Source organism: Coenobita brevimanus, chromosome 26, assembly GCF_032717465.1.
Source record: "Coenobita brevimanus isolate Jiangsu-jjx chromosome 26, ASM3271746v2, whole genome shotgun sequence".
Classification (NCBI taxonomy): Eukaryota; Metazoa; Arthropoda; class Malacostraca; order Decapoda; family Coenobitidae; genus Coenobita; species Coenobita brevimanus.
In genome coordinates, this window is record NC_136979.1 from 34266099 (window position 1) to 34404965 (window position 138867).

At 42.3% G+C, this 138867-nt stretch overlaps 2 protein-coding genes across 2 annotated transcripts; both read right to left on the reverse strand.

Annotated features, from left to right (window-relative positions):
• Window positions 1–46361: 46361 nt before the first annotated feature.
• Window positions 46362–82660, reverse strand: LOC145394080 (tetratricopeptide repeat protein 39C-like). The gene is made up of 13 exons (XM_080268048.1): window positions 82585–82660; window positions 81230–81640; window positions 75411–75593; window positions 74792–75014; window positions 72197–72404; window positions 69754–69954; window positions 67825–67993; window positions 66606–66804; window positions 66089–66207; window positions 65420–65537; window positions 64471–64679; window positions 59492–59920; window positions 46362–46373 (listed from the first exon to the last, which is right to left on the reverse strand). Exons 2-12 carry the CDS (start codon window positions 81614–81616, stop codon window positions 59807–59809), a joined length of 2130 nt encoding a protein of 709 aa, XP_080124174.1. The 5' UTR covers window positions 81617–81640; window positions 82585–82660; the 3' UTR covers window positions 46362–46373; window positions 59492–59806.
• Window positions 82661–96295: 13635 nt separating this feature from the next.
• On the reverse strand, window positions 96296–120578 carry LOC145394081 (uncharacterized). Its single transcript, XM_080268049.1, has 4 exons — window positions 120320–120578; window positions 103436–103573; window positions 101823–101941; window positions 96296–97005 (listed from the first exon to the last, which is right to left on the reverse strand). The coding sequence occupies exons 1-4, from the start codon at window positions 120376–120378 to the stop codon at window positions 96302–96304; spliced, it is 1020 nt and encodes a 339-aa protein (XP_080124175.1). The 5' UTR covers window positions 120379–120578; the 3' UTR covers window positions 96296–96301.
• Window positions 120579–138867: the final 18289 nt, after the last annotated feature.

Here is a 138867-nt window from a genome sequence, read left to right on the forward strand (position 1 = left end):
ATGATGAGGATGATGATGATGATGATGATCTCTTTATTGTAGCTCTACGTGCACATATTCATACACACATATCGTCTTGTCAATGGGACACACACAGACACACGTACACATGCGCTCATACACACACACATTCACTCATACTAATAGGTTGCATCATATAATTACACACACACACACAAACACACACACACACACACACACACACACACACACACACACACACACACACACACACACACACACACACACACACACACACACACACACACACACACACACACACACACACACACACACACACTCCCACATACAACACACACACACACACACACACACACACACACACACACACACACACACACACACACACACACACACACACCTACACTACTGCTCTCAGAAACTCCAGAGTGAGTCACTTTCTCTAATTGCTCCCTCTCTCTCTCACTCTCTCTCCCTCACCTCCATCCTTTCTTCCCTACCTCCCCCTCTCTTTTCCTCCCCTGCTCTCTCCCTCCCCTCCTACTGTCTCTCCCCGTTCTATCTCTTTTCCCTTTTCTCTCTCTTCCTTCTTCTCCTCTCTCTCTCTCTCTCTCTCTCTCTCTCTCTCTCTCTCTCTCTCTCTCTCTCTCTCCCCTACTCATTGCTTCCTTTCTTCTCTTGCTCTCTCCTCCTTCCTCACTCCATCATATCTCTCTCCCTCTCTCTTCCTCCATTCTTCTCCTCTCTTTCTCCCCTCTCTCTGCCCTCCTTCCACTCGTTCGGTCTTTTGTCTCCTTCCGCTCTTCCTTCCCTCTTTCTTCCTCTCTTCCTTCCCTCTTTCTTCCTCTCTCCTTCTCCCTCTCTTCTTCTTCCCCTCTTCTCTGTTTTCCGTCTCTCTTCCCATCTCCTCTCTCTCTCTTCTTCCCCATCTCTCTGTCTTCTCTCTCTTCCTTGCTCCCTTTCATTTTCTTCTCACCCCCTTCCTCTCTTCCCTCCCGTCTCTCCACCTCCCCCGCTCTCTCTATTCCTTCCTCCCTGTCCTCCATCCTCTCCTTATCTCACTCTCTTCCAGTCTCCTCTCCTTATCTCACTCTCTTCCAGTCTCCTCTCCTTATCTCACTGTCTTCCAGTCTTTCTCCTTCCGTTTGCATTCCATTTCCTTCATTCCCTCCCTTGCTTTAAGACTTACATGAATTATCAATATAGGTTGCTGATTACATTTATATGTGGGTATATTTATGTATCTAAAGAGGGAGAGAGAGATAGAGAGACAAAGACAGAGAAATAAGTGGAAAAACAGGGCGAAGAGAAAAGGGAAAAGAAAAGACGAGAGACGTGGGGAGAGATAAGAGAGTAATTAGCGAGAGAAATGAAGGCAGCAAGGAAAGAGAGAGAGAGAGAGAGAGAGAGAGAGAGAGAGAGAGAGAGAGAGAGAGAGAGTTGCGTAAAGATACATAGATCATACAGACCTGGTGTTCCAAACGAGGTGATCCGGCCTTAATAGTCAAAGAAATCCTATTCCCAAGTTATCTTTAGTGTGTGAAAAGTTTAGGGAAAATTAATATTATTCGAGTTACCTTTTCCCTCACACACAAAAAAAAAATAAAAAAAATAGAAAGAGAAAACTGGACACTGAACAGACATAAACATCACCCAGCATGACAGAAAATTGACTGAAGGGGAAATTTTGCAGGAAAGCCTGAACCAAAATCAAGTATGCATCCATTTACGGTACATTCTGTTATACTACCTCCATTCAGACCTGCTACCTGCTCTGTAATATTAATCCCCTACTATTCAAGACAGGTGAGAAAGGGGGGGAGGGATAGAGAAAGGGAATAAGGAAGGGAGAGAGAGAGAGAGAGAGAGAGAGAGAGAGAGAGAGAGAGAGAGAGAGAGATGGAGAGAAACCAATGGAGAAGATGAGAAAGGAAGAAAGAGGAGGGAATGATGAAGAGTTGACGGAAGAAAGATAAGGGAGGAAGGGAGGAAAATATGGAAGGAAATGAGAGAAAGAGGGAAGGGTGAGATGAAAGGAAGGGAGGAGGAGGGAGGGGTGAGGAGAAGGAGGACGAGGAAGGAAGGGACAGGTGGAGAGAGGAATGAGGTTAGCAGATAACAAGAGTTGAGGGAATGGAATGAAACGTGAGGAATGGAGGAGGAGAAGAAGGGAGAGGAGAGAGAGGTGAGGAAAAGGGAAAGCAGGAGAGACAGAGGTAAGGAATGAAGGGAGAGATGGATGAAAAGGCAAGGAAGGAAGGGAGAAAAAAGGAAATATCAGGGAGGAAAGGAAGGAAGGAAGGCCAGGAAAGAAAGAGTGAAAAGAAGGGAGCATTAAGAAAAAATGAGGAAGTAGGAAGATGGAAAAAAAGAAAAAGGAATTAAGGAAGGAATATGGGAGGAAGAAGGAGGGAGAGGTGAAGGAAGGGTGGGGGGAAGGAGGGGAGCGAGACTGACGAGAATAGGTGAGAAAAGAATGGAGGAGGAAGAGATAAAGGAAGAAGAGAGGAAAAAGGGAAGAAAAGAAGGAAAGGAAGGAGGGAGGGAGAGGTGAAAGGAAGGAAGAAAGAGGAACGAAGGAAAAGGAAAAGAATAATTAGGCAGAACGGCCAGAAAATGAGAGGTGAGGAAGGAAGAAAGAAGGACGAAGAGGAGGAGAGAGGAAGAAAGGAAGGACGGAAAAAAGAGAGGTAAGGGAGAGAAAGGAAGAAGAGGAGAGGAGGGAAAAGCGAGGAAGAAAGAGGATGGAGGGCAAGGTAAAAGGAGGAAGGCAAGAGAAGAAAAGGAAGGAAGGAACGGATGAGGGAAGGAAGGGAGGCAGAGGTAAGGGAAGAGGAAGGGAGGGAGGAAGGGAGGGAAGGAGAGGTGAGGGAGAGGAAGATATTAGCTAACCATCCCCAGCATCGATCCAACAAGGGAGAGTCTGCAAGCTGTTACGGCTGTTCTCCCTGCCGTTCCCTTTGCTCCCTGTGTGCTCCTATATTCTCCCTGTTACTCCCTTTGTCCCTGTGTGCTCCCTTGTACTCCCTATACCCTCCCTGCCACGCCCTGTGCTACCTTTTCCTCCCTGCTGCTCCCTTTGCCTTCCCTTTCCGTCTATATGCACCCTTTTCTTAGCTCAGTTTTTAATAATGGTCCCTATTTTTTCCCCATGTGCTCCAAGAAGCTCCCTATGTCCTCTCTGCCACACTCATACTCCCTTTGACCCTTCCCTCCCTTTTCCCCTATCACTTCCTTTGCCTTCCCTTTCCCTCAGTGTAAATTCTTTTTTATGACACTCCCTATTTTTCCCATACGCTCCCTCTTCTCCCTATATGTTCTCTGCTGCTCCCTATGCTCCCTTTAACCCTTTGACTGCGTGGGTGTTACCTGTTTCCCTTGTTTACTTTCTTGTTTTTGTTTTTGTTGTTTTTGTTTAGGAATCAGATCACAGCCACACCCATACTGACACACCTAGAATACCCATATCAGAATGTGTATTATTTCCACCCATCCCAACCACCCACTGCCGCCCTTCCCGCCCACCATAGTCCACCCTCCCCATTTTTTATAGTAGCTGCGCATTTTCCTTTTATATTTTCATGTCTCAAAATTTATTAACTCGAAATGGTTTGCAATCGCCCCCTCTGTGATGTATATTGCTACCTGTCAACATTAAAAAAAAAAAAAAAAAAAAAAAAAAGCAATATTTCGGTGCCATTGGTAGTCCTTTTCACTTTTTCCTGCCGACTTTGACAAGGAGGGAGGAGAGGGGAGACTTCGCTTTTAGTACGCCCTCCTTTTCTTGATCTCAGAGAACAGATACCATAGTACAAAGCTTCCCTTGCAACATAGCCCCCTGAAGACCAATAGTTCTCTTGTTGCATACCCGTATTTGCATTCCTTTGTACTCCTTTGCATTCCTTTGTATTCTTTTGCACTCTTTTGTACTCCTCTGAATTCCTTTGTACTCCTTTGCACTTCTTTCTGTTCCTTTGCATTCCTCTGTACTCATTTGCATTCCTTTGTACTCCTTTGCACTCTTTTGTACTCCTTTGCACTCCTTTGTATTTGTAGGGCAGAATTGAGCTTTATCAGAAAACGGGTAGAGAGGGAGAAGGAGGGGTGACTATTGTTTCCAAGGACTGACTTATATTCCCTCTTTCTCTCTCCATTCTCTTTCTCTTTTCCTCTCTTTCAGGGTCTATAAAAGAAGGAGAGTTACAATGATGAGAGAGAGAGAGAGAGAGAGAGAGAGAGAGAGAGAAAGAGAGGGGGAAAGGGTGGTGAAAGGTGAGGGGAGAGGGGAGTGATCTGTGAGGGATAGGGGAGGTGAAATGGGAGGGAAGAAAAGAGAAGAGAGAGGAAAAGCGAGGTGGAAGGAAAAGAAGTGTGACGAGGAAAGTAAGTGGAGAAGAGAGATAAAGTGAGGAGGTGAGGGGAGAGAGGGAGAAGAGAAGAGAAGTGGGAGAGAGGTGGAGATGGATAGAAGGGGGGGGGGTGGAGGCAGAAGAAAGAAGGACTGGGAGAGAGAGAGAGAGAGAGGGAGGGAGGGAGAGAGAGAGAGAGAGAGTCACAAAGGAACAGATCATCACCACAAAATTCACTCTCTCTCCCTCTCTCTCTCTCTCCATTTATATATATATACATTCATACATACATATATCTATCTATCTGCTTATCTGTCATCGATCTACCTATTTATCTATCTATCTATATACCCTCTTCGTCTTCTTCTTCTTCTTCTTCTTCTCCATTCCTCCCGTCCTTCACCTCCGCGTCTCTCCTCATGCGCATATCCATTTATCCATTCTATTAATCTTCTCTCACCCATTAAGTCTCTCTCTCTCTCTCTCTCTCTCTCTCTCTCTCTCTCTCTCTCCTTCTTCTTCTTTTTCCTTCTTTTCTTCCATCCTCTTCTTTTCCTTCACGTTCTTTGAGTCTCCTTGCTTCTCCTTTCTTCAATCTTTTTCCTCTCTTCTTTTTTCTGGTGTCCTTCCTTTACTTTTCTTCATTTTTCAGTCATCTTTCTTCCTCTCCCTCTCTCTTCTTTCTCTCCTTTCCTAACCTCCCTCACTTCCTTCCTCCTTCAATTTGCTTCTCTGTTTTCTTCTCCCTCCCTCCATCTTCGTTGCTCTCACTCTGTTCCTCCTGTCTCCTTCGTTCTCTCCCTTCCTCAGCTTTTCTCTTCCTTCATCTTCCAGTCCTATTCTCTCCTTTTCCTTGCTCTCCCTATTATTACCACAGTCTTTTATTTTCTCATTTTCTCCCTTACTTTCTCTCTCTTTCTCTCCCTTTCTTCCTACATCCTCCCTTCCCCTCTTCAGTAATTCTCTTTCTCTTCTCCACCTTCCCTTCCTCCCTTCATCTTTCCCTCAACTTTTCAATTTCTCTTTTCCTCTTTCCTTCCCTCTGTCTTCCTCTTTTCCTCCTCCCTTACTCTCTCTTTCTCTCTCTCTGCCTCTACCTCGAGCCCTCCCTCCGATCCTCCCTCCCCTCCCTGTCTCCTTCCCTCCTTCCCTTCATTCCTCCCTGCCTCCTTCCCTCCCTCTCTCCCTTTCTCCCTCCTTCGCTGATTACCTTTCAAGAAGCGAGTGACACGAGGAAAAATAATCAGAATTTATCCCATCTCTCTCTCTCTCTCTCTCTCTCTCTCTCTCTTCTCCTCTTGCTCTCACTCACTGTCATATTCTCCCACTCTCCCTTCCTCTCCTTTATTCACACACACACACACACACACACACACACACACACACACACACACACACACACACGCACCTGTTGGCTCATATGTTGTCAAACGCTCTCTCTCTCTCTCTCTCTCTCTCTCTCTCTCTCTCTCTCTCTCTGCTGACTGTCTTTCCCTCTTCTAACTCTCTTTACTCGTCGTTCTTGTTCACCACTTCCTTCTTTCGTCTCTCTTTTTCTTCTTCCTTCCTTTTTCTCTCTCTTCCTTCATTTCTCGTCATTACTTCGTCCTTCCTCTTCTCTCTCCTTCATTGCTTCCCAAACTTTCTATCCTTTCTGTATCATTCCTTCTCTCTTTTCTTCCCTCCTCTCCTCCTTCCTTCCTCTCTTTCCTCCTCCTTCCTTCCTTCCTCTCTTTCCTCTCTCTTCCCTCTTTCCTTCCCTCCCATATGCCTTTCTCTGCATAATTTTTCATTCAGCATCTTCTTTGTACTTCTTTTCTTCCTCTTTCTTTCCCTCTTTCCTTCCTCTCTTCTCCCTCTTCTACTTCCTCCCTTCCTTTCTTCTCCTCCTCTCCTTCATTTTTCCTTCTTCCTCCTCCCCCTCCTCCTCCTACCTCATTCTTTCCTCCTCCTCATCCAATTTCTCTCTTTCTCCCCTCCACTTCAGTCTCTCCTCTTTATTCCCTCTTCCTTTGTATGCCTTCTTTCATGTTCTTTTTCTTTCCTTCTTTCTTGAATTTCTTAAACCTTCCCCCTCTCTCTCTCTCTCTCTCTCTCTCTCTCTCTCTCTCTCTCTCTCTCTCTCTCTCTCTCTCTCTCTCTCTCGTCCTCCTCGTTCTATTGATCTTTGTCTCGCTCTCACTAGATTTATCACCTTTCTCTCCACTCCTCCCATTCTCCCTCCTCTCTCTCTCTCTCTCTCATACATCCATAAATTCACCTATGCTGCTTTCCATCTCTCTATCCATCCATTCAGTAATTTGTCTCCACCATTTACCTGCCTATCAATCAACAGGTAACAGACATTCACCTTCAGTATTCTGTATGTTATCTTGTCAATTACCTCTTTCATTCTTCTGTTTCTCTTCTATCCAGGTATCATCAAGCTAATTACCTGTTATCTACCTTTATGTTTGTGAATCTATCTATTTGTATTTCTATATGGATGGATAGATAGATTGATAGATAGGTAGGTAGATACGTACATACATTCATACATACATATATAACCGTATTGGTATTTGAGATGGTAAATGTGTGTGTGTGTGTGTGTGTGTGTGTGTGTGTGTGTGTGTGTGTGTGTGTGTGTGTGTGTGTGTGTGTGTGAGGTCATGCAATTTTGATCTTTCCCTCTGCCCTTTGACCTTATAAATGCAGAGTATATTGGTCTCGTCGAGGTCGTTGTATACTGCTTCGTCAAACTGGGTCTTTGTTTTACTAGATTTTTCGAAATGAGAAGAAAATGAAAATATGAATAATTCTCAGATGGACTCTAGACATTTATGATCTGATTTTTTTTCCAGTCATTACTGTTATTGTCATCATCATCATCATCGTCATCATCATCATCAACATCATCATTCTTGGCATCATCTCTACCCTTATTATCACTTTCTTCACCACCACAGCCATCACCAGTATCTTCATCACCATCATTATCATCATTTTCCTCTTCATCATTACCCTAATCATCACTATCATCACCACCATAGTCATCATCATTATTTTAGCAATATCATCATTGCTTTAAATATCATCACCATCACCACAAAACTACCATACTTTTCTCCAACATCACCATCACCTCTCTCCACCATCTCTCTCCACCACCTCTCTCCATCACCTCTCTCCATCACCTCTCTCCATCACTTCTCTCCACCACTTCTCTCCACCACTTCTCTCCACCACTCTCCTCCATACACCCTATAATGCGCCAGAGCCAAATACAATCTAAACAGTCTATGGAAATGGAGAAGAAGGGAGGGAAAGGGTCTCTCTCTCTCTCTCTCTCTCCTCAGCCATACCACTGTCTGTCTATCTTACATCATTCCATATATCTATTTTAGGTCCGCATGGATAGACAGATAGATAAAAAATAAAGAGGTAGATAGAAGCAGTCGAAGTAGATACGTAAATAGATAAAGAGTTGGGTTGATAGATACACAGGTAAATAGACAGATAGATATAGATAGGGAAGCATGTTGACAAAGAGGGAAAGGAAGGGGGTGATGACAGAAACGAGGGAGAGAGAGAGAGAGAGAGAGAGAGAGAGAGAGAGAGAGAGAGAGAGAGAGAGAGAGAGAGAACAACGGAGGTGACGAGGAGAGAGAAATATGAGAATGGAGGGATGAAGTGTACATGGAGTATGAGAGAGAAATTGTGTGTGTGTGTGTGTGTGTGTGTGTGTGTGTGTGTAAAGAGATCAAAAGGACTGTGCCCAAAATAAATCTCCCCTCCTAGCAACTCCGTGCATAAATTTAAAAAAAATAAAGTGGAGGTCGTAGGAAGAAGGATTTGAAGGGCTGAGCAAGACTTTCAAGGCTTTTCAAGTGTAAAAATAGGAATGAAGATGGTGGTTAACTCACGCATTAGCTTCCTTGTGTGAGAATATATGGTTAATTTGCAGAGAGAGAGAGAGAGAGAGAGAGAGAGAGAGAGAGGAGTCCTAGTGTAGCAACGACCAACAAATTATTATAAAGTCATCACACCGAAAGAGTCATCCTTTTACCATCTACCTTCCATTATCAAAGCCTGTACTGTTCTTTGTGCAGAGTATGGGCTCAGAATTAGAGTATTTAGTATAAACAAATAAGGCTTGGGTGACCAGCCGCCTTCCCTGAGTGGCATTACGTGAACAATAATCCCCTACCATGCCTAAGACCTCTACTTAATCAGCAAAAATTTAGTTTCTGGTTATATGGTTTCCACCCAGCTTAGTCAGCCATTTCCTGGAGTACAAGAAAAAAACGCCATCTAGTAATTAAGTGTAGCCTAGTCACCTGTAGGAAGCGTTCCATCAGATGAAAGGATAGTCGTCGCCTCAACCCAGCACCAAATTTTCATTTAGCACTTTTGGAAGGATCTCTTATGGTTTAGAGGGCCTCTGATGTGTGTGTGTATGTGTGTGTGTGTGTGTGTGTGTGTGTGTGTGTGTATACCAGCAGGAAAAGCAATAAACTAGTGAAGATGGTTGAGTAATGAAAGTCACCTACATGTCCAGGTGAGATTGGGTGTTATTGTGAGGGTATGGTCAGCTTTAACATTTCACTCTGTTTAAGTGCAGTGTTCCTTTGTCTGCCACGTGACGATAATTTACGTTCATCATTAAATAAGTCACTAACCGCGCTACTCACTGTGTATCTCTAGTGCTTTTTACACTACATTTTAATATCACTCATAAAAGAAAACAATATTCGTGTACTAAAAACCTCAATCCAGGTTCCCTTGCTATATGTTCATTCTTTCTCAGCGGTGTGAAGGTATATATTACAAGTTTCAGGATGATTTGTTAACCTGGATATTTAGAGCTTCAGTTTCCCCTAAAGATGCAGTTTAATTTAAGAGAACAGACGAATTAACTGATCCTTTTATTTATAAGGAGTGATGCTTGTGTCTGGAGTGTCTCCTTTGTTTCCTTTATTCAGCCTTTGATTTTAGAATGTCCTTGGCTTAATCCAGAGGCCAAAACTGTACCCCATACTCGAGGTGCGGCCCAACAAAATTAATGAGGAATTGGATGATCATAATTTCCCTACCTCTGTAGGTGAAAAGTCTGAACATCCTCACATCCAGTTACTGTTCTAGGCCGTCTCATCACAGTGCTGAAAAAGCTAAAGTTATAGGATACTGCCAGTCTTATGTTAGCAATATTCCTCATCTTTTATCACTGGAAGTCTAAAAGAACTGCTTAGTGTGGAACGGAGATTTTAGCAGCTTGAAAATGATGAGTGAATTGATATGCAACCTTTTTTGATCAGGCACTCTGCTGACAGTTCTCCATCTCTTGTAGTGCTTCTTTTCCTGTCCCTAGATCCTTCCTTTTCCGTATGTAACAGCGGGCATAGGATAGGGATGATGATGATGATGATGATGATATGTACAGCGAATGTGTGGTGTGTGGAGTATAAATTGATGAGTGTGATTATGGTTATGATTAGTGTATGTTTAGTATGACAAGTGTATATACTCATACTGTGTGCATCTGTGTATACTGGAACATTAATCACCGTGTGTGTGTGTGTGTGTGTGTGTGTGTGTGTGTGTGTGTGTGTGTGTGTGTGTGTGTGTGTGTGTGTGAACCCCATCTGAATGTACGAAGCCATGTATATATGTAAATGTATGTATGCATAGCGAGAGAGAGAGAGAGAGAGAGAGAGAGAGAGAGACGAGAGGGCAAGAAAAAAAGATAATGAACGAAGGAATTAACATAAGAAAGAAAGAGAGGAGTGAGATAAAGAAGGAAAGGAGGAAGGGAAGGAGGGAAGAAGAAGAAGGAGAAAGGGAGAGAGAAATAGCAGGAAGGTAAGGAGGAATGGAGGGAGAAAGATAAGAGAAGTACAGGGGCAGGGAGAGGAGTATGGATTAGGGTGGGAGTGGTGAAGGAGGAAGGGAGGGAGGGAGGGAGGGAGGGAGGGAGGGAGGGAGGGAGGGAGGGAGATAAAGAAGATAATGAAGTAGAAAAGAACACAAATATAGGAGGGAAGGAGGGAGGGAAGGAGCGTACCCAATGAACCCCTCCTTCCTTCCTTCCTTCTCTCCCTCTCTCCTTCCCTCCCTCACTCTAAGCTCCCTGTGTTGTACTGTTGTGATATTTTACCACACCCTGAAAACTCTCTCCCTCCCTCCCTATCTTCCTTCCTTCCATGTTTCCTTTCTTTCTTCCTTCCTTCCTTCATTCATTCATTTATTTATTCATGCAGTCTTTCACTCAGTCTTTTCTTCCTTCCTTTTCCATTTCTTCTTTCCCTGTTTCCCATCCTTAGTCCTTCTCTCAATCCCATTTCATCTCTCTCTCGCTCTCTCATGTTACTTCCCTCCCTCCCTCCCTCCCTCCCTAATTGATGTATCCTCTCTCTCTCTCTCTCTCTCTCTCTCTCTCTCTCTCTCTGCCTCCTTCTCTTCCTCTCTCCTGAATCATCCCTCCCTTTCTTCTCCCTTCATCTCCCCTCCATTCTCTTTCCTCTCAGTCCTTTCCTTTTTACCTCCTTCCTTTCTTTTGTATTCTGTCTGTCTGTCTGTCTGTCTGTCTGTCTGTCTCTCTCTCTCTCTCTCTCTCTCTCTCTCTCTCTCTCTCTCTCTCTCTCTACCTCCTTCTCTTCCTCTCTCCTGAATCTTCCCTCCCTTTCTTCCTCCCTTCCTCTCTCCTCCATTCTCTTTCCTCTCAGTCCTTTCCTTCTTACCTCCTTCCTTTCTTTTGTATTCTGTCTGTCTGTCTGTCTCTCTCTCTCGTTTGAATCTCCCTATGGTATACTTTCCTGATATTTTTCCCCTCCTTTCCCCTCCTTCTTGCTGTCTTTCCCTCTATCTTCTGCTCCTCTTCTCCTCTCTCCTTCCTTCCATTCCTTCATCTGCCTTCTCCCTTCCTCCCTCTCTCTTTCCGTTTCCTCCCTTTCTCCTGTTACTCTGCTCTCTCTCTCTCTCTCTCTCTCTCTCTCTCTCTCTCTCTCTTCACACTTTTCCTTCTTCCATCTCTTTCACATCCCTCCCCCTCTTCCTAATTTCTCCCAGTTTCTCCTTCCCTTCTCCATCCTCTCCGTATTCCTTCCTTCCCTCCCTCCCTCCCTTCCTCCTTCCCTCCCACTCTCTCCCCCTCCCTTTTTCCCTCCCTCCCTCCCTTCTTACCTTGCCTCCCTCCTGCTAAGTAGACACACAGACGCAATAAATAGGAGGTGCAGGATATAGTGTTACGAGAGAGAGAGAGAGAGAGAGAGAGAGAGAGAGAGAGAGACTGATGAAGGCCTGGACAAGCTGCGGGAACGAACACTGATTTATAGATAGACGGAAAGAGAAATAAACAGATAGATGAGACGTGGTAGATAGAATGGTAGATTGAGAGAAATATATAGACACAGACACATATGTAGATAGATACAGATAAATAGGTTGAAGGATAGATAGATAGAGAGAGAGAGAGAGAGAGAGAGAGAGAGGACAGGAGACAAAGAGGGCGAGATAACTGTACTGTACTCAACTGATGTGCACATGTACTGCGATAGTGTACATCAGGCTCACCTCTCTCTCTCTCTTTCTCTCTCTGTCTCTCTCTCTCTCTCTCTCACACACCAAACAATTCCGTCTTCCCTCCTCCCCCCTCTCCCTTATTTTTTTCCTCATATCCTTCCACTTTCCTCCCTTACAGATATTTTGTTTCTTTTTAAACAGTCCTCCCTTCCCATCCTATCCCTCCCAACCCCTTCTCTCCCTCTGCTTCCCGCCCTCCTCCTTCCCCTCCCTCCATCTCCCCTTACCTTCCCTCCCCTCCCCTACTCCGTTACTCCCTGTCTTTCTCTTCAGGTTTATGCCCCCTCCCCTCTCACAGATCTTCAGGTATGTAATGTAAGCCTATTTTTGTAATCGTTTGTATTTTATTTATTTATTTTTTTATATTTTTAGATTTTGATGGCTTAAGACTGGAAATTTACACAGTCCATGATCGTAAATAATTTCCCTCTATTTCTCTTCAGTAATTCTTGTCTTTAATTTACCTCTCTCTCTCTCTCTCTCTTTTATATATAGGAGGAAATGACCATTATGACCATTGTCTAAAACCTGTCACCCTATGTTTTTTTTTTTTTTTTTTTAATGTTTCTTGACTTATTAAACCACGCTGCATGTCTGTCACGCCCATCTATCTGTCATCATCATCATCATCATCAGTCATCATCATCATCATCATCATTATCATCATCATTATCATCATCATCATCAACATCATCATTTTCCACTTACCTTCAGGGTGGGTAGGATTCAGAGCTAGACGTATAAGAATCATCTCCATTTCTTCGTCATTCCGCCCTTCGACAATTCCCACTTCCACCCCACAGACAAGACCACTCACAGCAAGGAGGGTCAGGTTAATGGAGGAGTGCACACCTCCATACATTCCTCCTCCCTTCAGGGGCATGAGGGAGGGTGCTTTAAAATGACAGGATGGAGGAGGAGAGGGAGATCAAGAATGAGAGAGAAGGGGAACGATAAAGTCAGAGAGTACATGAGGGAGTGTGGCTTGGACTGGCAGTAGATGGGAGAATGAGGAGAGGGAGACTGGGAACGAGAGGAAATGGACGAGTGCATGAGGGAGGACGGCTTGGACTGGCAGGAGGGGGTGGAGATGAGTTATGGTGGGAGAACTCGAGGCGTTATTGTCGTGGGCTCCCTGAATAAACTCTGGGATTAGGCTTCTGGCAATAGATAAATGGTGACGTGAACATAACACGAAGGTCACAAAGAGCTAAGTTAAGGTCGGGAGATGGAGGTTGAGTATGATGTGTTGTTATCCTCACCTCTCTTTAACCTCCTATACAAGAGGTGGCGAGGGTATTTATTCAACCCTTGTCTGTCTCTCTCCACCTCCTGTCTGTCTCCTTTCACCCCTGTCTGTCTGTCTGTCTGTCTGTTTGGGTCATGGTTTCTTCGCTCTCTAACCTTCTTCACTCCCTGCCTATCTCTTTTCACCTTTTTTCGTCTGTCTTTCTCCACCTTCTGTCTCGTCTTACCTCTTCTCTGCCCCGTATCACCCTCTGTCTCTTTTCATGCCTGTCTATCAATATGTGTGTTTTTCTGTCTGTCTGTCTGTCTCTTTATTAACCTTTCCTTATTTTCAGGTGCCAAAGTTCAGGTGATTTTTTTTATTCACTCTTGTCTGTCTTTTTTTTTTTTTTTTTCCCTAGCTCGATTTTGTGTCCTTTCATCTCTCTCTCTCTCTCTCTCTCTCTCCCCCCAGCCATGTCCATCTGTCACTGTCTCAGCCTGTCTGTCTGTCTCTCTGTGTTTGCATGTCTGTCTATATGTCTCTGTGCCTACTTATTTGTCTGTATGTCTGCGTAGTTGCCTGCCTGCCTGTCTGTTTGTTTGTCTTCCCTTAGTAAATGGAATAATTCTGAAAAAAAAAAAAAGTTTCTCCAGTACCAACAATCTCTCCTACTCTGAAGAGAGGCAAGAATAAAGAAAGAAAGGAATATAGAAAGAAAGACAGAGAGACGGACAGACAGAGAGAAAGAAAGAGAGAAAGATAGAAAGAGAGAAAGAAAGACAGACGTCCTGGTGGTGTTTTGAATTTTGTGTTTGTGTTTTATGTTTTAGTCTCCCACCCACGGCATGAGTCACTGCCACATAATAAAGTTGTTCGGATCAAGGCTCTCTCTCTCTTCGTATTGCTCGGTATTTGTTGTTGTTATTATTTCCTCGTCCTCCTCGTCCTCCTCCTCCTCCTCCTTCTTCTTCTTCTTCTTCTTCATCACCATCATCATCATCATCATCTTCTTCTTCTTCTTCTTCATCACCATCATCATCATCATCTTCTTCTTTTTCTCCTCCTCCTCCTCCTCTTCTCCCCTAACCCTAACCCCTCTCCTAAGACGTATGGGTATCAGTGATGCTATCTTCCTGATGGGTAGGAGGAGGGAGGAAGGGAGGAGACGAAGGGAGAGAAAAGGGAGAAAAAATATGGAGGAAGGAAATGGAGGAAAGATATAAGTAGGAGGAAGAGGGTAGGGGAACGGAGGAAATGGAGGAAGGGTAGAATAAGGGAGAAAGGAAGAGGGGAAATCAGAAGATAGGAGGAAGACTGAAGAGAAGGAAGAATAATATAAGGGAGGAAGGATAAGTGAGGGAGGGAGGGGAAAAAAAGAAGTATAAGGGAAAATAGGAAGGAGGAGGGAAGGATAGGAGGAGGAGATGAAGGAGAGGGGAAGGGAGGAAAGATATGAAGGAGAGGGGAGGAGAGAAAATAAGAATACGCGAAGATAGGAAGAAGTGGAGAAATAATGAGGGAAGGAAGGGTATGACGGAGAGGAGGGATGGAGAAAATAAGTGAGAGTTAGAGGAGGGGAGGAAGGATAGGAGAAGGGATGATGTGAGGGAAGGAGAGGAGAAGTGAGGGAGGGAGGGAGGGAGAGAGGGAGAGGAAGGGGGGGAAAGCAGAGGAGGTAAGGAGGACAGGAGTACAAAGGGAGTACAAAGGAATGCAAACGGAGCAGACATCTTGATCCTCTCAAGTCTGTTTGATATAAGGAGGTAATAACTAACGTAACTATTCTAAGTTAAAGACAAGGATAGCCAAGCAGGAGAGGTGACAGAGGAGGAAAAGAAGGAAGAAGATGGAATAGGGAAGGGAGGAAGAAAGAAGAGAGAGAGACGATACGGAAGAAGGAAAGAAGAGGGGCGGGAGGACGGAGAGAAAGTTATAGAATTTGAAGGAGAGAAGGAGGAGGGGAAGAGGGCTAGGATGATGAAGGATGTAATGAAAGGTAGGAAAGACGGATGAGAAGGGAGGGAGAATTGGAAGGAGGAAAAGGATGAGGGGATGAGAGACAAGGGATGAAGGATGGGAGAGGGAAGGGAAAGCGAGGAGGAGGAAGAACAGAATAAGGAAGGAAGAAAGGACAGTCAAATGAGTAAAAGGAGAAGGAGAAGGATAGGAGGATGAAGGATATGAAGATTAAAAGGAGGATAAGAATGACGAGGATATGAGAAGGTAAAGGAAAGATAGGGGACGGGAAGAATGAATAAGAAGGAGAGGGAGAGAACAAGAAGGGATATGGTAGGGGAGAAAGAAGTGGGAAAGAGGATAGGAGGAGGGGTGGATGAGGGAAGGAAGGATAGATGGATGTGGAGGAAGGACAGGGGGAAGGAGGAAGGAAATGAGGACGAGAACAAGAGAAAGAGATGAAGGACTGAGGTAGGAAAGAAGGAAGGGGAAGAGACAGGGAGAGGGAGGTGTCGAGGAATAGAAAGAATACAAACTAAAGAATCTGAAGGATGGAAGAAAGGAAGAGGGAGGAAAGAGGAGGATGAAGGACATGAAGACTAGATGGGAGGGAGAGGGAGGGTTAGAGAAATAGGATGGAAAGGGGGATGGAGAAAACGTAAGGGATGGATGAGAGAACGAGGGAAGGGTTGAGGGATAGACTGATGGAAGAGGGAGGGTGTGAAAGGTCGGAGGGAGGAAGAGGGAGGGGGAGAAAGACAAGAGGAAAGGAGAGAGAGAGGGTGGGAGAGAGGGAGAGGGAGGATGTGAAGGAAGAAGGAGATTTTGAAGGTTGATGAGAGAAGGAGGGAAGATTGAAAGCACTGAAAAGACAGAGATGAGGACACAAAGGATAGATGGGAGGAGAACAAATGACCTAAAGGCTAGAAGAAGATGAAAGGCATGAAGGATAGATGAGAGAAGCAATGATGTGGATGATTCGGGTGGGGGGGGGAGACTGGAATTAAAGATGAGAAGAAGAGGAAGACTAAGAGGGAGGAAGAGAATGATCACAAAGGATAGGGAGGATAAAGATGGAGGAAGGAAGTTTGAAGGATAGAAAACAAGAAATGACGTGATGGAAGGAGGGAGTGTTTGAAGGATGGGAAGGATAGAAAATGAAGGAAACTAAGGATAGGTGGGAGGAGGAGGGACATGAAGGATAGATGAGAGGAGAATGTGTGTGAAGTGTTGGTGAGAGAGAGTAAGAGAGGAAGGGTGCTGAGGATAGGGAGGACAGAAGATAAAGAGTGTGGAGAGTAGATGGGAGGAGGAGGAGGAGGAGGAAGAACAAGGATAGGTAGAGGAAGAGGGAGAGTTGGAAGGATAGATGAGTGGGAGAGGGTGTGTGAAGGATAGGTGGGGGCGGGATGGGGTGAGAGGGATAGGTTGGGGTGGGGTGAGGAACGAGAAGGATAGGTGGGGTGGGGGGTGAGTGAGATAGATTAGGACGAGGTGGGGTAGGTGGGGAGGATAGTTTGGGGTGGGGGTGGGATCGGGGTGAGGAGGATAGGTGGGGAGTGGGGTGGGGGTGAGAAGGATGTCTGTGGGTGGGACGGGTAGTTAGGGGACGAACTTGAAGGCTAGTCACACCTATTCTTAGAAAACCGCTCACTGTTTTACGCCTGTCTGTCTCTCCGTCTGTCTGCCTGTCTCCCTATCTCTGTTTACTCATTTTGTCTGTCTCTCTGAAGCTGTCCTATTCCTGTCTGTATGTAATCATTATCTGTCTGTCCATCGGCTTGTGTCTGTCTATCTATCTGTCTATCCATATCTTGTCTATCTTTCTGTCTTTCTTCCTGTCTGTCTGTCTCTCTCTTGTCACTGTCTGCCATTCTGTTTATAAGTATTTTGTATGTTTGTCTGTCTCCCTGCCTGTCTGTCTGTCTAGCTGTTTTTCTGCCTATCCGTCAATGTCTGTCTTTCTGTATATTTTCTTGTCTGCCTGTCTGTTTATGGGAACGTCTGTCTGTCTCTCTGTCTACCCTGCCATCAATACCTATCTACCTCACTCCACCTCATCAATCTATCTATCTATCTGTCAACCTATCTATCAATCAGTCAACCATTCAGTTACAATACCAGATACGCTTTGAATACATATATCACCCTCCCATACTACACACACACACACACACACACACACACACACACACACACACACACACACACACACACACACCTATTCTCTCTCTCTCTCTCTCTCTCAAGCCATCGTCCTTAGAGCCCCACCCCTCTGCCTCCCCCACCTCTAACCTGTCACCCCATTCCCCCTTCCCCTCACCTCCCCCCTCACTTCACCTCCCCTCTCACCTCCACCTCCCCATCCACACCCTTAGCCCCTTCAGTACGAGAAGCCCCTCTTTATTCCAGCCTTCTCACCACCAGACGATTTGACTCAGAATGGAGGGATTTTTCGAACTAGAGAGGTTAGATATAGAATTCAGGAACTCCCCTTCACTAAAAGAGTCTCCGAAGCTGAAGAAAATCGTCTGGAGGTAGGAAGAGTGTACTAGGCGATTTAATTCTGCTTTGGGGAGATGTCTAGTAATGAAGAGATGTACTGGAGACGGTTTACACTCCCCTCAAAACCAGGTGTCCTCTCTTACGCTGCAGGAAATCGTCTGGAATTACAGAGGATGAAATACGCGAAGATATCATCGTACAAAAGAAGTTAAAAATGAAAGTTCTATTCCATCTATATTTCAGAAGGGAATATTAAAACGCGGAATATATATAAGTGATTTACAGCATCAAATAATTGTACATAAAAAAAAGAAGTATTTTGAATTTATATGGAACCAGATCTAGAGCAAGGAATTTATATAAAAGGAGAAATAGACCAAAGATGCTTAAGTTATGAGAAGAGAATTATAATACCAAATTTTTCAAAGCAGATCACGAACATAATATTTACAAAAACGAAAAATAAAATTGTCAGATAAAACAATAGAGACGTCGAATCAATTTCAAAGTAGAATAAAAATATCTGATTATATGAATATAGGGTTTGAACAGAGTATTATTTAGCTTGAGTCAGGTGCGGGTAAGGGGATGGGTATGTTATGATGTGGCAGGGGTAAACCAGCTCTGCTGTCGGGCCCTGCTGCGGATGTCACTGATTGCATTGCGCAGTTGACCCTTGTGCGGTGTGGTGCGGTGAGGATCTGTCCGTTCTACCCTTTGGGGCTAAGATGTGAATGAATGTGTTTAAATGGATGAGTAAATGGAGAGTGTGTCGTCCTGTCTCGGCTACCTCCCTTTCCTTGGGGGAAGCAGCCTAGGTATATAGATAGATAGATAGAATATATATGAAGACCAGATTTAAAACATTCTCTCTTTCTCAGCATCCATCTCCTACCAAGGTGGAATTAGAACATGGAATAATACCGAATGTCTCTTCCCACTTCCTCCAGTTCCTCCCCTTCTTCCCTGTCAGGCCTTCCCAAAACCCCACCTCTCCTTCTCCCTCTGTTTCTCCTCACTTCCCTCCCTTCTCCTTTCCTCCTTGTTCCTCTCTCCTATCCACGACTCCCACACTCCATATCTCACGTACACACACACACACACACACACACACACACACACACACACACACACACACACACACACACACACCACACATACACACACACACACACACTTTTAAGTAATGCGTTTTAAGTAAATTTCCTTAAAAGATGGTAATTGTCAATCTCATATACAGCCCCTTAGATCTGCCGTAGTCCAGAGCATTTAAGGGAAGGAGACCAGCGAACGTCTTTGGCAGAATTTTACATGATGGAAACAAAAAAAAATCATCGTCTCCTGAGGGGGAACTGTGGAGCAACAGGCGTCTTTTCTTATAAAAAAAGGGCAAGCAATTTAATGTATTTCAAGGTATCTTCTTCAATTTCTATAATAATAATAATAATAATAATAATAATAATAATAATAATAATAATAATAATAATAAAATAGTAGCGATAAAGCAAAATATCTCCAGGTGCTCCTTCTAACTACTTTCCAGCCGGGTGTGTGTTGGTAGTAAAGTGTGTGGTGTGGTGTGGTGAGGTGTGGTATGATGTGGTGTGGCGTGCCTTGGTGAGGTATAATTTGGTGTGGTGTGGTGTGGTGTGGTGTGGTGTAGTGTGGTGTGGCGTGTACCCCCTTTACACCCCTATCCTCATCAGTCTCCCCTGTCCTTAAGGCACCTCAAGGTCTGTGTACTCCTCTTAACCATCATAGTATTCCCTAACATACATACATACATACATACACACACACACACACACACACACACACACACACACACACACACACACACACACACACACACACACACACACACACACACACACACACACACATACATGGACACTTCTTTTAGCACGTAATAAGTATGATGAAAATTTGCTATGAATAATTTAGATTTTGCATATATCTCAAAAATAAGCTTGGGCTACATAAACATGCATACATTTATACATACATATATACAAACATACATCGTTGTTCTTCCTTCCCTCCTCGACATACACACTTGTGTATATGTACACATTTCTCTCTCTCTCTCTCTCTCTCTCTCTCTCTCATCTACCCCTTATCTACCCACACTTAAATTGCTATCTCTCAATACACACACACACACACACACACACACACACACACACACACACACACACACACACACACACACACACACACACATTCTTCTCTTCTCCGTCCTTCCCATCCCTTCCTACCCATCCCTTACCCTCACCCCACTCCCTTTTTCTTCTTCCACCTCCCCACTTCCCACCCCGTCCTCCCCTTCCCTCCACATCACCCTCTTTTTCTCCTGTTTCCCTTTCCTCCCTTCCTAACTCCCCCTTCCCCTTACACCAGTTCCCCTGTCTTCATCTCTTCCTTCTTTCCCTCCCTTCCTAGCTATCATTCCCACCACACACACCCTTCCTCTCATTCCCTCCCTTCTCTCCTGCCTTTCTTCCTTTCCTATCAACCCCTTCCCCCCCTTTCCAACACACACATTCCTTCCTTTTCTTATCCTCCCTCCCGTTGCTCCCTTCTTCCCAGCACACCCTGGATCCCTTTCTTCAAAAAATGTTAAGTCATGGGGGGCTAGGAGTGGGGGTAAGACAGCTTGAGGGCACATCCAGTAAAATAGAAGATAGGAAGAGTAGATAGCGTCTCTCTCTCTCCCTTCCCGTCTTTTCCCCTGTCTCATCTCTTCCGCTCCTTCAACACACAAGTAAATTACAGCAGTTTGCTATCCGAAAGCAGGTAAGATCGATCCAACGCTAGGCAAGGAAGAGTTTAGAGTATTCATTTTAGCACAACAAAACACTCGATCCTGACCTTCCACAAGACACACCAAAGTAGCATATAAACGCCCCCACTAACGCCATCACTCAAGTCCCGAATAAAACAGGCTTGGTGTGTATTAATTGTGAAAGGCGAGTATTGGCGTCCAAGTGGTGGTATATGAAGGTGTGAGTACGTTGAAGGACTGGCTGAGAGAGAGAGAGAGAGAGAGAGAGAGAGAGAGAGAGAGAGAGAGAGAGAGAGAGAGAGAGAAGAAGAAGCGTGCCGTAGATGAAGTATTAATGAAAACTAACGCGTCCATATGAATCACATCCAACTACCCGAGTTTTGGGATAAATCGTAGGCCAGTGGAAATGTTGTTGTCAGCCCAGTGGATATTAAGGCCATATTTCTTTGCCTATCTCCCCCTCCTTCTTTAGTTCACCCATTCAGGCCGTGGACCCATTTCTAGTATTATCCTAGCTAACTTCAATTTATTACACCAGTACATGAAAACCCATGAAAACAAATAAAAAAGGGGTACACTATCATATGAATGTTTTTATCTACTCCCGTACACCCTCCCTCATCCATCATCCCTATTTCTCCACTACACTGCGTTCTCTGGTTATCTCTTCATCATCTCTCAACCACCCCATTCTCAGAACCCACCCTCCTACACTTCCCCTACCCCACCATTTTGTTCTTCCATCTCGCAGCTGGTCTACCTCTTCTTCTTCCCTCAAACCACCTCCCGTATCTCCTTATGTACAATCTCACCTTCTCCCACCACCTATCTCCTACCTTTCCTTTCTTTTCTCTCTCTTTTTACATCTCCCAACCAACCCACTCTCACACACCCTCCCTCATATACTTCCCAACCTTTCTCCTCCATGATATTCCAGACCTCCCTCTTTTCCCCCAAACACTAATCTTAAACACAGGCTTACATACGTCTCCACGTTATCCATCCACTTCATTTCCAATCTACCTCTTCTTCCAGTTCCTTCTACCTCTGCTTCCATCCCCACTCACATACACTCTCATTGTTAGTCTCTTTCTCCACCTGACCCAACCAACTTCTAAGGTTAAATTTAATCACACTACAATTACAAAGAGAAAAGGAAAAAATAATAGATGCCAGTGGTACGAGGGATGAAAGTGGGAATAATTAATCGATAGTACTCCTTGACTCCCATAATTCCCGTCACAGTACTAATTAATGAGTCATAAAAGATGATAAGGCGAACAAGCTATTGAATACTTTACACTCACGGTCAATCGCCCCTTTTATATGTGTGGGGTTCCGGGTTTTTGAAGCGCGATTTTGGCCTATGTGATCATTCTTGACTAGTTTAGAAAAAATAGAGAGTGTAAAGGAACTACCGATTTCGACTCTATGTATTTGTCCCTCTCGATTTGCTGTACTCTTTTCAGTACGACAGGTTCTTCCCACGAGCCGAAAAGAAAAATGTTTTGAGTTGTCAGAAAAGAAGTAGAAAATTTGTCATCAGAGTGCGAGGATTGACGTGGAGAGATTTTGAACTGTGCACTCGAGAGCTCCTTACGCTAAAATAATAATAATAATAATAATAATAATAATAATAATAATAATAAAAATAATCGGCCGAGGGAGACTAAAATAAAATTAATTAAATCGTTTATTTAGTGATAGAAATTACAGTTACCTTCACTTCATCTTTCTACCTGTTTCCTTCCCACTTATCTTTTATTTCCCTATCTTTCTCCTTCCTTCCCATTTATACACTCCTCCTTCTCATTCATCCTGTCTACTTTATTCTTCCTTCTCATTTGTCTTCTCATCATCTCTATTTTCCTTCTTATTTATCCTCTCCCCTCCTTCAGTTTCCTTCCTTCTCGTCTTACACGTCCATCTTCACTCTCTCTCTTATAAACTCTCCACTTAATCTTTTTTTTTTTTTCCTGGGTCTCCTTCCAACTCATTTAATCTCTCCATTTCCACCCTTCCTCTCTAACCTCTCCACATCTCTCTCTCTCTCTCTCTCTCTCTCTCTCTCTCTCTCACACACACACACACACACACACACGAGAGGACAAACACTCATTTGCTTGATTTCATTGCATGAAATGCAAGTTACTTATATGTTATATGATAATTTTCTGTTTGAGTTATGAAAACTTTTTTCGAAATACAGATTGACACTTTGGCTAGGAGTAATGGGATGAAAATCAAAGGAAAAAGGTACAGTAATTATATACGAAAAAAAAAAAATCACGATGGAGTACTGGAATGAGATACCAGAAAATAGTGGTTGGTTCTACAATACAGACGCAATAACTATTCGATTCAAAAAATATTTCTGTATAGTACCACTCAAATATGCGTTTTTTTTTTTTTTTTTTCCGCAGAGGCGTACCGGTTTGCGGACAAGAGAGATGACATGCAATTAGCTGTTATATTTTGTACTGCATATTTTTTTTTGTATAACTAAGCATCAAAGGCAAAGCACATCATAAAAGTTCTTCTGCTCTTCGGTACTCTCTCCAGGATAAAGGCGTCTGACTGTAGATAAAGAGATATGTCAACTAATGATCCCATGTTTGCTCTGCGTAATTGTGGAGTTTTTCTTTCTTTTTCTAGTCATATACAACACCAGAGGGAGTAGTGGGCAGAGGAAAGCTTTCTTCTTTTCTATCCTTTTCTTACACATGTAGGTCAGATCTGTAGCGTAATTAGTTTAGCCCAACAGATAGCCTTCCTATAGACCACTAGGCCTCCTGTTATCTGTATTTCCTATATACTCCCTTAACAATCCCACATTCCTCCCTTAGTCCTCCCCACTTCCCTTCCCCTTTCCCACTTTACCCTCTCTCCCACCTCCCTCTCCCTCCTTTCATCACCTCTCCTTTCTCCTTTCCTGCTTTCTCCTTTCTCCTCTCCTTCACCTTGCCTTCCCTCTCTCCTTTTCCATCTTCCTTTGCTCCCTACCCATCCTCCCGTCTCCTTTCCCACCTTCCCTTCCCCCTCCACCGTCCCCTCTCCTTCCCCTCTTCTCATCTAATCTCTCCACCCCCCCCCTTCTCCTCATCTAGGCCTAGCCATTTATTAATCACGAGGCCTCTCTCTTTCTCTCTCTCTCTCTCTCTCTCTCTCTCTCTCCTTCGTTCCTTCTTGCTTTAGTACAATATTTTATCTTTAACTCATAGAATGGATATCATAGTCATTGCCTCGAAATTTCGAACAGGTCTTTTGCTGTTTCTCTTTCTATTTTCTTTCCCCTTTCCTCCCTCTCTCTCTCCCTCCCCTCTTCCTTCCTCCCCTCCCATCCCTTTGTTCATCATACTCTCTCCCCCAACTTTTCTCTCCTTCTCTCCTTAATATTTTTTCTTTCTCTGTCACTGGTTCTCATTTCTTCCTCCATCTCTTACACTCCTCCTTCCTCCTTTCTACCTTTCCTTCCTCTTATCTTCCATCCCACCATCAAATCTTCCTGGTTTAGATTCATCCTTCCCTTCTCTCCGTTTCTTCTTTCTTCTTCTGTCCTTTCCCTTCTTCTTCTCTTTCTGACCTTCCTCCCTCTCTTCTTGTCATCTACTTTCTTCCCCTCTGTCGTTGTGTGTCTTCCTCCCCCCCCCTCCCTCTCTCCCTCCCCACTAACTTTCTTACCCTATCACTTATTCTTCACCTCCTTTCCCTCGTTCCCCCCATCCCATCCCATCCCCCTTTCTTCTTCCCTCTCTCCCTTCTTTTCTTTGTTTCCTTCCATTTAGCTAAGGTTACTTCCCCTGCCCTCTTTCCTCTCTTCCCTCCCCTCCCTTCACCCTTTCCTCCCTCCCTCCCTCCCTCCCTAACAGCCTTGAGAGGACCGATATGAGTAGGTATGTTACTGTTTGCTTTCCTTTATACTCCTTTGCACTCCTTTCTTTCTTCCTTTCTTTCTTCCTTCTTCAGTTGCTTCCCCTTTTTTCTTTTTCTTCCTTCATCCCTTCCCTCCCTCCCTTCCAACCCTTTTCTCCTTTCATTTCTTTATTCCTTCTTTTTCCTTCCTTCCTTCTTTCCTTCCTCCCTTTTTCCTTCTTCTCTCCTCACTCACTTTTCTCTCCCTTTTTTCCCTCACCCGTCTCCCTCCCTTTTTTCGTTTCCTTACTCCTTCCTCACTACCTTTCCTTTCCTTTCATTTTTCCTTCTGTTCCTTTCTTCCACTCATTCCTTCTTCCCTTTCCTCCTCCTCCTCCTCCTCCTCCTCTTCTTCCTCCCTGTCTGGCTGATGTATGGAAGGTCGTGAGGTCAGACAGACACACCTTATGTAGGCCTATAAGAACGCACACAAATATACACACATACGTACACACATATATACATGCACACACATACTTACACACATAGGTATCCATGCACACATACGCACATATATTTACTCGTATTCATAGAGAGAAAGAGAGAGAGAGAGAGAGAGAGAGAGAGAGAGAGAGAGAGAGAGAGAGAGAGAGAGAGAGAGAGAGAGAGAGAGAGAGAGGAACAGAGAGAGCAGTAAGACAGGAGACCAACATAAGGAGACAGACAGATAGACAGATATGTGTACAGTCTCGATCACTAGTCCTTTTACACTCTGGAATAACACGCCAAAATGTAATCAAATCTGGCCAAAATAATCATCAGTATTCACGTGGCTTGGAACTACGTTTGTCTGGAATTCTGGAAGTGTAAAGGGATTTTTTGACCGCTTACTCTACACTCATACAGACAGACGGAATAACGATAGATAGACGGATAGACAGACAGACGTATAAATAAAGGGGAAGGCAAGCAAGAGAGCAAATCTAAATTCAGACACGTAAATACACAAAAATAGACAGAAAGAAATTGAGAGACAGACAGGCAGACGTACAGGGAAGCAGACAGAGACCACAGACGGCGACAGACAGACAGAAAGCCATACATACAGACAGACAAACAGCCAGCCGGGTAGTCAGACACACAAGTAGACAGAAAAACAGTAAGCCAGACAGACAGATAGATGGATAAACAAATAGATAGACAGACAGACGTACAGACAGATGGACAGAGACAGATTGATAGACAGACAGATGGATAGATAAGTGGATAGATGAACTGAGAGACAGATAGATAGATAGATAGATATACTGATGGATAGATAGATTGAGAGCTATTTAAATAAACAGACAGACAGACAGACAAACAGGTAGAATGACAGACAGACATACAGACAGGTAGAAAGAGACACATGAAGAAAGATAGATATACCGTAGATAGATAGGCATAGATAGACCGGCAGATGGACAGATAGATAAAGTAGATGGATAGACACAAACGATAGATAAACAAAAAGCCAGACAGCCAGACAGCCAGACAGGCGAGGTAGAGTGTTACTGATGGTGGGAGAGGGTGACAAAAAACATGGAGGGGAGGGGAGGGGAGGGGAAATGGGTGGAGGCGAGGGGAGGGGGAGGAGAGAGAGGGTGGGAAGGTAGGGAGGAAAAAGGGAGCTAGGAAGAGAAGGGCGAAGGGAGAAAGGAAGGAAAGATGAGAGAGAGAGAGAGAGAGAGAGAGAGAGAGAGAGAGAGAGAGAGAGAGAGAGAGAGACCTTTTCATAGCATTGAGATAGTTCGATCTTAACTCCTTCGATCCGGTGACTTATTTTTTGCCTAATACCACCATATGATTTTATTCATCTAGATTATTCAGGCTGGAGAGGTTGAATAAAGCCCTCGTTAACCCCTTCACTACGAGGCGTCTACCTGAAGATGAGGAAAATCGTCTGGAGGAAGAGGGAATTTAAATGAAAAAAGATTTAATCGGAGTGAAGGGGTGGATTTTCTTACTGAGACAGAGAGAGAGAGAGAGAGAGAGAGAGAGAGAGAGAGAGAGAGAGAGAGAGTCAGAGGGGAGAGGAGAGAAAAATGAGGAAGGATTACGTGGATGGGTAGGGGAGGAGGAGACAGGGGGAGAGGGGAGGGGTGAGGGAGAGGAGGGGAGAGGGAGGGGAGAGGAGGGGGAAGGGAGGGGGGAGGGAGGAAGATGGTACAAGTTATCCTGTATATGAGGCTTAGACGAGGGGAGGGGAGGAGAGAAGGTGAGAAGGAGGGGAGGGAGAAGGGAAGGGAGAGGGAGGAGGGGAAGTAGAGGGGGATGGGAGAAGGAGGAGAGGGGTAGGATGGAGGGAGGAAGGAAGTAGGAAGATAGAAAGGGAGAGAGAGAGAGAAGGAGAGGGAGAGAGGAGAGGGAGAGGAGATGGAAACAGGGAAAGGGCATAGCAGAGGAGGGAAGGGGGAGAGGAAAGGAAGTAGGGAAAAGTAAAGGAGAGAGAGGAGGAAAAGAAAAAAAAAGTAGAGAAAGACAAGATGGAAAGAGGATAACTTATCTCATCCACCAGCTGACCTACACTCATCAGACATCCACTTCTGTCATCCACCTATATTACCTCTCCAGCCCCTCCTCAGTCATCCATCCATATGTTTCATCTATCTGTCTATTCAGCCATCCATCCTTCATCATTCATCCAAAATTTCCCCATCATTCAGACACACCTTTTCCATTCATATTAGTCTGTTCTACTCTCGATCAACTTTCGCATTATTCATTAAGTTCTTCATCATTATACGTAAACAAAAGAAGCAAACCAATATCATCAGTTCATAAAATCATCATCATCATCATCATCATCAACAATCCCCATTCTACAGTACCATCATATATCACCATCCATCAATATCAACTCGACTCCAGACATTTTCAGCCGGAATTAACCAAATCATTATATGCCGAGAAGCCACGTTAGTTCCAGGTCATTAATTTTGTTCTGTAACAGCTTCGATTCGGATAAAAAATGCGTGTCTAAAATAAGAACTGACAAGGAAAGAAGGGAACGTAAGAATAAACGAGAAAATTATACCAGAGTCAACCCTGAAAAAAAAATCGAGGGAAAAGGATATCTCAGGTGGACGAACCATTTTTTCCCTCCCGTTTTCTATGGCTTTATTTACGTCGCTTAGTCTCCGGTTTCGATTTTGGCGGGCACTTTTGCAACTGGTATTTCTCTCCACCGAGCAATATCACAATTCTGGTACCTGAACAAAAATAGATACACATTCATGGGAAAGAAAGAGAGAGAGAGAGAGAGAGAGAGAGAGAGAATGAGAAACAGTGAGAAAGAATGTGGGAAAGCGTAAGGAAAGCAAAGATGAGGTTCGAGAAGGAGGGAGTGACGGGGAGGGGAAGAGCATAGGAGAGGGGGGAGGATAGCGGAAAAGACAGGAGGGGAAAAAAAAAGGACGAATGAGGGAGAGAGAGCGAGATGGGGACAAGAAAAGTATAGAAGAAAAGACGAAGAAAGAGACGAAAGAAGACTGTGAGAAAGAACGGATGAAAACATACGAAGAAAGGCTGAGAGAGAGGGAGAAAGAAGAGGATATGAAGGGAGGGAAGGAAGGAAAGGAAAGAGGGAAAAGGGGTAAACAAAGGACCAAATAATGAGTGACAGAGAGAGAAAAAAAAAAAGCAAGAAAGGAGGAAATAAGAAAGGGTTAAAAAAAAGGGAAACAGAAAGAAAATGGGAGAAGCAGGTCAGAAAAATGGGAAAGCACGGCAGGCGAATTAAAACAAACAAGGACAATATGAAAAAAGGAAATAAAAAGAGAGAGAAAAAGTGAGAAAGACAGAGAGAAAGAGGAAAATAACCTTGGAAAGAGTGTGGGAAAAGAAGGAGGGAAGAGAGAAATAAAGGAGGAGAAAAATAACCTCAGAAGAAGTGTGGGAAAAGAGGGAGGGAAAGGAGGGAAGAAAAAAAGTGAGTAAAAAATGGAGGGGCATAATAATAAATGAGACGAGTGGCCCCTCCTCTTTCCGGAAGGTCTGGTGGCTGGAAGGATGGATGGAAGGAAGGAGGGAGTGAACTGGAAGATGGATGGATGGTTGGATGGATGGATAGAAGAAGGGAAGCACGGATGGAGAGTTAGTTGGCTAGAGGAATTGAAGGATGAGTGGCTGAAGAGATGGATGGATGGATGGAAGGAGGGAGGGACTGGGCTGAAAGATGAGTGGATGGATTGGTGGATGGATGGATGGATTGATGGATGAATGGATGGAGAGTTGGTTGGTTGGATGAAGTGAAGAGTAACTGGACGGATGACTGGACGTATGGTATAGGGAAGGAGTGAAGAGAATGAAGGATGGATGGATGGATTGGTGGATGGATGGATGGGTGCATGAATGGGGAGTTGGATGATTGGAGGAACTGAAACATGAGTGGATGGATGGATGGATGGAGGGCAGGGGGAAGAAGTGGAGAGATTGAGGGGTGCACATATGGATAAATGGATGAATAGCTGGATGTGTGGATGTGTGGATGGATATAAGATATGTAAATGGAGGATGAAAGATAAGGCTGTTGGAACGAACGGGTGAATTAACTGAAGATGGCTGGATGGCTGGATGCATGGATGGCTGGGGGGAGGAACAAATGCGTGGATAGACTGACTTTATGTTTGGGTGAATGGATGAAAAGAATAATGAATAATTAATGAATAAATGATGCATGAATCAATGAAGGGAAGAATGGCTTAGTGAATGATTTAATTGATCTAATGTTTGGATGAATGAATGGATGAAAGAGTGAATGAATGGATAAATGAATGAATCCCAGGTGGTCCTCATAGGTGGATGAAAGAAGTTATGGAAATGGATGACACAGGTGGTTGAAAAGGTGTGTGCACATAATTATACTCACATACGAACACACGCACATGATACGCACACACAAAACAGACATATATCCACGCACACACACACACACACACACACACACACACACACACACACACACACACACACACACACACACACACACACACACACACACACACACACGCCAGACAGGAGGAAAACTGAGCAGACAGAAGAGGAGGGGGAGGGAGGAAGGAGGGATTACTAAATAGAGGGAAGGAGGGGTAGGGGGAGAGATGAAGGAGGAAGGAAGGAGAGGGGAGGGAAGGAAAGGGGAGAGGAGGGGAAGGTGAAAGGAGAGAAGGGGATTTTAAACTGAAGTTCAGGTATGGGAGGGGAGGATGGAGGAAACGAGGGGAGAGGAGGGGAAGGAGGAGGGGGAAGGAGGAAAAGGAGGGTAGGGGAAAAGGAGGGATCGAGGGGAAAGAAAGGAGAGAAGGAGGGAGGGAAGGAGGAGGGTGAAGGAGGAGTTGGGTGGATTACTAAATGAAGGGAAACTGGGATCATGTCTTAAGTGGCGACCCTGACCCCTCCTCCCTCACCCCACTCCACCCCCATCCCACTCGCTTCCCCCTCACCCCCTCCCCTCACACTACTCCTTCACACCCTCTTCCCCCCCTCACCCATCCATCAACCACTCTATATTACTCCCTCACACACCAATTCATTTTCTTTTTACCTCCGTAAATGTTATTCTCCTTCACTCACTGTCTCCCCCACACCCATAACTCCACGCCCATCACACTCCTCACACTCCTTCCCTCTCCCTCTCTCCCCTCATCATCCCCTCCCTCACTCACTCACCCACACCAAGACCTTCCTCCCCTCAATATTTTTCTAGTCTAATCTCCTCCACCCCCATCCCCACACCATACACTTTTTCTCATCTGTTTCACACCTCCCTCCCCCACCATCTCTCTCTCTCCCGCCCCAAACCTCGACTTACCCCCATCCCTCTCAGTTCCATTTCCCTCTCCCCTCTCTCCTTCACCCACACTCCTTATTCTCTCCACATCATTTTAGTCATTTCTCCCTCCTCCCTTCCCTCTTATTCACTCCTTCCTTCACTCTATCTCTCAGCCTAACCCCGTCTCCCTTCCCCCCTACATAACTCTTACCTACATTCCTTACCTCCCTAACTGTTGTTTAATCTCGGGTTTAGTAGGAAAAGAAAGAAGAGATTTTACAGTGAGAAGGGCTGCTGGGCTGAAACAGAAATACAGTATAGCGTTAGAGTATAGGTGTATGGTGTAGGGTAATTATATTTGTTTTAGGTAAGGTAAATCGGTTTATTTCTATGGCGACTTATTTTTATACCCTCGCTGAGCTGTGTGTGTGTGTGTGTGTGTGTGTGTGTGTGTGTGTGTGTGTGTGTGTGTGTGTGTGTGTGTGTTTAAATGGTGTTTGTATTATGAGTAGCCAAAGTTAAACTAAGTGCTGCTGAGTAGTCGACATATTCGTTAGGTGGTTGGAGTTCCCTTAGCCCTTTAATGCTTCGGGAGAACCAGCTGTAGTATATATATACACATATATCCCGTACAGAGAGAGAGAGAGAGAGAGAGAGAGAGAGAGAGAGAGTTTGGTCTTTGTCCCTTCTTGGTCTTTGTCCCTTCGGAAACCTCTCCTCACTAACTCAACGCCCCCTTCTCCCAACATTCTCTCTCTCTCTCTCTCTCCCTCCTCTCATCTTTCGTCATCCTCTCCCTCTTTTCTTGCCATTCCTCTTCTCCTCTTCTTTTCGTCGTCTTCATTCTTCTAGTTTTTCTCTACCCTCTCCTCCTCTGCCTTCCTCCTCTTTTCCTTTCCTCCTTCCTCTTCCTTTATGCTCACTTCCTCCTCCTCTCCCCGCCATTCCTGCATCCATTCTCCTCTTCCATCTTTCCCCCATCCACCCATGTCCCGTCATGTTTTTTTCTCTTCCTCGCATTTCTCCATATTTTCTTTCTCATCTTCCTTCCTTCTCTTCTCCTCCTCTCATTCTGACCTCATTTCCCCCTGTATCAAGCATCCTTTCATCCCTTCCTATTCATTTTTTTCCTCATTCTCCCTCCTCTACTCTTCTTTCATCATTCCCTTCCCAACTTTCACCCTATTCTCTTCCTTCCATACCTTGCCTCCTCCTCCTCTATACATTTCCTTTATTGTCTTCCTTTTTCCTCCCGTTCTCTTCTTTCCATCCTTCCTCCTCCTCCTCTCCCTTACATTTCTTCAACCTCTCCTCCTCCTCCTCCTCCTCCTCACATTCCGCCAACCTCTCTTCCTCTTCCTCCTCCTCCTCCTCCTCCTCTTCGTATTTCCTCCCTCCCTATTAGTCACTTCAGAGAGAGAGAGAGAGAGAGGGAGAGAGAGAGAGAGCTGGAGCTAAATTGAATTTCTGCTTTCATTTTCTCCTTTCCCTTCACATCTTCACATTTCTCTCTCTCTCTCTCTCTCTCTCTCTCTCTCTTATTTATACCGCTCCTTCCTTCTAACTCTTATTTCTCCTCTTTTCATTTTTAAGAATATTCCTTGCATTTCCTGTCCGTAATTGCCTCCCCATCTATCCCTCCATCTATCTAGCCATCCATGTAGCGATCCATCAATCCATTCTCCAGGCATCCCTCTATCTATCCATCCATTTGTTCATGTATCTATCTTCCATGTACCCATCCATCAAGTTATCCATCCATCCGACCATCCATCCATTCGTTCAACTTTCCACTTTATCCATCCATCTGTTCACCGATCTATCCACTCAGTTAGCCATCCATCCATCAAATTATCCAGTTATCCATCCATCCTTCCATTCGTCCATTTTTTCATTTATATATATCCATCCATCCAACTGTTCAACCATCTATCCACTCAGCTAGCCTTCTATCCAGCCATCCCCTATCCATTTATCTAACCTTCCAGTCATTCATCTATTCATACAATTATCCATCTAGCCACCTTGGAATTAATCAACAAATGAGTCCTCCTTATTGGCCACAAAAACCTCGTACCAGAAGCAGGTGAGAACAGAACAGGAAATTACACCTGTTAAGTACACCTGGTAAGCTCCTTGACGCACCCCGGGCACAGAAATAACGCGTCTCTCACCTGAAGAAATTGTGGGTCTGAATTGTAATATGCAGTGCTGAGTAGAAGCGACTTTTTTAAATACAAGGAGAAGGAACCAAAATACAGAAGCCTTCAGAACTGTGCCCTAACAATCTCTTTAACTTAACTAACTAAATAGAAGAGAGCCAGATTCAAGACGCGTTCATTTCGAGATGTCTAGACGCATATACTCTATTTCGCCCTCTCACTGCCAGGCTTTCTCTCACTGCCAAGGAACTCGTGTGGTGTCAGTTTAAGTAAAATCCCTAGGTGTACAAGCTGCAGAAATAGTTACCCCTGATAGTCTTCTAAGCCTTGTACTGCCACGATTTCTCTGGCTCAGTTGTTCTTCCCTGGCAGTGATCCATATCCTCTTTTCAGCTTAGTTGATGGCCAGTTGTAGTCAGACTGGAGGGTAAATCTGACTGGTAACCAAGGAGACTCAGTCCTACATTACAACTAAGGTTCATCGAATTTCATGAAACCACGAGAGGATTTCGAATTGTGGGAGTGGTCTGGTCTGTCAGATAAAAAAAAAAAACAACGGTTATAATTGAAAAAATCATCTTGGGTTAGTATGAGTAAAATTCCCAAGGGCGCCAACCGCAACGACAGGATTAAGAAAAAAAATCTGTACCGAAATTGAAAAGAATAACATACACGTTCGATTTTATTTATATTTTGTCTTACGTCTTTACTGCTGGACAAAGCCGCTGTGTCCAAGAGTTAGGGGATTGATTGGCATGAAGTCCACAGATCCGTGTTGTCATTTTGCGCCAATAGATGGAGTTGTTGCGCGCGGATCATGGCACTTCTGTCCCTTGTATCCTCCTACGCTGCTCCTAACCCCCTATGACCTCACCTTCTGATAATCTTTCCATCGTACTATTCGTCACAAAGGAAGGAAACAGAGGAAAACTTTGCACGGTACCGCTTGCATTTCTTGAGACTGGGAAACCTCTTACAAAACAACGTCTCGTCAACACTAAGGCTGTGTTTAAGAAATGTCAGTGGGCATATGAATTGGTGTTGAAACTAGCTGCAGTATTTTAAAGATTTCGATAATACTACCTCTTGTTGCACGAGGATTCAAACTTGCGACATCAGTATTACCAGCTTACTTCCGCGACCAACCAATCATGATACACCCAGGGGCAATGACCGAGTGCTGAGCTGAGGAAGTGCTGAGCTGAAGAAGTGTTGAATATACTGGTGCTAAGGAGGAATGAGAAGCGCTGTGCTGGAGGAGAGGGAAGGCTGTACTTAAGGTGTAAAAAATTAAATCAGTGTTGTAGGCTACGTGAACTGGGAGAAATAATTGATGGCCTAGAGGGACAGTCTTCGGTTCTGTGATCTTCTTCTTATACATCTCCTTCAGTGATATATGTTCCCTTCTAGCCTTCCTTCCTTTCATGTTTCATTTCCCTCCTTCCCTTCTTTTCGCTTTCTCTTCCCTCCTTCCCTTCCTCATTTTCTCCTTCCCTTCCCTCCTTCTCTGCCCCTTTCCTCATTCCCTCCTTTCTTCTTTTCCTCCTTTCTCTCCCCGTCGCTCTCTCTCTGTTTCCCAGAAAACCAACAATATTCTGTGGATGGTAAATTTCGCGCCGAGTTCAGTTCGCGAAAAATTACGAGGAAAAAAACGCGAAAATTGATGGGAGTCAATTAAATCTTGCCGGGGCTGGAGTGGATGGGGGGAGGAGAAAGGGGAGGAGAAGATGGGAAAGGGGAGACGAGGGGAGGGAGGGAGGGGGGGGGAAAGAAGGTGAGGAAGAGGAGCAGGAGGAGGAGGAAAGGGAAGGAAGGGAGGAGAAGGAGAGGGAGGTTAAGAAGAGGAGGAGTATGGGAAAGAGATGGGGAGGGGAAGGATAGGGTGGAGGAAATGGAGGGGAGGGAAGAGAAATTAGTCACAGATTGGAGGAGGGAGAGGAAGGAAAGGAGAAAGAACTGATAGAGGAGGAGGTACGGGGAAGGGAAAGGCAGGGGACGAGAAAGAGAGGAAGGAAAAGGGAAGGGAAAGAGGCAGAAAGGGATGGAAAACGGAGGGGAGGAGGAAAGGGAAGGTAGACGGAGGGAAGCGGAGGGGTAGAGGAAGGGGAAGGTAGAATGGAGGGAAAGAGAATGCAGTGGAAGAGAAGAAAGGAAGGAGGGAGGAAGGAAGAGAAGAAAATAAAGGCGAGAGAAAAGGGGAAGAAAAGAAGAAAGAAAAACAAGACAAATCAAAAGGGAAAAAAGAGAAGGAACAGAGAAAATCAAAGAAACACAGAAGAGAAGAGAATGAAGAAAAATGGATACCAATTAATAGAAAAGAATAAACGTATTAGACAAAAGAAAAGGGGAAGGAAGAAATAATAAGAGGAGGAAGAGAAGAAAAATAAGATGCGAAAATTAGCAAAGAGTGAAAGACGACACAAGGAGTATAGAGAGAGTGATGAGTGAGGGAAAAAGGGAAAACGTAAGGAAAAGGAAAAGTCATTAATATAGGAAACAGAGAAAAAGAAGTTAGACTAAAGAATAATAACAGGAAAGTGAAAAAGAAGATGAAAGGATAAAAAGAAATGAAAATACAGAAAGCGAGGGATGGTGGAAGATAGGGAAGACTGGCAGAGTAAAAGAAAAAACGGAAGAGGAAAGAAGAGAGAGAGAGAGAGAGAGAGAGAGAGAGAGAGAGAGAGAGAGAGAGAGAGAGAGAGAGAGAGAGAGAGAGAGAGAGAAATGAGCAATAAATTCGAAAGAGACTAATAAAACCAACTCGGAAAATGAAGAAAGGAGAATTATACAAAGAAGAAAAGAAGAGACGGAAGAAGGAACAGAAACATAATGTGGAAGGAGGTAAAAGGGAGAAGGAGTGGAGGGGAAAGAAAATGTGGGGGGGGGGAAATTAGATTAGTACAATAAAAACAGATCAATTGGAAAAAAGGAAGAGATAAGAAGAAAGGAGAGAGAGAGAGAGAGAGAGAGAGAGAGAGAGAGAGAGAGAGAGAGAGAGAGAGAGAGAGAGGGAGAGAAGAAGAATGTTAAATAAAAAAAAGAGGGAAAGGAGCAAGAGAAGAGAGAAACTTATATAAATGGAGAAAAAAAAAGATAGACAAGAACACAATACATCAAAGCAGGAAAATAAAAGAGTAATAAAAACTTTCTATCTATCACTGTCTATTACCTACATCTATCTATATACGTATACATCTTAATCTGTAGTATGACCCCGCTTCCTGTGAGAGGTGGTCCTGGCAAAAGCAAAACAAAGAAGCGAGGAAAATATAAAAAAAAAAAAAAACACACACGAGAAGAGAGAGATGAAGGGATCAATTAGAATGATAGAAAGACAATAACAGCAAGAGAAAAAGGAAAAAGAAAAAGGAAAGAGGAAGACAGGAAGTAAAAAGAGGATAATGATAATTGTGAAATATCGAAACTAAGGGAGTAAAGAAAATGAAGAATAGAAGAAGGAAAGACAATAAAAGGAAGAAACAAGAGAAGAACGACAGAGGGAGAGAAAGAAGAGAGAAGTAAAAGAAGAAAAGATGGATACAAGGAGAGAAAAAAGGAAGAGAAAGGATAAAAATGAAAATGAGAAAGAGTTGGGAAATAAGAGAGGAAAGGAGAGGGGGAGGAAGAGCAGTAAAGAAAATGAGGGAGGGAGAGAGAGAGAGAAAATCAATTAATAAGATTGAAGAGGAGGAAGGCGGGATGGGAAGGCGATAAAACTGACTGAAGGAGGGAGAGAAGGAGAGAAGGAGCAGGGAGGGAAGGAGAGAAAGAAGGAGGGAAGAGAGAGGAAAGTTGGGAAGAGAGAGGAGGAAAAGAGATGCATGGGAATAGAGGAGGGGAGGAAGGGGAAGAGAAGAAGGAGAAAAGGAAGGAAAAGAAGGAAGGAGGGAAAGGAGGAGGAAGGTGGGATCGGAAGGAGATAAAACTGGGTACAGGAGGAAAGGAATGAGGGAAGAAAGATGGAAAGAAGAGAAAGGGATGGAGGAAAGAAGGAGAGAAAAAGGAGGGATAGAGGAATGGAAGGAAGAGGGAGAGAGGAAGGAGGGGAAGAGAGACAGAAAGTTGAGGGATAGAAGGAGGAGAAGAAGGAAGTGGAATAGAGAAAATTAGGAGAGAGGAGGGAAGGAGATGGAAGGAGAGTAGAACAGTAAGTTGAGGAAGAGGAGGAGGGCAGAAATAGCCGGAAGACAGATGCATGGGAAGAAGGGAGAGAATAGAAGGAAGTCACTAAGAGAGAGAGAGAGAGAGGATAAATCTAATAAGAAAAAGATGGTACGGACGAATAAAGTTGGAAGAAACGAAAGGAAATGAAAGAAAAAAAAAAAGGACTGAAAGCAGAAGAATGACAGGATAGAGAACGAAATATATGGAAAATGGATAAACGAAATGCAAGGAAAAGAAAATTATAGGAAAGGATAAAAGGAGGAGGAAGGGAATGAAAGGAAGAGAAAATGGAAGAATGTTGTCAGGAATGGAAGGAGAAAGGAAATACAGAGTCGAGAAACAGAATGAGGAGAGACAAAGAGAGAGAGGACGCAAAAGAATATGACACAGACACAGAATGAAAGAAAACAGAATAACAGGAAAATAAAGTGACTGAAACAGAATGATGGTGAAAGGAAGATAAAGAAAATATGAAAAAAAATTAAATAAAATGAAGATGAAGAAGAATGAAAGGAGAAAAAGATTTGAGAGAGGATGAAATTATGAGAAAATATAAGAGACAGAGAAGAGAAGCAGGAGAAAGAAGAGAGTAAGGGAAGGAGGAGAAGAGTGAAAGGGGACAAAAGAGAATGAGAGAGAGATGAGGATGGGAAGCCGACGAGAGAAAAGCGCGGATAATGAAAGGCGTATAAAGAAATATTGATAAAACCACGCAGGAGGGGGAGGAGAAGGGGAGGGGGAGGGGAAGAAGGGAGGGCGGGAGGAAACCCAAAAGGAGAAGAGAGACTGAGAGAGGGAGAAGGATGGAAGGAAATGAGAGAGGAAGATTTACAGTGCAAGGAGAGATTGGAAACAGAGAGGATGAAGGAGGATAGAAAAGCACTGGGAAGAAGGAAGAGAACGACGATGAGAGAGAGAGAGAGAGAGAGAGAGAGAGAGAGAGAGAGAGAGGGAAGGAGAATGGGAAAGAACGAGGAGAGAAATATGGGGGGGGGGTAAGAGTATGAAGCGAAGAATGAGGGGAGGAAGGAGAGGAGAGAACAAGGAAGGAGGGAGAAAACGAAGAGAAAAAGATAGATCAAAGGAGGGTGGGGGAGCGAGGGAAGCAGGAATGAAGGAAGGAAGGGGGAGAACAAGGAGGGAGGAAAAGACAAAGGAAGTATAAGAAACGGTAAAAACAATAGCGTAAAATCCTGATATTTTGCTAATACCTTCGCTATTAACTAATGACCAGGTAATCAGCTAATGACTCCGCTACGTACGAAGAACAGAGTCGTGTATCCGGCCACGCACACAGCCATTTTCCATCTACAATTCGTTCTGTATATATAAATAGTTGTGTTGTTCTGCCACGTTAACTTCACGCTGTTCTTTCATCCTTTTGTAGTTCATTTCACGTAGGTCAGTGGCAGAGAAAGACAGTACTGCGGTTCTACAACCTTTTCATAATACTTCTCCGTGACGAGCATCATATTCCAGTGTTTTAATCTATCGTTACATCTCAGCGTTTAAGATGGACAGATGGCAATTTTAGCCCGTGTTAAAGTGAAAAGGGCATTTTTTTTTTTTTCGAAGTAAGTCACATTGCATATCAGGTTGATCATAGTGTTTATGTTCTATTCGTAAACAGTTAGTCCTACGATTTATTTTGAGTTTTAGGAGCCCAGTCGTTGATTTCAATTCTGTGTACCATTTATGCACATCAGTCTTGGTTAGGTTAGGTTACTTGGTTAGTCAGTTACATTAATATATCAAGTCAGGTTCGGTGGATAGGTAAAATTAGATCTGAGTAAAAAATAAAGAGAACTGAAAGAATAATCACCCTGGGAAAATCAAACTTAGCGCGTAGTGCAAACATGGAACCGAAATTTGCAGCCCGGTCAATGCTCCTCGTGGCTTTGCATGATTAGTAAACATTCTGGGGGTTCGAACAGAAGCTACAATTCCTGATATTCGTAGACAACTCATATTATACCGGGATTCGAACTCATATGTAAAGCTATACTACTTTTACTCCAACTTGTCCTAAAATTGCTATCTTTTCATCTTTAATATTGAGCTATAACGAGAGATTAACACAAAACTATGATGCACGTCACGAAGAAGTGCCGTGGGAAGGGTGTGCTGAGCCACAGTATTGTCTTTTTCTGCCACTGAGCTGCAGGAAATAAGCTACAAAAGAACGAAAAAATCAGGGCCAAGTTAAGATAAAAGGAGCATATTGATCGTCATAAACCACTTGAATTTTAGGCTACCTCTTTATCATTCATATGTGTTCAGTGATCTTTTCTTCTCACTGGTTGTGGGGCTTTCCATATAATGTATAATGCTTCTATACACACGATGGCATCAATGGCTGTTCGATTCAGAAACTTTTTCGCGCTGTGTCCCTCCTGTCTCTTTATTATCATAAATACCTGTTTGCATGCAACCTCGTTTAGGGCGGGCACGCAGCACCTGCCTGTTCATGCACCGTCTTCTCTTCTCTGTACACCTTTTTAAGGCGGAGTCCTCGGATACAACCTTCAATCTTTTCAGTTAAATGGAGTGGGCTCATTCATTTCGAAATGAAAAAATCTTGAATTCCTCTATCTTTGGGGCAAATATATCATTCATTAAGACTTTTAAAAATTAAGTTTATAAGAAAATTAGACTAATTTAACAGTATGACCAATTTTGTTTTCACTGATTTTTTTTTTTTTTAAGGTATTCATTAATAACACTCAGGCTTCATTTATGTCTTGGTTAAAAGAAACCTTTAGTGCCTGACGGTTAATCAAGACGATTATTTATCACAGCCTCTGTGATATCCAGAAATAGCTTGTGATTTTTCCATATGGTGCTAATTGGTCAGTCTGTTTCTCTATTTTCAGGCGCGTATTCCCAAGGGTTAGATGGGTTGGGGGTAACAAGAGGACTCCAAGGCACAGAGGCGCCAGTCAGTCACCGAGGGAGTACCGGACAACGCACTGCCAGGTACAGATATCTCCTAGGAGGTTAATGGACAGCCATGAGTAACAGTTCGCCTACAGTCCTCCGCCAGTATTGGGTTTTGGAACATCTGCCTTGCTTTCCATATTTCTTCTTCCTCCCCATACGACAGAGAATATCCTTCGTTCACATGCTCTTACTGTGTCTCTATATTGCCGTCACATAAAAACAGTGAATGCATCACGTTCCATTCCCACATCCAGCAGAAAAACGTTGGCGATTTTGCTCATGACTGTACTTCTGACCACCGAGATCTACCTTTTCGGTTAACCCTTAGACGATGATAGGTCACTCCTGATGTGAGTAAAAAAAGAAGAACCGAGGATTTCTCACATTGTTAAGAGGCAAATGAATTAACTCCCTAGTGCGATAACGGTTTGCATAACTTATTCTTGCTACCGCCAGAGAATTGTTTTCAGCTACAGATATTAATATTGAGGACAACTCATTTCTTTTTCTTTTTTTCTTCTTTCTGCCGTCTGCCTAATTCAGCTACAAGGTAATCGACAGCTGATGTGGCAGAGCTCGTTTCGGTGCTAGGAAAATATTTCATGAATGTCTGACCCGATTTGGATCAAAACTGGTATATATATAGTGTGTAGGTCTGGGAAGAAGTGTTTTGATTCTGGAGCAGAGGAATCAAAGGTCAGTGTCATGAGAAAATATCAAAGTTCAGGCTCGGCGTAGCTTTACCCTCTGAGCACTTTTCGGTCTCAGTTGCCAGACGCTTTAATCCCGGAAGGGGTGGCCACAAACAAATCACCTCCATGTCGTCCCTTTGTCATTTAGCTGCCCTCCTCCCATCTCACACACCCCTCTCTCGTATATCTCTCCATTCCATCCCTTTGTCTCATCCTTGGTCTCCCCCTCTTCCTCTCCCCCTCCACCACACTCACATACATTTTTCTAGTCTCTCTCTCATTCTTCATCCTTTTCACATGGTCACTTTTAATCTAATTAATATTATATTCTTACGTCAGATGATATGACCTAGCTAATGAAGAATCATACATAGCATCTTTTTTTCTTCCTTCGACCTCTACGGATACCACTACAACTACCACGAGGATCAAAGTCTATATTCTTTACTACACAAAGAATCGCATTCTGCTGTACTCGTTGACACTCCAAAGTACTGTAGTTCTTCCATCGAGACATTGAACACAGCAAACCTTAAAAAATTTCTTGTAAGACACATACCTTTTCAGTATTGAGTAACATACAGCACGATTTATGGACTTCGATCTGGCAAGTCTTAAAAAAAAAAAAAAAATGGCTATTACAAGAAACAGATGATGCAAAACAGTATTTCAACAAAAATAAAACTTTGGTTCATCCTTCGTCTAGATATTGTTGTCTTGTCATACTTCAGTGTTGAGAGAGAGAGAGAGAGAGAGAGAGAGAGAGAGAGAGAGAGAGAGAGAGAGAGAGAGAGAAAGAGAGAGAATATACCCCGTCGTCGTTTGATTTAACGGGAAAACTCTGTAGGAAGCTGGAAAGATGAGCATGTGATTATTCTTTTGTTGGCAAGCTTAGTAGGAGGGAACACTGCTCAAAAGTTTATATTCGCCTGCAGTATTACGCAATATTGAGAAAGAGAGAGAGAGAGAGAGAGAGAGAGAGAGAGAGAGAGAGAGAGAGAGAGAGAGATGCTGATTACAGATACAATGAGAAAAAATCCTAGGCACCATCTAGATTTTGTGATGAAATGAGTAGGGAAATAAATAAGAGAGTGCTGAAGCAAGGACTAAAATTCTAAAGTAAAGAGCAACATAAGATTACGTAGGGTAGACTGAATTGGTAATCTTCCTGATGTTTCTAGTTATGTCTCCTAAAATGTCGTTTGTGATGCTGTGCAAGAATGGCTATCATATGGTTTCATGATAAGTATGTAAAACGCCCAGCAGGGAAAAGCATGCCCTCAGATAAAGGTATGCTGAGTATAGATCTGTTAGTGACTGGGTGGTCCACTGGAGGTAATGTAACTTCCCTCACAGAAAATTTAAATACATAGGGGAAGAGCAAAAATACTGGCAGTAGATTGATGCAGTCGAATCCACACCTGATGCAGTAAAAACTTGGTATTTAATTTTCAGGGTATCTTAAATGACAAAAACGAGAAACCTGCTTCCACCACCTTTCAGTGCCATCCTTACCCTCCTATTGCTCATTCCTCCAGGCCATTGTCAACCTACCTTTATCTCAACCTCCCCTCCAGCTATCACCCCCCCCCCACCTCCTCCCCGAATCTCCAGCCTGACATTTCTCCACACTAACCAACACCCACCATCCATCCACCATGGTTAGGGAGATTTTGTTATTTACAAATCCAAGCTCCACAACTTAACAACAGTTCTAAACTACCAGGTTAACCCAATCAGCTTCATTGCCTCCGTTGTGAAACTTAAATGGATTGCAAAAGGTGATCATTTGGGATGAGATTCTCGAACATAAACTGTTATGACTGATACCCTGTCCTAACTTGGTATATAATTTCGCAGAAACAACTAGACACATGGGAAATTTTGCACTCTTCTTTTCTCGTCAGTCCTGCTAAAAGTAATATGTAAACCTTAGACAATTTTCCTCCCGTCACCAAGATTTCTCTTTTAAGGAGGAATAAGAGACGTGGTAAGACTCTTCACTTTCCTTCCCTTGTCCTTCCTGTGAAAAAAAATTTAAGGTACGACGGGGAATCGATCGGAAATATGTTCGAGAATCTTACCCCGGCTAAGAATGAGTAACTGTAGTGGGTGCGTACCTCCACATTACATAGTCATTCTCCTCTACCAAACAAAGGACTTCCTCTTGGTCAGCTATTTATCTGTCTTTCACCAGACGCCTTAATATTAATAGGGGTGACCAAAAACGAATGGCCTCCACGGCACCCTGTTCTCCGTCTAGTAAAAATGGGAGAAATGGAGTTCCCCCGAGCTAAGCCCTGTATTGGACTATATAGCCCCGCTAGGGTTACAGGAGGGAGCTACCTCTCCCGGCACGGCAGCCCGGCCGAGGCTCGAACTTGCAATCCCCCGATCACAAGTCCAGCGCGCTACCACTGTGCTACCGCGCCCCCCTCTCCGTCTAGCAGCCCTCTTTCCAACTCATACCGCATCCCATATACGGTACCTCTCCATGCCAGCCCTCCATCTCATCTTGGTCTCCCATCCCCCCTTCCTCCCTCTACCTCACTCACGCACAATCTCCTTGCCAATATCATATTCTCCATCCTCTCCACATGGCCAAACCATCTCGGAGTATTTCTCCTATTGTTTTGTAGCACATCCACAGCAACACCACAGCACGTGTTCACTTCCTCATCTGTCTGTCTGTCTCTCAAAATAACTCCACATGCTACTCTTGGGTAACTGTATTGTTGTATCTCAATTGGAACTGCGACCTCATATCACTTCTAGTGTTGGACTTACTGTCTGGCTGAAACTTCAAGACACAAAGTATATGCTCCACTTTGTCTTCCCATTCCATTTCCTACTCCCATTCTTCAGATAACTTTACGGTCTGTCTCACTTCCTAGTGAGCAACTCTGCATAGGGTATAGTCTGACTGTCTATCTGTCTGTGAGGGTGGCCACAGACAGATCACCTCCATGCAGTCCTGTCCTCCAACATTAAACTGCCCTCCCTCCAACTCACCACTCTCATTCACATACCTCTCCACCCTAATCAGTCACCTTGACTGCGGTCTCCCTTCCTCCCTCTACCTTACTCATATGCAGCCTCTTGGGGTGCAGACTTGAAAATAAATAAATAAAGGCATAAGGAAGGCAAATGTTGCCCCGAGCTAGGCCATATTAGATTATATAACCCTGCTAGGAGACAGGAGGGCGCTACCATTCCCGGCATGGCAGCTACCGGGCGTGGCTCGAAAATAAAGGCAAAGGAAAGTGGCACAAGTATGAAGGTACAAATCTCATGATACCATATTCTGGAGCTCATTCGTGAAAGCTGCATATAATTGCCTCCAGGCTTTTCAGTCACAGTTGGCAACTTCTACATCATTCCAATCAAAACTGTCCTCCTTCATGCACTCATTCACTTTGTCCCTCCACCTTGTTTAATATTTTCATTCTACGATCATCATCCTCATTCTCTTTGCCCCCTTAATCATGTAAACCTTTTGTTCTCGATGCATATCTTTTGTGTAAACACATTACTCTTATTAATTACACATACTACATCTACATCCACTCTGATGAGCCAGCATTCTCATCCATTGTCACCTATTTCACTATTTGATCCTACTTACACTATTCACTTACCCAGGTAATACTTCATCTGAGCTCTGATTTAACACGGTCCATACCCCATTTTAATGGGCCAATACTGACATCAACATAATCGTGCATTTCAACCCCTACTTGTAATCAATACTTTCATTGCACCCACTATACTTTTATCCCGCAAGATCATCTTTATTAATCAAGTCACTCATGATTTAAACTTCACATACACTTCATTATTGAGCAGGTCATCATAGAATCTGTGTTTCTGTCAAATATCAGGATGTTGATCTTCATGATAAGGCTAAGGGTTTGAAACAAAACCGCAGGGGAAAAAATGCACTTCTTTCTTATCTGCAGGCAGCACAACGTAATGCAAATTATTCACATAACTGCACCCTTCCACCCACTGTAACCATAAAACTCCAGAATTCTTCATTCATCATATCTACAATATTCTCATGGTGGTAGGTGGAGGCACTCATCATTCACTCACTTAATGTAGTGCTGCCTACTTGTTCCTTCATGTCTATCATTCTTTTTCTGTGTCTGTCCTCATCTCTTCGTATTTCTCCCATCCTTCCTGTCACCATTTATGTGCAACTCAGGAAACCATTTACGGTACTGGGTGGTAACCACACAGCCAATAACGGGGTGATATGAAGCCTACTATGGTGGCCTTGATAACTGGGTGGAAATGCAAATGCAGGATCCACCCAGGAACCAAACCTCCACACTTATCCCTGTGCCTCCCTGTAGCGAGGCACCGTCAGCTAGCCATGACAGAACATCAGCCAGCCACATGGGACCATCAGTTCACTGCACAGGATGGCCCTGCAGGAGCAGCTGCTTGCCTGCAGTTAATAGGTCTGCTCAAATAGACAGACTAGAGAAGCACAACAACGACAACAGTACTGCATTGTCATTCCTTTGTGCTAACAATTTAACACTTAGTATCAGAAGTAAAATGCAGAAACTGAAATAAATAAGAGCCCACAGTGTATTTCAAAGAAGAAATAACAATTCTATCACAAATGCAGGTGGTAGGTAGCGGCATCCATTATTCACCTTCTTGATGCAGCACTCTCTCTCTCCCTCCTCCTGGATAATTCTACACTGACAATCCAAATGGTCTTCTATAACTCAAGATGCTATTTGCCTCACTGGGTGGTAACCATGTAACCAAATGATGCCTGGTGGTCTAGAGGGATAAGGTGCTCCAGCCACGTCAAACTTGTAGGGGTTTCCATCTGAGGGATGGGTGGGGTTTCTTGCTCACAAAATGTCACTCAGGGTAGAGTGAGGCTGGTCACACTTGCCCTGAATGTTGGGACTGAGGAGCCAAAAAGCCCAGGAGGCCAAACTACTGTACAATAAATTAACAAATTACCTTCACATAGAGTAATTTGTTGGTAAAGAACACCACGAACCATACAAAGGAGGATACAAACAGCATGCTGTATGTACAGTTGTTTTATTTTAGTAAATAAATAACTTTATTGACTAAAATGAAGGAACATTTATGTTTCTACATATCAATTGGCATATTTAAGAGATAAGCAATATAACTGCAACTATAAATGATATCTAAAAGAACTTTACCTCAAAGTCTAACCAGACATCACAACATTATAATTACACAGCACTGAAACAATAAGAAGAAATCACCATATGTTAAAAATAAATGAGTTCATTGGCCCAAAATGACACCAACTGCAGGTGCTAGGCTGTAGTAATGTTGTAAATACAAACACAGGTACAATGATGTACTATACTGTACTACACGTGTAGCAGCTTCACCCATCCTACACGTATCCCTGTTTCACCTATTCAAACCTAAAAACGTCTTTTGCATTTTCTTCTTCCTATCTCCTGATGATTTCATTCCACCTAAGATAGATTTTTTGATTGCAAGAGATCAGAGAGCAATAATTAGTCTCATCATTACAAGAAGTCTCTTAAGTTGACTAAAATCACCTGCAACACCAAGAATAAACTAAAAAGGACCTCACTTGGATTTAGTGCTTAAATCCTCTCCAACCTGCCACTCTATCTTCACTGCAGCAATGAATATCAGTATCCAGTCAAAAGATCTGTAACAGAAAATGTGTTAATTAAGAGATTATTATGTTCAGTTTCCCAAGAAAGTCTGATCTGGATGGTGCTGTAAAGTAGCCTAAACTGATACAGCAGTCCACATCATGAAATACAGCATGAGAGAGAGAGAGAGAGAGAGAGAGAGAGAGAGAGAGAGAGAGAGAGAGAGAGAGAGAGAGAGAGAGAGGGGGGGGGGAAGTAGGTTACATTTTGAATCATTAATAACTGAACAACATAAGTCATCAATAAATGCAAAACCAAATGTCAAAAAGAGATTTGATGATAACTTGAAGTTCACTAAGTGCTGAAGTATGAAAATTACATTGATCATCAGGCAATGAAATTCTTCACCATCCTGGAGGACAATGCCACAGCTTCAAATAATAACCGAGTTATATTTGAGTTAATGTTATTCTTGTTATCCTGGTCTGTCTGGCCAAGCAGATCCATCAATCACAGGTAAGCAAATGCTTTTGTGGGGCCACCCTACAGGTACAATACAGTATTATACATACACTATGTAGAAAGCTGGCCCTCCATTGTGGTGGACAGCGCCTTGCCAGGGTAGGAGCAGGGTTCTTCCCACGGTGAGGTGCAGGGAAATATGAGGTACAGCTCCCAGGTGCACACTACAGCAGCTTCATCCATGGTGCACAGTGTCACCACATACAGGCTCCTCATCATTGCCTGACATTTAAACACAAGAACTGAAATCATCATCACAGAGTTAACACAACTATAATCAAATCTTTTATATGGTATAATTCTCATACATAAAGATGTAACGATACAATGAATGTCACATCCAGTCCTGATTTGCTTCACAATTATAACCCAATGTGCTGATACATTTTGAATATACAGATTATCCTACAAATGCCATACACCAGTGACTTGCAATAAATTGGATTGCATACATGTTCTCTTCACCCCTTTCAACACCATGATGTAATTTGTATTTTGTTCTTGATACCAACAGCTTGTTTAATATAGTTTTGGTGGGATTTTCAAAATGAAGAGGTTAAATAGAGCCTTCATGAACTTTTTGATGGGTCAGAACTCTTCTAAAGTAACTAAAATAATCTAAAGACAGTAAGAATAAAACATAAAATACATCATTATATTGAAGGGGAAAATAGAGTACAATGCTATACAGTACCAAACATATGGAGTTGACACATTCCTCTTACAGTGTGCACAGTGTATCACAATCAGTGTATAAAAATACAGCAAGTCCTCAGTATATATCAGGGATATATTTCACACTATTATAACTTCTTTCATACAGTTGGTACTGTATACTGGGGTAAATCAGAAACTCAGCTTTAATAAAGTAATGGAACTGTAACAGACAATCTTGTTGCATGATAATTTACTGTGGACATAATGCAAAAAAAGGAGAGGAAATATGGCAACATATAATGAGGACTTACCTGCAAATCAACACATTACTGCTTCCACATACCATTTTTACAGAACAAAGCTTCATCATTTTAGAGTTCACACAGTTCTTTGGTTTGATTAAGTAATGCTGGGAATCCCAACTCAGTCATCACAAATTCTTTCATGAAAAAATAAAAGTCTGAGAAGCTAATGTTAACCCTTTCAGTTTGAGGACATTCTTGACTCCATTATTGAAAATGCAGGCCAGTGTAATAAATTTTATTCAGCTCTGAAAAGATCCTTTGCACTGAAAGAGAAATAATCTTCATTATCCTCTTCAAGCCAAGGATACCAATTCTGTTCAGCTTTAGAAAGGTTCTTCAAGCTGCAGGGGTTAAAACACTCCTTCAATAAAACTATTCACAGCTTTGATTACTTCAATAATCACAATAGCTACACCGGTAACTTACAGGTACTAGTCTTACAAAATTAAATCCATGGATGTTCTCCACTCTGAAATTAAGGTGTACAGTAAATACTATATACAATCAGGGACAAAAGTTCACTTACCACTCCATTACACCTATTTCACACTTACGGCATGTCTGTCAATTTTCATTCCTTGTGTACCGTCTCAAAGAAGATTTATCTATGGGTATGGAGACAAATCAAGCCTCTCTCAAACTGAAAAAAAATGACCTGCACAGGAAACTGAGAAACAGTGTCAAGAATTGAGCAAACTTTTGTCAATGACTGTATAACAATACAGAATTATATTTCCTGAATTATCAGTTACTGAATACATACTCCTCCGTACATTTGTCTTTTCAATGCATTTATATTTCTGGTAACTGGCATTAGGTCTCCCACTGTACTACCCTCTCCAGTATCTTCTCACCACATCTAAACTTTATGATTATCACTGCCTTTTTACTCCCCAAATATCCATACAAGAAATGTAATGAGGAGTACAGTACTACATATGATCCATGTGACCCACCAGTCACCACATACCAAGAATAAATGTCATTATTCACACCTAAATCTACACAATTTGCAGAAGATACAAAAAAAAAAACACACAACCAGTACTGTAATTTACCCCTTTAAGACAAGGATGACTATCTGATTTTATTGTTGATACCAAAAGATGAAAGATCCCTTACAGAATGAATGAATAGTAGGAAAAAACCAGCATCAAGCCTAGAAAGGCTACTGTATGTGGCACTAAGGCGGCAAAGAACAGAGAACAATTAAATTAGCTGCAGAGCACGCAGAGCAGAAAGAAAAGCAATAATATCTGAAGCAGAAAAAGTAGGAGAATCACCAAGGAAACCAGCGAGCAATGAGAGGTGGGGTAATAAGGATAGGAAGAGGAAAGCAGGAAGGCGGTCGTGAAGGGTAAACGGGCAGTTGAGAAAAAGGTGGTGGATAGTCAAGGGGTAGTTACAGCATGAACAAAGCAGCAGAGGGTCACCACTCATTAAGTGACCATGAGTGAGGCGTGTATGACCCAAGCAAAGACGAGCAAGGACAGTCTCCCATTGATGACTGGGGTGAGTTGAAACAGACCAAGGAAGAACAGAAGGTTTAACAACCTAAAGCTTGTTGGTGGATCCCTTACAGAGACAGAGTTAGAAACTAAAGCTAATATCAGATTAGACTACTAGGACCAAAGTGGATTACCGTAACCATCAAAAAGAGTCTCCCCAATCTTAACCAATTGCAGACTGAATCAAGAGACTAATTCTGGTAATTTCAATAAAGTTGATTTGGAAAAGGCCTTTGACAGAGTCCCTAGAGAGGTGGTGAAGTGGGCAATGAGAAAGCTTGGCTTGGAGGAGTGGCTGGTTAGGGTGTGTTATGGCTATGTACGTGGGTGCTCACACCCAGATAAGAGTGAATGGAGATTTGAGTGATGAGTTTTCCGTGAATGTTGGTGTGCATCAGGGGTCAGTCTTGAGTCCCATGTTGTTTATCATGGTACTTGAAGCCCTTTCACGTGAATTTAGAAACGGACTCCCATGGGAGTTGTTGTATGCTGATGAGTTGGTGTTGATTGCAGAGAACGAAAGGGAGGCGGAGGAAAGGTTTAGGAAGTGGAGAGATGGTATGGGGCACAAGGGTTTAAGGATAAATGCAGATAAAACAAAAGTGATGATATCTAGGGTTGGTCGCGGTACTGTCAAAGACGAGGGAGAGTGGCCATGTGCAGTTTGCCACAAGGGCGTGGGAAGTAATTCCATCTTGTGCGGTGTTTGTGATAAATGGGCGCATAAGAGATGTAGTGGTATCAGAGGTAGACTGCGAGATAATGCTGATTTTATGTGTACGGTGAGTCGGGGTGAGCAGGTGGAGATTGTCAGACGTGAAAGGATTGAACTTGCTGGTGAATCTCTTGAGTGTGTGGAAGAGTTTTGTTATTTGGGAGACATGTTGTGTGCTGGTGGTGGGGCTGGAGCTAGCTCTGTGGCTAGGGTGAGAAGTGGTTGGAAGAAGTTCAGGGAGCTCTTGCCTCTCCTGACATTGAGAGGACTCTCCCTACGCACTAAGGGGTCTTTGTATGCAGCATTTGTTAGGAGTGCAATGCTGTATGGTAGTGAGACCTGGGCAGTGAAGGAGGAAGATATTCACCGGCTCAGACGTACAGAAATGACAATGATTAGGTGGATGTGCAGTGCGTCCTTGCGTCCAAGGCCTGGAGGGGCTGGGTTTACGATAGAAGAGTTGAGAGGTAGGATGGGACTGGAGTGTATTGGTGTTGTGATGAGGAGAGGTAGATTGAGATGGTTTGGACATGTGGAGAGGATGGGGGATGATAATTGGGCGAGGAAGGTGAGAAGTGTTAATATTGGGGGTGGGGTAATGAGGGGTAGACAGAGAAAGACATGGGACGAGGTCATTAAGTGTGACTTCAAGGTTAAGGGACTGAACAGGGAGGCTGCAATGGATCGTGAAGCGTGGAGAGCCGCCATTAGGTGACCAAGGCCGACACATGCAAGCATGTTGGAGCCTTTAAAAACGAAAACGAAACTGTTCTTAGACTGACATGAACCTCACAAAATGCTTTTCACCAGTTGCATGCAGTCACAATGGGACAGTGAAATACAGTACAACACTAATATAGCTTCCATGTGTCTTTGATTTATAGTAAATTATTTGTATATATATATCTAAATCTATATCTATCTACAGTATCTATATATATATATATCCATCCATCATCCAATCCTACGTTGCCCCACAAGGAATGTAGGAGCCCAGGGCTAGGCAAGTTGGTCCTGACATTTAAGATGAGAGTGACCAGCCTCACTCATCCCCGAGTGGCATTACATGAGCAATAACCCCAACCATCCCTTGGATATAAACCTTCACCAGCTCAATCCAATTGGAGCGCCGCAATTACCCACTGAACCACCAGGTGCCATAATTTGGTTTTATGGTTACCACCCAGCATAGTAATTGGTTTCCTGGTGTACAGGAAACCATTCAGCTTGTTACTTAGTGTAGAATTACCCATAGGCAGAAGGAACAGGAAAGAACGAAGGAAAGACAAAAGGGGGAGCGTAAAGTCACCCATGGGCAGAAGGACGAGCAAAGAATGAAGTAAAGAAAGAAGAGAAAGGAAGAAAAGGAGGGAGGAGAGGAAGGGCAGACACCCAACCACTGAAAATGACTGAATTTCTGGTAACCAAAAGGCAGGATCATAAGAAATTAAATGAACTGAATTTTCACTGCCAGATCCCAGCTCTATTAGATACAGTTTCAATTATTATCGTTAAGATGCTAATGCATTCTAAATTATTCTTCCTGCTGTACCAGTTATTTCTGTCAGCTTGGAGGTCATCCTTTGTAGTGAAGGGGTTACAACAACTGTATACACAGTTTGAATATAAAAAAGCCATAACAGCCAGAAATGGCAACCAGAAATGCAAGTTAATAATCAGAGTAGAATAAATGAGAATCCAAAAACAGGAATAAAGTTTGCAATTTGAGATCAATTAACAATACACTTGTAATTACAGGACCTAGTGAATATAAATTAGTATTTTAGTACAGTACCACATAGGAACTCCCATCATGGACAACTTTGGCTGGAGATTATAAAGTGTGAGAAACACTCCTGCAACCTACAGACAGTTTTATTCAGTTCAAGGGGAATCCTTGTAGTGAGGGGATTACCAAGTAATTGAAGCTATAGTTATTCTTGCCAGCTTAAAACGTCTACCCTGCACTGAATAAAATTGTATGGAGATAGCAAAAATAAAATAAAAAATCTTCAGGCTGAAGAGGTTATAGTAAGGCATGAGAATCTGTAACTTAGTCTAGAACTGTCATTATGATCACAGGCAGACAGAACACAAGAGAAAGGTTGAAGAGCATAAATGCATTGGTAATACATGCACACAATATACGTTGTATTTACGAGTCATACAATTTCTAACTTTCAGCGGCACAACTTAACTTTGTACTTTCTCCAAATTTTGTCTATAAGAATACATGTGGGTGAATGTATCTGAATTGTGTGATCTACCAAACACAATATGGAATACTCTCTCAATACCTCTCTCTTGGCCTTTGGTAAGCATATCATTGTGACTATAGTTTGTCCACCTTAACCTGAAGAATTTCACCCATTTGCAGTTTATTTCCTGTATCTCAATGACAGAATAGGGCAACACTGGCTCTACATCCTTTCTATAGGACTTCTTTATGACTACCACCATAGTCTAGTGTTAATCTCTTATTATTACTCAGCATTCACGAAGGAGAGATGGCAAATTTTGGCCTTGATAAGGTGGACAAAGTATAGTGTATTGTCTCTAATTATTAACTGTTCTAAGATGCATATGTAACATACAGAAGACATAATTTTGTCTCAAAGCCTCTTCAGTTACACTAAGTGTCAAATATATCAACTATAAACCATAGCATAATAAAAAAGAAATGAATTACAGTACAGTATACCCAATAATTCTACTGAGGTTTCAGTGCACGGGCACAATTCATTCATCTGAACGATTCACAGCACTTTGAAGCAAGACACAACATAATATTGCAGTACCATGCTTACCCAAATAGAGATATTTCTCGTACAGTCTGGGACAAAAGTTCACCAACTATTCCATTGCATCTACTTCACACTTAGGACATGTCCATCACTTTCCTTCCTCACACATCACATAAAAAGAATTATGTATGGGCAGCGAAAAACACCAAGCACTTCTCTCTCTCAGCTTCATAACAGCCACTAGAGGGAAGCAAAATATTAAAGGAATTTTTGTCCCTAACTGTACCATTTATAATCTTTATATACCACTCCAGTCTCAGATAATCAACACTGATATATAAGAAAGGAAATAGGTAGGAGGGAAACTCGGAAAGAATTTAACCTCTTCAGTTTGATAAGTTTTTGTATGTGATTTAGTTTGCATATATTTTTGTAACTACAGTACCATAATGATCTCTCCTTCTTCTTCTCCCCCCTCCCCTTTTTTTTTTAACTAAGGTCAAGTCTCTAGTAGTGAAGGGATTAATGAAAGCTGTATTTAACAGCTCCAGTTCAAAACATCTCTCCAAAGTCTAATCACATCATATGCTGGTAGCAATATCTGAATACAGTATAAAATATGTAATTGGAGTGGTGCTAATGTCCTTTGTTTTGCTCAAGTTTCTGACCACTGTATTCAGAGTCTGTCTTAGAGAGAAATCTGGAACTCTGAGCTCTTTCCTGCATATACCACCCATCCATTTTATACTGTACTCGTCACTGATCAACTTACATATAATTTTCATTAAGTCAAAACCATGTGAAAATGTGAGTGTGTTTCAGTGATAAGAATATGACAACAACAATGCACAACACTGAACAGGAAATTGTCACATACATGAATTAGGTTGCAATTCTACACAACAGTATTACAACAACCAGTAGAAAAACATGAAATGCAAGTAGCAATGAAACCTGCAATGCATAGTGGATTTAAACAAGAATCCTCTTCAACAGAATACAGTACATACCAAAATAAGAACCATACCTCATATATTTCCGGTTATTTCAGAGTTCAACATTACAACCATCTACCACATTTTACAATGTGGTTAGTGTGATCACTCCAAGTTAGACATATTACTTAATGAAGCATACCCATATTAAAACATGAATTCAGTACAAAAAAAGGAAAGATTTATCATACAGAAATCAATGTGATTAATTATGTGATTAACAATGCATTCCTGTACTCATATTAACCCCTTCAGTATAATGATGTATATTTTCTAGTTTACTTATCTTACTACTTTCAGACTATTTCATTTAGCTTAAGGGAACCACTTGAGACCACTTGAACTAAAGAGGTTAGAAACCATTTCCATTAACCCCTTCAGCACAATGATGCCTTTTTCACAGTATTCTATTCTATGCTTGTTACTACTGTATTTTCCTCAGTTTGATAGGGACTTCTCAGTATGAAGGAATCAAACTAACTCAGGTAACAGCCTTCATACAGGTATGGGTTCTCAATTCACAAAGGCATTTCATTTGTATTGTATCAAATACTTAGGAAACACTGGGATGGGGAATACGAACTTATAAAGTACACCTGAGAATCATAATTACCCAAGCAGCTTGCAAAGAATAGTCATAAAAAAATACAGCTGCAAAAGACTCAGCCAGAAGCTTGAAAAATATGTCTTTGCTTAGAAACACAGGATTAAAGACTTGTGTACAATTAAGTCTTCTGTATTCTATCCTAGTTAATGTCAACAGATTAACCCTTTCAACCAGATGATGTATTATTAAGGTGTATTCTTGTTAACTCCAGATAATTCTATACAACTTAGGAAATACCTTTAGTAGTGAAGGGGTTAACAAAGGCTAAATTGGTATGTAACCCCCCTAGTTTGAAACTTTCCTGAGTATAATATTCGAAGATAAGAAAAAAAAAAAGGTAAACAAAGACAAATACATTATCAGATTGAAAGTGGCAAGCTTTGAAAGTGGCATCTCTTTGAAAAGGGGTCTGAAACAATCTTTATTAATCCCCTCTAAATGATGATGTTTTTATTTAAATTTTGCCACAATCAAACAATACTAATATTGCACCTTGCTTGGAAACCATTCATACTGAAAGATTAAAGTTAAAATCCCAAACACTACATGTACTGCTGGTACGAGGATATTCCTGGCTAGTAGTGGGAGGTTGGGAGTACAGAACCAGTTACAGTAAGTCCTCATTACTGTATATGTCACGGATGTGTTCCAAAATAATATCACAACTTGTTTCAACTAGTTCTGTATATTGAAGGAAATATGTAAATCAACTTTACAGGTTGCAATGGAGCTTAAAAAGACTGTTTCTGCAACTGACTGGACTTGGTAGGTGGATAGTTACCACTGTCCCAGGAGTTACTACCATGGAAGTGACATGGGGCCAAGGCCCTGTAGCCAGCTTGCACAGTTCCCTGAGATGGGAACTCGATCACAAGTTTGAGTCAAAGTATGGGCTGAACATACTGCTTGTATATATCTCCTATTCATAGCTCATATTTTTGAAGGCTATACTTCCTCTACTTTCCCTGCACCTCGCCATGGGGAAGGACCATGTTCTGACCCTGGCAAGGTGCTGTCTGCCACATGAATGCAGTTTCTCTTCTTGTGGTTGACGGGTCTACCTGGCTAAACAGCTTGGGGTTGAGCAACAATTGTGGAATTAATGACATAAAACAGGCAACAAATAATGAGGACTTACTACATCACTGTTGTGGATTCTGGACCACATGCTGGATACAGAAAATGCAGCCACTCAAATGTTTTTGCTCTCAGGTATCATTTGCAAAAGTTACAGTGATGATTATCTGTCTTGTTAGAGTGCAGTATGGAACATAGATCTGGTTACCAATTTCAGTACTGTTTTGGATTTTGTGTGGAAGAATGACTGGGAGACACATCTGAAGATTTATTATTTAGAAGAAATTCTGAATGCTCAGCAGCTGTTTCACTGTGAATGTACTCGTGCAGAGTTTCTACTGGATGAAAAAGGTGATGACGTTATCAATGATGGAATACTATACAGAAATATTGAGCTGGATTGTCTGTGTGTCTGAGACAGATGGCAAAAGTCTGCCAGGTCACATGCTGACGTTTGAGGATTGTGAAATATATATCAGACAATCTTAGACTGTATCTACTGTAGTTCCATTTCACAGCTTTGACTCTTACATTTGTGCTTATTGAGCAGCCTGTCATTCTTCATTTGAACAACCACAGACAGCCGAGGTGGTTATATTAGTGTTAGAACTGTGGCATTCCAAGGTCCAAGGGAGTGTCCCTGTATGCCGCACAAGCAAGTCATTCCTACAGACCAACAGGCAATGTTCAGTCATGTGTACACTATCATTCTTTAACCGAGAGTTATGACAGAAAGACTACTGCCTACATACTCCCTACATTTAGTAGGATGCAGTAATTCGGGTAAAGCAGGCAACTGGAAATCTTCCTCCTTTCATTAGTATAAGGATGCATTAGCCCCACCACCTGTCAGTTGTGGTACACAAAGTACAGGAATGTACTTCCTACATCACAGGGAAGAGGACATGGGATGATAACTTCCTCTTCTCTCACTCATGCCCAAGAACAGTTCACTGAGCCTTATATTAGGTTTTTCCCCCCTAAGTGAATATGAAAAACAAATTAAAATGATGTCATGATGCTTTTCTGCAATAAGCTTCTGAATTTCAGGAGCTCTGCTAAGAATTGTTTTAAACTACATTATTAAATTATTTTCTGGAAACCATGGTCATTATGACTATGTTTCACATGATATACTGTATATATTCAATGTAGATTAAGTTACTTATGACCATAACCCCCATTAGCAACATTTTTATTCAATTTACCATATTCAAATGAGGTGGAGATTTTGAGAATGGCTTTGACTTCTTGGGTCATGAATCAGGGGAGAAACAAAGGCAAGTGTACACTCTATCACCTGTGACACTGGAGGTAAGAGACTACTTGCAATGCAAGTGTTAGGTAAGAGAGCTAACCAGTTTTTAATGCAATATGCACCAACAAGGAAATATGATTCATACTAGTTTCTTATTACAGTACCAGTACACTAATATGGGAAAAATGCATATAACTTACAGAGCACAAAAAAGGCTTGCATCTAATTTTCATTACAAAGGATTAATTGACTTTCCCAGAGTTATATAAAAGATTATGCACTGTTGGTTGGTTTCTGGGCACTCCCAACAGTGGACTGGTCTCCAGTTTAATCTACTTTCAACAGTCTTTTAGTAAGCAAATGGACAAAGCACGCAGTGTTCTCTCTTCTATTACCCGAGAAGCCAGTGCTGACCCAAGCGACTGCCTTGTATAGTATGCTCCATGATATACTGGTATCTTTCTATGACAACTGCTGAATATTACACAAATAAACTGAATTGATGTTAATGTTCCTCTAGTGGATTCTCCTAGTTTTGGCAGGAAAAATTATTAAAAACTATGGTATCGCTCAAAGTAACTGAACAAAGGATATAATGTAATACCGTAAGGTTTATATAAATATAAAATGTCTGGACATGCTGAAAGCTGTGAGCAGCAGCAGCTACTGATGTCAATGAAGAACAGATTATTTGAAATATGAATACTTTAACCAACTGTCTCAGTATCACACTAATAACCTGCTGGTGAGTCTAAGAATGAATGTAAGAATGCATGTTATGTAGGCATAACAATGAGGATAATATCAATGAGGTTTGATGAACTGCTAACTGAACTGTACAGTTCTACCTAACGACAGCTTTAGCTGAGGGTAAACTGCACAGATATTGAAAACATACTCTGCCTGATGGGATTACGATGTTTCAAATGAATAAGGCATTTTGACTGTGTTAACTATAAAAGGTATTGTAAAAATTACATTAAAACAATGTCTGCTGATATTTTAAAGTTAACAATCCACCACAGTATAGTTTTGAATTCACAGGTGTAAAACTCTCAGTCCCCCAATACCAGGGATAAACAAATGTAACATGCACACACATGCAACAGCTGGTGGCCTGCATAGGTTCTCAGTGTTTACAATGCCAGCAGAACTAAGCATCTGAAAGCTGTAGTTCTCTTCATCACAACTTATGTTGTTAAAATGTTATTTCTGACTTCTGTTTAATCAATCATAATTATTATTCTATCATATATCTAAGCTTTGCTTGTGTTTTATAGCTACTTTGGTACTATGATATTACACACATACCTTTTAGCAAACCTAAAACAGACAAGCGTATAGCAAGCTTTGCAACAAAAAGTACAGTATAAACTGAATACTGATACCTGTTAAATGAACTTGGGGGGAAAAAAAAAAAAAAAAAAAAAAAAAAAAAAAAAAATCCATCACCAAAGCTTTAAGTTTAAATCCAGATGAATATGAATAAACAGTATAAACATACCTTTGATGAAACTTCTTCCACTTATCAAAAAAGTTTTCTGAGTTTATAAAATAAGAGAAATCTATGGACAGTGAATAAGACATCAGTCATTACACACAACTTCAAACAACCACAGTCATTTGAATACAGTAAAACCACCTTAAAAAGGATAAACAAGTATCTACTGTACATTCTTTCACTATGCATACTGTACAGTAAATGAAAGGCAGCTCTACAATCCTTACATGTGTATGAAAACTGCACATGGACAACACCATTTTACATTTCTAATATCAACAAGGGACTTATCTTACTTTCTTCTCCAATATCATTTTAGCACTGTGCTGTACTATGAGATTCTGTTACCCACCTACACTTGGGTTGTTTGCTGTTCACTTTCTACAGCAACAAAACAAAGTTAAATTTTGAAAACCTCTGGTCTTGCACGCAACCGTGAACATAAACTTGGAATGTTGATTAAGCTCAAGACACTCTCCCCATGTTGTGGCTTCATCAGTCATACATGCTCCTATCCTCTCACAAATAATATGTTCAAAGAGGTACACACAGCAATCTGAAATATCAGTTCATCTCTATTGCTTACATTACCTGGGAATTTCTAAGTCCAAGGGCATGAAAATAAATGTGATTGTGAGAATTATGCTGTACCACATCCCCCATACAGTTATCACTCAAATATGAAAAAGTGGTACATGACAGATCTCAGGATATCTCATCACACAGAAAGGTGGGATGGAAGGGAGGGGAAGCTAGAAGGAAACATTTTAAGTTTTTCAACATACTGTAGATATGCAGAACGTAAATTTTTGACATACTTAGAAAAAGTCTCCATTTTCTTCATCCTCCCAAAAGTATATACCATAATCAGGTAGATTATTAATGACACAATCCATGTAAACATTAAACTCACTGTTTACACTGCCAATGGCTCACTTATCTACTACATCTCTACTGCATTAAATATTTAAAAAGTGGAAATTATGATACTGTAAATAAACTTCAAAGCTCTTGCAGTCTGCAGAAATAAGATACATTACTGGTGGTCAGAATGTGTAAACAGTACCTGCTTGCAGACTTAAATCTATTCATCACCATCATCTAATCCAGTGTTGCTCCATGAGGAGCGTAGGAGCCTGGGGCTAGGCAAGTAGGTCCTGACATTTAAGATGAGAGTGACCAGTCTCACTCATCCCTGAGTGGTATTATGTGAGCAATAAGCCCCAACCATCCCTTGGATATAAACCTGCACCAGCTCAATCCGATTGGAGCACCCTAATTACCCACTAAACCACCATGCGCCATAATTTACTTTACAATAAAAATATGATTATAAGATGAGAATATAGGCAGTCAGAATATTGGGTATCTTATTTTAAAATTTAAGTTAAAAAATGATATTATGATAAAAAAAATAGAGCAACAAAACACACATTATAAAGCTTTCTGTCACTTTACTTATAATATGTGCCTTAAGAAGAAAGATGTATATAGTAGGAAGGAATAGTTTGTCAACTCTTACAAGCCTTTCTCCATTGCCCACAGACCACATTGTTCTTACAAGCCTTTCTCCATTGCCCACAGACCACATTGTTCTTACAAGCCTTTCTCCATTGCCCACAGACCACATTGTAATGGGCTGGGAGCGGGGGGTAATATCGTTTTGTATACATTTTTCTGATTGCTGGAAATAGGGATGAGGGTCTTAGAAGTATTGGAGACATGGAGAAACAACATCTAATAAGCACTTCTATGGACTTGTACACTGTTGTTAATTTCATGGAAAATTACTGTTCATCTTGGAAAATCAAGGGATTACTGATGTATAAAACATGTTCCTACAAGCAAGTGATATTAAATCCAGGGAGCTTTATCTTACTTCTGATGCAAGCTGAAAATAAGATCTCCCATTAACTAATAGATCTTCTTGATGTTTACATAAGTAATTTATATTTATGTCTTAGAAAACCTACCATCTACCACATACCAGTGGAAAATACTGGATATTCCTGTTGGTTATTATATGATGCTTCCTGGCAATACTACAGTTCTTTCACCTTAACTTGGTCTAGACTTTCTTCCTTTTGCAGCTCACTTCACATAGCTCTGAGGCAGCAAAAGACAATGTTATGGCTATACTTCCAAGACACAGTACTGTACTTCTTCATGACTGGCACTATATTCTTGATTTTCTAGCTTATTTGTTATCTACCATTTTCAAGATGGAAAACTGGCAATTAGAAGTCAAGTGAAACACATATAGGTGAGCTGAACAGGTGTTGGCTTGGTTAGGAGAGGTTGCGGAGAGCAGCGTGGACTCTGACTGAGAGACGGTTCTCAAAGTCATAACCACGATAGTTATCTCTCACATCCTCCAGGCACTTGCGTCCCTCCTCCACCGTCTGCAGGAGAAAAAAATAACAGACAGAATTAATAAAGGCATAGTGGTAGGTGGAGGCACTCACCATCCACTCACTCAACGTAGTGCTGCTCTCGGGTGGCTGCCCATTCTTCCCTTTGCTCCTTCTTTCTTTCCTCTTCCTTCTGTCTACGGTTGACTCTACACTGAGTGACATGCCAAATGGTTTCCTGTACACCAGGAAACCATTTACTATGCTGGGTGGTAACCATATAACCAAACTATGGCACCTGGTGGTAAAGTGGGTAATTAAGGTGTCCCAGCCAGGTTGAGTCTGTGTCGGTTTATATCCAAGGGGTGGTTGAGGTTTAATGCTCACGTAATGCCTCTCAGGGATGAGTGAGGCTGGTCACTCTCATCTTAACTGTCAGGACCAATTTGCTTAGCCCCGGGATCCTACGCTCCTCATGGGGCAACACAAGATAAGATGATGATAATGAAAAATAGGCTAGACCATATTATCAGGTAAACAAGGAAGCTTACCCCATTCAGCCAAAGGATATGGGCTTTATTCTGTTCTTGCCACTCAGAAAAAAAAAAAAAACTATTCAGGTTAGGAGAAACTTTTCATAATGGAGAGGGCTAGACTCTGTAGCAAGAATTCATCCATCCATCCATCATCCAATCCTACATTGCCCCATGAGGAGCGTAGGAGCCCAGGGCTAGGCAGTTGGTCCCGACATTTAAGATGAGAGTGACCAGGCTCAATCATCCCTGAGTGACATTACATGAGCAATCAATCCCAACCACCCCTTGGATATAAACCTACATCCGCTCAATCCGATTGGAGCGCAATAATTACCCACTAAATCACCAGGTGCCAAGATTTGGTTATATGGTTACCACCCAGCGTAGTAAATGGTTTCCTGGTGTACAGGAAACCATTTGGCTTGTCACTCAGTGTAGAGTCACCCATAGGCAGAAGGAAGAGGAAAGAATGAAGGAAAGAAAGACAGAAGAGGGAGTGTAAAGTCACCCATAGGCAGAAGGACAAGGAAAGAATGAAGGAAAGAAAGACAGAAGAGGATGGAAGGAAAGAAGGATGGAGGAGAGGAAAGGGCAGACACCCAAGAGCAGCACTACATCTAGTGAGTGGATGGTGAGTGCCCCCACCTACCACAATGTAGCAAGAATACAACAATAAATTACATTACCTGATTCGAAGGGTTAGGAAGATATTTTGTACTTTTAGTTTTGAGGAATAACTGCATAGCATCAGCCAGGCTTTTATGACAAGGTTGATGGAAGTGTGAGACAGTTCTATATTATCAGTTCTGGAATAACTCTTTAAACTAGTGTAGTATCTCCATGATTACTGTTCTTGTTGTTGTCCCAGGCTCACTGGGACCTGAACCTAGGAGATCACAGGAAAACAGTCACTTCAGCTGGGTGTTCCAGCAAGTCTTATGTTAGGTTATGATGAAGGTTTGTCTGTCCCGCAAGAGTGAAGGGGCAGAGTTGAGTACGGTAAATATACTTTGATATGATTGAGCGATTGTTATACGCACGGTTTAAATCAAATCATGGCAACATCAGTCTGTTTGTGTGTTATGCACCTACTAATGATGCACTCGATGAAAGGAAAGACACATTTTATGTAAAGTTGCAAGAAGGAGTAGGAAGGGTACCTAGACATGATGTTTTGATCTGCGTTGGAGACTTTAATGCAGTAATGGGCTGTTCAAATGAGGGATTTGAGGCATGTATGGGTAAGATGGGAGTTGGTAGTAGGATGAGTGAAAACGGAGTGAGGTTTGGAAGCTTCTGTCTAGCAAATGACTTAGTCATCGGGGGCACACTCTTTCAGCATTGCAATATACACAAGACAACTTGGGTGTCGCCGTGTGGAAAATATAAAAATCAGATTGATCACATCGCTATCAGTAGGAGGCATAGAAGTTCTCTGCTAGATGTTCATGTTAAACGGGGAGCGGATATTGGTAGTGACCATCAACTCAGCATTGCAAAAATAAGGTTTAAACTTAAAAATCAGAAGAAGGAAAAATCTGGTGTTGGTAGATACGATATTGTTAAGCTTAGAAGGGAAGGAGAAGAAAAGGAGGAATTCAGATTAGAATGCAGAAATAGGTTTTTGGTGTTGGAAACGTTGGAAGAGGGGGAGAGAAGTGTTGATGAGATGTGGGAGGATGTGAACAAAGTTTTGCATGAGACTGCTGAATGTACGATTGGAAGGAGACATAGATTCAGGAGAGAGAAATGGATATCAGAGGAAACGTGGGATATGATAAAAAAGAGAGGTGAGGCTAAATTGAGGAGTGAGATGCAATGCGTTGATGAACGAGAGATTGAATTAGCAAGAGCTACGTACTGGAGTCTGAATTCAGAAGTAAGAAGGTTAGCTAGGAGAGATAATTTTTTTTTTTTTTTTCTAATAATCATGGCAGCGCAACTGCCAGGGTCATATGCCGCCGTGCTAGGAGAGATAAAAGAAGATGTGTGGATGAAAAGGTTGCAGAGACTGAAATCTTAATAAACAAAAATGATGGACAGAGTCAAAGAATAGCATATGAATCGATTAGAGAACTGAGTGGTAATGCAGGTAAACGCAAGGAAATACCAGTTAGAGACAGGGAAGGAAATTTATTGACCAAAGATGGAGATATTAAAAATAGATGGAAAGAGCATTTTGAGACAGTTCTTAATAGACCAATACCACCAGAAGAGGATATACCGTCTGCTCAGGAAGATTTAAATATAGAAACAGGAGAGTTGAGGCTTGCAGAAGTGGAGAAAGCAGTAAAACAGTTAAAGAATAATAAGGCACCAGGGGAGGATGGTTTATTTCCGGAAATGTTTAAAGTGGAGGGGGATAGATTAATAATGATCTTGACCAAGCTATTCAATAAGATATGGGTGACGGGGTTACTACCATCAGTTTGGAAGAATGGTGTAATTGTTAAAGTTCCGAAGAAGGGAGACCTGAGTGAATGTGGTAATTGGAGGGGAATCTCTTTGTCACCGATAGCTTTGAAAGTTTTCAGTAGAGTGTTGTTAAATAGGTTGGAGCCGGTGGTTGAGGGTATTCTGAGGGATGAACAGGCTGGTTTTAGAAAGGGACGTGGTTGCAATGATCAGATCTTTATAGTTAGGCATTTGATGCGGCAAGTTAATGAAATGAGAGTACCGTTAAGTCTTTGTTTTGTTGATTTTGAAAAGGCTTTTGATAGTGTTTCGAGAGAGACTATGGGGAAGATCATGAGACATTATGGAATACCAATGGAGTTTGTGAGGGTCATTATGAACATGCATGAGGACACATTTTGTAAAGTGATGGTTGATGGTTGTGTGAGTGATTCGTTTGAAGTCAAGTCCGGAGTAATTCAAGGTGGTGTTCTATCGCCTTTACTATTTATATTGGTCATTGATTACATTATGAAACGCGTTGGAACAGAAACCAGTGCAGGTATACTTTGGGGAGAGAACAGGAAACTTTTGGATTTAGATTATGCAGATGATATAGTTTTGATTTGTGATGGGCCAGAAGAGATGCAGATAGTGTTGGACTGTTTGGTGAGTGAAGGTCGCAAGGTGGGTTTGGTTATTAATTGTGGAAAAACTGAAATAATCAATATGAATATGGAAAATGCGCAGGAATGTGTAATTGGAGGTATGGTTGTAAAGCAAGTTGATAGGTTTAAATATTTAGGTATTTATTTAGCCAAGGATGGTTCTCTGAACTTTGAATTCGAGGAAAGGTTAAAGAAGGCTAATCAGGCAATGGGAATGCTTAAAAATATTTGGAATAATAACAATTTTTCTGTGCATACAAAAATCAAACTTTATAAGGTAATGGTTAGGAGTATCTTAATTTATGGACACGAGTCTTGGTACAGCACAGTGACTATGGAAAATAAATTCTTGGTGTTTGAAAACAAAGCACTTAGAAGAATATTAGGAGTTAAGTGGTGGAAAAGGATACCAAATAGTAGAATTAGAGAAATAACGGGAGTGCAGCCGTTCGATGAATATGTTAGGTTCTCACGATGGAAGTGGCTAGGACATGTGTATAGGAGACAGGGAATAGTACGAGGTACACCAGGGTGGATGGCACTTGGTAGGAGAGGTAGAGGAAGGCTAAAAGAGACGTGGGTGAGGACAATGAGACGGGAAGCTGGAGATGAGTGTTGGGGAGATCTTGAGGAGTTAGCACAAGATAGGATGTGGTGGTGTGAGTTCATTGAGGCCCTATGCATCCCCGAGGGTGCCACAGGAAATGATTGATTGATGAATGGCTGCACTACAGTGTGGGCATGGTGGATTGTTCATGAACTGTGATTTATATTTTGAGTTGGTACTCAAGCAGAGAACGGTAATGGCCACATCATGGTCTAACTAGGTGAGCTCATTTCTGGGACAAGAGGTTTCTCTTGGGTGAATGGCAGTTGTGGTGATGATGACAAGGATAAAGTTCACAATGATGATACTGATACTGATGATAACAATGACAACAATGAAACTGACCATTACAATGATGATGATGATGATCTGTGCTTTCATTAACAGTTCACCCACCTCTTCCTGAGCACACAATAATACACCCAGCTCATAGAGGGCAAAGGCAGGGATGCAGGGTTCATCTGGGCAGGTAGAGGCAAGTGACACACTTTGGCGTAGGTGAGAGGCAGCAGCAGAGGGTGGGCGGCCCATGGTGTCTAGCAGTGCTCCCCACACTAAGTGACGCAAAGCCTCTAGTTCACCACACTCACCCATATTCTCACACTCTGGTAACCAATAAAATCATGAGCAGAACATATCAAATACAGTTTATAAAGTAAGAATAAATAAAAAGATAAGGAATACTGGTACCATCTTTAAGCAACATAACAAGACTACACAAGTTAAGATTTTCATATACCAAAAACATCACAGTATCATTCATATTCCTTGTTTGAAGACTTGGGTATTTCATCAACTGTGAATCAAAGTAACAAACAGCATCAAAATAATCAGATTAATTACTTCTTCTATTTAGACGTAACATCATCTCAGCTAGGTGTACATTTGGATGATTTCACAAGGAATACAAAATCTGCCACTGCTAAAACAACTACTGGTACTTAGCATTACATCCCTAGTGCAAACAACAGTAGTCATGTTTGATTCTGCTTCCATCAGCAAAAACTTGTTACACAGTAGTGTATACTGTTATAAGTTAAGAAAAACATCACTTATTTACCACCAGGTAGGGCTCAGCATGAGAATTTAACAAATCTTTACTTTGGTAAAGAACATTAATCAAGTGTCACGCTCCTGCCTATTATATCCAAGGGGTGGTTGGGGTTTGTTACTCACATAGTGCCACTCAGGGATGAGTGAGGCTCATCACTCTCATCTTAACTGTCAGGACCAACTTGTCTAGGCCTGGGCTCCTACGCTCCTCATGGGGAAGCACTGGGTTAGATGATGAATGAATGAATGAATGAATGAATGAAACATTAAGAGAAATGTTGCTATGACTCACCTTCCAGCATAACAAGGCGGTGCTGTGGAGAGCATGAAGGGAGGGCATTCCACATATACAGCAGCTCAAATGCCCGCAGCAGGCAGTAGCCTTGTCCTACCTCTCCTTCACGCTGGAACTGTCAACAAACACTAGGAATGTAAGTTTTTATCTATACAGTACTATAGCAAAATGTCATCAGTTAGCTACCAGGTAAATGCTTTTAAGAAAAGATGACTTCAGTAATGTATTACAAGTGTCTATATGTTGTATCATTTATAAAGGCTCCAACATGCTTGCATGTGTCATCCTTGGTCACCTAACTGCAGTTCTCCACACTGCTCAATCTTTGGCAACCACCCTATTCAGTCCCTAAACCACACTATGACCTCGTGCCAGGTCTGTTTTGGTCTGCCTTTCGCATCCCTATCCTCAAGGTTCACAATTTTCACCTTCTGCACCAAACTGTCACCCTCTATCCTCTCAATATGCCCTTGGTTTGGGCGTGACAGAGGTACAAACAAACAATAAAAAATGCGGATCTTTTATACAGATAGATTCCTATCCTTAAGGAGTTAATGAATGTGTTTACTTGCTGTAAAGATTCCTCAAAGAAGAAAGGCTGATCACAGTCATAAAAGGGACAATTTCCTCTCTACACTGTCTCCTAAAAGTCTCTCCAAAACTGACCTTGAGGGAACGACGAAGGAGGAAGGCCTCAAGAGCATGGCTGGAGCGACGCACTAATGCTGGCACTTCTCGCATCCCACGCGCACACTCCTCTCCACGCCCACATGCACCCAGGCACACTGATGATCAAGATACGCAACACACAGTGCTTTAGTAAAATGTGTACAGTATTTGTATGACTACTACACTGATAAATAATGTAGTCCTGAAATATTTTATAACACACTTCTGCAAGTATTAAGTGGCTGGCTACCCTTTATCTGGGAGATATTAAAAAAAGTGTTAAGCAAACAAATCTCTTGATGCTCAACATCTAACTTAAGTAAACATACTTTAGTGTGGTATGACAACCCCCTCCTAAGCTGAAGAAAATCATTGGGTATTCAGTAAAATACAAATAAAACATCATAACCAAACTGAAAAGGTTAGCTTTTCTGACAAGCTAGCTAAAATTTAATCACCAGCCAAAAAAGCAACACCAACCCTAATTACTTTAAATATGTCATTAATCACTGACCAGCAGAGACGTAAGCATAAAAACTCTTGGACCAGCGCGACTCCTTCTTCAGACTTGCAAATGCCGCTTGTGCCTGCGTCCAGTTAAGCTGCAGCAGATGGCACCAGGCGACCTCATGCAATGCTAGAAGCTGCAGTTCCCTCTGTGGGGACACTTGCAGGGCCCCACGGTATGACCCCAGAGCACTTGATACATCACCCTTGCATTCCAGGCAGAGGAAAGTTAGGCTACTAGCTAGTTTGTGTAATGAAGAATCAACAATTATTGAGAAACAATCAGGAATCCCTGCACAAAAGCAATGACGGTAAATTAAAGTTTTAGAAATACTACACAGTACATCAAAATCTAATACATACAGCCACAACAATAAATAAAAATCTTCATATCAAGACAGGTATAAAAAATATATCTTCAGAATACTGCATTGGTTTGACCAGTTTTCTTACAATAACGTATGAATCCATAATCAATCAATGTACCTAAAATGAATAATTCCTCCTCTTCCTCCAAACATTACACTTTATAAAATCATACATAAACACACAGCCACTATAACCATCCCTAACCCCCCAGCCCCCTAAAATTCTCCATGAACCATCACAAGACATCCACCCCTTAAAAACAACCCTACCCAAGGAGGCATGAGTGAACTTAGTCATACTAAGATGCAGCCATCGCCCTCCCCTGTTTAAATACTGACACAAATTACAGCTCAAAAACAACCTGATATCCATACAGCTATGCAGCATTCCCACATCACAGCACAATAATTCACCTCATGTACCTCACTAGGCAGTCCTTCAAAATAACATAATGTCTCTGGGAGCACCAGGCTGAAGCAAAAAGTTTCCAGAAGTCCACAGGGTATGCATTAAGATGAGCCTGGGGTTGCAACAGCAGAGACATAAACAACCTTTCCACCCTTACCCTCATGAACCCTCTTTTCCATTCTCCTCATTTCTCCCTTCTCTTCACCTACTCTTTTTCTTCTTTCTCCTCACCTGATGCTCACTTCCTTTCTCCTTACATAAATATCCTTTCCCACTTACCCATTCCTCCTCTTTTTTCGCAAACTCTACTTGTCTTCTCTCCCTTCTCATCTACCCTTCACCTCCCTCCTCTTCTCTTCATTGACCCCTCTCCTCCCTTCTTATATACATATCCTTTCCTATCAACCTTTCCTTCCCTCAACTCCAGACTCCTCCCGACCCTAGCATACCTGGAGCCTATGAACTCGCCCACGGAAGAAGAGGAAAAGAGCTGAGTGTGAGTAGGTAGCCTGAGCCTCCTGCAGTAACAAGTGGGCTGCCTCAACCCCTGCCCGCACCTTACTGCCATCTAGTGCGAAGAATGGTCGAACAACCGTATGATACCACAGCAAGGTCAGCCTGTAAATGTATCAAGAAAAATAAAAGCAACACTATTTTAACCATTATAATACTGTGACGTGTTATACTGATTCATTCTTCCTACTTTCAAATGATTATATTCATCTTTGGAGATTTCTTGGTCTCCAGTTCGAAATCTCTCCAAAACTGAATAAAACCATCTGCAGGCAGCAGGAGTAAAATGAAGAATATGTGATTGGACTGAAGGGGTTAATAAACTACAATATTTCCATACAGTTTTTTTTATCACTTTCCCTCTCATGCTGTTGCTATCCCCTTCCTCTTTAAATTATAAAATTATGTGCCACCTGCACCACATTGCTACTCTTGACTAAGACATGTAGTAGTGTACCAGTTTTCACATCAATGAAAGCCACAACTCTAATCATATACAATTAATATCATGTAACTAATAATGACAAAACTAACAGGCAGAATATTCAAGTTAAACTGAAAATAACCACCCTTTATAAAAATACCTAGTCATACAAAAACATATTTTGATAAATTTGTTTATCATTTTCATTCATACCTATTTCTGGCAGTGTTTCAAGCTTGCATGGCTAAAGTCTTCTGTATCTGATGGCTGCTTTCTAAGCAGATCAGTCCAATCTCCTGCAGCATACTGGTCAAGTCTTTTAAATGTGAGATCCCTTTGCAGAACCTCATCCCAAGTTTCCTTAGTCTACTTACTGTGGCTGCAAGTTCCATATTCAGTTCTGTACAGTGATCAACCCAATTACTTTCACATAATTTATCCACATGTCCAAACTACCTCAGCTTAACTGTGCACATCACATCACTACGAGTACAACTCTGCATCAAAGCGTTTTCTTAAATCTGCACACTTTGTTCTGTTCTAATGTGGCATTACACATCAAAACTGTCATTCACATTTCAGGTTGCTCAAATCTGCAAACATCTTACTCTATTACAGCAAAACATCATGCTTCACACACACAAAGCAGACAGTTTCCCTTTCATAGGCAGATATTTCCATCCATCCATCACATTGTAAAATTGGGCAACAGCTCTCTAAAAGTAAACATAATGAAGCACAGTACTGTACCTGTATATCTAAAGCAAGTATTTTGTACAGAAAATACTTAAAAAAAAAAAAAAAAAAAAAAAAAAAAAAAAAGAGCCCCAATACCTGAACAAATGTATCTTACTGCGAGATTAAGGAAGACATAAAATAATGCAGGCTGTCATCAGTGCCCAGTAGATTTGGGTTACATCTCTATTCATTTAAGCCTTAAAAAGTTAATGCTCCATGAACATTAGTGACTCACCTGATCAACATTCCATCTTCTTGACTTTTCATGACTCTGCATCTTCAATCTCACTCAAATATATCCTTCCCACCACCATACTCATTTAATTCACTCTATCTGATCTTTAAGTTTAAAAATATCATTTTCTACCCTTTACAACAGACTTCCTGAGGCTCAATACTTACTTTTCTATTCAGTTTACAATCCCTCCAGACACTCCTTAACACTCCCATTTTCACTGCTCTCATTCTAGATACATACATAAAAGAACCCCAATCAAACTTCCAGAACCGCAAAGTAAGCCACATAAGCAGTTATCTGTCTATCTAACTATAGCCAGACGCCATAAGAAGTTTCACCATTACATAAACTAGGCTCACAGAAGCTCAGAAGGACACAACAAACACGAATACTGCATAACTTCTATTTATATAAAAAAAAAAAATAAAAAAAAAAACTACAAATACACACAACAAAAGGACTCACGTGGCAAGTGGTGCTCTCATGTCATGTGAGCGTCGAGCAAACATGAGCGCCGAGAGTCCTGCTAGTCGGTCACCTTGCAACCCAAGTACACTGACCACCCGCAGCAGTGATGGTGGCAACAGTGATGTGCACAGCTGGAACAACCCATACCCAAAGCTAACTGATGCCATCAGCCGAGACACCAGATCTGGAGGCAGTGGTCTGGTGGAAAAAGTTAGATGATGGATCTGAAGGTTGGAGATGGTTTAACCCCTTCAATCTTAAGACATATTCTTCATTTTATTCTTGCTCTCTTGAGCAAAAAAAAAAAAAAAAAAAAAAAAGCTTAGGAGAGACTTTTTAACGAGAGGGGTTGTATACTGCCTTCTTTAAACCCAGTACTATTAGGTTGTTCTCCTAAGTTATCAAGAAGTAGAAAGAATAAACCAACAGAATAAATCAATGGAGTGAAAGGGCTAAAATGAAAAAGAAAAACTGAAAGTATATATCAAATGACAGTACAAAAGAATGGTTTAAAGAATGATATAAGACCAAACTGGCTATAATCCACTGTATATAAAGTATGCAAAAAATAACTGAAAAGATGTAGGCTACATAAGAGTAAGAACAAACTCTTTATGTATCATGATCTCATACTTGTTAAGTCCTGTTACTGCCTGATGATTTTATTCAGCTTATGAGGAGCCTCTCTTAATAGATGTTGCTATTGTTGCCATTGCTCAACCCTGGTCCGTCTGGTCAAACAGACCAACAGACCACAGGGGCGTCCTACAGGTACAGTATGGTACATACCCCACATAGAGATGTGAAACTTCTTATGGAAGACAGCGCCTCACCAGGGTCAGAGCAGGTTCCTTCCCATGGTGAGGTACTACGGAAATACAAGGAGGTCTGGCTCCCAAGCAGACACTGCAGCTGCTCCACTGAAGGTGCAGAGCACCACCTAGTGTAGGCTCCTCATTAATGCCTAGCTTCTCTCAATAAAATAATTGGACATTACCCTTCAGGATGATGAAGTCTTTTACAGTATATGCTTTATATCTCATACTGCCAAACAATTCTATTAAGCTTGAGAGACAACCCTCGTACTGAAAGAACTGAAGAAATGGTGAGAGAGGATGAATGGTGTAGGCAGGATAGTGAGAAAAATTACAGATCAGTGAGGAAGGAATTGCTCTGGTACTGCTAGAAAAAATAATTAAATATATCACAATATTTAGGCATACATCCCCAATTGCTGCATAGTATGCTGTAAAGTAATCACGTTATATTAGTAGTTTTGTGTGTACTGTCCTTCTGGATTAATACAAAACTAGTTGACAGAGGGAAGGAGTGAATAACTGCACAGTACTTCACAAACATACATATGGTACATCTGGAACACCTTTCATTTACTTCACTCAACTATTTACCATGTCAAACCACATGCCCAGCATGAACCACATGTATTACACCACTTACAGTTCAGTTAGATACTACTTATCCTATCCAAGAAATGATGTCAGTTAATAAACATAATTACTAATTTAAATGAGTTACTTGAAAGGAGCATGTGCAGTGACATGGAGGGACAGGTTGACAAATGAAGAAGTGAAGGAACGTTGTGGGGTGGATGTGGATGTGGTTGAGAAGATTAGGAGAAATACATTGAGGTGGTTTGGACATGTGGAGAGAATGGAGAATGAAAGACTGACTAAGAAGGTGTATGTAGGTGAGGTGGAGGGAGGGAGAGGGAGGGGTAGACCAAGGATGAGGTGGAGGGATGGAGTTGAGAGGTATATGATGTGGGGGGGATGAGTTGGGGGGAGGGTAGTCAAATGGTGGGTGACAGAGCGACTTGGAGGTGCTTTGTCTATGGCCACCCTTTGCGGGATTAGGGCGTCGGGCTATAGATAGATAGATAGACTAATTTCAAAACTTCTGTCCAGGAAAAATGTTTATTTTGGGTGGCTTCTACTCAAGATAAATTATGAATGCTGAGATACATCATTGTACCACTACCTCAACATATCTGGGAAAGCTAAGCATACAAATACAGAGGAGGGCTGCCTGATGATAAAGAAAGGGAAATTTTGCAAAGAATTCTTTGACTGAGCTAATAATAATGATGAAAACATAACAATTCCAGTAGGTGTAAAAACAAAATTCAGCACTCCAAATATGCATAAGAATTCCACAAAATGAAAAATAAAGAATCCAACTTCAGTTGTTGAAATATCTAAATGAATACCTCACTACTTGAAAAAACTGAGAATATCACTTAAAACACATTAGCTATTAGTATATATGGATCCAACAATGGATACTGAACGATTCAATGCTCTACACCCAAAACTACCCACAAAATACACATTAGTATATTAATCCAAAACATATTTTAGCATTCATGGAGAACAAAGGGGTATTTTGTTTGAAGTAAATGCCAGTCTTTGTGAGGCCTTACTTCTTGGGTTGCTTATGGTTAGAGCTGAGAAGGAAACCCTTTAGATTAGGGACGGACTTGGAGAGAGGCAGTCTGGTGCTGGTAGCTGGTGTTGGTGGGTCAGTGGCAGGACCAGGCACTCCTTCAGCTCCAACTGACCAGGAACCGGGGCTCTTCAGCTCATCCCGGCTACCATGAAGTGACTGTGAGTAGTCACTGGATGGAGTGGCTAGCCAAGGGGTACAACAATGAAAGAAAGTAATTACGGTATGTCTTCAACATGTCACAATTTTTTACTTTTTATTTTATTTTATTTTTTTGCTACTACATCCACAGCACATTACACCTATTGAAGTTCAGTTGTTACTGATTAAATTGCCCATGTATATACTGTTGGACAAAGTTGTGATGTTTTATCACACACACACACACACACACACACACACACACACACACACACACACACACACACACACACACACACATATATATGGTATATATTTCATCTATCTGGACAATGACAACTCATTAACCAATCTGTTCCCAGTGTCTTTTAAGCATGACAGAACTAGGCATTTTCAAAAGTTAATAAAGTAATCTATCTATCTATTTATCTATTGCCAGACACCATAATCCCGTAAGGGGTGGCCATTTGACTATGAGTTATTAGTTTTATGGGGAGGGGCACAAACCCTCAACCAACCCACTTGTTGACACGTAGGAAGCACGTATGGTTTGGTTATATGGTTACCACCCAGCGTTGTAAATGGTTTCTTGGCTTACAGGAAACCATTTGGCTTGTCATTCAATGTAAAGCCACCTGTAAAGGAAAGAAAAGCAATAAGAAGTGACAGGAAAGATGAGAAAAATAGGAAGAGAGGAGGGCAGGCACAGAAAAAGAATGATAAAGGCTAAGAAAGAAGTAGGCAGCACTACATCAAGTGAGTGGATGATGGATGCCACCACCTATGATTTGATAAATTTAATTATACTGGATATGAGTGTGTTGTCCCTGATGACTGGCTGATGAGTGTGATTGTGTGTATAAGAGGAAGGGTGATGCCCTGGAAATTATAGAGACATAAGTCTTTTGGGCAATTAATGAAGGTTATGGAGAGAGTCCTAGAAGGGATGTCAAGGGAGAGAGTAAATACCGATGAGATGCCGTTTGGGTTTATGCCTGACAAAGGGACCACCGATGCCATATCCACTGTCTGACAGCTTCAGGAAAATATAGGAAAAAAAAGGCAGCTGTACAATACTTAGTTGCTGTTGATTTGGAGATGGCCTTTGACATAGTTCAAAGAGAAGTGGTAGAATGGACAATGAGAAAGCCTGGGATCGAGAAGTAGCTAGTTACACTGGTAATGGTTATGCATGTGGGTGCTCTCACCCAGGTGAGAGTGAATGGAGATTTGAGTGATGAGTTTTCTGTCAATGCTGGTGTGCATCAGGGGGCAGTCTTTAGACCCTTATTGTTTGTCATGGTGCTAGAAACTCTCTTGCATGACTTCAGAAATGAATTCCCATGAGGGATGTTGTATGCTAATGACTTGGTGCTGACTGCTGAGAATCAAAGTGAGGCAAAGGAAAGATTTAGGAAATAGAGAGGCAGAATGGGGCAGAAGGGATTTTTTTTTTTTTTTTCAAAGTTTAGGTCATGGCCCTTGACTCCCAATGCATCCTTACTGAATCCATGTTTTATCGATCTCGGTATATGATAAATCGTTATGCAATGAGTTTTCACTTGATGTAACCTCAATCGCATACCAAGGTGTGACTGCAATGCTTTAATTTAGCCAGATTTTTCTGCTTAGTTGGATAATGACGTAAGTAGGGTAATGTAGTGTTGGGTAAATGGGAGATTACTGTATTTCCTGATCCAGTTTGCTCTTCATCTGAAATAATACAGCTTGAAATGCTTTGTTCATTCAGTTAACCTGGTAATTCTGATTGCTTTTGTGGTGGATTTATCCTATCTATCTATCTATCTATCTATAGCCCGACGCCCTAATCCCGCAAAGGGTGGCCGCAGACAAAACGCCTCCAAGTCACTCTGTCACCCACCATTTGACTCCCCTCCCCCCAACTCACCCCCCCCTCCCTCATATACCTCTCAACTCCATCCCTCCACCTCATCCTCGGTCTACCCCTCCCTCTCCCTCCCTCCACTTCACCTACATACACCCTCTTAGTCAGTCTTTCATTCTCCATTCTCTCCACATGTCCAAACCACCTCAGTGTATTTCTCCTAATCTTTTCAACCACATCCACATCTACCCCACAACGTTCCTTCACTTCTTCATTCGTCAACCTGTCCCTCCACGTCACTCCACATGCTCCTCTCAAGTAACTCATTTCCACTGCTCTCACTCTTGACTTGTTCCCCTCTTGCAAGGTCCACGCCTCGCTTCCATACGTCAGGGTAGGGATCACAATACCATCATGCAGTGACTTCTTAACTTCCATACTCACCTCCCTATTTCTCATCACTGCTTTCAGTGTACCAACAACCTTTCTTCCCTGCTGTACCCTTTCACGTACTCCCCTTATTAAAATTCCAGCCATGATATTGGCTGGTAGGCTTGACCACTACTAACTCAATAAGGAACTGACCTGTCCCATCCTGCCCTGAAGATTCCTCATTATTGAAAGTTTGCCGGTAAAGCCTCTTGACCTTGGCATAGGAATGCTCATAAACTTTCCAGGCCTTACGCAGGGTCCATCCTCCTCGCACATATGAGCCCAATTCCTGCTGCAGGAAGGTCAAAATTGCCAGTAGCACCTGACAGTCAGCTAATGCCACCTGTTGTTCCAGTTGGCTTCCTGCCTCTTCATTCTGAAGGAGGAGAAACAAAATTACAAAAAGAGACTACTGTACAGAATTACATACAGAAATGAAGGGTTTTGAATGCACATTGTGCAATTTTCTAATTTTTCCAGATGTAACTGAAAAAGGCAAGACCATAGTCAGTGAGAGAAAAAAGAGGTAGCAATTAAGCAACTGTGTAAGGCCATGATACACAAATGTGAAGTCAAAGGAGTAGGTCCACATGTATGTGAGTGGCTGTTATTGTTTCTTCAGTTTTTAAAATAATCTTCCTTCCTTCCATTACTTTCTCTGCAGACATATTATATATACTGTACAACAAATTTCGTGTGTATAAACTTCACTGAATGAATAAACAAAAACTGGGATTGCATTAAACAATGCTCCACAACATCAATATATTACCTGGTCATGCGTATTCAGTGATGATGATGAAGACAGAGAGCCCATGACCATGTTCTTGACAGAGGAGAGCCACCCATTGCCACCCTCACCACTGCTGCCACCACCACCACACCGCTTCTCCATACTGCGCAGTGTGTCCATGCTGTGGCTCACCTTCTCCTCCTCAAAAGACATCACTGCATTCTGAATAACAACCAAATACATATGAAATGGAAAAAGATGAGAGTTTGTGAGATATACCGGTATATACTGCCAAAAATTATAATGAATGTTAACTTTTAACAGTCCTACAGCACCTAAGTATCAGCACTGTAGTCACGTACATCTTGGACAGATTTATCACTAAAATACTACTACATATTCCTTAAAACATTATACCTGTGCCTCATGGGATAAAAAAAAAAAATCTATAAATGGTCTATGGGATCACCCTGCAGAATCAGTAAGATAAATGAAATCCATCAAGTTCATAACATACACAGTATGACATTATTTTAGGCCACACCAGGAATGTACATGTAAACAGATCAGATACAGTACTGTAGTAGATATATGTTAGGGTGCACCAATTATTCAATATGATTTGCTAATGCAGTTGGGCACTAAATATTCTCACTACAAAATGTCTGCTCAGTAAGTCGAACATTTAGGCCCGCATTCATCTTTGTTTTGAACATAAACCCTACTTTAAAACTTTGATTACAACAAAATTCCAGATTACAGATATTCACAATGAAGTCTGAGTTGCCCAGGTGCTTAACCCATGGTTTAGTTGATCAGCAGTTTAAACTGCCTTGAGGGGATGGACTGACGTGAGATCAAGGTTGTCAAAGGTCAATGTGAATCAAGACTGCTTTCCACAGATTTCTGCAGACTGAAGAGTTTGTGAAGGAGACTATTTGTGACAAGTGTGAAAATGTTAAAGTGTCTTACACACACACACACAGGTTGCCTACATATATATATATATATATATATATATATATATATATATATATATATATACTGTATATATATATATATATATATATATATATACTGTATATATATATATATATATATATATATATATATATATATATATATATATATATATATATACAGTATATATATCTATATATATATATACTGTATATATATATATATATATATATTTATGTAGTATATATAGCTATATATTACAGTAATCCCTCGATTATCCATATGTCCATTAGCCTAACAATCCATTATCCCGAAGCTATGATTTGGCTGTTTGAAATAGTTATTCATACATTTTTCCATTTTATCCGGACAAAATGCTTGCGTTCGGGTGGAAATTATGGCCAAGCGAACATTTCTGCCTGGCAGGGCAAGTATTTTCATGTCACTGCAGGGTATGGATGGCCCTGCAGTGGTGACTGCTTGTCAGTGGCTGATGGGTCTGCTTGACCATGGTAACTGCATGGCTGTGGTTTATAGATCTACATGACCAGATAAAGTAGTGTAAAAAAAACAAAAAAAACAGGAATAAGTGTTGTATGATGTACTGTAGCTGGTGGCCTTTTACAATGGCTTTCAAAGTTAGGGTATGTATGAAGGTGGGATGGGAGAAGTCCATTATCCAGACGGAGCTACCATCCTGACGTGTCTTTGGCTCTATTTTGTTGGAAAATCGAGAGATTACTGTAATTTCATCTAATCGAGACTCTGCTGTATGTCCCAGTAGTTTCTACTTTATAAACATGATCAGTGAATTCATATGTGGCAGAAGTATACGAAACTGACAGGTGTACAAGCAAATGTTATAAACCGCAAGTGTAAATGTTCTTATGCACCCTAAAATGCTATGAAACCTATTACTTGTACAGTATTGCATTATTCGTGATTGGTCATGATTTTATTAAAATTCACTTGTTATTATGAGATTTCATTATATATACTGGAGTATTTTGCCAAATTACCGCACTAGCTGAGATGGAAGTGACTTCTCTTCTCCTTTTAAGGTTGGTTTTCCTGCAACATTCAATTAATCTGATTTCTACGCTGACTGGGTAAACATAGTCAGCCTAAAAACCATGATGATTGTCTGCGATCACCATATCTGAATGCTTGCCTCAGTCTGATGTTTAAGTGCTAGACTACATTACTCAACCTAAGATTATCTGTGATACAGTCCAGTGACTTGAATATGACTACTGTATGCCCTAGGCAAATATCTGGGATTGAATAATCCCCAATATTTTTTTTTTTTTTTATGTGTTCGATTCTGGGCAAGGGCTTCACAGCCTGCCCCCAAGGCCCAGTAGTCCTCCTACATATCATACACCTCAGCATGTCACCACTTTTGGCGCTAACACCCACCGTCCATATTGAATACATGCTAGGGCTGTCTCATACAGGACTGGTGTACTGGTATTAGCAGGGGTATTTCCCAAGACAAAGGTTAGGCTAATTGATCTATAATTACCTGGCATATCTCTACTGCCCTTTTTATATATAGGAGTCACGTTAGCTAGTCTCCAGTCTGCTGGAACCTTTCCTTGTTGTAAGGACTTGTTAAAGATAGATGTTAGAGGACTGCATATTGCATCCACCACATTTTTCAGTATTTTAGGGTAGAAATTGTCTTGGCCGGGAGTCTTATTACTGTTCATCTTATTAAGTTTATAGCTTTCTTCATTACTGCTAATATACATATTACATAGTGCATTTTGGATTGACATTTGTTGCTCTTCGATGGTGTCATTGGCGTCTACTGTGAAAACTGAACTGAAAAACTTATTTAAAGTAGGGGCAATTTCCTTATCGTACGAGATAAGAGCACCCTCGTCGCTGATAAGTGGACCAATGCCCGCCTTGAGTCTCTTACTGACATTAATGTATCCATAAAAAAGCTTAGGATCCGTAAAGGTTGTTTTTGCAATATCAGTTTCATACTGTCGTTTAGCTGTTCTAATAAGTTTTTTAACTGGAAAGAGAGATAGAGGATATTCTGACGGCGGCTGGACTGATAACCGTAAAACACGACGATATTGGATATTCTGCAGCTTGGCATCAGAAAACATTCTCATCAACTCTAACGCATATGATATCCTGAAACAAGACATATTGGACATTGTGAAACGTGACATTATTTGTTATTCTGAACCATCTGATTATCTGTAAAAGAAAAATCATATTTTGCTAAACGTGCCTCATAGCATTTTCTGAAACAGGTCACCGGCCACTCCCAGGCACACCCAGCCTGCCCTCAGACACACCCAGGCCACTCCCAGGCACACCCAGCCTGCCCTCAGACACACCCAGGTCACTCCCAGGCACACCCAGGCTGCCCTCAGACACACCCAGGCCACTCCCAGCCACACCCAGCCTGCCCTAAGACACCCCCAGGCCACTCCCAGCCACACCCAGGCTGCCCTTAGACACACCCAGGCACACCAGCCTGCCCTCAGACACCCCCAGGCCACTCCCAGCCACACCCAGGCTGCCCTCAGACACACCCAGGCACACCCAGCCTGCCCTCAGACACCCCCAGGCCACTCCCAGGCACACCCAGGCTGCCCTCAGACACATCCAGGCCACTCCCAGGCACACCCAGCCTGCCCTCAGACACACCCACCCTACCCTCAGACACACCCAGGCCACTCCCAGGCACACCCAGCCTGCCCTCAGACATACCCAGGCCACTCCCAGCCACACCCAGCCTGCCCTCAGACATACCCAGGCCACTCCCAGCCACACCCAGCCTGCCCTCAGACACACCCAGGCCACCCCCAGCCACACCCAGCCTGCCCTCAGACACACCCAGGCCACTCCCAGGCACACCCAGCCTGCCCTCAGACACACCCAGGCCACTCCCAGGCACACCCAGCCTGCCCTCAGACACACCCAGTCACACCCAGCCTGCCCTCAGACACACCCGGGCCACTCCCAGTCACAGCCAGCCTGCCCTCAGACACACCCAGGCCACCTTCAGGCACAACCAGGCCACACCAGGGATCAGTATTTAGCATAACTCCAATATATCATACACCTCTACATGTCACCACTTTTGGCACTAACACCCACCGTCCATATTGAATACATGCTAGGGCTGTCTCATACAGGACTGGTGTACTGGTATTAGCAGGGGTATTTTTATGACAAGTCGGCAGGTCTTCTGGTAGATTGGTAAAGTCTGCTTTACGTGAAATTCAAATCCTTAAACTGTTCCTTGCCCCAGCGGGGATTTGAACTTGGGTCTGGTAGGACTGCAGGCCACCTGAATTACAGAAGCCTCAAATCTGAGGTTTAATACATTGTTCTAAATTTGGGCCCAAAAGTTTTCAATTTCATGCATTAAAATAAAGTATGCACAGCCATCATAAAACCATTCTGGGAAAATACCATAAGTAACATCTGTTTAAATTACCCAGCTGCACTGTCCACCTGCATAAAATGCCAATATCATCCCCCCTATCTATCTTTCTAGCTATCTATCTATTGCTAGACACTTCTATCCTGTAAGGGGTAGCCACTAACAAATCGCCTCCATGTCACCCTGCCATTTCACTTACCTCTTCCCAGCTCACACCTTCTTCTCTCATATACCTCTCTGCTCCATCCCTCCATCTCATCCTTTGCCTGCCCCTTCCTCTCCCCCCCTCCACCTCACTCACATGCACTCTCCTTGCTAGTCTCTTGCTCCCCATCCTCTTCACATGGCTAAAACACCTCAGTGTATTTCTCCTAAATCATTCTATCACATCCACATCCACATTACAAAGCTCCTTCACTTCCTCATCTGTCGGTCTGTCTCTCCATGTAACTCCACATGCTCCTCACAAATAACTCATTTCCACTGCTCTCACTCTTGACTTGTGTCCTTCCAACAAGCTGAAGTTAGGATGATTTATGTATATTAGTCATTTTATCATCATCATCATTCTAACATGAAAAATCAACTGTATTAAGAAATTACACTTTGGAAAGAATAGTCGTCATCTTCATCATCATCATCATCCAGACCTTCTTTCCCATCCTAGGGCAGGGTGAGGAGTAGCAATGTCCAGGCACCCTGTTTGCTCACTACAATGGGCCACGTTTTTATTCGCTCATCATTCAAGCCCCTGGAATCCTGGCCCTATCTGATATGCCAAAAACATTCACCACATTCTGCAGCTGCACATAAACGTATCCAATTGAGTCAATCCAGACGCTGTCATGTTAAAAAAGGGTGCCAAATCCCTGATCATGCAATTCTCACAACATTCATCCAGCCAGTTCAATCTCTTGTCAGTCCCCTAGCCTCACCGACTTCCATACCTCTCTTCCTCACAACCTCATCCACCATATCTCTCCACATTCTCCTTGGCCAATCTTGCCTCCTCCCTCTTTCAAATTTGCTCAGATATACGTTTTTCACCACTCTATTGTTATCCATTTTCTCCACACGACCATACAATTTCAGTACACTTGCTTCGATCCTGATGTCCACAGACTTCCTCACTCCGCATCTTTCACGAATCACATTATTTCATATCCTATCCACTCTTTTTGTACTCCACATACATTCCTCAGCAGACTCATCTCCACTGCTCTCACTCTTGACTTTTCATTTTCATGCCACACCATAATCTCACATCTATATGTTAAAGTTGGCATTAACACTCCTTCATGTAAGCCTCGCAGTCACCTTTCTACATATATCTCTTTACACAAGTCATTTGCATTTGGTAAAGAATGAAACAAATCTCGCCACAGAGTTCTCTGTTTGACGTGCCCTGTTTTCTTAAAAACCAGTATGGACTCATGACAAACACAAAAAACATGACATAAAGAGAACAAATGTAGGGACATACCATGAAAGTGAGGTAGCAGTAGCCCATAGCCATGTGGATGCTGTCTTGAATGTGTGAGCGGAACAACTCCTCAGCCTCTGTGAAACGGTTATTTAACATCAGCTGTATCCCATCTCTTGCCAGCCTTGGATACTCTTCTGGGCCCAAACTTTGCCCATGTGCTGGACCTCCATCACCACTCTCCTCTCCCCTTGTACTATCATCTCCACAGCATTTTTCTCCATCTCTACTTGTGCCGTCTTCAAAATTTCCTTGCTCAATCCCATCTTCCTCTTCTCTCATGTTCCCTCTTCCCTCATCTTCTCCTCCTCCCATTTCTTCTTCATTTCTGGCTCTTGTGTCTGCTTCCTCCCCACCAGTTCTGCTGCCACCCCCCGATGAGCACATGTCCTGTGTCAGCCCATCACACCTCTGCAGGAAAAATATGCAATTACAGTAAGTCCTCACTATAACGGACTAATTGGGGCCCAAGCCATTCCGAAAAACGCAAAATTCCGATAAAAGCAACATCCGGATTTCCTCCTGCTAACCTGGACTTTTTCCAATATATCAGACATTAGTTCAGATCTCATTAACAGTTTTTAAACTGTTTTGACTACCACTGCAGTACTGTACTGTGTTATAACTTCACTACATTAATCAAATGACATAGTATATATAATAATACTGTACTGTATAGTGATAAACATGTCTTTTATTTACCTTATTGTGGTAAACATACCTGAAGTGGTTAGGCAGTCTGGACTGCTTCTGGCTTTATCGGACTTTTTCCGATATATAGGAATTTAGTCATGTAGCTCCTCGAGTCCGATGAAAGCGAATTCCGGTCTATTGAAGTCCGATATATTGAGGTTTTATTGTACAATAAAATACATTCATTCATCACCCAAGCCTTTTTCTGCATCATCAGGGGCATAGAGGCCAAGCTAGAGTACTCAGTCTTTTGGACATAAACCTTATAGATTCAATCTGGTTAGAGGATCTTAAACCATTAAACTACCAGGCATCATTTTATTACATGGTTACCACCCTGCATAGTACATGGTTTTCTGGTTTACAAGAAGCCACTTGGCTTGTCACTTAGTCAAGACACCTGAAGATGGCACCGCAATGAGTGAGCAGATGGGGGTGCTGGTGGGCACCCCGACTTACCACACACCAGGCTTGTGGATCCACTATATAGTACTAGGACTGTAAATTTGTCATTCATGGGTTCATGCATCAACTATTCAAAACAGTCACATCTTCAAGTTAATAACTGGTCCTTGACTTCTGTTGCTCGCCATCTACAGGGTTCAGGCACATACCAGAGGCATTCCCACGAATAAAAAACATTTATCTTTACGGTAGCCTACCTATTTTTGCAAACCAGCCTGGCCACATGATTGTAGTGAGTGTGGCACCCAGACCCAGTGGTGTACTCTGGAGCAAACCTGGCTGGAGGAGAAAAAGTCTTATCTGTAAAAATTGGAGGATATAATTAACAATGTAACAGAACTCACAACGATGAAGTGTCAGCAGTAACTGGACGTCAGTAAGAGATAACTGAACCAATGTCTATTTTACTGTGTCTCAGGAAGAATCTATTGGTTATTCCATGCTAATGTGTTTTAGAAAGGCAGAGTAACAGGAGTAGGGGGAAAAGAACTGAAATATAGTCAAGCTGACTACTTTGGATTAATTAGAGATCCTCATGATAGCCTCTCATGCTCAGGAAGGCTGCAAAACAAAGCAGATTTTGAATGTGCAATATGTAATGGACAGCATACAGAAGGAAAGAAGCAGGAAAGGATTAATCTTGCTGGAGAGTTTCTTAAGTGTGTGGAGGAGTTTCTGTTATTTGAGAGACATGATACAGTATGTGTTGGAGGTGGGGCTACAGCTAGCTTCGTAGCAACAGTAAAAGAGTGGTTGGGAGAAAAGTAGGGAACTGTTGTCTCTACTGACACTGAGAGGGCTCTCTCTCTGTGATATGGGGCCCTTATAAGCAGCATGCATTATGAACGTAATGCTGAGTGGTAGTAAAACTTGGGCAGTAAAGGAGGAGGACATTTATAGGCTCAAAAATACAGAGGAGAATGATCAGATGCATGTGTAGTGCATCCTTGAATGACAGGCCTGGGAGGGGGAGGGGATCAGAACTGTGAATGCGAAGTTGAAAGGGGGGATGAGATTTAAATGTACTAGTGATGTGATGAGAATGGGTAGATTGAGATGGTATAGACATGTGGAGAGGATGGAGAATGACAACTGGGTGTGGAGGGTGAGGTATGAACACTGAAGATGGAGTTGCTAGAGACGACCAAAAAAGACTTGGGACTACTTCATACAGTGTGACCTTGGTGATAAGGGACTGAATACAGAGACTGCTAGAGATCAAGAAGCCCGGAGAGCTGCCATCGGGTGACTGAGGCTGATGCATGCAGGCATGTTGGAGCCTTTATACTGAATATGAAACAAAAATGAAACGACAAGTAAAATTCAGAAACATGAAAAGGAAATCACAAATGTAGCTATCATTAAGGTGTCCACCAAAAACAGACCACAGCCCAACTCATTCATCGCATCCTCTCTGGCTGCATCTCAAACAAAACCATCCACACTAATGTACATCACATGAGGGAGTTACGGTACTCTTACAAAATCAATGGGATAAAGCCATTTCACTGATTGCTAAGTCTGAAAATGAGTGCAATCTTTATCATGTGGATTGCTACATAGACAGTAGCTACTTCATCCAACCACTTCTATTTTTTGCCGTTACATTTGGCTCATCATCATCAATACTTCACTTTCTCAAACATTCAATTAACATATCAGTCCATCTCCGCATTCTATGCCTCACCTTATCTTCAGTCTGACACAGATACCAGTACACTAGGCTATATGGTATCCTATACATTACTTCATCTTATCTACTGGTACTCTATAAGTTATTATAAGAAGCAGTCTATCCTATGGCACTCTGATCAATATATAGTACTTCCCTCCTACCCAGTATTTTCTTGTTCAAAGACTTCTATCCCCATACATATGAAATCTCTTTTCATGGTTCTCACTTTACACCTTAAACACTCATGCCACACCAATCTATGATTTGTACTGTACTGTCATGTAGCCTCTACACTTAGTTTCCTGTTCTGTATCAAGAACCTTATCAACTGTACCGTTTTTGCAGTGCTAATCTACGTTTCTGTTCCTTTCCACACAATTCTCTGCTTTCTGTCCCTGTACTTTCTTCCATCACTTCATGTCTTTCTCAAATCTATCTATCTATCTACAGTACTGCCAAAAGCCACAATCCCGTAAGGGGTGGCTTTGAGTTATTTTTTTTATGAGGAGGGGCACTAACCCTCCGCCAACCCACTTGCTGACACGTAGGGAGCACGTATGGTTTGGTTATATGGTTACCACCCAGCACCGTAAATGGTTTCCTGGCTTGCAGGGCACTGTTTGGCTTGTCACTCAATGTAAAGCCACCTGTAAAGGAATGAAAAGCAATAAGAAGTGACAGGATAGATGGGAGAAATAGGAAGAGAGGAGGACAGACAGAAAAAGAATGATAAAGGCTAAGGAAGAACAAATCACAACCCTATATTTTACAGTGCTCAGGGAGTGTTGCCTCTCCTGACGTTGAGAGGGCTCTTCTCCCATGTTATGGGGTCCTTAGATGTGGCATGTGTTAGAAGGATACTGCTGTACAGTAGTGAGACTGGGCAGTAAGGGCAGAGGATATTCGTAAGCTCAAACATACTAAAATGATGCTGATTAGATGGATACGTAGTGTGTCCTTGACGGTGAGATCTGGGGGGCAACTTACAGAATACCATATATTGTGATATGGTTCACTGACTGCTTTATTACACTAAGCACTAAAGAGAGCACTAAGTATGAAAAACTGAAAATGGAGTGGAATATACATGTACCTCAAGCTCTGGTAGGTCTACTGTAAAATGAATAGCCCTATGTGTCAGTGAATCCAATATCTTCTCCAATCACTTCATTTCACACACATTTCATACTAGCATGACTGGCTACCGCAGAAAACGAGCACGCGTGAGGTGAAGGTGGGCTGTCAACCATGACATTCCAACCAGGCATATCCACAACGTCCCACGAACATCCCCGCTCACTATATTGACGAGGTTGCCAGTTGAATTACACGGCATCTGGTTAATCGAATGTGACTATACTCGCCTGTGAATTAGTGCGGAGGTGTGGTGGACGTGGAAGGTGTTACTGGGGACGAGGGATGGGGGTGTGTTCTGAAGTTGTGGTGGGTCGTCTGCTTGGCTTACAACACGCTATTTGCACCCATGAATGTGCACCCACCTCACCAGTACAGTTATTCGCACAACTGTTTGCACGTATATCAATGGCAAGAATGTTATTTGCACCCGAACTCTTAAATGTCAACAACATTTATTATATACCCTATCAGTTATTAATCTAAATTTCTTATTAGCTGGTAAGAGAACCATGAATAATGTTATACAATTTGATTTTTTTCTGTTGCTTGTTTTGCGTTATTAGAAGTACGTAATAATAAGAATGTAATAAAGTAATGGATGTTGTGATATATAATCATTATAGTTAAATAGCAATATGTAATAGCTGCAAAATTTTATCATGATATAATAGTGTACCTTTTCATTTTCTATAATCTCTTGAGCATCAGAGAAAACGATAAATCAAAGCGGCATGGGAGTATTATTGCTGCCAGTATATCATGCGAATAGTATTGCAGCATCGTACGGAATTTCATGTCGTTACGTAATATATATATATATATATATATATATATATATATATACAGAAGCTATAACTTAATAACTGAATTTAGGCTACATAACTGGAAACAAGCAGGAAAAATCAGGTATGTCCCTTGATATAATAAAAAAGAAAAAAGTACTGGGAGTAGGATCAATGAAACTTTCTGTATTTGTATTTTAAAACAGTGAACGAAGCGCTTAAAAATAATCGCCAGTAACTTTTCAAGAATACGCATCCCAAGTCAGTCTTTTACATCACTACACCACAAACATGGAACTTTATAGAACATCCGAAATTCATTATCTACTCAGAATTCCCACTTTTTTTGTGTGTGTAAAAAAAAAAAAGCAGAGCAGCAACACTCTTCGTAAAACTGTGTATGCGTTTTTGCGGGAGGTTCCAGAGAACATATTCGTATAGATTTTACTGTTATATGCTTGCCGACGCTGTTGAAAACAACAAATACATTTTCATATTCCTGATGCAAGAACAGTATGGAATGAAAAACAGGTAAATAAAAGGAGGACGCAAATTTTGCGTAATGCGAATTTTACGAGCTATGCGGAGCAAACACAGCGACAGTGGGAGTGGTGTTGTCAGCATTCGGGTGTCTTTACGCAGGTGGACTTGTGGTAGCTCATTAGTATTGGGGTTTGATTAGATAAGAATCGTGTTAAGTGCTCATTAGAACATGGACTTGTTTAATAATATGTGGCCATCGTGCTTTGTTGGTGCTCAGGCGATTGTTAACGTTGAGAGTGTTCACATGGCATAGAAGCGAGGCGTCTGCCCGGGCAAGGTAAGTAATCAAATGAAATTTTGCCCCTGGTACTTGCCAGTTGTTTTTCACTTGTAGTGTGTAAACAGCTTACCGTGTTTAATATCTTATTTTATTTTGTCTATATACTCGTATGCGTGCTGAGTTTGAACGACGTTAAATATAGTATTGTTTCCATTTTTAATGTGCTGTTGAAAACAAAAAGGTAATAGGAAACATAGGACAACCTCTTAAAAAAAATGCTACGTATTTATTGATTCAGTGACTTTGAAAAGGTGTACAGAAGTAAGTTTTCGAGCAAGAAGATGATCCATCAATAAACAAGGAAAACATGATTACATAGTGATAAGTTGGGATAAGTTTGGTTAGGTTAGCATAGAATAGGTTAGGTTAGGTTTAGAATAAGACAGTACTACGGCTGTACACCATTTCTGTAGCAGTGTTGTGACCGGCATCATATTCTAGTGTTACAACTCAGTATTCAAGATGGAGAGATTGTAATTTTAGGCCAAGTTAATGTGAGAAGGGTATATTGATGTGCGTGAGATCGGAAGGCATGGGGAATATTTCGAGGTGGTGATCAAGTGGCAGGGAACTGAGTTGCTAACCTAAAGAATGACAGATCGATGCTGGATGAGGAAAGTGTTTGGTGATTCGAATGACAGTAATTCTGTATGATCTTCCACAAGACCCACCAACATACGGTACTTAAACACCGCTGCTATACTCTTTTTATTCCAGTCTAAAACTGCCATCTCTCGATTTTGAACGCTGGGCTACAACAACAAATATGATGTAAGTCACGAAGAAGTGCTGTGGAGAGGATGTAGGCCTACAGTACAGCCAGTGTATTTTTTTTTTCTCCCACTGAGCTACGTGAAATATGTTGCAAAATGATGAAAAAAAGATTCATGGAGTTTAGGTGTACGGCACTGTAGTCGTTGCACCTTAACTTGGCCCAGATTTTTGTCCTTTTCCGATTTACAGTATTTCTCATAGCTTAGTGGCAGAATATGATAATGCTACCAGTCTGCATCCTTTCCATATTAATTCTTTGTGACCAGCATCGTATTCAAGTGTTGATTTATTGTTACAGCTCAGCCTTAAAGATGGAGAGACGGCAGTTTTGGGCCAAGTTAAAGCGAAAAGAGTAAACATACGTAACTAAACTCTGGTACAATTTTGATGCGGTTGGGCTTGCAAGATGATGTCACTGGCAGGTAACTGGTCATGCAGGTGGGCAGTGTGGCGGCTCCCATGCGCTGGCCAGGTGTGCAGTGAGGTGTGCTGAGATGTGATGATGATGGGTGGGGTGGGTGTGGTCACGTTGAGAGAGGGATGCAGAGATGGAGGGTGTCGTATGTGGGGGAGGAGGGGTGAATGTTGTCGTGTGTGTGTGTGTGTGTGTGTGTTATTATAGGTAACGTATAACACAATTCCCATCCATTCTTCCATTCCAAAAACTCAGCTTTGTTTCTTACACCTTATATGCTGCTGTCCTTGTTTTATTTTTTATTTATTTATTTATTTTTATTTTAGCTCGTAACCTACTGTAGATAGTTCTCCGTAACTCACAACCCAGGTTTCACTCCCATGCGAGAGCTTCGGCAGCAAAGAACTTTCACGGAGGGTCCTCTTGTCTCCTGGAATAATCATACTAACCATCAGTTACTATAAAGTATTGCGATTTTGCAGCTTCTATGTATTTTGTTAACAAATAATGTGCTGGGATACTATCATGATAATTCTTAATGGAAAGAATATGTTTTTCAGCTTCAATGTCGTTTTGTCTTTCCAAAATCACAACACAGGATACTGTATAGTGTATTATCAGCGGTGACACTTTATGCTAGTGGTGGGTGCATCAGTACCACAGTACTGTATTAATACTTCCGATACCAGTTATTTCGAAGTATTGAAAACGATGGCTAGGTATCGATTACTAAGAGTACTAAAAAAAAAAAAAGTTTGATAAACGATCTCTCTCTCTCTCTCTCTCTCTCTCTCTCTCTCTCTCTCTCTCTCTCTCTCTCTCTCTCTCTCTCTCTCTCTAGCTTATGGTAGACGTCTCTAGGCGAATGGGTTAACGAAGGCCAAATTTGACTTCTCCATTTCAAACAGTTTTCTCCTCAGTTAAATACAATAATTCCGAGGCTGCAAGAATAAGATTTTACAAAACCTCCCCATAGTGCAGGCGTTAAGCCACTAGCTGTATTTCCTCCAGGTTTTCTCCACACGTTCATGGTCCCAGCTATCAGGTACAAGTCCTCTGAATCTGTCACCAAGTGTGTGAGTGTGTGTGTCATCTGCAAACAAAAACTAGCCGTCCTTCCACCTTCACCCAGCCAAGGAAATATTGCGACATAGGGAGCCTGAAGAACGGAGAAACAAGCAACAAGATAAATGAAACAGCTGCTGCTCCAAGCACTATCAAGAGAGTAGTCTGCAGTCGGGTGGTGTTGGTAGGTGATGATGTCGGTTCCTTGTCTAACGCTAGGAAACACTGCGGCATAGGGAGCCTGAAGTACGCAGAAATAAGCACGTAGATAAATGAAACAACAGGTACTCTTAATATAGTATAGCTGTTATATTACCAAAACCAGAAGTACTTGTAGGCTAGCTGGTGTTACTGTTACCTCCAAATCCGCACTTCTTCCTTTCAGTGCCGTCCGTTGTGATATTAACATTTTGAGTATTATTACGTTCATTGTAGTTTATTCATACTCTTGTCAGACAATTTTTTGAGCTTAGATTTACCAGCTGGTGAGGAGGCTGATAAAAGCTTTATTAATACCCTGCAGTTAGGAAAATGTCATAACCCGAATATAATCGTCCGGAGATAACTAATGAAATAACTTATAACTAAGTTAGTAACGTTGGCAGTCTGGGGTTAATGTTTACCTTGTAGTCCGGAGTCCCCGTCTGAGCCTCCCCTTCCCCCCATCATCCATGACGGTATTAAAACTCAAGGTGACTGAACACAGTCGGTATTACGCTCATGTCTGTCCAGGTGCTTTTGATGCTGGCTTGATTGTTCCAGAATAGTGGTTGATAAAAAGTGATCCCCGTAACTAGACTTCCATTACATACATGAATAGATGCATACATGCACGTACTGTACATACTGTAGGACTACCCGTTATTCGTTCAACATTGCCTCCTGACCCACCCTAATACGGTACTGTCAAGTAAGGAATGCAACTTGCAAGAACGACTAACTTTTTTCCCCTTCATTCACTCGTACAACCAAATTCTTTCCTAATTTCAGTGTAGAACAAAGGGCATAGGGTTATTTATTTTTTATATATATATTTTTACGTTTCATTCATACACAGGTAGAATCTCAGGTTCATAGCTGACAGCACAAATAAGACGTTATTACCACCGTCAACGAAGTTAGACGGAGGTTATATATTCACCCGTGTCTAATTGCCTGTTTGTGTCCAAGATATATCAGAAAGTTTTATCGGGTTTCTGTGAAGTCTGGTGGATAGATAGGCAGTGGGTCGAGGAAGAGCTGATTAGATATTGAGGTGAATCCGGATCCAGATACAGGAATAAATCATAAATTTTATTCACTTGGAGGAGGTATGCTGTCTGAGAGACTGTGTAACAGGGCAGATCAAGACTTGATTGAATTGACTATGTGAGACCATAGAAGTATTTGTCTGGTATGAAAGAGGTATTACAGCAGTAAATCATTATATATATATATATATATATATATATATATATATATATATATATATATATATATATATATATATATATATATATATATATATATATATATATATAAAATTGGCGTTAAAGGTATGCACTCTCTGAATGCATTCAAGTCTAGTTTCATTCACACACAGTCGTATTGCGCATAATTTCCTAGTAGAGCATGTTAATTTTAGCCATACAACAGATTTTCTAATGATGAAGTAATATACGGTATATATATACAGTAGATAGATAGATAGATAGATAGACTGAAAGATAGATAGATAGATAGATAGATATAGATAGAGAGATACGGATAGACAGACATATAGATTCGTTCACCCAGATGTAGGTCGCAGTAAGATTCTCTCCAAGTTTGGGGGATGGAAATCGGAGCGTTGTCTTTGCACAACCAAACTATATTATAACGTGAGGTTAGGAGGGCAGAAAAGGGGGATGTTTTCGTTTGCGTTAATTTTACACACACACACACACACACACACACACACACGGTGGCCCATACATAACACTCCGGGTGATTTCTTGTGTGTTGCAGGAGCTGATCTGTTAGTGTTATGTGTCTAACCTGCATTATTTATTCATTTCCTGCTCCGACTGCCACACGAAAGCCCAGGAGAATTAGCCGTCCTTGCAGTACTATTTACAAAAACTCTCCTTTGTATAAAATATATGTAAATGGTAAATGGTGAATGACAATTTTCGTTTCTTTCATTTCGGTACTCCTAATACAGGGGTGTGAAAGAGAGTCAGGCGTATCACAATATCTTTTTATTGAAGCAGTAAAAAAGACTAATGACTAGACCATCAGGAGTGGGGCAGGTGTGAGCGTCAGGAACAACGCAGTGGCTAATAAGGCTCAAGGTTCTCTCGCTTTATTGTTTCATACGTTTTACTATTTCTGTATTTGGTGTGGCCATATTCCTATATATGCCATGTTATGAAATCTACGGTGAGAGAATTCTCGTAGGATTAAGAGGCCTGTAAATCTATTTCCCCAGACGAATTATTAATATTACCGTTTACATTGCATATATAAACCATTTCCATAATAAAATGAGATTAGTAACACATAGTGGAATACTGAGGTGAGGTGAAAATTGTGAAATATAACACGTATGAGGTGCTTGAGAACATTCTGATTTGGTAAGAATGCAATCCCAAATAAAAAAAGGACGTAATTTATGTGTAAGATATTAAGGTGTTATATGTGGAAAAAGAGTAAAAGAGCCTCCTAAATCCACGAGAATCGGCCCCATGACAGAACCAGTGCGTAGTTCCAGAGGGCTGTCTTCCAGGGACGTTTAAGTTCACCAGTGTTTTATTATTTAAGGCAGCATTCCAGAAGTCTGAGTCATGTGTAGTTTTCTTTTCTCTGTGACTGTATGTATTGTTCCGTTCGTTTGGTTGCATTTTTTTTATCAAGAAGTATTTATTCATATATTTATCAGTACTGTGAACTAATGTTGGTATACAGTGTAATGGTAGACTTAATACTGATAAAATTGTCATATATATCATTTAGATTTCAAAACCGACGGTATAACCAACTTCGGTCGATTAATATGAACATCTGCGCCAAGCCACATAATTCCTGTCGCCCTCCTACCAAACTCCACAGATTATAATAAAGAAAGGTTCTCTTGCGACAGATAAAAGGATAATCTTACATGATTAAAAAACATACATGAACTATAAATATGATCCAGTAATACAGTGTGTGTGTGGTATGTGTTTGGGCAGTCACAGGCCACATCTTCGCCGCTAAACAATCAACCCCGTCAGTATGGTGACATTCTTTGCAGTATACTCTTGCTGCCGCCACACTACTCAGTTGAGCGTAAGACGTTTGGTATTGATGGGACTCGAAACATACTCTACTAATAACTTCACTACGATAGGTTCTTCCAGAGCTTAATAAAACCGTCTGGTGCTAGTAAGGAAAAAATAATACGTCATCTTACTGAGCTCAAACTAATTAAGAGGATGGCAGTGAGTTCACAAGTGAGCATTAAGGAATTTTTATACACATCAAATTACTGTATATATATATATATATATATATATATATATATATATATATATATATATATATATATATATATATAATATATATATATATATATATATATATATATATATATATATATATATATATATATATATATATATATATATATTGACGTCGGCTATGGAGCACTTTGATATTTTATTTCTTTTTTTGGAAGCATGACTGCGATGCCCAACTACGGAAGTTGTTTCTATGCACAAGATATTATATTGTATATAATTATATATAAACAGGTTGAATCCCGGCCGGAGGAGTATAAGGTTATAATACTGTTAATCTATATATAACAACAAAGGCACTTTGGAGGGGGGGGGGAGAGCCTACAGTCTTATGCAAGGCAGCGGTAAGGGCCAAAATCGCATAATCCAGCAGGGATTTTTTAGAATCCTTTCAGTACGAGGACATCTTTCATCAGTTTATTCATGCTGCCTCCAGCCTATATTATTCAACACAGTAATGACCTGGTATTAATCTAACCCCTCAGATTCGCAAAGCCTCTGCAAATAATCGTCTGGATACAATAGAAATAAAATATCAGACATCCTCAGGCAGAACAGATTAACAGTGAGCCACAAAAACTTCTATTAATAATTTTTCTTCATATTTATGATACTGGCATATTTACATGTACTATTATTTCTGTAGCCCTGTTGTTGATGAAAGGAATTTGTTATAACTCAGCAGAAAAAATGAAAGGCGAAGGTCCTTGTTCTTGCTCCGCCATGATGCACCCAACGGAATCTAGCGGCTTCACCTTTTGTTAATCACATTGTTTATATGAAAAATGGGCATAGACAGGTGCGGATTGATCACTAGGCTGACGAGGCTGCAGCCTACGGTCCCCACCCTTGACTGGACCCCCGTTTATTAAGAAAAATAAGTAATAAAACTAAATTAAATAAGTGGATAAATATTGAAAATTACAGTAGCTGGCATCATACAAGATCCAATGATGATCATTAAAATCTTTACATGTGGGCCCCTTACCCAGGGTAGGGGAGGCCTCATGTTTAGCTTAGTCTAGGCCCCTCAGTAAAGTTAATCCGGCCCTGGCATAGATACTTCTACCATTTCCAAATTGTTTTTGTAACCTTATTATTGTGGTATGATGAATGACTGACTAAAATTCCGCCAGCAAAATTGACAGTGGCGGTTGGCGGTCCTAGTTTTTGTCTTTCGACCCAACCGTTCATTAATTACTGTTTTTGGGCTAGGTTATGGTGGACTGCTACGTGTACTGTTACCGGTATTTCTGTAGCCGTATCATTGTACCTCGATGAATGGAGTTAATAATAACGCCGTAGTGGAAATTAACAGCCACGGACCCTAGTTTTTGCCTCGCCATGGTGTACAAACTTAGTCTTGCGACTCCACCTTTGATTTTGCGGCTCAGCGCTCGTTGGGTGACGGTAAATAATGTGACCGTGTCATTGAGGCAGCGCTGCACCTGTATTCAGCAGCTCTTCATTATTTCTTATATCGAGGTACATTAGCTCTTGACATTTAATTGAAGAGAAGTTTTAATGTCTTCCAGCATCTTTGGCAGTAGCTTTTTCTTTATTGTGAAAGTATTGTACCATATATATATATATATATATATATATATATATATATATATATATATATATATATATATATATATATATACATACAGTATATGGCGTCCAGCACTTAAAAGAATAAAATGAAATCAATGAACTTCTAATGTCGACCCTTTTTCTTTTTGTATTTTTCCCTCCCTTCCTGTTACTTGATGCTTTATGCCCTTTTTTCCCTCTTGCCTTTCTCTTTGTCTCAGTCCTTTTGCTCATTTGTATCTTTCTTCTGTGCTTCCTTTTCTTTTTTCATGTTCTTAATGAGTATATTTATCCCTTTTTGTGTGTGTATGCCTCTCCTTCACTCCCCTTACCCTCCCATCAAGGCTTCAACCCACTCTCCCAACGCCGAGCTCAGCAGTGAACCTCTCTCATCGTCACAGGAAGTTCAGTCTGACTCTGAAGCATTGAAACACTGAATCCTCCCTTACTGCCAAGCCCACCCACCCCATTTTTCGTTTCTTCTTTTTTTACAATTTTTTTTTAGCATGGTCTAGCCACTTTGCAATAACCGAATTCATAAAATTTTTGAATAGTGTGGCGTCGTCAGCATTTTACCATTACAGCCTTCAGATGATGGTATTCAGCTTAGGCGAGATCTTTGGTAGTGAAGGAGATGGAAACATTATCTACCAACCCTTCTGTGTCCTCGTCTGTTTGATAGATCATATTTGTATTCAGCACGGGCGGGACCTCTGTTAAAGAAGGGGCCTGATATATTCCCCGTTAACTTCTACTGTATCATGATGTTTGTATTCCTTTATTTCTCACCAGACGCTGTATTCAGATATGGTAGTGAAGGATGAAAACTCAGCTTGGATATTGCTCATCTTGTAGCCATCGTCATCATCACTACCATCATATTTCCCAGTAGTACGTGAGGATTCAGTGTTTTATTTTACTTACTATTCACTTTATTTTTTCAGTCTCGTGGGGTCACTGAGTTATTTGGCACTAATTGTTTTTCTCATATACTGTTTGGCTATTGCACGATCGTTGGACGGTGTGGATTGCACGTAATACTGTTTTGTTACGAGAGAAAGACGCGTTGTTTATATATATCACATTAATAACAAACTGTTCTATTTACATGTTGATTGGTAGCTAATATATTGTAGGGAAGTATTTACAAGACAGTGTTATTATATTGTTTAGGTATGTGTGTATGTGTGTGTGTGTGTGTGTGTGTGTGTGTGTGTGTGTGTGTGTGTGTGTGTGTGTGTGTGTGTGTGTTATGGTCATGTCAGACATTTTTGCATGTGTTCATTTTGTATTTAGGTTATTCCGGAAATCATGTAATATAACTTGTATTTACTGGCACTTAAAAGTACACAGTACACAGTGGTTCCTGGTGTTATGTACACGTGAAAGTGCAGCTGTTTAGCCAATATATGTCACGTACGTGTGTGTGTGTGTGTGTGTGTGTGTGTGTGTGTGTGTGTGTGTACAGAATTAGGCCAAGAGCAAATGCAATGACAGTCTGCATTAAATGCCATCACAGTCTTGCGTACACACACACAGCTTGAGATTGCACTCTCCAGCCGGCGTGTTATTTCCATCCCTTGTTTAAGACAGTCTCGCTTGCCGGGATGAAAAATATATATAGTTATCTCCAGCAAGACTCATAAAAATATATATCTATGTACACAATTTAAAATTATTTTAAAGTCTCGTAGCTTCTCTTTATGGTTTGAAAGTAATAAGGCACTGTTTGATTGGCACGTAGTACAGGTGATTGGCACTGTTTGGCACTCGGGTGTGTTCTGATTAAGCATCTGATTGGACCACTGAATTTTTGTCTTCTGGTCACATGTTCGATTCTCCTCTCTTTAAAGCCACAGGTTCGAGTTACCTTCACTGGCTACACGTATGATTTAACTCTTTCGCTGCCATGAACCCACTTTGGTATTTTATTCACTGTAGTAGCAGACGATTTTCTTCAGCTGAGAGATCGTATACGTCAGAGGGTTTCTTTATAGACAGGTTTCTTTATTGAGACTTGTACTTCTATAGACACAGTCTCGTTGTTAAGGCTGAAACCGGACGGTTTTGCTCAGCTGAGAGGAGTTCTGACAGTCACTGGGTTAAAGATGTAGTTTGGTAATCAAACTGCCACTCATATTGTTTTTCTATTGGTGTTTGGCTCTTGCTGACGGAAGAGAGAGGTCCAGCGGGGAGGGGCACATGGACAGGTCGAGGGCTGTTGACGAATCCATGCCCTCCCTCTCCTCGTCATCGTCGTCATCGTCCTCTTCGTCCTCCTCCATGACGGGGCCGTGGTGCTGTAGCCCTCCTAGTCCAGCCAGCCCCGCACTTCCCTGTAGCAGTAGCCCGGCGTGGTACTGCTGAAGTGCTACCGTCCACGCCGTCACGGGGGGCCAAGACGAGAGTCCAGCCGCGCCCATACCCACGCCCACGCCCATACCAGGCCCTTGGGGAGCCCCGGGGAACAGCGTGGGCGGGAGAAGGGACGGGGAAGGAGCTGACGGAACCGGGGATGGAACCAGGGACGAACCGGATGACGAAGGTGAAGGGGAGAGATCCAGACGTGCTGAAGCTGACATGGATGAGTCGAGGAGCTCCAGATTTGACGTAGGGGGCGCTGGGGAGTGCTGAGTAAACGGCGGGGGAGGATCGTCAGCGCGGCGATAATGTCCGTAGATTTTGACGTGTTTTCTCAGAGACGAGGGATCCGTGTACCTTTTTCCGCATCCCGGGTGGCGACACTCGTAGGGCTTGTCGACGAAGTGTGTGCGGGTGTGCTTGAAGCGGTCCGAGGAGTTGGAGTAGGCCTTGTCGCAGCCTGCCACAGTGCACACGTATGGCTTTTCACCTGAGGAAGACGAAAAGAGTTTAGAGGTTAGGAGGGGTGAAGGAAAACAAAAGGAGCTGTGATGGTAAAGATTCGTTTTAACCAGTCGTCCATTTTCAAGTGGTGTTATATTTCTTATATTTTAATTTTTGATTATGAGGTCAGCCAGCATTCAACAGTCCTAGAAACGCATTCTATTTGAGGAAATCACGAAACTGAAATTGAACAAGGTTGGTTTTGAAAGACTCTAAGGTTATATCTTTTGGATGTGTTTGATGTGGGTTTTGGTTCTTAGTTAGGTTTGGATTGGATGGTTTCTTTACTGAAAGAGGGATGGAAGAAACAGTCATAATGAAGGGATAGAAGGTAGGGTTAATGTGCTTGTGGGGAAGGGAAGAGAGAGGAAGGATGCGCAAGAGTGAAGGAGGAGAGTGAAGAGGGTGCAGAGGGAAGGTAGGAAAAGGAAAAGAGCCTGAGAGGAAAGGAAGAATGGGTAAACAATGAAGAGAGAGAGAGAGAGAGAGAGAGAGAGAGAGAGAGAGGGGGGGGGATACATAAGTTACATGATGGATCAAATCAATCAGAAATGGATCATTTGCAGTACAAGTCTTATGTATTGAAAGTGATATAAGAAACATTAATCAAAGTATTTATTGAAGGAGAAATAACAAGTGCATCAGCCACATGATATACGAGTAACACCTTAGTATTGTGTGTGGTATGTTAGGCTGTTAGATACACCAGTTATTTGTTGATCAGTTTATCTATACTTCTCTTAGCACTTATTCCTCAGCCTCTCTGTTTATTCTTAATTCTTTATATTTCTTCTCTCTGCCTCATTTCTGTAATTAATGCCTAACTGCTTATTTATTACCTCCCTCCCTCCTTACCTACCTACCTGCCCACCTACCTACCTCATACCTACCTACCTACCGACCAGCCCACTTACTTCCTACCTCCCTCTTCAAATCACCACCCCTCCCATTGACACATTCTTGACTTTTCCTCCTTCTCGCACTTATCTCTGCCCTGCGTTCCATCTTCCTCTCCTCCCCCTCCATCTTCCTCTTTGCCTCCTTCCATCATTCTTCTTTTTCTTTGTCATCATCCTTTCTCCGTTTTTGCCTTTTATTCTTTCTCTTCTCCTTCTCTTCCTCCTGACTTACTTTTCTCCTCTCCATTATCCTCTCATGTCTTAGTTCTTCCTTCTGTATCATCTTCCCGCTTTCCTACATATTCTCTTTTTCTTGTCCTCAAATTATTTATCTTTCCTATCTCCACTCGCTTAATCTGTTTTTGTTCTTTCCTCCCGTTTTTCTCTTTTTCCTTATCGTTTTCTTTCCATTTCCTTCTCCCCTCTCTCCTTCCCCCCCATCTCTCTCTCTCTCTCTCTCTCTCTCCTTCATCCAGTCCCTCCCTCTCCCCCCTCCCTCCAGTGCCACCACCATGCCCCTCTTGTGTTACACCTGAGGGAGGCTAATTACGCCCAGCTACCTGCTGCCTCCCTTATATGGCAACGTTTCATTACCTGCCACTCCTGCCTCGTCCACACGTCTCTCTCTCTCTTTCTCTCTCTCTCTCTCTCTCTCTTGCCCCTTAGGTACGATTGCCCTAGCTCTAGTATCTTCCGTGTCTACATTGTCTCTTGCTTTTATTTTTCTTTTTTATTCTGACTTTCTTTGTTTTCTTGATTATTTTTTTTACATGTTTGTCTTTGGTGTTGCTTTCTTTATTAATTTCTTTTGACCTTAAGTACTCTTTATTTTCATTTGTTTTATTTCTCGTTACCGTAATAAATCCTTTTCTTATTTTTATTTGCTGACTTCCTTATTTTCTCTTTTGACTTTCATCGTTGTTGTTGTTCTAATTTTTTTTTTCTCGTTTTCTTTGTATGTGTTTCTTCCTGTGTTTTTTTTGTCTGTTGTCTTTATCTTTCTTCTTTATAGTTGTTGTAATTGACTTGTTTTTCTGTTTTTTCTTGCCTTTTGCTGCTCTTTTTTTTCTCGTTTTGTTGTCTTGTTTTTGTTATTCTTGATGTCTTTGTCTAATTTTTCTTGGATTATTTTTATTTAATTTTCTCACCATAAACTTTCTCTTGCTGTTCTCTCTTTTTTGTTTTTTGTTTTTCTTTCAAATCTTAAACTGGCGCTTGTTGTTTTCGCGTTGTTTTGTTTTCCTGTTTTTATTGCTCTTATTTTTGCGTGAAGTGTAGTGGGAAGAGTGCACTGAGCGACTTTGTTCTTGTACTCTATTCTTTCAGTAGTGTTTTCTTCTTCTTCTTATTGTTATTATTATTATTATTAGTATTAGTATTATTATCTGTCTATCTATCTGTCTATCTATCTATTGCCAGACGCCTTAATCCCGTAAGGGGTGGCCACAAACAAATCGCCTCCAAGTCCCCTTGTCCCTCGCCATTTCATCGACCTGTTCCCAGCTCACACACCTCTCATATACCTCTCCACTCCATCCTTCCTTCTCATCCTTGGCCTCCCCCTCCCTGTCCCCCCCCCCTCCACCTCACTCATATACACTCTCCTCGTTAGTCTGTCGCTCTCCATTCTCTCCACATGACCAAACCACCTCACTGTGTTTCTCCTAACGCCTCCTATCATATCCATATCTGCACCACAGTAGTAATAGTAGTAGGAGCAGCAGCAGCAGCAGTACTAGTAGTAGTAGTAGTAGTAGTAGTAGTCTATCTATCTATCTATTGCCAGACGCCTCAATCCCGTTTGGGGTGGCCACAAACAAATCGCCTCCAAGTCGCCCTGTCCCCCGCCATCTCACTGCCCTGCTCCCAACTCACACCCCCCTCTCTCATATACCTCTCCACCCCATCCCTCCATCTCATCCTCGGCCTCCCCCTCCCTCTTCCCCCCTCCACCTCACTCACATACACTCTCTTCGTCAGTCTTTCACCCTCCATCCTCTCCACATGGCCAAACCACCTCAGTGTGTTCCTCATAATGCTTCCTATCACATCCACATCCACACCACAACGCTCCTTTATATCCTCATTCGTCAGCCTGTCTCTCCATGTGCCTCCACAGGCTCCTCTTAAATAACTCATTTCCACTGCTCTCACTCTTGACTTGTGTCCTTCCAACAACGTCCAAGCTTCACTTCCGTACGTTAGAGTTGGTATCACAATACTGTCATGTAGTAACTTTTTCACTTCCATGCTCACTTCCCTGTTTCTTATCACTGCTTTCAAAGAACCAGCAACCTTTCTTCCCTGCTGTACCCTTTCAAGCACTTCACCCTCCAAACCTCCATCCTTACTCATCACACTACCCAAGTACTTAAACGTACTCACATTTTCCAATTCCTCACCATCCAACCTCGCTGTACATTCACAGACTTCACCTCTCTCAAAGACCATCACTTTACTCTTCCCTACATTCACCTTTAGATTCCGTTTCTTACACACTCTCCCAAACTCATCCACCAAGCCTTGCAGCTCCCCTTCGTTTTCACTCAACAACACAGTATCATCTGCAAACAACAGTACAGGGAGTTTCCAAACACTATCCTCTCTCTCCAGGGCCACTCCAACATCCACTACCCTACCTTGTACCTCTTTTATTACCCCATCCATGTACAGATTGAACAACCATGGAGACATGACACATCCCTGTTTCAACCCAACTTTCAAAGAGAAAAATTCACTTAGTTCACCATCCACACGCACTGCAGCCTTCGCACCATCGTACATACTCTTCACAGCATTCAACAACTTCCCATCTACTCCATATATTCTTAACACTTTCCACAATCCTTGTCTATCCACCCTGTCATATGCTTTCTCCAAATCCATGAAAGCCGCATACAACTTCTTTCCCTTCTCTAGAAACTTTTCCACTAAAGATCTGAGAATGAATATCTGATCTACACAACCTCTTCCCTTCCTAAAGCCTCCCTGTTCTTCTCCAACTAATTTCTCTGTTCTTTCTCTAACTCTGTCAATAAGTATCCTACCATACACCTTTCCTATTATACTAAGAAGTAGTAGTAGTAGTAGTAGTAGTAACTGAGGTAGTTGTAGCTGGTTTAAAATGTGGAAGTCCTTATCACTCACGGTATTATCGCAATGAAGAACAGGATATGAGTAGTAAATTCACACGAAAATATTTACAAGTTATATGGTGAAGTGCAATCATGTCGCTACTGAGGACGCATGTGTTTTATTCTGGCTTAAGGTTAGGCAGTTTTGTTGGGCTAAGAGATACCCTAGCACTCAGATGATGACATAAAATTAATTACTAGCGAAACGAGGAATCAAATAGAAAACGTATATGAGGAAGTATGTCTGTGGGGGTGGACAAAAAACAGGGAGTCCTTTACACTATTGACTATCATAATGCTAAGATTTTTTTTTTTTCGCTCAGTTAATAAATAAATGTATCGTTATTGTCGCTGTGATTTGTATTCTGAAACACAGCAGATCGTAATGCAGCTATGTAATGTTTCGCTTTCTTTGTATTGTTCCTTGTTCAGTTACTCAGGGAAGCGTAATAGTTTGGTATCACATCAAGAGAGAGAGAGAGAGAGAGAGAGAGAGAGAGAGAGAGAGGGATTTACACTTGTTTCTCACATTTGTAAACATTACCTTATGAGATGTACACCTCCTCTTTGATTTTTTTTAGCAACCGTTGGCATAAAAGATGTCTTTCCCCTTACACACACACACACACACACACACACACACACACACACACACACACACACACACACACACACACACACACACACACACACACACACACACACACACACACACACACTTCCTTGTCCTTTTTCCACCCTCAACGCCCACACTCCCGCCCACTGCTGACCTGTGTGCGTGCGGGCGTGTATTCGAAGGTTCTCCTGTCGACTGAACCGCTTGTCACACTGCCCACACACGTACGGACGCTCGTTCGTGTGTGTACGTATGTGGATCAGCATCTTGTACCTGCCGAAGAAAGGGTGTAGGTGAGATAAAAGATAATAAGATAGTGAAAAGATAACAAGTCAGAGGTGGGGCACGATGATGAGAGAGTGTTATGGTTCGGTAATAAGAAAGTAATGTGGAGAGTGATAAGTCGGTGGTGGGTGTGAGGCTGAGGTGGTAAGATAAGATAAAGAGAAAGTTAGGAAGCAGTTAAATAAAATAAGCAGATAGTAGTGGGGGCAAGACACTGGGGAAGAGAAAGTTAGTGATGTGGGTGAGAAAGCGATGGGAGTGAGTGATGGGGTACAAGAACAGTGAGGTGAGATAGTGATGGGGAAGTGATAAAGCAAGATAATGGGTAAGAGATATGAGGGAGGTTTGAATGGTGGAAGGAATATGATAGATCAAACTGTACGACATTATTACATAGGCACTGCAGGTAACATCCTTCAGTCACACCTTGCCGGTACCTGTTCTGGATCATTTAATTATGCTTAAGTATATTTAATGAGGTTCATTGCGTACTTCAGAAGGCTTGTAACCTTCACCAAGTAAGGTACTACAACCCCAACCCTCATCAAGTAGTGAAGCCCCAGGCCCTACCTAGCCTTGAAGCCCAGGCCCTCCCTCCCTCACCTAGCAATAAGCCTTACCACTCACCTACCACTGACACCACCAGTCTGACATATCACTTTTTGTTATCGCCATCACCTAGCAGTGTAATTCCTAGTCTCAGCTGTCTCCTAACTCTGAAGCTCTAGGCCGATAGCAGTGAAGCCCTAACCCTATCTGTCACCTAACACTGAAGCCTTGGCCGTACCTTGTACTTAGTAATGAAATGTTAGCTCATCCTCTCACCTGTCATTGAAGCCTTAGCCCTCTATCACCGAGCAGTGAAGCCTTAGCCCTATCTTCCACTTAGCTTTGAAGCAGTGGCCCTCTCGCATAGACCTGAAACCTTAACCGAACCACTCACCTGCAGTGAAGTCTTAGCCATGTCTCTCACCTGCAATGAAGCCTTTGCCGTATCTCTCACCGAGCATTGAAGCTTTAGCCCCATATCATGCCTACTACTGAAGAAATAACCCTATTTCTTACCTAGCATTGAAGCCTTAGCCCAGTCTCTTACCTAGGATTGAAGCCTAAGCCCCATATTTCACCTGCACTGAAACCTTAGCCCTGTAACACTGAATTTCGATTACTCACTCAGCAATGAAGTCCTTTTCCATCGGCAAATTTTGAGTCCCTTCTCTTGATTCTTTCATCGTACTGAAGCCCTAACCCTAGCCTTGTTGTAATACTGAAGCCTGAACCCATACCTAGAAATTAATCCCATAGTCCTCCAGCACAAAACTCCCTCACTGAAACCCTTAGCCTTATGTAATTGAAGCTCCGACCCTTATTTTATTGAAGCCCATCCTTATCTTATTGAAGCCCCAGTCCTATCCTGTTGAAGCTGAACCCTCTCCTTTTGAAGCTCCGGCCCTCTCCTCGTACTGAATCTCCATCCCTCACCTTGCATTGAATCCTTTGGTCCTGGAGCATCCGTGCCAGAAGCAGAAAAACGCGCCGTGCTGGGCGGTGACGTGCGCGGCTGTCAGGTGCGACACTAGGGCGTCCAGGCTGTCGAAGCTCGCACCGCACCCCACCCACCTGTGCGCACGGGGAGGAGAGTTAGTGTGTTGGTCAGGTGTAGTTTAGAAATTATGATATAGGGATAGAAGAGAGCCATCATTACAACCCTCATCTTGCTCATCATGACGGGGCAGTAGCATCATCATCATCATCATCATCATCATCATCACCAGCAGAAGCATAACCATCATCATCATCATCAGTAGCAGAAGCATAACCATTTTCATCACCACCATCATCATTCACACCATCATCCTCATTATTATTATCATCATCATCATCCCATCTACCTATATGGAAAGTTTAGGTGTATCGAGTCATTATTACATTTACCAGCATATATATTTTTGTAGTCACTGGAATGACGTATGTGTTGCAATATCATGTCACACCGCACCTCACCTGATGACCGGACTGACGACCACGTAACCATGAACAAATAAAAATAAAAAGAAATATGTCTGTATACAAGAGAACAGAGGTGGATCAGATTGTACGCCACCCAGATGCATTTACGATTTTAGATTTGTAAACACCGAGAGGGCGAAAATCCATAATCACATTTGCTCGTCACACTCTCCACCCACTTTCCGGACAGACTTTATTTCGTTCATTTAGCACAGGAGCAGTAATAATCTATGTCACCTTTACCTCATATTGTCCTGCACTTTACCTGCCTGCAGGTACTTAATTTATCAGAATCAGGAAGAGTAAAAAGACTTTGTTAATATTGTTGTTATTATTATTATTATTATTATTATTATTATTATTATCATCATCATCATCATCATCATCATCATCATCATCATCATCATTGTAGTTATCCTAAATCAGTTTACCACCGATTGCTCATCCTAAGTATTATATCATCATAACTCCTTTTTAGCAAAGAATGGTCATCTTTATTTTCTTATCTTAATTCTTTCCTCACCAAATTATAATTCATAACTAATTTCCACTAAAAGCAGCATGTAGAACCAGTAAACGGACATCATCATCATCATCATCATCATCATCATCATCAGAGTGCAGACACAGGAATATTAAATCAGTTTGCTGCATTCCCTCTCGCTGCACACTCAACCTTCGTTCAAACACGGGAGCAGCGGTAGTCTGCCATTCTGATTGCATTTATATTTCGTTAGCAAAATATGGGACGAATATAATGCAGTCAGCTTTACTACCATCATCATTAGTATCGTCATCATTACATCATAATTATCATTCCATCATTATCACCATCAACATCATCATAGCAGCAGCAGCAGCATCACCACCACTACCATCGTCATCATCATCATCATCATCATCGTAACTCAAACAGAAAAAAGGCAGAAAGAATGTGCAGCAATCCTTTTCACTAAGATGACGAGTTTTCTCTTTATCTCGCTGCTGCCACGGACGATTTTATTCAGCTTTCGAGAGGCCTTTCGTTGCTGACAGGCTTAACACAAGGCTGGTAGAAAGCCATATTGTATTTCACTATCAGTTTAACGTCTTCACTCCGACGATGTATATTTTTACTGTTATCACTTTGGAGAATTTGTGAGGAGGTTAGAAATTGTCTGTACTAACCCCTTCAGTACGATTGACGCCTTTTATTACACAGGGTGGTCCGTAAGTTGCGCTCCAGTAGAACCCAGGTGGCAGTATCTTATGTGTTGCGGGGATGGCTCAGTCGGCTGGTGTGGGCAAGGCATTTGGCGTTGGAAATAAATAACAACTGCAAGATGGATACTGATAACGCTGACTGAGCCGTCCATGCGCTACACGAGAACCACCCTGTATTCTTATTACCTTCAGACGACTTTAACCCTTTCACCACGATCACACCTCTATTGACGGTACTATTTGTTACTGTCAGACGAGTTAATTCAGTTAAGGGAGACTTTCCGACCTGGAGGGATCAGATAACAGCCTTCAAAAACCTCTTGAGTAGGATTTTCTAAGCTGAATAAAATCGTCTAGGAGTGATAAAAGTAATATAAAACGTCGTGATACTGAAAGAGCTAATCAGAATGCGGTAGACTAGACCTCTCTTAGTGAAGGACTAAAAATGTTACTAACGAACACTTCACATCTGTCGTCTTATGGTTATGCTTGTGTTGGTGATCTAGTGTCTTTACTTTCATTTTCCTTCATATCAGAGAGCCAACTGGGCAGAATCTGTACCTTCTTATTACTATCGGATGTTTAACCAGTGTTCAGGCCGAGCATCATATGTTTTAAGATTAATGGCATATTTTAGTTCGTCCCGCGCTGTGCGTGATTAGAGCTGAATACAGTTGTTTACCTGTTAAAGTGAACCACCCTGGTATTACATATATCCGCTCAGGAGTTAAGTCACATCATAATATTTTCATCGACTAGCGCGTGACAATTTTGTTCAGCTTAAGGAAATCCCTGCCTCTGAATGGGTTAAGAAACTTATATATAAAACGGATTAAATTCTTGAGAGTTGCTTGGGAACAAACTATATTTATCGTGTTTATAGACAGATATATAATCATGGACTACTGCAGTGGTATGAGAGTTATCAGGCTTCCTAATGATAATGCTTTAGTTCAGTAATTTCTTAATACTGAGGAGCAAGGAGATGATGCTGTCAGGAAGTTTTATACTGTATTATTTATTTTTAGTCTATGTTTATCTCCTACCCTCTTGTTTTACACGTATATCACAGGATAGAAGAAAAAAATATAATAACGTTGGTAGCTTGGATATTTTATAAATCTGTATTTTCATCTTTTCCTTATCCCATAATTCATAAACGGGGGATGAGATGAGGGTGAAGGAGTGTGTGGTGTGTGGGGGGATGAATGTGGAGGGGATGAGAGTGGGGTGTGGGGGACTGAGTGGGGTGAGTGTGGAAGGGGTAAGTGTGGGGAAGGGGATGAGTGCTGGAGGTAGTGAGGTGGGAATTAAGGGTGATTGTGGGTTAGGAGAGTGCGTGTGGTTAAGTATGAGGTGTGTAGTGAGGTGGAGGTAAGGGAGGTTGTGGGTGTGGGAAGTTTGGTGCGTGTGGGGGATTGGGATTGAGGTAGTGAAGCTGTGTAGACGAGGATGTGGGGACGGGTAATCTGAAATCTAGTGAGGCGAAGGAGAAATGAATGACGTGTGGATCGATGTTTATGTTACAGGTGCGTGAATTTGATACATAAACAGTAATGAAAGGTGAAACATCAGTATCATACCCAAGTTACAATTATTACAGCTGTGACACTGCAAATATAAGCAAAAAAGAAAGACAAATTATAGGTGATACTGATAAATAATTGTAATGGTGTCATGGTTTATTTATTTATATATTTGTTTTTGTGCATGCCTAATGTTTCACCTCTCCAATGGAGTAGCGCCGGAATACAGGGGAAAAACAGCCTCATTCACTCACTTTCAGTCTCTCGGTTGTAGTATGTAATGGACAACACAATCTTATACCATTTAGCTTATTTGTGATTTTCTTCAGTCACCTCATCTTTTGCCTTTCATCGATCACTGACACTTCATTCCAGTTAGCTCTATTCCGTACACGCTTCCCACCCTCCTAGATGCTCACACTTCTATGATTCAGCAGCGTACGTGAGTTTGGTGAAGTGGTATGGCATCAAAGAGAGAATGAGTGATGAGAGGTTACGAAGGAAACAGTAAAGATTAGAAGTGGAAAGTGGGAGAGATGGAGAGGTCTAGGTGGAAGGTGTGAGAGGATGGAGAGGCCTATAGAAGGTGAAGTGACGGCATATTTAAGGAAAAAATATATATATATTACACTGTTAAGATGGTAACATATAAAAGCAATTGTTCTGACTCCTCCGTGTGTGTTTATAAAATCTGTCACGCAAAAGTCTAAATTCGAAAACCATAACAACAATGACAGCAAAATAAGATTCAGTTAAACATGCAGTTCAAGAGCTGTATTTTGAACACGAGAACTGATGAGGATTGTGTGTGTGTGTGTGTGTGTGTGTGTGTGTGTGTGTGTGTGTTTTCCACTTGCTTATGGCTACTACTCTCTCTCTCTCTCACACACACACCTTCACCCCTGTATTCTTTCCCACACGACATACCTTCACCCCTCCCCTCCTACTTCACCCCTGTTTCCTCCTTCCTATCTCTCCCTCCCTTAATTCCATTTCTTCCACCTTCCCCTTACCCTATGTCCCCCCCCCCTCTCTCTCTCTCTCTCTCTCTCTCTCTCTCACCATCGCCCTTTTTTTATCTACCCCCACCTCGCCCATGTTGCCTTTCCCTCACCACCCTTATCAAATTCTCTCTCTCTCTCTCTCTCTCTCTCTCTCTCTCTCTCTTTGCTGTGCTATCCTTTTCTCCTGCTCCTATGCACTGTATTAGTATTAAGGCCAGACCACCTCGTAGGGACCGTAAGGTCTGTGTGGTCTGTGTATCTATGTAACTCTATGTAACTCTGTGACTTTACACTGAGCGACAAATGAAATGGTTTATTGTATTTCAGGGCACGATTTTCGACACTGGATGGTACCATAGAACCAAATGACGCTTGGTAATCTAGTGGGTTAAGGTTCTGCATCCACATGGAGCCTCCATGGGTTGTGTCTGCGGCGTGTTTGAGATTTCGTGATCTTGTGATGCCATTCACGGAAGGTGAAGCCGGTCACCTAATCCATAATTGTCGGAAATGAGTATCCTGGCCTCCAGGCCCCGCGCGTATATATATATATATATATATATATATATATATATATATATATATATATATATATATATATAGATATATATATATTGTATATAAATTTCTTAAGTTCCATTCTTTGAGTGTAATTCAATATAACTCCAAAATATTAAATCCTGACCACTTTAATAAGGATCATAAGGTGTTCTCTCTCTCTCTCTCTCTCTCTCTCTCTCTCTCTCTCTCTCCCTCTCTCTTTTCTCTCTCTCTCTCTCTCTCTCTCTCTCTTTTCTCTCTCTCTTTCTCTCTGAATTCTCTGTGTACACATAATACTTCCCACGGCCCCCTGCTGTGTGTGTATGTGCGTGTGTGCGTGTGCGTGTGTGTGCGTGAGTGAAGGGGGGGCCCCGGGATCCTGTTTCATACGCTAACAAACACACGAACATACGCCCATAACGCACACATACCCACGTAGACAGAGGAGGAGGAGAAGAAGAGAGAGAGAGAGAGAGCAAACTAATGAAAATATGTAGAGGATAAGAAGATAAAGATGTGGAAGAGAACTAGGAAGAAATGACTGGAAAGATGTAGAGAAAAAATAATATGGAGATGTGAGAGGAGGAAAAAAAAGGAAATAAAAGGAAAGAGGAGGAGGAGAACTAGAAGATGAAGGTGAGGAACAACGGAAGAAGAGAAGAAGAAAGGAAAAGAATTAGAGGAGGAGGAGAACTAGAAGATGAAGGTGAGGAACAACGGAAGAAGAGAAGAAGAAAGGAAAAGAATTAGAGGAAGAAGAAGAAGGAAAAGAAAGAAAAAGAAGACGAATAAGAAGACGAATAAGAAGACGAATAGGAGGAGGAGGAGGAGAGGGAGAAATATGGAGTAAGAAAAAATTAATATACAGAGGATGAGTTAAAGAAAACGAGAGAAATGGAATAAGTGGAAGATGCAGACAAAAAACGAGACGAAAAAGGAAAAAAAAATTGCTGGGAGAAATGTGTCAGAGCAATACCTGAGGATGGAGAGAGAGAGAGAGAGAGAGAGAGAGAGAGAGAGAGAGAGAGAGAGAGAGAGAGATGAAAGGAAAAATTAAGAAAGCGAGAGTAAAAGAAGCGAATATTTATGAGTAAGAAAAACGACAAAAAAAGAAATGAGACAATTAAGAGAAAATTTAAGAAAAGGAGGGCAAGAGAAACGAATATTTATGAGAGAGAAAAGCGACAAAAAGAAATAAAACAAAAGTGAGAGGGAGTAAAAATATTAAGAGGAAAATACAGAGGGATTAAGTGAAAGGAAAACTGTTTGTAAAAGAATAAGAAGGAGATGAGATACAGGGAATGAAAGAGAATGGAAAAAAGAGAAAGAACACGAAAAAGAGAGAGAGAGAGAGGAAAAGAACAAATGCACGAAAGATAGACAAAAGAGAGACAGGTTTGGAAACATTATTAAAGAGATATTAGGAAAAAAATTTGAGCAGTGATGGCAGAGAGAAAAAGTTAAAAAAAAAAAAAAAAAGAGGAGGAAAGGGAAGGCAAATGAAAAATGAGACCGAGAATTATGAGAGAGAGAGAGAGATCGTTTTATATATATATATATATATATATATATATATATATATATATATATATATATATATATATATTTATATATATATATATATATATATATATATATATATATATATATTTATATATATATATATATATTTATATATATATATATATATATATATATATATATATATATATATATATATGTTTATATATATATATATATATATATATATATATTTATATATATATATATATATATATATATATATATATATATATATATATATATATATATATATATATTTATATATTTATATGTTTATATATATATATATATATATATATATATATATATATATTTATATTTATATATATTTATATGTTTATATATAGATATATTTATATATTTATATATATATATATATATATATATATATATATATTTATATATATATTTATATATATATATATTTATATATATATTTATATATATATATATATATATTTATATATATATTTATTTATATATATATTTATATATATATTTATATATATATATATATATATTTATATATATATTTATATATATATATATATATATATATATATATATATATATATATATATATATATAGAGAGAGAGAGAGAGAGAGAGAGAGAGAGAGAGAGAGAGAGAGAGAGAGAGAGAGAGAGAATTTGATAAGGGTGGTGAGGGAAGGGAAACAAGGGTGAGGTGCAGGAGAAAAAAAAAGGGCGTGTGTGTGTGTGTGTGTGTGTGTGTGTGTGTGTGTGTGTGTGTGTGTGTGTGTGTGTATGTGTGTGATAGATAGATAGATAGATAAAAAGAAACAGATAGATAGATAAAATAAGAAACAGATAGATAGATAGATAGATTAAAACGAAAGTGATATTGATAGATAGATAGAGGTATAGATAGATAAAAAGAAAGTGATGTTGATAGATAGACATACAGATAGACAGGGGTAGATAGATAGGAGAGAGAGAGAGAGGGGGGGGGAGATAAAAAGGTGGTCCGGTATGTATACACGAAGACAAGCATGAAGGTTGACATGTGTAAGTAAACATGTCTGGCCTACAATATTGAGAGAGAGAGAGAGAGAGAGAGAGAGAGAGAGAGAGAGAGAGAGAGAGAGAGAGAGAGAGAGAATATGATGAGGGTGATGAAGGAGGCACAACAGGAGTGAGGTGAGGAAGTTAAAAAAAAACAAAGTGATAATGTGCGAGAGCGAGGGAGGGAGAATGAGAAGGGAGGGGGGAGGGAGAGAAAGGATTAAGGGTGAGCCGGAGGGAGAGAACGAAGGGGAAACAGAGGAAAGTGGGGAAATAGGGAGAGAGACCACCATTTCTCACTCTCCCTTTCCGTAGCTTTTCGTGGAGAGAGAGAGAGAGAGAGAGAGAGAGAGAGAGAGAGAGAGAGAGAGAGAGAGACGAAGGAAAAGTGAGCCGGAGGAAGGGAGGGTGAAAGAGATCAGCTATCGTTACTCTCCCTTTCTGTGCCTTCTCATACAGCGGTAGCGAAGGAGGAGAGAACTATAGGAAAGGAGAGAGAGGGAGGGAGAGGGAAGGAAGGGGAGGGAGAGGGAAGGAAGGGGAGGGAGAGATAATGAGGAAGGAAGGGAGAAGGGGCGGAGGGAGGAAGAGAGGAACGGAGGTATGAGGGAGAGAGATAATGATGAAGGAAGGGAGATGGGGGGGAGAATGGGAAGTTAGGTGCAGAGAGAGAGAGGGAGGAGGAACATAGAACTGGATGGAAGGATAGAAAAAGGGAGACAGAGAGGGAAGGGGAGACAAAAGTGAAGGGTGGAAGGGGCACACACAGGTGGAGGAAGAGAAGAATGAGGAAGAGAGGGAGAGAGAGATGAAAGTGGAAGGAGGAAGAGAGACATAGAGGTGGAAGAAGGGAAGAATTTGGGAGGGAGGGAGAGAGAAAAGTGGAAGGAGGAAGAGACAGAGGTGAAGAAAGGAAGAATGCGGGAGAGAGAGATCAGCTATCATCACTCTCCCTTTCATTGCCTTCTCACGAGGGTAGAGGCCAGCAACACAACACGGTAACCCAGCCATCCTACTCATCGTGAAACCAGCACGCTAATAAAACTCGACCGCCACAGCGATAATACTGCTCTTTTTTATCGGTAAATATAGACGTAGCGATTAGAGATTGTCATTGTAGACATGCGCGAAGGATAAACCACGTGAATGCCCTATTTATGAGGCTTTTCAGTACGATATATATATATATATATATATATATATATATATATATATATATATATATATATTTCATATTATCCTTGGCGTACTGTCATCGCACACTCGCTCGTTGTCGCGAAGCTCAGTGGACAATATCACCCCAGAATGACGCAGGGCTCGATTGGGGTTACCTTTTTTTTTTTTTTTTTTTCATGATACTCTTTTCTTTTTTTTCCTGCTGCCATTTCTACCATGTGTTTACGCTAACCTGACCTCGGACACCCCAGGGCCGCAGGCTTCTCCGAAGGGGTAATGAGGGAGTGGCTGTTATCTTCCTTTACAGATAAATTTATTCAGCTTAGAAGCCTCTTGTACTGAAGGGGACAGAACCAGTGTCGATTAAGTCTGTGTGATAGCTTTATTTTTAGTTTTTCATTTAATTCCGCATGGGAATAAGCCCCACGTAGTGAAGAGATAAAATTCTGATAATAATTGGTTTCATAATGAGACAGGCTGGTAATAGATTACAACCATGCCCCCTTCTTGGTGGTAATTATATATAGGAACAATATACTGATGCGCTAAGGAGAACCCGATGAGAACTAGTGAACAGGGAGAGACTGAAGGGCGATAGTGGTAATTGTCTGTAATTATCGACTTTAGAGATAAAACGCTGTCACAGTGTACCAGTGTGCAAAGAAAACACAGGAATCACCCCGTCACTAACAAGGATAGCATATACATATTGCCAGTAAATATTAAATGCTTCGAAACGGACGCAAGAGAACACTAAATTCCTCTCTCTCTCTCTCTCGTTGAAATTATGGGCATCACAGTTGTATGTTGTCATAATATCCCTCTGTGTATGGGGAGACCACACGCATTTTAATTATACGAAACTTTTGAAAGAATCGGCAAATCCTCTAAGTCAGATAATACTGTGATATTTCTCGGTTTGGTGCTGATAATACTGTAGATAACGATTAGATTTTTATATCAGACGCTTGCGAAGGGAACCACAGGGATCGCTGGTTTTTACAGTATTCTGATATATAATCATTGTAAATACCGTATTCTGAGATTTATGTTATATAATAATGAAACTCGCTTTTAATGTAGTTGTAGATATTCTTGCGATTACAGTTACCACTATATACTTGTACGCAAAGGAGAAACAATTTCTTATGAGTCAGAAAAAAATATGAATAGCCTGTTTTTCTGTGGTTCACTTGTATATCTATCTATGTCTATCTCTCTATGTAAAGTAGATCGGTAAAAATACTCCATATCTACCATTTATTAAAAATACAGCGAATCAGATGTTGCAGTACATAATTGTTTGCAAGAGCGACCACGAGAATTTTTTGTCCTTAACCTGTCTGCTACGAGGAATTCCTCCTAAGTAGTAAAAACCCATCTGACGGTAACAAATATGAGGCATCATCGTAATGGGCGGGGTTTAATATTTTGTTATTCAAGGCGACAGTGGTGAAAATGATGTATCCTTTTCAGCGGTACCTGCATGCACAGAGATTGCAGAAAATACTGATAAGCACAGAAGCACCAACACGAATGCTGTTAGGTATTTTAGTTTGAGACCGAGGTGGCATAATGGAAGAACCCTTCTTTAGAAGTCACCATACGTATTAAGATTGCAGACCGTCATAATATAATGATGTGTGAAGGATAGCCACTGGAAAATTTTAGCTACCGTATAAAGTATTTTGAGGTCAAGGCAGTGCAGTGCTGGTACGATATCCTGTTTTAGTAGCAACAATAGAGACAATGACTGAGGGTAGTCACTGTGTTGCTGCTTCAATAGAATGTCTCTGAGAATTGTTGTATTAAATGTTAACCCCTTCTTCAGTCTGGTGAGTATCTCTTACTTCAATAAATCATGGGTTATAGCCAGAATAAGACAAATATAGGAACATTGTTGTAGCTGTTGACCATCTTTCTTTTAGGCCGATGAGTCTCTTCGAAGCCAATGGTCTTTTTATAATATATTTTTCTTACAAACGGACATTTCTGTTCCGTTTAGGAGAACACGCTGGTGGTGAAGAGGTTAATGGAGAATATAATTAAGCACTCCAGTTCGATAAGTGTAGCCAGAGGTAGATAAAACTCCCATGTCTTAGAAAGTATGCTACGAAAATTACACCTTCGAGCACAAGGACTTAAGATAATGCTCAGGAAAGGTGAATTCCAAGAAAGGACGGCAGTTGCCCGGGAAATGTCCAAAATAAATCTATAATGTTCAAATAGTGGGTTTTTGCTGGCGTGGTGCTCCCTGCGTCATTATGAATACCGCGGGAAGGTGTGTTAGAGTCAAGAGAATATACAGACGTGAAGTATCCAGAACCGTGTGTTAGCCAGAGAGATATTTAATTCTGATAGAGCCCTCTCATGGGTGGGGTAGCTCTAGTATTTAATTCCAACAAACGCCAGGCGTTCATATTGGGCTAAGTGTTAATAGTCACTGTTAATCCTCTCACGGTTGGGATAAGTCTAGTATGAGCCGTATATTTGTAACATTTTTATATTAAGATATCTCTGTTCACTGATTTTCCTACCCTATATTTCATTGACAGAGATTATCTATATTTCCTTTATATAGATAGATAGACATATAGATAGATAAATACATAGACAGATACAGATATATGAATGCAAGCGATGATTTGGCGTGTTATAAAAATATTTTGAATTCGCATCGAGTGTAAGGCTCAGGAAGTGTGCCAATATTCTAGGAGTGGTCCGCCAGTCAAAATAATTGGCCACCCCTCATGTAACCTGTTAAACCTTCATTGACTGTTAGACCTATGTAACCCTCTCAAGGTAGGGACAACTCATTGACAACTCAAGTCTTTTAGTCCAGCAAACCCCAGGCTTTATTAATCGTATGACTTTATTTAATTGAGTGGGTAATGGGAGTGTGAGAGTGTTAGACCTTTACTGACCTTCGTACGGTCGGGATAACTCAAGTATTCTGTTCTAATGGACGCCAGACGATTTTATTCAGCCGAGAGTGAATCATAGGAGCTTGTGAGTGTTAATGTAATGTATACTGCACGTTATCCCTCACATGTGATGCTTTTTTATATTTTTTTAATGCAAGGAATAAGGAACCAAAGGCCAGGAGCCCACAAAACGTTCCTTCCAAGAAAAAACAAAAACAAGAACAATACACTTATGTAGTATGTGATTCCCTTCAGCGTAAATGATTTAATACAAGGTGAAGGGAAAAAATTATGTTCTGTAATTATGTATTTTAACACAATTTTCCTTTACAATTGGGAATGTAAGCTAGAAAGGTACTCATTTTAGGGGGGAGGGGGTGTGGGGACTCTCTCTCTCTCTCTCTCTCTCTCTCTCCACTTGTTTGTGTGTGTGTGTGTGTGTGTGTGTGTGTGTGTGAGAGAGAGAGAGAGAGAGAGAGAGAGAGAGTGCCACTGGAGGTCCGAATAGTGTCGGTGGTTACGTCACCTCTGAGTGGACGGATATAGACAGGTAGATAATCCTGACGAAAAGGTTGTGTGGTGAAAAAAAAGGTTACTAGAATGGCACTCATTAGAGCGCATACCTCCGCCAAGGCCCAACATGGAATATTTAAGAAAATGTCGAAAAACGCCCTATCTCGCAATGTTAAAGAAAGTGAAAAAAAAAAAAAAAAAAACTGGATCCGGTCGTTTATCCGGATCTGCACCTAAATTTAATGGAGTCTATTCTGGGCCAAGGCCCATTTTTCTACCAAGTTTCATGGAAATTCGTCCAGTAGTTTTTGTGTAATCTTGCTCACAAACCAACCAACGAACAAACAAACGGACAGGGGTGAAAACATAACCCCCTTGGCGGAGGTAATAATAGAAGAGAGGGCAGTACACAAGGGGAAATGTAAAGGAGAAGAGGAACGAGAATGAGAGAAAAAAGGAACAGAAAAAGAGGAAGGGGAAGATGAAGGATGCGAAGAGGAAGAAGAAAGAGTGAATAAAGGAGCAGAAAAAGAGGAAGGGGAAGATGAAGGATGGGAAGAGGAAGAAGAAGGAGTGAATAAAGGAGCAGAAAAAGAGGAAGGGGAAGATGAAGGATGGGAAGAGGAAGAAGAAAGAGTGAATAAAGGAGCAGAAAAGAAGAAGGGGAAGATGAAGGATGGGAAGAGGAAGAAGAATGAGAGAATAAAGGAGCAGAAAAAGAGGAAGGGGAAGATGAAGGATGGGAAGAGGAAGGAGAAGAAAACTTAAATTAGGAGGTAAATAAAGATGAGGAAGTAAAAGATAAAGGAACAGATGGAATGGAAAGAAAATGAAGAGACAGGGTGAAGATAGCTGCGTGTTTAAGCCTTTCAGTAAGATGACGCCTTTTTCATTTTATTTTGGTGGTTTAGGAGAGTCTTTTGGATTTAGGGAGTTAGAATTTAGTTTTCATTATCCTTTTCACCACGATGGATCTTCTCAAGGCTGAATAAAATCGCTAACCAGCATCAAAAATTAACAAAATGGCTTCATCCTACCAAGAAGGGTAAAAAACTATCATCGGCGAAATATATATGTGGAATAGAAATATGTGTCATTTTTGAAGATGAAATAACCCGACTGGATAGCTAGTTCAGTCCCTCGTGTTGCTTGTATTTTGTCACGTATGGAAACTTACAACTGTCTACTTATTACTGATTCCTTATTTATAAACTTTTCTGTTGATATGAGAAACAGATTCAGTTCTTCATACTTATTTAAGAGCAGCCATAAAAGACATTCTCAGTCTGATGGCACTGAGGTCCTTACTCTACATTATAACTGACAATATTACATACAGTACATTTAGTTCGGTACGAAAAGCATCTCATTTTTCTCTCCTACTTTTGCTCTCTTTCTGCCACTACATCTTATACAAGTAAGGCTCTCCCATCCCCCCCCTCTCTCATATATATATATATATATATATATATATATATATATATATATATATATATATATATAGAGAGAGAGAGAGAGAGAGAGAGAGAGAGAGAGAGAGAGAGAGATAGAGATAGATAGATATAGATAGATAGATAGATAGATAAATATAGATAGATAGATAGATAGGTTGAGAAGTAGGTGTAAAATCGTTCAACCAATTAATACACCTAAGTCGACCATGGTGGCAAAGAGGATAAACCACAGCGATAATAAACATTATAATTAATATATATGCAGTAAGCAGAATAAAATATCTCGGCTGCAGCAGGAAGGAAATAAAATGGATGTCGGCGAAATATTACATGAGACACGACGAGATCTCTACCGTAACTTTCCCGCCACCGCATCAGCTGATCACACGTTGTTTATGTTGTCTGGCCCCCCCCCCCAGGCACCACTCCCCGCAGGCCAGGGTTTGTGTGTGTGTGTGTGTGTGTGTGTGTGTGTGTGTGTGTTTGGCTGCTTTTGAATCGGATCATATACACCTGTGCTTAGTGTGTGTGTGTGTGTGTGTGTGTGTGTGTGTGTGTGTGTGTGTGTGTGTGTGTGTTTTCTCTCAGCATTACACCTTTACCCTGAATACTGATGATAAGGTGAGATGAGGTGGAGTGAGGTGAGGTGAGGTAAGGTGAGGTGAGGTAAGGTGAGGTAGGGTGAGGTGAGATGGGGTAAGAAGTGGTGAAGTGGAGAGAGGTGAGGTGTGATGGGGTGAGAGCTGATGAAGTGAAGAAAGGAAGAATAAGGTGAGATGTGGTGAAGTGAGGAGAACTGGGGTGGGGTGAGAGACTGTGAGGAGAGATGAGGTAAGATGAGATGAGGCTAGGTGAAAGAGATAGGAAGAGTGGTAATCTCAGGCAATCTCAGGTTATCCATCGCCTGATCTATCTACCGTCTCCTGCTCCCCCCGCTCCCCCCCCCCTCCTCCCCTCCCAGGTGTGGTGTGACGTCAGTGATTGGTGTATACAGGTAAAAAAAATTAGCATCTCGTGACGTAGAGATATGATCATTAATTACTTTACACATTTGGGATTTTGAATTAAGGGAACTGACAGGCTTGAATATTTTTTATTTCTTTTGCATGATTTTTTTTTTTCAGGTACTGGCGGCTTAGTTTTAGGACAGTATAAAGGAATTATTTACGGCAGTGTATTGGAATTATTTTTAGTTGTATATAGGAAGTATTTAGGCCAGTGCAAGGAATTATTTAAGGTAGTACAAGGGAATTATTTAAGGTGGTACAAGGGAATTATTTAAGGTAGTACAAGGGAATTATTTAAGGTAATATAAGGGCATTATTTAAGGTAGTAAAAGGGAATTATTAACCACGATGTATAATGCATGCGAATTATTTACGGTGGTGTATGGGAATTATTAGCGACAAGGGAGTTATTTTAGGACACTCTGCTTGAATTATTTGCGTCAGTGTAAAGGAATTATTTAGGCCAGTGTATGATAATTGTTCACGTCAATGTTAAGAAACTATTTATGCCCCTGTATTGGATTATATTTTATGAGTCAGACTGGATCACAGTTTACCTGATGATATATAGGCCTATTTCAATAATGATAATAATGATAATAATAATAATAATAATAAGAAGAATAAGAATAATAAATAACCAACATCAACACGTGCAAATCGCCGCAATATTTACCTCTGTTATCCTAGGTTATCTAAGGAAATGATGGCCAATAATCGTGGCGTTTATGACAACCTTAAGCAAACACTGTCATGCAAGCAATGAAGTGCATCGTTGCATTGGTTTAGTACCTATCTGCACGCACACCTTCGCTAAATGAACGATAGGGAAGAGACGAAGAGCTTTGGAACATCGCTCAGTCTCCACCTCTTAGGATCGTCGTAAATACCGGGAAGAAAAAAAAAATATTGATCACAGTTAGACGACTTCGAATTATCTTGACAAGTGCACCACAAGCAAAGGAATATGTATGTTATCTCTCTCTCTCTCTCTCAATACTATTTTTTTTGTACGGTCATTGAGTTTCTTATTGAACGTAGGTATAGCGGAAACTAACACACACACACACACACACACACACACACACACACACACACACACACACACACACACACACACACACACACACACATAAGCACAGGTGTATACGATCTGATTCAAACGCAGCCAAGCGTGCAACTGAACACACACACACACACACACACACACACACACACACACACACACACACACACACACACACACACACACACACACACACACACACACACACACACACACACACACACACACACACACACTGCATGTGACTATAGGTAGCCCACACAAATGAAAAATACATATACAGCCTGTGTAAGATTCATGCATGCATCAACACACAAATAGTCAATTATCCACAGCCAGCGAGCGAGGCAGACAGACACACAGACAGACACACGTACACAGCAGCGACCAACCATAAACTGACAAACATCTAGGACAACAACTACTGAGCGCGACAGTCAGACAGACAACCAAAGCGAACAAATCAGATCCAGATACCTAGTCAGATATAGATGAAATTAGAGGAGTAAATTAGACAGTCAGGGGTCATGCTGGGAGAGTGAGTCTATACCTTGCCCTACTTCTTCGCTCACTACCTCCCTCCTTATCTGCTTACCGTCATTCCTTCCTTCCTGCATCCTTTCTTACTTCCTTCTCTGCTTCCGCCTTTCCTTTTTTCAACCTTTCTTCCTTCTGAACTCACTTCCTTCCTACAGGCTTCCCTCCCTCCCTATTTCCTCCCTTCCTATTACCTTCCCTCCTTCCTTTCCATTTTCCCTTTCTGCTACCATCTCTTTCCTTCCCTTCATCCCTTTTTCCAAACTACTACAGAACTGCCATACATTGAGTCAACCAGACGTATAACAAGCTAACCACACATCCACACAGCCTGACAGACAGCCAAACGCAGACAGCCACACAGACATATGGACAATCAGACAGGTAGACCCACATATGCAGATGAACTCAGATATCTTATTTCTTTTTCTCCTCACTTCTTTCCTTCCTTCGTGAATTCCTTCCTACCTCTCTCATTCCCCTCCTTCCATACTTCACTACAGTATAAGTTTTCCTCTCTACCTACACCTCTTCTTTCATTCCTATTTTCCTTTTGTTTTCTGTCTCTGCTACCCCCCTTTCCTTTCTTAAACATCTCTCCTTATCTCCACAAAACCTCAGACAGACAGCCATGCAGACACAACGAGGCAGTTATGGACAGACAGAAGGATAGACAAACAGCTAAACATTCAGGAAATCAAGTAGACAGCCAGACATCCACAAAACTAGACAGCCACACAGCCAAATATGCAGTCAGTCATGCATCCACACAGCACGCAACCAACCAAACATGCAGCCAGTCAGACAGGTAGACTCACTTGCAGATGAGGTCAGGTGAGTCTTGTTCCCCGGGAGACATTGGGCAGTCAGGGGTCATGGCGGGGCACGGAGTCTGCCCTCCTTCCTCACTCACTATCTTGCCCTCCTTTCTTTCTTCCTTCCTTCTTCCTTCTTCGCTTCCTTCGCTCTCCTTCTTCGCTTCTATTTTGCTGGCTTGGTTTTTTCTTTCACTCTTTCAGCCCTTCTTCCTTCCTTCCTGCTGTATTCTTGCCTTCCTTCGTTCTCTTTCTTTGCTTCTGTGTTGAGTATTTCACTCTTCCAGTCCTTCCTTCTTTCTTTCTTTCTTCTTGCTTTCCTTCACTCTTCTCCTACTTTCTTCTTTCACTTCCAGCCTTTCTTCCTTCCAGTTTATTTTTGTTTACCTGTCTACTTCTCTTCCTACCCTCCTCCTCGCCTCCTTATTTTTACAATGGTGTTTTGTGCCTCTTGTTGTTCACCGTTTGCAAGTCTGTTACCTTGTTTTCCTTCCTCTTCTTCCTATTTCTGTTCCTTATTGTTTTCCTTTTAAATATCTGATAAGCAATAGGTCTGTTATTCCCTACTTCACCTTCCACTTTTCCTTTTTTGTTATATTATGTACTGTGGTCGAAATGTCATCCTTTTATTTGTTTTTTCTCTTTTTCAAATGTTTCTCCTAAACACATCTGCTGCTCGCTTCCTGCATGTATTTTTTTTTTTTTACTGTGTTATCTTTATTATTCTACTCGTTTTCCTCTTTCAATTTTCCTCTTCTTATTTCCTTTTTAATCCTTCCTTATTTGTGATTTCTATAATTCGTTAGTTTTTACCACTCCATTTCTCTCCCTTCTTCCTTTATTCTTGCTGCTCTTCCTTCTCCTTCTCTTCTTCACTCCCTGTCTTCTTCGTCCCCACCGTGGTTCATTGAAATTCCTTCCCACCTTCCTCGCAGGTATAATAAGTCGACCGAGCCAGGTAGAGGGCAGGTAGACAGGTAGAGATAATCACCTGTCCGTCTCTCACTCTCTCTCTCTCTCTCTCTACCTGTTCTGTTGAGGCAGTGCTTTACTTCTAGGTAAGACAAGGGGTGGGGGGAGAGTCTGGATGGATTTATGTCTTCTGATTTGATGGACGGATTTGTCTTGGATTTTTCTGCGGCGGATTTTTCCCTGGAAGGATTTTATTTTTCTGGAAGGACGTTTTTTGTAGAATGACTTTGCTGTTGATCGATTTTTTCCAGATTAATGTTTTTTCCCTTTTGAAATAAATAATTTCTTTTTTGATTGGACGGATTTTTCTGTGGAATTATTATGCTGGGGATAGATTTTTCTGTTGATATTTTTTTCTGTAGCTGATATATCCTCTTCTCGTATTATTTTTCTGTGTGGGTGAACATCTTTTTCTCATGTGATCAGTGAATTATTCAGGTTGTATCAGTTTCACTTTTTCCTTTGGTTTCCAGCATGTCTCTGCCACTTGTCACCGTCTCTGAGAGTTGTTATTGTTTTTATCGTTGTCACCTTGTATATTAGTGGAGATTGTTTTTGTCATTAATTTCTCAGACATACACAGGCACTTGGAACTTAGGGATATTTATAGTCCTGTCACGTGATGAATAGAGCAGCTCGTCCGCACACTCACATACACGCGCGCACACACGTACACCTGCGGAGTGGCCGACCGCTCCACACACCTGTCCCGCACACCTGTAATCAGGCTGCCGGCAGGTGAGTTTGTGTCTGGTTGCTAATCTGGGCACGGCGAGGTGTTGGTATGTCTGGATTTTGGAGCTTGGGTGTGTCTGGAGTTTGATGACTGGAATACCTTACTTCCCTTTTTGAGTTATGGGCTGGGTGAGGTAGGATTTCGGGGGTATGGAATGAGATAAGGGACTGGATGTGAATGCCGGTTGGGTTGGGCTGGATTTTTGGGGTGCTACAGATTGGTTATTAGAAGGATGTGTATGAGAGATTGAATACAGGGTAGGTTGAGCTTGGCTGGATATTTTTTAGGTTTATAGACTGGGTATTACATGGATGTGGACGTGGGACTGGATGCGGGTGTAGGTTGGGTTGGGTCAGATATTTTCAGGGTATTGACTGGTTACTGCAGGGATGTTGGTAAGGGATTAGGAGCGGGTGTGGGTATGGATGTGGGTGCTTTTTAGTTAAAGGACTTGTGGAGTGTGGTGATTCCTGTAGGTCTGGGTTACGTTGGTTGGGATTAATGAAATGGTAGGTCGAGAAATAGGGCAGGTCGGGTTTTTAGGTTGCGTATATCAGGATTTTAGATTGAAATGGCCGGTATTTTAGTTTGAATAGACGGAGGTTTGGGAATGCAGGTCAGACAATGCCCAGGTATTATAAGGATGTCGGTGCGATGTCGGGTGCGGGTGTGGGTACGGGTGTCATTGGGTGCGGTAGATGGTAGAGGCCGTAGAGCTGAGACTTGGAGTAGCTATGCCGGGATTCTGGGTACAGGGTAGACCATCACCGGGTTTTAGTACAGGGACGTCGGTGCAGTGTCAGGTGCGGGTGTGGGTGTCATCGGGTGCGGTGTGACGGGGTGCGGTGGCGGGGCGGGTGCGGTGCTCAGGTGCGGCGTGTGCGGCCGCTGCGGCAGGACTGACTGGCGGTAGGCGGCGGCGTGGTCAAACTCCGCTAGCCGCCGATCCCCTCCCCTACCCACCCTGTCTTCCCCTCCCCCTGTCTCCTTCCCCCTGCCCCCCCGCCGCGCCACCACCCACGGTCCCGCCCCAGGGGATAACACTCCTTCCCCCTCCCCTACCCAACCCATACCCCCTCCTTCTGCCATAACTTGGGTCTAATGACAATCGACACCTCCCTTGCCCTCCCTTCCTACCGACCCCTACCTTACCTTTCCTTTCCTACCCCTACCTTTCCCTCCTCCCTAGTCCTACCCCCTGACCCTCCCTCTATCTCCATACCCCTCCCCTACTGTCTCTCCCTTCCCTATCCCCCAATCCCTACCTTCTTCCTAACTCCATCCCTTCAACCTGGGTCCCCATTACCCATCCTTTCCTATGCATATCCCTTCGTCCCTCCCTCACCCTGCTTCACCTCACCCTCTCACCCTAGATCCTCCCCTAGTCACCCTGGTAAGGTCCACTGAGATCACGCCCAGATTTACTTAAATCACGCCCAAGTTTACCCAAATCCCGCCCAGTTCAAAGCAAATCCCGCCCACCAGCCCCGCCCACTGAATTAGTTCCACCCCTTTTAACTCATCGCGACATTGGCACCTGGCTACCTCTCCCTCCTCCCGCCTCCCCCTCCCCCCCACCTCACCTGGCCGCCCCACCTCCCCTCTTCTGATTGGCTCGGAACCTTAGCCTGCCTGCCAAGCCCCGCCCCATCCCGCCCCGCCCCGCCAGGTGAGGGGAGAGGGGCGGGGTGGGTGCGACAGTGCGACGGGTGGGTGGGAGGACGTGAGACGGGAGGGGACTTCTGCTACAGGTTTTAGGGCCTTTATTCTTTCCTCCGTAGCACTCTTCCTAAGCGATTTATTTTGCACATTTCAACTCTATAGCCTCTTGTATGATAAATAAGGCAAACCATATAGTATACAAAATAAATCGCCAAGGAAGAGATGCCACGAAGCGTCTAATCACATCTCTTCATACAGTACTGTGGTCACCGGACGATTTTACTCAACATAGGGAACACTTTCGAAACCCCTTTACTTCAATGACACCTGTTTTATTCAAGCTTCTGGACGATTTTATTCAGCACAGGGGACGATTTCGAACCCATTCTGGTTTTATTTGACATTTTCCAAACGGTTTTATTCAGCTTTGAGAGGCTTGCAAACCTCCTCACTACCACGACGCCTTGTTTTATTCTCTCTCTCTCTCTCTCTCTCTCTCTCTCTTTCTCGTTTTATAGCTCTTTCTAGATTATTTAACTGAACATAGGGGAGTCTTTTCACACTAGAGGGATTAGCAAGCAGTCTTCATCAACCCGTTCCCTAGCAAGAATATCGTCTTTTATTTATCTCTTTCTAACAGCAGACGATTTTATTCAGCCTTTAGGAGAGAGTCTTGAAGCTGGAGGGGTTGGATGCAGTCTTCATGAACCCTTTCACACCTTAATTAATTTTTTCAAGGTGCTTTCGGACGATTTTGTTCAGCGTAGGAAGTGCTGTTCAAACTGGAAATTATTTAACACAGCCTTCAGTACCCTTTCGGTTTATTATGTTTATTTATTTATTTATTTTTATTTATTTATTTATTTATTTATTTTGAGTATCGAACAGGCGGCTTTATTAATTCTTGGAAGGGCATCTTGTACTGAAAAGGGTTAATGAAAGCCGTATTTGACCTCCATTGTCTGAAAAGTCCTGCTGAAGCTGACTAAAAGCGTCTGTAGATAGCAAGGATTAAAAAAAAGTCACTGTTTGATAGCTTGTCGATATTCAGTATGAAAGAACTCGCAAGCCGAATAAAATCGTCTGAGACAGTATTGTTAACTAAGACCCAATCGTAGTGAAAGGGTTGAGGAAGGTGGGGTGTCTGACGGACCTGGATGGAAAAGGTGGGGCGGGGCTTTACTGGGGGGGGGGCGGGGCGGGGCTTTATTGAACGGGGAGGGACGTAGCGGAGCTTTATTGAATGGGCAAGGACGGGGCGGGGCTTTATTGAGAGGGGTGGGACTGTGTACGGCTTCATTGAGTAGGTTGGGGGGGTGGGGCTTTATTGTGTGGGTTGGAACGGGGCGGGGCTTTATTGATCAATGTGGGACGGGGCTGGGTTATATTGAGCCGGGTGGGACGAGGCGATACTTTATTAGGTGAGACGGAGCGGGGCATTATAGAGCGGAGTGGGATGATGCTGAGGCGTGGAGGGTGGAAGAGGACGGGGCTGACTTTATTGGACGGGTGGGGCTAAGTACAGAGGGTGGGATGATGCTTTATAGAGCGGGGTGGGGACGAGGCAGAGTGGTGGGGTTGGGATGAGGGGCGGGGTTAACTTTATTTGGACGGGGTTTGACTAATCTGGACGGGGTGGGATGGGATGAAACACAGTGGACTAGGGAAAGGTGGAGCTTACTTGACATGGTATAGCGAGATATTATTAAACAGAGTGACTTTAATTATGGGCGTAGGGCGGGGTGGGATGAAATGCAGTGGGCGGTCCGGGGCGTATCCAAGCTTATTATGGGGAGTGCGAAGTTTGACAGGTGGGGTGGGAGTCGAACCAATACCCCTTCAACCCGAGGCCTTTACTTCTGTTTTTATTCTTGTTACAACCAGACGATTTTTTTTTTTATTAAGATATGAGAGACGTCGTGTGGTGATGGGAATGAAGGTTATATCTGACCCTCCAGTTTGAAAAGTTTCTCTGAAGATGAATAAATTGTATGAAGATACCAAAAATAAAATACAAAATACTCCGTGGAACTGATGACGTCAGTTGGGGTCAGGCTGTATTAACTGAAGTGGGGAGACAGTTTGGAAGAGGCAGGGAAAGAGGCGAGACGCAATGAAGGGAGAGATGGTAAAGTAGAAAGGAGAGGTAATGAGGGATTGAAGGAGGTGAGAAGTTGTAGGGAGAGACAGATGAAGGAGAGAGAGGGGAAAGACAAAGATGAAGAGAAGCGGGGAAGAAGAGACACACAAGGCTAGAAGAGAGGGTGCAGGATGTGGGGGGAGGGTGGAGAAGGTGGAGGTAGAGGCAAGGAGAAATGAAGAGATAAAGGAAGGGGAAAGAAAAATAGGTTGGAAGGTGCAGGATGGGATGGGGTGGGGAAGCAGGAGAGCAAGGGTGGAGTCGGAGGTGGTGAGAGACGGATAGAGACGGAGAGATGAGACGTGAATAGATGAGGAGAGCCAGAGAAGAGGCGACACACAGGAAGGGGAAGGAAGGAGGAGAGAGAAGAAGCAGAGAGAACAGGAGAGACAAGGAGGTATGGGGCTGGATGAGACGGGGAGGTGCAGGGGGAGATGGAGAGAGAGGGAGGGAAGAAGAGACAGAAGGAGGAGAAGGATGGTGTAGGATGGGATGGGATGGAAGGCGAAGTAGGGTGCAGGTTGGGTGGGGAAGAGAAGGACGGGGAGAGGGGAAAGGAAGGAGAGGTAAGGAGATGCGGAATGAGACGAAGGGATACGGGGAAAATGAAGGGAGGTGAGGAGAGACGGGGATAAGTAGAGAGAGACAGAGAGGAAGAGGAAAGACACAAAGATGGGAGGGATTAGGGCATATGGGAGGGGTGGGACGGGGTGGGGTGGGACGGGGCGGGGTGAGTGAGGGCCAGCACCACCACCAGCTGCCCCCCAGCGCTAACATTTTTTGTCACCCCAGACGACCCCCACGGCGGCCTGGCCAGGGGGAGGGGGAGGGGAGGGAAACATGAGAGATGGGAGGGAATGGAGGGGGGAGGGGAATCTGGGCTACGGTCTGGTCTTTGGGTGGCGAGGTGACGGTCGGTCTGTAGGCTGATCGAGGACTGGTCTGTGGGAAGTTTGTGGAATGAGGGCTGGCATGTGGTATGATAGCTGGTATATGGAACAAAGGTTGGTATGTGGGCTGAGGGCTGGTCTGTAAGAAGAGGGCTGGTCTGTCAAGAGTCTGTGGAATAAGAGGTGTTCTGGTCATTATTGGTCCTCTCGTAAATTGTGGATATTTAAATTAACCATACTCTAGGTCAGGGCATAAATTCCTTTGGCTTATATGTGGCCAGAAGTAATCACTGCTCGATACTGGGGGCACCGAAGCACTTCCTGGTGACTCCTGAATACACTTGTGCCATTAACTGCGTCACTCATCGCCATCTTTGTGTTGCAAGTCCTAATATTTTGTCAGGTGCCGTTTGTTATGTCACCTTGTCAAACCTGCATGTTGTCAGCCCTAACATTTTCCCTCTTTACTGCTGCTGAGGTGGCAGAAAGGAACGACTCCCTCTGTTCATTCCCTGTCTCTCGAAAGGAAAATGATGGATTACAGGACAATGTCAACTTTCGCCTGGGGGAACAACAACAACAACAACAACAACAACTGCTGCGGTTCTCTGACTGGGATGTCTTTTTTCACTCTGAGCATGTGTGGTAATGGATGAATGGTCGCAGGCTTCTTGGGGTGCATGCACTATCTGATGATTTCCCGGAATATTTGTAGCAGGTGTTGTCAGTACAGGGCCATCAATGTACTTTTCTTCTTAGGCTTCAAATCTGGGTGCTGGAGAGGGACGCCTTCATGCGGTGTCACTCTTATAACCAAACGACTTCTCTGCCCTGAAATGCAAAAGTTCCTCAGTTCCCTAACCATCCCCGATAGGAGGAGGATTGATTACCGGAGGAGGGCATGATCAGCCTGTAGTCCACCGGGTTCACGTTCCAAATGAACCTGGGACTACAACAACGACCAGAGACGTAGATCCATATTCTCATCGGCCCAGGTTCCCTAACACCACTTCTTTAGCAAGTGTATTGCTGTATATGGCACGGTGATATTCTCATTTGTGTAATTTGTTGGATCTGTGTCGGTAATATCAAGAATTAGATAAAATACAGGAGAACATTACGATGTAGTATTCAACATAAGTCGCTGAGGAAGAAATGCAACGAATCCTCTTATCCCACCACAGCATGACCCTTAGACTTTTGGTTGTATGCTCGTTGGCTAAGGAGGCTCCCAAGCACTTCTTCCTTGTTAATTTATGTTTGAATTTGGTGGGTTGATATATTCTTGTGTTTTATATATGCAGTTTGTGTTGATTAAAAAGTAGGTAAAGATATAGGAGAGAAAAGCTGTAATACGCAAAATAAATAAAGAGGACGAGCTAGAAAGTTTCCATAGTTGACTGGAATGCCACCCTTTGAGTAGGAGTGACGTAGTGTCCATGAGAAGGCTGATCACAGTCCTACAATATAGTCCATCCATGCTAACTTGGTGGAGATGTTTGTCCTCTTGCTGCCAGTTTCCCGTAGCAGAGCACAGAATAAAACAATACTCTGGCTCTACATCGTTTTCGTAGGGCTTCTTCGTGGCTACCAACATACTCCAGTGTTAGCTTATTGTAAAGCCTCAGCATTCATGATGGAGAGGTGGCAGCTTTAGGCCAAGTTAAACTGAAAAGAGTATACCACGCCATGTGAAGAAGTAAACTGGTAAGGAAAAAGTGCTAGAGAGCTTCCTAACGCCACTAGAATACCAACCCATGTTTTTCACCCTCAGAGCAGAATCTATACTGGTTCCTGCTGCTGAGAGGTGGATGCGATGTTGTACCAGTGTCCCACCCTCACAGCTGGCGCGTACAGTGGGGATGCTTAGGACTTGTGGGGAGAAGAGGAAGGATATTGAGAGATGGGAGGCAGGGAGGGAGAGAGGAATGGTCAAGGAGAAGCTTTGTCGTCTTCAATTTCGCGATGAAAAGGGTGGAGCAAGAGAGAAAGTGCAAATGATAGAGATCCCGAGAGGCATTCAAAGGTCTGTATCATGTAAACAGTAATAACATGGCGTTTTTTTCATCGTGTCAGTCATGTGGCAGAATCCTAGTCGAAGTTAGGAATGTACTGGAAACGCCCGATAGAATGTGGTACGTAATTTGCCGGCAAGAACTAAGAATGAGCCTATGATTGACGAATAACCGAGTGGGTGTACGATTTCTGTAGACGAACCCCTTATTTTGATGTCTTCGCATTTGTCCTTTGTCCTTTGTGCTGTCAAACGATTGTGTTCATCCAGGGAGACATCTCGCAGTGGAAGGGTTGGAGACAGTGTGCATGTAGAAAGCACCCTGAGACGGGACGGGAAACAACTGCCTGCTTGGGATAGATTTAATTTCACCTCAGTGACTCACTGAGCTTGACCTAGATGTGGTCAGTAGGTACCGACCTATAAAAAAAAAAAAAAAAAAAAAAAAAAAAAGCAAGCACGGAGACGGACAGACCCCGCCAAATAATTACCTGTCTGCAAGACTAGGCGGGCCGTAGGAAGGCCTTAAGTAATGTCAGTTTTATTTTTCCCGTTGTCTGAGAATTCTTACCAGCTAGAGGGAGATTTTTCTTAGGGAAGACGGTAATGTGGGTGAGAATACTGTAGTGGGAAGGAAATGTGTGTTTGAGGGCATAGAGTGTAGAGCTGAGTGCAGGTTAGGGAGGTGAAGGGCAAGAAGGCTGGTGATGCACTGGGATGAGGAGGTCTGTGGGATGAGAAGTGGTATGCAGCGTGAAGACAAATCTGTGAGGATCTGTGCGATGAGTGCTGGTCTGCTGAGTGAGGGCTTGTTATTGATAGGAAAGTTGGTAAGTGGTAAGAGGGCTGGTAAGTGGTATGAAGGCTGCTAAGTGGCATGAGGTCTGGTCTGTAGGATGAGGATGGGTCTGAAAGGAGTGTGTAGGATGACGTCTGGTCTGTGGTGTGAAATGCTGGTCTTTGAGGAGAATAAGATAGATGAAAAACGTGACTTGACCTAGTACTGTGTGTCGAATGAAAGCAGAGATGTTTGTACTGCGAAAGATGGGATGGGGGGAGGGCAAGTGTAGGAGGGTGGGTGAGAATGGGGTTGAGAGAGGGTGGTGGGGCAGGGTGAAGGTGAAAGTGAGGGTGGGATGAGGGTAAGGGTTTGGGTGGAGGTGATGGTGAGTTTTAGGAGGATGGATGAGAGAGAGAGAGAGGGTGAGGTAATGGAGAAGGTGAGGGTAAAAGAGAGAGAGAGAGAGAGAGAGAGAGAGAGAGAGAGAGAGAGAGAGAGAGAGAGAGATGTGGGTGAGGGTGAGGAGAGGGAGGGAGGGATGGCGATGAGGGTGGGAGAGGGTAATGGTAAGGGTGATGATGAGGGATGATATGGATGAGAGTGGTGATGGGGATTGAGGGGGAGGGTAAGAATGGGGGATGGGAGGGGTGAGGGTGTGGAAGGACGAGAGTGTGGGAGAGTGATTGTGGGGGTGAGACAGAGAGATGGAAGCTCAGTATGAAGAAGTGTGAGAGTGAGGGGGATGAAGATGATGGTGAGGATGAGGGAGGGTGAGAGGGTGGGAATAAGGGCGAAGGTGTGATGAGTGAAGTTGAGGGAAGGAAGGGGGGGTATGGGTGAGGGTTAGGCAGACTTGGATTATAGGTAAGGGTAAGAGTGAGGGAAGGTGGGGAGTAAGAAGGGTGGAGGGTGTGGTTGAGGGTGAGGATGAAGGTAAAGGAAAGAGAGGGTGAGGGTGACAGTGATAGGGGTGATGGTGAATATAAAAGTGAAGGAATGAGGATGAGGAGTGAGAATGAAGGTGAGGGAGTGAGGGTGAGGGGTGAGAGTGAGGGTGAGGGGTGAGAGTGAGGGTGAGGGGTGGGAGTGAGGGTGAGGGGTGAGAGTGAAGGTGAAGGAATGAAGGTGATGGTAAAGAGGGTGAGGAAGGTCGAGTTGAAGGTGAAGATGGGGAGGGTGAGAGAAAGTGATGAAGGTGAGGAGGGTGAGGGAGTGAGAGTGAAGGGGGTGAGGGTGGGAGCGGTGCCCCCTGGGGTGGACTTCTCACGCCCCAGGAGGGCTGCACCCCGCAACTGACACCCTGGGAACCGTACCCCCTCACCCTGCCTGCCTGTCCCTCCCTCACCCTTCCTCCCTCCCTGGCTCACTGTTACCCTCTCTCTGGCTGTCCTTCCCCCCCTCCCCTGCTTCTCTCTCTCTCTCTCTCACACACACACACACACACACACACACACACACACACACACACACACACACACACACACACACACACACACACACACACACACACACACACACACACACACACACACACACACACACACACACACACACACACACACACACACACACACACACACACACACACACACACACACACACACACACACACACACACACACACACACACACACACACACACACACACACACACACACACACACACACACACACACACACACACACACACACACACACACACACACACACACACACACACACACACACACACACACACACACACACACACACACACACACACACACACACACACACACACACACACACACACACACACACACACACACACACACACACACACACACACACACACACACACACACACACACACACACACACACACACACACACACACACACACACACACACACACACACACACACACACACACACACACACACACACACACACACACACACACACACACACACACACACACACACACACACACACACACACACACACACCTCCCAGCGCTGCCCCTTTTTCCCTCTACCATCCTCACTCATATTCCTCCATGAACCCCATCAGCCCGAGGACCTGTCATTATTAATTGTATGTAACCCAAGAAAATTTTATTCCGTTTCAGAAAAATCTTTGACTGAAAGGGTTTGCACTTCCCCTAACTCTCTCAAACTCTCCCATCATCGTATCATTCTCTCTCTCTCTCTCTCTCTCTCTTTTTCCCTCACATTCTCCTACTCCCTATTTCCTCTTTCACTGTTATAGCTGTTGTCTCACTCTCGCTGTCATACCTTACCTCTCCCATCACCTTTGCATTCTTTCTCAGTGCTTTCTTTCTGTCGTCTTTCTGCTGTCTTTCACTGTCTGTTGCTGTCCTCTCACTTTTCTTTTCTGACACTTACTACTGTTTTCTCACCCTCTTTCCTTAGCACTTTGTCGTCGTATCATTTTTCCTCCTTTTCCTCTCTCCCTTTCTTTTTTTCTCTCATTCTCATTTGCTCTAACAGTCCCGTCACACCATCATTCTTTTGTGTTTTCCTTACGATCCTGTCTTCTTTTTCACATTTTCTCACTTTTTATGTGACCTTTTTCGTGCATTAACTATTTATCCATTCGATTTACACTCGTCTTGATGTCATCCTTTCTCCTTTCTTTTCCTCCTTCCATCCTTGTATCTTTCTTTCACATTCCCTCACTGTTTTCTTTGTATTTTCTCACTTTCTCTTATTTTTACACTCTTAGTTATTATCTCATCCTCTTACCTTAGTGTTTCTGTCAGACTTTTATTCTTGCCCTGTCTTCTTTCTTCCTTCCTCTGTTTTTTTTTTACATTCTTTCTGTTTCTTTTGTTCTTCCACTTTTTTTTTTATCTCCCCCTCTCTCTTTCCCTCACATTCTCTCAGATTCTTTTACCTGTTTCACTTTTATAACTGTCGTCTCACCTTCCTACCCTCTCTGACACTTCCTGGACCCCCTCCTCCACCTCTCCTCTCCCCCTCTTCACGTCCCCTTCCCCGCTCTTACCTTCTCCACTCACCCTGACTCGCCCTGACTCACCTGGCATTCACTCCTTCCCCCCTCCCCCGCTCGCTCTCTCTCTCTCTCTCTCTCCTTTTTTTTCACACCTGTAATCAACAAAAGAACCAAAGGAGTATGGATGAAATTCTATCTATACGGTGTTTTTTCCTTAAATTTCTGTGTATCTGATTTTTCGGGGTAACTAAAAATTCAGTCTTGCACCAAACTATTGTCTTTGGTCCCACTCAGGCTCCTGTCTCAAAATTCAGTGAAAAAAAAATCGTCTGGTGGAAGTCAGTATACAGGGGGACCAAATAACCCCCTATTCCACTCCCCAGGGCGATTTCTTGAGGATGGCTTGGCATAATGAGTGTCTACCTTGCATTGTTTATTCATTTCTTACTCCCATTGTGATACCTATGCCCACATCAGAGCCGTCCCCGCAACACACAAGATACTGGCAGGTGTGTTTCGAGTGGAGCGCTATCTAAGAACCACCCGGTACAATGGAAGGACTGGTGTTGCCATAAGTAGGATAGCGGTGACAGTATTAGCGCTCTTCCGTTCCCCTGACTCACCTTCAGTTAAATCGTCTGGTTTTGGCCAAGATTATACTAATAGAGTGGAAGAGATTGTGGGAAAGTTAATGACATGAGAGAAAATAATTGCAGGTTATGCAGTGTCATATATGAACACTGTTTATATTTCCGAGTATAAAGAATAGGAACAGCGAAGAATGAAGCTATCTTTGGTGTTGATTTCACAATGCCAGGAGTGTATCGGATAATAATAATAATAATAATAATAATAATAATGATAATAAGTACACCCACATATTCACAATCATAATCACAACTTGTCCACAGTAATCACAACTTCAATTTGTGGGTATATGTTCTAACACCATCTTTTTTTTTCTTCTTCCTGACGACTTTTTTGTTGGCTGACCTCCGACAAATTTTCCTTCACCCTAAGGCTTCTCTTTCGGTGATGTATAATTTATATGCTCTAATACTCTTATTATGCGCCGTGTCATTCAGTACTGAAGTAGTAGTAGTAGTAGTAGTAGGTGAAGTAGTAGTAGCAGTAGTAATAGGAGCAATAGTAGTAGTAAATAGCTTTGATTTTCGTAATGAATTTATACTATTTATAAAACCAGTAATGCAATAAAAATTTCCCATACTTACATTCCATTAACGTACATTTATAGCCTGGTTTGTATGGTGTCTTCTTTGTTTTCTTCTTGTCACCTCCAGACGATCTTATTCAACGAAAGACCTCTCTAAGTGAAGGAGTTAGAAATAATCTCCATTAACCTGTTCGGTACAATGACGTCTTTTTGGTATTATACTCTTGCAGTTACATTGTTCATTCCCCAGAGAGTATACACATACTTGCTTAGAAAATGCGTAGTATGCTAGATGAATATGTTGCGCAGAGAGTTTACAGGGCCCTTGAGATGCAGTGTACAGGTTGATGGGTAAGCAGGTAGAGTGATATATAGGTAGAGAGGTATACAGCTAGAGGGATATGCAGGTAGAGGGATATATTGTGCGGGTGAGGCAAGGAGAGCTCCAGTGTTGAGGTAGAGTTTACAGAAGGGCGTGGTACACAGGTAGAGGAATATATATAGGTAACGGGTTGTATAAGCAGAGAGGTATACAGGTACAGGGGTATACTTATGGGACAGGGAAGATTACTGTGCTGAGGTAGAATCTACAGTATAGGAGGGTGAGGGTAAAAGAAGTGTAACTTGTATCATTGAGAAGAGGTAGAGGGTATACACGAAGAAGAGTATGCAAGTAGAGGGGGTGTATACAGGTGAGACAAGATGCATTTACAGTGTTGTGGGTGAGTTTGCAGGGTGGGTAGGGTGGGAGGTGAAAGTTGTGTCAGGCAGTATATGTAGAGGAGTATTTAAGTGTGGAGGAGTATACAGGTAGAAGAGTATACTGTATTAGCAGAGGGGGTGTATACAGGTGAGACAAGGTGCAGCTACAGTGTTGTGGTAGGGTCTGCGAGGTGGGTGGGGTGGGGTGGAGTGGTGTAAGTTGTATCAGGCAGTACAGGTGGTGACTCAGCCCTCCTTCCCACGGTCGCTATGTGATACCCCACCGTCACCTTACACCCACACCACCCCATGCACACCCCTCGCTACCCCACACTGTCCCACCCTACCCCACACAGCCTCACACAACCCCACACAGTCTTACACAACCTCATGCAACCCAGCATTACCTCCCCAGCAGTTTACATTGTCCCATATTCGTGTACACCACACCCATACCACATCTTTATCCCACAGCACCAAGCGGAGTCCTACACATCTCTACACGATCTCACCCCATCACACCACCCCATGGAACCCCTTCTATACCCTATACCACCCTGCAGTGTCTCATACCACCCCACACAGGCCCACCCCACCTCACACCAAGCAGTACTTTCATTCTCACTACATCACCCCCACACCTTCCATCACAATCCTCTTACTACCTTACACCACCCAGCGGAGTTCCACACCATCCATCACCACTTCCAAACCAACCCAGATTGCTCCATGTCCGTCTGCATCACATCCTCACTATTCCACACCACCTTACACCGCTTAATATAACCCCATGCACCATACCCACTCCACATTGGACGTTCGTTCATACCACACCTGTCATAGTTACTCCAGATCACTCTGTGTCTCACCACTTCACACCAACGCTATTTCAAACACCACACCCTCATCACCTATTCTTTCCCACATTGCTCATTCCCACACAGTGCCTTGCCCACCCTCGCTTACCCATTGCAGCCTATTCTTTCCCATTTTTCCTGTCACCATCTCATTTCAGTCGCACAACATTCTCCCCATCCTTTAATTTACACTCTAAAACACCTACGCTCCTCCGCAATACACTTTTCTTGACACCGTGCACGCACTATAGTAGGCTACATAATCCCTCACTACTTATTTGACACCAGACTCATGCTTCTCTCATGTTACATTCATATTCTGCATTCTTATAATTTGATCCCATTGCACACTACGAAGCATACACTTTCCCCAGCATTAAACACACACACACACACACACACACACACACACACACACACACACACACACACACACACACACACACACACACACACACACACACACACACACACACACACACACACAGACACACACACACACACACGCATAAATAGTCTGTCTGCTTTTGTGTGTGTGTGTGTGTGTATGTGTGTGTGTGTGTGTGTGTGTGGTCCTTTGTTGACGAGTAGGCAGACCGCTGGGCCTCGAACTGGTTTTCTTGTCTGTGTGTTCAGGTGGGATACATAATGAAGGTGTTATTTATTAGTATTTTCTCATACCCTTGCAGACACATTTAACCCATTTTACGAGGACTCCTTTTTTCCTCTCCAGACGATTTTTATACACCCTAGGGGGGAGTTTTCGAACTTTAGGGGTTATGTACTTGTAATTATAGTCTTAATTAACACTTTTACAACTAGAATCAATAAGGTGAATTAACCAGTCAGGTGGTAGCCTAATTAAAGTGATAAAAAGTCATCGTAGTGTAGGGGTTAAATTATGACCCATACCCATACATCTACACCCTTCCATACTGAGCCATACATGATCCACACTCGCCCGCAGTCGATTTAGTTCATCCATTTTTACCATTCACTCTCACCAGTCTATTATCTCACTTAAACTCTCCTTCCCCAGATTAGGATGATTCGTATACCATTCTCTCACTAATTTATTCTTTCTCCACCTACCTGCTCAAAATTTTACTGATTCATAGTGCCTTCCATCTCACCAGTGTACTCTCATTCACATTTACCTGCTCTGTATTACATCGATTTTTATCCTTGTCCCTCTCACCAATCGATTCACATCCTCTCACCTGCTCCAAAACATGTTAATTCAAAGCCTCTTCCTTTTCACCAGTCTGTTCCCACTCACACATATCTGCCCTATTTTGTGTTGATTTATATTTCCGTCCCTCTTCCCAGTCTCTTCTCACCCACATCCACCTGCACCAGATTATGCGGATTCGAACCCCCCTCCAAGACCGTCTGTATCCACTCTTACCTTTGCTATTATTTCCATGTCCAGGCTCCTCCATACCCACCCATTGCTTCTGTGTGTGTGTGTGTGTGTGTGTGTGTGTGTGTGTGTGTGTGTGGCTTCCTTTGTGTGGCTGTTACAAATTGAACATACATGCATTAGTAGGAGGTTATAGTCCAGGAAAATTTGTAATCATTATAATTATTGGTACTTGTAGTTCTTTATGTATTATAATGGATATGTAAGTATTCATGTACCGATGTGGATGTATGTATGTATGTACCGATATATATATATATATATATATATATATATATATATATATATATATATATATATATATATATACGTACGTTTATATAATACAACCTCAGTAGTATGCGGACATTCATGATTTTAGAATAGGATAAAAGTAAACTAATGAGATGAACTAAATTCAAGTTGGTCATGAGGACGAGGTGGCCATGGGGACGAGTTGATCAGGTGGACGAATTGGCTGTGGGGACGAGTTGACTTTGGGGACGAGTTGGCCATGGTGGCGAGTTGGCCATGGAGACGTTTTGGCCAGGGGAACGAGTTGACTGTGGGGACGAGTTGACCATGGGGACGAGTTGCGTGGGGAGGAGTTGGCCTGGGGTACGAGTTGGCCAGAGGGACGGCCATGGGGACGAGTTGGCCAGGGGGACAGGTTGATCAAGGGAACGAGTTAGCCAGGGAGACGAATATTGACCTCAATCATATCTTGCATCATAACCACCTTCGTCACACCCATCACATCTCATCAACAGTCCTACCTGGCCTTAGAAACACCCCCACAGGCATCCCCCCCAACTTGCCTCTCCCCTCCCCCTCCCCACCTCGCCTGTCCCCACCACAATCAGACCACAGCCACAAATATTACAGTCATCACAGCCACAGTCATCACAACAAAGCCCCACCTACACTCACAATCTCATTTTCCACCACCGCCACACAATGCCATGACCACACTCGCCCCCCACTTCACAATCTAATACAGTTGATACTGCCTTTACATACCCCTTCTTCCATTCTTCATCCCATCATAGTAAGTATCGCAACCACAATCACTATCTTATTGTTTATCTCTTTATTTGTCTGTCTGTCTGTCTGTCAGACTGTCAGACTGTCTGTCAGACTGTCAGACTGTCTGTCTGTCAGACTGTCTGTCTGTCTGTCTGTCTGTCTGTCTGCGTCTTGGAGGTGACTACAAACGAGTCGCCTCCATGTCGCCCTGGTCTCCGCTTTGTGGCTGCCTTCCTTCCAACTCACAAACCACTACTCTCATATATCTCTCCATGTCACCCCTCCATTCATCCTCGGTCTCCCCCTATCCCTCCTCACCCCACCTCACTCACAATCACTCTCCCAGTCAGGCTCTCATTGTCCGTCCTCTCACACATTCTCCATCCCATAATCATTCTTTTGACATGAACCACCATCACTATCATTCCCTGCCTTTATTAATCCCTTCACCTCAAGGACGCAATTCTTTTTTTCATTCATGCTACCCCAGGCGATTTTTTCAGCTTAGGACTGCCCCCTGGTAGTGAAGAAATTGATGAAGGCTGCATCTAACCCCGCTAGGTAGAAAATATGCTCTACTCTGTTTATATATAGTGTCGATTAGTACAAAAGAAGGTGAACAGCAGCATACCTAATGGTCTTCTCGAGTCAGTTTGGTGTGAAGACTGTAACTATGATATCTACATCTATGAGACAAAGACAAGGATAACGTAGCAAGAATGGATCAGACTCCACCCCTCTCCCCTCAATCGTCACCATACCGTATCGCGTCACATCTTAATCCTTCACTCCGATGACGTAGTCTGTTATTCAGTTTTTTCTGTGTCCAGTTCGTTTCATTCGTCTTTGTGACGGTAACCACCACCATTACAACTACCACCGCCACAACCACCACATCACAACCTCTACCGTCACAACCAAAACTATCACAACCAAAACCATCACAACCACAACCATCACAACCACCACGACACAGCCACCACTGTCACAACCACCACCATCACAACAACGGCTATCACAACCACAACCATCACAACCATACAGCGTTGCATCCAGTCAAAATATTCCCGCTTTTGTAGCTTAGCATTCTCCAATCCTCTCCTCCTTCATTTCTTCCTTCCTCCCCCCTTCGCCCCACTGCAGTCATCCTCTCTCCCCTCCCTCCCACTGCAGCCATCCCCACCCCCTCACCTCTTCACCTCCACGAGTATTCGCGTCACAGCCCAAATCACCCCCT

Excerpts from the sequence above, each read along its gene's own strand:
- LOC145394080 (XM_080268048.1), bottom strand. The coding sequence starts at position 81,616 with ATGTGCTCATCGGGGGGTGGCAGCAGAACTGGTGGGGAGGAAGCAGAC. Across the intron at positions 75,594-81,229 it reads ACTGCTACCTCACTTTCATG|AATGCAGTGATGTCTTTTGA; the intron begins GTATGTCCCTAC and ends GTTGTTATTCAG. Across the intron at positions 67,994-69,753 it reads ATGAGAGCACCACTTGCCAC|GCTGACCTTGCTGTGGTATC; the intron begins GTGAGTCCTTTT and ends ATACATTTACAG.
- LOC145394081 (XM_080268049.1), bottom strand. The coding sequence starts at position 120,378 with ATGACCCCTGACTGCCCAATGTCTCCCGGGGAACAAGACTCACCTGAC. Across the intron at positions 101,942-103,435 it reads ACCAAAGGATTCAATGCAAG|GTACAAGATGCTGATCCACA; the intron begins GTGAGGGATGGA and ends TTTCTTCGGCAG. Across the intron at positions 97,006-101,822 it reads ACACGCCCGCACGCACACAG|GTGAAAAGCCATACGTGTGC; the intron begins GTCAGCAGTGGG and ends CGTCTTCCTCAG.